General features: G+C 44.0%; 3 protein-coding genes across 7 annotated transcripts; 2 read left to right on the top strand and 1 right to left on the bottom strand.

Moving 5' to 3' along the window:
- Positions 1-29,593: 29,593 nt before the first annotated feature.
- On the top strand, positions 29,594-45,226 carry LOC137375131 (E3 ubiquitin/ISG15 ligase TRIM25-like). Its single transcript, XM_068041794.1, has 6 exons — positions 29,594-30,237; positions 30,329-30,424; positions 33,954-34,187; positions 35,969-35,991; positions 37,892-38,022; positions 39,616-45,226. Exons 1-6 carry the CDS (start codon positions 29,668-29,670, stop codon positions 40,152-40,154), a joined length of 1,593 nt encoding a protein of 530 aa, XP_067897895.1. The 5' UTR covers positions 29,594-29,667; the 3' UTR covers positions 40,155-45,226.
- Positions 45,227-46,449: 1,223 nt separating this feature from the next.
- On the top strand, positions 46,450-59,889 carry mterf4 (mitochondrial transcription termination factor 4). Its single transcript, XM_068041793.1, has 4 exons — positions 46,450-46,518; positions 47,018-47,543; positions 50,884-51,068; positions 53,718-59,889. Exons 1-4 carry the CDS (start codon positions 46,486-46,488, stop codon positions 54,072-54,074), a joined length of 1,101 nt encoding a protein of 366 aa, XP_067897894.1. The 5' UTR covers positions 46,450-46,485; the 3' UTR covers positions 54,075-59,889.
- pask (PAS domain containing serine/threonine kinase) lies at positions 55,824-143,892 on the bottom strand. Of its 5 annotated transcripts, none has more exons than XM_068041787.1 (20): positions 143,803-143,892; positions 139,784-140,044; positions 138,491-138,702; positions 137,314-137,484; positions 136,426-136,566; positions 134,785-134,919; positions 119,932-120,070; positions 111,856-112,034; positions 110,149-110,317; positions 101,490-101,582; positions 95,376-95,547; positions 90,745-92,090; positions 85,658-85,848; positions 72,192-72,359; positions 70,742-70,867; positions 70,010-70,144; positions 68,593-68,792; positions 67,249-67,382; positions 64,374-64,517; positions 55,825-61,715 (listed from the first exon to the last, which is right to left on the bottom strand). In XM_068041787.1, the coding sequence occupies exons 2-20, from the start codon at positions 139,998-140,000 to the stop codon at positions 61,471-61,473; spliced, it is 4,317 nt and encodes a 1,438-aa protein (XP_067897888.1). In that variant the 5' UTR covers positions 140,001-140,044; positions 143,803-143,892; the 3' UTR covers positions 55,825-61,470. The 5 variants fall into 5 exon arrangements, with proteins under 5 accessions (XP_067897890.1, XP_067897888.1, XP_067897889.1 ...); XM_068041788.1 differs by having other exon boundaries at positions 85,676-85,848; XM_068041791.1 differs by having other exon boundaries at positions 91,843-92,090.
- Positions 143,893-144,179: the final 287 nt, after the last annotated feature.

The raw sequence follows: 144,179 nt of genomic DNA, 5'->3' as shown, positions 1-144,179 counted from the left end.
GGAGACTTCTCAAGATCCTAAACTCTGAGCTCTATGGCAAATCATTGTAGAGGATTGGCCTGAGACCATTCAGGAGATCCCTATAGGTCTAAGAACATATTGGCCATACAGAGATGAAGTATTATTCAAAGGATACCAAGTACTCATGCCAGCGACACTTCAGTCTGACATACCTGGACAGCTCCACCACGGACACTTTGGAATAGAAAGAACGGGATGACTCGTCCATGAGTCAGTATTCTGGCTTGGCATCAGCAAGGACATTGACCAGATGGTGAGATCTTGTGATGCATGTCTGGAACACCAGGATAGTCAACAAAAAGAGACTCTCCAACCGCATGACATACCATCATCACCAAGATAGCAACTGATCTGTGCTCTGAAGAGAAGACTATCTGCTAGTGACTAACTATCACTCCAAATTTCCCATTGTACAGAAGCTTCGCGATCTGTCGAGCACAGGAGTGGCCAACACTGTTAGTGCCAGAAGTGATCTTCGACAATGGCCCATGATACACCGGAAAACCATTCCAGGACGTGTGAATGATGGTCCATCAACCATGTCACATCATCACCCAGACATCCTCATTCAGATGGGATGGATGAACATATGGCCAGGACAGTCAAATCGCTGATCAAAAAGTGTTCAAAAACTGGGCAAGATATCCAAGTTGTGTTACTGCACCTTCGCACAGTGCCATTAGTCTCCGAATTGCCATCACCTGCTGAAATTATGTTTGGTCGAACAATGAGAACCACACTGTCAAGCTATCATCTCACCAAGTCGTCCTTGATCACAGACCGGTTACGTCAGAAACAAGATAAAATGGAAGACGCACACGACGTGCATGCTGAATTACTGCCACTATACATTGGACAGAAGGTGAGGGTCCTTCATGCGCAAGGACAGACATGGATCCAAGAGGTGTCCAAGGTGTGCAAAGAACCGCATTCGTATGAGGTGACAACACCTAATGGTGTGATACTGCGAAGGAATCAATATCACCTCAGGGGACTCTCTGCTAGCCATGCACAAAGACCACCAACCAGCATCGCCTATGTGTACCCACGTACATTTTGAAGACTAAGAAATAACACTGACAACTGAGGACAATCCTCCCAAACACAATTTTCAGGAGGAGAGAACCGGACAGTTCGGGAACACACCTACATGTCATTGTCACAAGGTCTGGTTGAGTCAGCTGATGACCAGTATGGTTCCAAACATAGACAACACTTTGAAGGAGAATGTTTTTGTTACAGTTGAACGTTTTATGTAAATAGTGTTATAGTTGTCAAATTTTGTCATATTTCATAAGTTTTGCTTGTTCATGTACATATTACTGTTGTTACGGTCAAGTAAGGAGGAGTCGAAGGGCTTCCCTCTTTTCTCTCTTCTTGTTTGACCACAACAGGTTTAATTCTTTTTTAAAGTGGATTTACTGGTCAATTCAGTAGGTGTTTGATTGGTTCTTGTTATAATCAGAACAAGAACCAATCGGACAGGTTTTCTTGAGTTTAACAAAGAAAGAGTTTAACTTTATTGTATCTAAACCGAACTAATGAAAATAAACTATGTGCCAACTTTCACTCTTAACATGTACATTAAAGATTTACACACTCACAAATGGGTTACAGAGTGGGGAAAGGTAGATTGGTTGAGTTAGAGTCCATAGAACAAAGGGGTATACAGTCGCTTGGTGATTCGTCTGGTTTCTAGCTGAATTTGGTGGTCCTGAGGCTTTTAGTTTGAAGAGGTAGATGATTGGTTCGGTGGGTCTCTTGGAGACAGCGATGCAGATGATTTCCTCCAATGGGGTTTCTAATTGTAGCCGGAGTATGCAAAGGAGGTCAGTCAACAAACAGGATTTGAAGCTTTCAAGCTGGAATGGAGAGAGAGAGAGAGAGAGACCCCCACTTGGGTCTGCACGTGTCAGAGTCCAGAAGCTTCTCCTCTGCTGCAGAGAAAACACGAGGTTAAAACCACAGATGGGGAGGGGCTTATCACATCACAGTCACTCAGTCATTCAAACATAGCAGTTAGCAGTATTTCTCTCTTGCTAAAAAGAAGAGGTAGTTCCCTTAAACTTCCTGGGTCTTGGTTCTTGCTGGGATATGAGCAGACATTTCATCGCCCTCCTCACAGGCCTTGCAATGTCGGATACAATGTTTCAAATTAGGTAGCCATCATAAGCTGCTAGCAAAGTCATCTACTATCTGTCTTTTTAAAATTTCTTTAAAAAAAATAAATTCAGATCTCCAGTCAATGGATTAAAGAAAATTATCAGTCAACAAAGCACATTGGCGTGACAATGTTAAATTATATGAGTTTGTTATTTAAGGGAAGGTAAATGTTGTGATAGTGTATTTATTAGTATGTTAAATACAATCATTTAAATATGTTTATGTTAATATTTATATAATCACAGGAAGTGTCGCAATATCACATGATTCAGCTCTCCTGCCGTCAGTTAGCACATGTAATCTGAAGCAACAAAAAGTCTTCATTAAAGCTCTGCATTCTAAACATTTATGCCTGCCCTTCAGCTTTGTTTGTATTAATCTAAAAAGAGATAATGCAGCATAGCATACAGTCTTTCCTTTGCCATTTATTAGCTCCAGAAATTAAAGTTCAATTTGTCGCCCATGCCATAATCTATTAAAGTTCAAAAACAAGGAAAAAAATGTGTTTTTGTTATTATTTTCTGAATAATAAGTCCGCAACACCTTATATTGCTCTTTTAGTCTATTTCTGAAATGCTGTTTCAGGGTTATTCTTCCCTTATAAAATAGAGCATTCCTCTTTGAACAATCACAAATCTGGCCACACTGAACATTTAATTTATCGCAGCTCCACTACACTCAATCAGATACTCCTGCAATTCTCATCTCAAAATATAGTGCCCTGGGATTCCCTATCCTGCCTTTCAGCTCCCACCCAGCAAGAAAACCTCACACACTATAGAATTTTTAAAATTAATTTGCGGGATCTGGGCATCGCTGGCAAGGCCAGCATTTACTGCTCTTCCCTAATTGCCCTTGAGAAGGTGGTGGTGAGCCGCCTTCTTGAACCGTTGCAGTCCATGTGGTGTAGGTGCACCCATAGTGCTGTTAGGGAGGGAGTTCCAGGATTTTGACCCCATGATGATGAAGGAACAGTGATATATTTCCAAGTCAGGATCATGCGTGGCTTAGAGGGGAATTTGCAGATGGTGGTGTTCCCATGCGCCTGCTGCTCTTGTCTTTCTAGGTGATAGAGGTTGCAGGTTTGGAATTTGCTGTCAAAGGACCATTGGCGAGTTGCTGCAATGCATCTTGTAGATGGTACACACTGCTGCCACTGTGCGCTAGTGGTGGAAGAAGTGAATGACTAAGATGATGGATGAGGTGCCAGTCAAGTGGGCTGCTTTGTCCTGGATGGTGTTGGACTTCTTGAGTGTTTTTGGAGCTGCAAATGGAGAGTATTCCATCACACTCCTGACTTGTGCCTTGTAGATGGTGGACAGGCTTTGTAGAATCAGGAGGTGAGTTACTCGCCGCAGACGTCCCAGCCTCTGACCTGTTCTTGTAGCCACAGTATTTATGTAGTTGGTCCAATTAAGCTTCTAGTCAATGGTAACCCCCAGGAAGTTGATGGTGGGGGATTCAACGATGGTAATGCCGTTGAACGTCAAGGGGAAATGGTTAGATTCTCTCTTGATGGAGATGGTCGTTGCCTGGCACTTAAGTGGTGCAAATATAATTTGCCACTTATCAGCCCAAGCCTGAATGTTGTCCAAGTCTTGCTGCATGCAAGCTCGGACTGCTTTATTAAATGACAAGTTGTGAATGAACCTGAACATTGTGCAAACATCAACGAACATCCCACTTCTGGCCTCATGATGGAGGGAATGTCATTGATGAAGCAGCTAAGTTGGTTGGGCCGAAGACACTGCCCCGAGAAACTCCAACAATGATGTCCTGGGGGTGAGATGGTTAGCCTTCAACAACCACAACCATCTTCCTTTGTGCTTGGTATGACTCCATCCAGTGAAGAGTTCTCCCCCGATTCCCATTGACTTCAATTTTTCTCGGGCTCCTTGATGCCACTCTCGGTTAAATGGTGCCTTGATGTCAAGGGCAGTCACTCTCACCTCACCTCTGGTATTCATCTCTTTTGTCCATTTTTGGCAGGGTTGTAATGAGGCCTGGTGCTGAGTGGTCCTGGGGGAACCTAAACTGAGCGTCAGTGAACAGGCTATTGGTGCGTGCTGATTGATAGCACCACTGACGACATTTTTCCATTACTTTACTGATGATTGAGAGAAGACTGATGGGGCAGTAATTGGGCGGGTTGGATTTGCCTTGCGCTTTGTGGACAGGACATACCTGGACAGTTTTCCACATTGTCAGATAGATGCCAGTGTTGTAACTGTACTGGAACAGCTTGGTTAGAGGGGCAGCTAGTTCTGTAGCACAAATCTTCAGCACTGTAGCTTGGATGTTGTCGGGGCCCACAGCCTTTGCTGTATCCAGTGCCTTCAGCCATTTCTTGATATCGTGGGTAGTGAATCCTATTGGCTGATGATTGGCATCTGTGATGGTGGGGTCGTCAGATGGAGGCTGAGATGGATCAAACACTTCAGCCTTGTCTTTTGCACTCAAGTGCTGGGCTCCCCCATCTTTGAGGATGGGAATATTTGTGGAGCCGCTTCCTCACGCTAGTTGTTTAATTGTCCACCACCTTCACAACTGGATGTGGCAGGACTGCAATTCTTTGATCCAATCCGTTGGCTGTGGGGTCACTTAGCTCTGTCTATAGTATGATGCTTCTGCTGTTTAGCGTGCATATAGTCCTGCGTTGTAGCTTCACCAGAATAGCATCTCATTTTTAGATAAACCTGATGCTGCTCCTGGCATGTTGTTCTGCATTCTTCAGTGTACCAGGGTTGGTCCCCTGGCTTGGTGCTAATGGTAGAGTGAGGAATATGCCAGGCTATGAAGTTACAGATTGTAGTTGAACACATTTCTGCTGCTGCTGCTGATGGTCCACAGCGCCTCATAGATGCCCAGTTTTGAGCTGCTAGATCTGTTTTGAATCTGTCCCATTTCGCACGGTGGTAGTGACACACAACATGATGGAGCATGTCCTCAGTGTGAAAACAGGCCTTTGGTGGTCACTCCTACCAATACTGTCATGGGCAGATGCATTTGTGACTGGTTCTCTGCCACCTGGTGCCACAATGTCTTTCAGGACTTCGCCAGCTAGGCCACCAGTGGTGCAATTGAGTCATTGTTGGTGATGGACAGTGGTGTTCAACTTGGAGGAGTACTAATTCATCAGCTGAGGTTTCCTTGTCAATGTTTGACCTGATGCCATGAGACCTCATGGGGTCTGGAATCAATGTTGAGGACTCCCAGGGCAACTCTCTCCCGGCTGTATACCACTGTGCCACCACCTCTGGTCGGTATGTCCTGCCGGTGGAACAGGACATACCCAGGGATGGTGATGGCAGTATCTGGGACATTGGATATAAGGTATGATTCTGCGAGTATGACTATGTCAGGCTGTGCTTGGCTAGTCTGTGGGACTGCTCTCCCAATTTTGGAACAAGTCACTAAATGTTATTGAGGAGGACTTTGCAGGGTGTTATTCTGTTGTGTCTGAATCTAATGCCTTGGTTGATGCCACGTGGTTCGTCTGGTTTTATTTTTATTATAGTTTTGTGTAGCAGTTTGGTACAACTGAGTGGCTTGACAGGCCATTTCAGAGGGCATTTAAAAGCCAACCATATTGCTAAGGGTCTGGAGTCACATATAAGCCAGACTGGGTAAGGATGGCAGATTTCCTTCCCTAAAGAACATTAGTGATTCAGATGGGGTCTCAATGACAATCTGGTTGTTTCATTTATTGATACTGCTTTTTTTATTCCAGATTTATTTAATTAACTGAATTTAAATTTCCCAGCTGCTATGGTGGGATTTGAAATAATTTCTCTGGTATATTAGTCCAGACCTCTAACTACTAGTCTATTAATATAACCACTATGCTATCATACCTTTTATAGTGCTTAATAGCATTTAACTGCGTACATAAGACTAGTAAGTGGAACAGAGTTTCATTCTGTGTTCCACTCGCCCTATCTTACATAAAACAGTCATGGTAATATCTGCTTATGGATCAATTTAAAATCCAATTCAATCCACTCTGGACATTTATAATTCACCCAACACGCATTTGCAAATGCTGATAAAGGCCAGCTGTGAATATTTACTCAGCCAAAACTGCTGACCAGCAGGTGTCTTGAATTTTCATTCCCTCGATTGCCCATAAAAATCTTGAGTACTGTGTTTTTTAATTGAACCAACTCCTCACCTTTCTCCAGCTGAAAGCCTGGAAAAGCAAGACGCAGTTTACTCCCTCTGGTGATTTCCACATTTATTTCTTCCATCAAATCCTGTGGCATTCCCCTCACAATCTTCTCGTAAATGATCCCTATTGCTTTTCCCTCTGTCTCCTGATGCTCCTCCCAGATCATGTCTCACGATTGCCTCTGGCAACCAATCGTGAATCACCTCATGTGATGTATTTTCACACATATAATCCTAACGTTTATATTATTCCGACCAAGGTGGGAGTAGTGCACTGTTTTTCTAGTTCCTTTTCTCCACAGGTCACAACATATATTTAAATTTTTACCCAGTTACCGATATGGTCAATCATAGACTCTATCTTTGTCCCAGAATAAAATACACCAACCAGGCTTCTTTAATAAGCAACAAAATTATCAATTTATTATAAAACAAGTCTTAATCTGTAACAAAGCAAAGCATTAACACACAGATTGAAATATGAAAGTTCCCTTTTTACCTTAGCCCCGCACACACACACACATACACCAGTTAACCGAAAAAAGATTTTCTCTTTAGAGCGCTTTTACAAAAAAAAAGAAAAAGAATACTTTGGCCAAATTCTTGCTAATTCTTGAAAGTAAAAAGAAGATATGGAAAGATGTCCTTTGTTTTGGTTTGGCATCCGAAATACGCGTAGACAGCTGTCACTGGGATCTTCTTAGAACAGTTCTTGTCTGGCGACATTGAAGATCAGTTTGGACAGGCTCTTCAGGAGAAATACAGCAAAAATTTCTCTATTTTTTACGCTCGTTTCTAAGAGCTTCTCAAAAAGATGGAAAAGCTAGCAGGCTTTTCAAAGTGCTGGACAAGGTTGAGTTGAGGTTTGTCCCTGGCAGGTTGATTTTTTAACTCCTTTTCAAAACTCTGTCCATACCCCAACTGCCTATCCAAAGCAAAACCAAAAACATCTCAGGAGTCAAACCTCCTGCCCCCTATAAATCTTGACCTGTCACTTCTCAGTAAACATCTTCCCCAAGACAAAAAATCCCCCGGCTGGGTATTTATCTGAAAACAGGTGCCTTCCAGTAACTGCTGTTTACAAGCCAAGTCCAAAAGACCTTCTGAGCACCTCTTTTTTAAAAAGCACAAAGTTCCAGCATCAATGGAAACTTTTTTCAGTTTAAAATACAAATCTTCATAACTTAAAAAAATGGAGGCACTCATAACAATATTAGCTTGATTAAATACTGCCTCCCTATCGATATTTACTCATCTGTTTAAAAAAAAAGATCTGGAATGCACTGCCTGAGAATGTGCTGGAGGCAGATTCAATCGTGGCTTTCAAAAGGGAATTGGATGAGCACCTGAAGAGAAAAAAATTGCAGGGCTATGGAGAAAGGGCAGGGAATGGGACTAGCTAAATTGCTATTGCAGAGAGCCAGCATGGGCACGATGGGCCAAATGGCCTCCTTCTGTCCTGTAACTGTTCTATGATTCTATGTTTAATAGATTACAAAAACATATAATTGTATTCCAAAAAACCATCCTCTGCCCTCACAAGATCAGGCACTCAGAGCAGTGTAAAAGCAAAATACTGCGGATGCTGGAAATCTGAAATAAAAACAGAAAGTGCTGGAAAAACTCAGCAGGTCTGGCAGCATCTGTGGAGAGAGAAGCAGAGTTAACGTTTCAGGTCTGTGACCTTTCATCAGAACTAGCAAAGGTTAGAAATGTAATAAAATAAAATAGTAATAAAAATGGCCAATCATGCTCTGAAATTATTGAACTCATTGCTCAGTCTGGAAGATTGTAGTGTGCCTAATCAGAAAATGAGGTGCTGCTCCTCGAGCTTGTGTTGATGTTCACTGGAACACTGCAGCAGGCCAAGAGAGAAATGTGGGCATGAAAGCAGGGGGGTGGGGGGGGGGGGGGTTGAAATGGCAAGCAACTGGAAGCTCGGGGTCATGCTTTCGGACTGAGCGGAGGTGTTCCGCAAAGTCGTCACCCAGTCTGCGTTTGGTCTGCCCAATGTCGAGGAGACCACATTGTGAGCAGCGAATACAGTATACTACATTGAAAGAAGTACAAGTAAATCGCTGCTTCAACTGAAAGGAGTATTTGGGGCCTTGGTTAGTGAAGAGAGAGGAGGTAAATGGGCAGGTATTACACCCCCTGTGATTGCATGGGAAGGTGCCTTGGGAAGGGGACGAGGTGTAGGGGGTGATGGAGGAGTGGACCAGGGTATCGCGAAGGGAATGATCCCTTCAGAATGCTGACAGCGGAGGGGAGGGGAAGATGAGTTTGGTAGTGGCATCACGTTGGAGGTGGCAGAAATGGCAGAGGATGATCCTTTGGATGTGTATGCTGGTGGGGTGGTGTTACAACCAGGTGAGGAAGGGGTCTCGGGGTTCCCTCTCAGCCTTTTCCTGGTTTGACTGTTACAGGGTTTAATTTTTAAGACACTGTGTTTTTAGCTTCCCCTCAGTGAATCCTTGTTCACTGCTCTCTAATTGTAATGGCAAAGAAATCAACCAGACAGGTTTTCTTAAATTTAAACAAGAAAGGTATAAGTTTATTAACCTTAAAACTACTAAATATACGTGACATGACCACACTAGCATGCATACACGATGAACACATACGCAGATAGAGACAGAAAAGGAGACAGAATCAAGGGGAAAGGTTTGAAGCAATAGCTGGAGTTCATTTACTGTCTTTTGAGTTTGATGTAAAGTCTTTGATTGCAGTTTGAATTTGCAATCTCGTTGGGGCCCAGTGCACTCTTTCAAACTTGTGTCAATGGTTTTCTGTCTTCTTGAAATCTAGTTGCAGTTTCTTCTATTCGTGAGAGAGAGAGAGTGAGACAGGGAGATGCTGTCTTCCTTCAAGTCCAGTTGCAGTCTGACCCAAACTGTTCTGTGAATACAATTCAAACCAAAACCTTGGCCAGCAGGCCAGTCACGTGACTGGCTTTTTTTTCAGGACAACCTGCCTGGCTAGTTTTGTGGATTCTTTCAATCTTAGTAGACATCTCAGTAGGGGGCTGGAATGCTAGCTTTCACACAGTCAATGTCTTGTGATCAAACTCCATTTGGTTAATTGAATCAGCGAGCAGTTCCATTGTCTTCTCCAGGCAACTGTCTCCCAGAATGCAAATGTTTCCAGCCACTGTCCTTTTAGGATGCAGGTGCCGTCATGTTTTCAGTCCAGTTGACGAAATTAATATGCCAGATTCTTGTCAGGTGTGGTTTTCCTCACACCAGTGGAATGAAATGCGGTTTTTGAAGAGCATTTCATTAAAAAAGAATAGCAAGAAGAGTAAGTACAGGAAAACACACATGCATCTCTCTCATTCATTCTCATTCATTCAGAAATCCTAAAAATTCTTACCGGTTATCTTTCCTTTATAGCAGTGCTGTTTTAAACTGCCCCTTTTCCCTTGTGGTGGGTCTAGCTATGTGTTTCCCCAAAAGGGTTTGAAGTTTCTTCACTATTAGCCTGCAACGGTTTGGGAATGGGCATCCCAGTAAATATGTGATTTCTGAGGAGGTTTACAGTTTGCACATTTCCATGACTGTCTAGGGTGCCTTTGTTCCTGCTGAGGTCTGCAGGGGGAGGGTTAGATTTAATTATCCCTAGGTTGGAGTTCTGCTCATGGGAGTCGGCAGTGGGTGGATCCACTCTGAACTCTCTTTCAGTGCTTTGATGAGTCATGCAAAGGCTTTACAGCTTAGGGGATGGTTGGTTCCCTTTTCTCCTGACTGTGGGGAAGGATTCTTTGCTAATCTTCCCTTTGTCCTCTGGGACACTCCTGCTTGCAGATATTTATCCACATTCTACTGCACTCCCCTGTGGCATTTCGACTAGGTGAGGCATCACCCTCATAGTTTCTCTGCCCTCGAGGTCTGTGCAGGTTTCTGTAAATGCTGTTAGCAACTCTGGTGTCTGCATTTACATAGGAGGTTGTGGGGTCTAATTTTTCAAACATTTCGGGGTTGGCTGACTGGACAGTAGGGGTTTCCATTTGGGATTCCTCTCGGATTTCCTTTAACCTGTCCTCTTTGTCCCTTTTCCACCGTTCTTCTTTAACCTTTTGCCAGCCTTGTGCCTGCCTGTCCCCTTTTGTTCTCGGCAGAGATTCCTTACAGTTCATCAGCCATCTGCTGGAGGGCCCTCCAAACACCGATACAGGACTTAGGGGTGCAGATTTCACTGTAGGTTGGGGTTCCTCCTTAGACTGGCACATATGGCAACTCCTACAGTACTCCACCACATCTTTGTGGAGTTTTGGCCAGTAAAACTGCTGTCTTATGCGGGCTTTAGTTTTTCGTATATCGACATGTACGGCCACTGTAATCTCATGGGCCATTCTTAATATTTCTCTCCGGCACCTCTGCGACACCACTACCTGATGAACTGCTGTCCACTCTTTGTCCTCAGGTCTGTGAGGAGAACTCCACTTTCTCATCTAAAATAAAAACAAGAAATGCTGGAAATACTCAGCAGGTCTGGCAGCATCTGTGGAGAGAGAAGCAGAGTTGACATTTCAGGTCAGTGACCCTTCATCAGAACTTTTTCATCAGTACCTCATTCTTTAAATAGTTGCAGTCAGGAACTCCCCCTGCTGCAATTTCAGACTGGGCAGCCTGCGCTAACTCTCTCAGTACTCAGTCGGCTTGCTGAGCCTCGGCCAGGGAAGCTTCATTTAATTCATTCCCTGGGTCTTCTAACTTTCCAAAGAAAGTCTCAGGCAGACCTCATGGTCATCTGCCTGCAGTGCCAATTCAGTCTCCTCTGGTGGAGCTGGTTTGATTATGGCCCCATTCACTACACATTCAGGGAAACTGCAGGGGACTGTCTCCTGCCACTGCCCTGTCTCTCTGACCTCCTGCGGCCTCTCTTTCACTAGGGGGAAGCTACCACCTTCGTCCCCGCCAGATCATTATCTAGGAGCAGGTCCAACCCCGTCCACAGGCAAACTAGAGACAATCCCTACGGTCACCGGTCCCGAAACCACGTCGCACTCCAGGTGCACCCAATGTAAAGGTACAGGCATACACTGCCCTCCACTATCATTCACTACCATTCCAGTGTTTACTGCACTCTCTTGGGGGAAGATCAGGCCTTTACCCAGTAAAAGGAATCTAGTAGCTCCTGTGTCCCTGAGGATTACTATGGGCTTGCTTGCCCTACTCAAGGGGTATGGGGTTACTCTCCCTTCAGATACAAAGTCCTGATAACCTTCCGGAATCCTATTAAATTTTCCTGTACTTGCAGCTGTATGCTTTTTGGGTCTTACTATTGCTGCAGTTAAAGCCACAGCTTGTTCCGCTGTGCTTTCCATCAGGGTCTCTTCTCCTGCACTGAGTGAGTGTAACCTGATTAACCCTACAGGCTTTCCTTGTAGTTTCCAGCACTCAGCTCTTAGATGACCTGCTTTATTACAATGGAAGCACACAGGTCTCTGGGTCTCACTCTTACTGACAACACCTTCCTTTTTGGCTGGGGGAGGGCCCCCTGTGTCTGCTGCTTTTCTTTCTATTCCAGGACTGCTTGAGCTCCTATCACCTTCCCGCCCTTTGTCCTTTTAGGATTTGTGGGGGTGACTAGGAAAGGTTTTCCCCTGGGGAACCGACTTATAGATGAGAACAAACTCATCAGCCAGAATTGCGGCTTGCCGGGCTCGATGAACTTTTCATTCCTCTACATGTGTCTTTATGGAGAGTGGGAGGGAGTTTTTAAATTCCTCGAGCAAAATGACCTCTCTGAGGTTTTCATAGCTGGGCTGCACTTTAAGAGCCCTCAGCCACTGGTCAAAAGCCAGCTGCTTCTCTGAAATTCCAGGTAAGTTTGATCAGCTTGCTTTTTGAGGGTTTGAAACTTTTGGCGATAGGCTTCTGGTACTAGCTCATATGCTCCGAGGATAGCAGTTATTGTCAGTTCATAATTTGATGAACTCTCATCAAGCAACAGGGAATAAACCTTATGGGTTTTTCCTGTTAACTTGCTTTGTAACAGAAGAGTCCAAGTCTCAGCCGGCCACTTTAACTGCCTTGCAAGTTTTTCGAAAGATACAAAAAATGCTTCCACATCTCCCTCATCAAATTTTGGGATCAGTTGAGTAAATTTGAACAATTCTGTACCCAACCCTGAATTACGATCCTCTCTATTGGCCATGCTTTCACTGGGGTTACTCTGTCGCCCCCTAGTTAACTCAAGCCGCTTCAGCTCGCTCTCCTCACATTCCTTCTGGAAGGTTCTTTCTCTTTCTCTCTCCTGTCTTTCTTTCTCTCTCTCCCATCTTGCCTTCTCCCTCTCCTCTCTCTCTTTTTCTTTCTCCTGTCTCTCTCTTTCTCTTTCTGGGACATGGACCATGTATAGGTGAGAGAAGGGTGGAAATTGGAAGCAAAGTTGATGAGGTTTTCCAGTTCGGGGCAAGAGCAGGAAACAGCACCGATGCAATCATCAATGTACTGGAAAAAGAGTTGGGGGAGGGGGCCTGAGTAAGACTGGAACAAGGAATGTTCAATATACCCCACAAAAAGACAGGCATAATTAGGACCCATGTGGGTACCTATTATTTGAAGGAAGTGAGTGGAGTTTAAGGAGAAGTTTTAGTTTTTAGTTTTAGTTTTAGAGATACAGCACTGAAGCAGGCCCTTCGGCCCACCGAGTCTGTGCCGACCATCAACCACCCATTTATACTAATCCTACACTAATTCCATATTCCTACCACATCCCCACCTGTCCCTATATTTTCCCTACCACCTACCTATACTAGGGGCAATTTCTAATGGCCAATTTACCTATCAACCTGCAAGTCTTTGGCATGTGGGAGGAAACCGGAGCACCTGGAGGAAACCCACACAGCCACAGGGAGAACTTGCAAACTCCACACAGGCAGTACCCGGAATTGAACCCGGGTCACTGGAGCTGTGAGGCTGCGGTGCTAACCACTGCGCCACTGCGCCGCCCTTTAGTTGTTCAATGTGAGAACAAGTTCAGCCAGGTGGAGGAGGGTGGTGATGGATGGGGACTGGTTGGGCCTCTGTTCAAGGCGAGCCCTTAGACCGTCCTGGTGGGGGATGGAGGTGTAGAGAGATTGGACGTCCACAGTGAAGAGGAGGCAGTTAGGGCCAGGAAACTGGAAATTGTTGAAATGAAGTAGGGCATCAGAAGAGTCACGGATGAGGGTGGGAAGAAGTACGATAGGAAGAAATAATGGGGCAGGAACTGGCTGTAACGATGGGTCTACCAGGACAGTCCTGTTTGTGGATTTTGGCAATGAGGTAGAAGCGGGCTGTCCGGGGTTGCGGGACTATGAGGTTGGAAGCTGCAGAGGGAAGATCTCCAGAGGAGATGAAGTCAGTGACAGTCCTGGAGATAGTAGCTTGATGTTCGCTGGTGCTTGATTACACTACTCAGAGTAGTGTGCCCATTAGACATCATCAATTACTTGTCTGTCTCTTTATGTGAGGCCTTGCAGTCCTCTTGATCTTTTTTTTTGCTTCCTCGTATTTATTTTTCCCCTTTCCCTCTTCCACACCTTGCACCCTTCCTCTCTTTGTCCTCAGCCTCCCACACACATAGACATAGAAACGTAGAAAATAGGAGCAGGAGTAGACCATTCGGCCCTTCAAGCCTGCTCCGCCATTCATTATGATCATGGCTGATCACCAACTCCGTAGCCTGTTCCCGCTTTCTGCCCATACCGTTTGATCCCTTTAGACTCAAGAGCTATATCTAACTCCTTCTTGAAAACATACAATGTTTTGGCCTCAGCTGCTTTCTGTGGTAGTGAATTCAACAGGCTCACCACTCTCTGGGTGAAGAAATTTCTCCTCATCTCAGTCCTGAAAGGTTTACCGCGTATCCTTAGACTATGATCCCCTTGTTCTGGACTCCCCCACCATCGGGAACATCCTTCCTGCATCTACCCTGTCAAGACCTGTCAAAATTTTATAGGTTTCTATGAGATGCCCCCCTAACTCTTCTGAACTCCAGTGAATATAATCCTAACCAACGCAATCTCTCCTCATACGTCAGTCCCGCCATCCCAGGAATCAGTCTGGTAAACCTTCGCTGCACTCCCTCTATAGCAAGAACATCCTTCCTCAGATAAGGAGACCAAAACTGCAAACAATATTCCAGGTGTGGCCTCACCAAGGTCCTGTATAATTGCAGCAAGACATCCCTGCTCCTGTACTCGAATCCTCTCGCTATGAAGGCCAACATACCGTTTGCCTTTTTTACTACCTGTTGCACCTGCATGCTTACCTTCAGCAACTGGTGTAGGAGAACACCCAGGTCTCGCTGCATATTCCCCTCTCTCCGTTTATAGCTGTTCAGATAATAATCTGCCTTCCTGTTTTTGCTACCAAAGTGGATAACCTCACATTTATCTACATTATTACTGTATCTGCCATGCATTAGCCCACTCACTCAACTTGTCCAAATCACCCTGAAGCCTCTCTGCATCCTCCTCACAACTCACCCTCCCACCCAGATTTGTGACATCTGCAAATTTGCAGATATTACATTTAGTTCCCTCATCTAAATCATTAATATATATTGTGAATAGCTGGGGTCCTAGCACCGATCCCTGCGATACCCCACTAGTCACTGCCTGCCATTTGGAAAAAGACCCATTTATCCCTACTCTTTGTTTCCTGTCCGCCAACCAATTTTCTATCCATCGCAATACACTACTCCAAATCTCATGCGCTTTAATTTTACACGCTAATCTCTTATGTGGGACTTTGTCGAAAGCCTTCTGAAAGTCCAAATAAACCACATCCACTGGCTCCCCCTCATCAACTCTACTAGTTACATCCTCGAAGAATTCTAGTAGATTTGTCAAGCATGATTACCCTTTCGTAATTCCATGCTGACTCTGCCCGATTCTACCACTGTTCTCTAAGTGCTCTGCTATAAAATCCTTGATAATGGACTCTAGAATTTTCCCACTACCGATGTCAGGCTGACTGGTTTATAATTCCCTGCTTTCTCTCTACCTCCCTTTTTAAATAGTGGGGTTACAGTAGCTACCCTCCAATCTGTAGGAACTGTTCCAGAGTCTATAGAATCTTGGAAGATGACCACCAATGCATCTACTATTTCTAGGGCCACTTCCTTAAGTACTCTGGGATGCAGACCATCAGGCCTTGGGGATTTATCAGCCTTCAATCCCATCAATTTCCTCAACTCCATTTCTCTACTAATACTGATTTCTTTCAGTTCCTCTCTCTCACTAAGCCCTGTGTTCCCCAACATTTCTGGTATGATATTTGGGTCCTCCTTTGTGAAGACAGAATCACAGTATGCATTTAGTTGGTCAGCCATTTCTTTATTCCTCATAATAAAGTCCCCTGTTTCTGAGTGTAAGGGACCTACATATGTCTTCACCAATCTTTTTCTCTTCAAGTAAACACATGTCCTCATCTTCATTGCCTTCTCCTTGTCTTAACCTTCAAAATTCCATTCGCTTCACCATTCCTTTACTCAATTATTCACTCACAGGGTTGCCAACCTTCCCAGATTGCCCTGTCCTGAAGTCTCCAGGAATTGAAAATTAATGGAAGCATAGAATGGTTACAGCATAGTAGGAGGCCATTCGACCTTTTGTGTCTATGCCGGCTCTCTGCAAGAGCAACTTGGCTAGTCCCACTCACCTACCCTTTCCCCATAGCCCTGCAAATTTCTTCTGTTCAGATGATTATCCAATTCCCGTTTGAAAACCACAATTGAATCTGCCTCCACCACACTCTCAGGCAGTACATTCCAGATCTTAACCACTCTCTGTGTAAAAAGGTTTTTCCTCATGTTCTTAAACCTTAAATCTGTGTCCTCTGGTTTTCGACACTTCTGCCAATGGGAACAGTTTCTCCCTATCTCCTCTGTCTAGATCCTCATGATTTTGAACATCTCTATTGAATCTCCTATCAACCTTCTCTTCTCTAAGGAGAACAGCTCCAGCTTCTCCAATCTGTCCATGTAACTGATCTCTCATCCCTGGAACCATTCTCATAAATCTTTACTGCATCCTCTCTAAAGTTTTCACATCCTACCTAATGTGTGGTGCCCAGAATTGGACACAATACTCCAGTTGAGGCCAAACCAGTGTTTATAAAGGTTCCACCATAACTTCCTATAACTTCCTTTCTTGTAATCGCTTCTTGTATTTAGAAAGCTCAGAGTTCCGTCTGCTTTGTTAACCACTTTCTCAGCCTGCCCTGCCACCTTCAATGATTTGTGCACATAAACCCCTCGGTCCCTCTGCTCCTGCACCCCCATTAGAATTCTATCCTTTATTTTATATTGCCTCTCCTCATTCTTCCTCCCAAAATGTATCACTTCATACTTTTCTGCATTAAATTCTATCTGCCACCTGTCTGCCCATTCCACCAGCCTATGTCCTCTTTAAGTCTATCACTATCCTCATCACAGTCCACAATTTTGTGCCATCTGTAAAATTTGAAATTGTGCACTGCACAATCAAACCTAGGTCATTAGTATAGATCAAGAAAAGCAGTGGTCCTAGTATTGACCCCTTGGGAACCCCACGGTATACTTATCCCAGTCTGAAAAACAACTGTTCATTGCTACTCTCTATTTCCTGTCACTCAGCCATATTTGTATCCATGCTGCCACTGTCCCTTTTATTCCACTGGCTTTAACTTTGCTGACAAGCCTGTTACCCTCATCAACTGTATTACCTTCATCAACAGTCTCTCTTATCTTAAAAAACTCAATCGGGTTAGTTTCTAAAAGCTTTCCCATCATTGAGGTTAAACTGACCAGCCTGTATTTGCTGGGCTTATCCTTACACCCTTCTTTGAACTAGTCCTTTGGCACCACTTCTGTACCTAAGGAGCATTAGAAGATTATGGCCAATGCCTCCACAATTTTCACCCGTACTTTCCTCAGTGTCCTCTGATGCATCTGATCTGGTCCTGGTGACTTAACAACTTTAAGTACGGCCAGCCTTTCTAACATCTACACTGTATCAATTTTTAGCCCATCAAGTGTCTCAGCTACCCCCTCTTTCACTATCACTTTGGCAGCATCTTCTTCCTTGGTAAAGACGGATGCAAAGTATCATTTAGTACCTCAGTCATGCCCTCTGCCTCAAAGTGTAAATCCCCTTTTTGGTCCCTAATCGGCCCCACTCCTTCTTTTACCAGTTTTTTACTATTTATATGCCTTTTATAAAGACTTTGGATTCCCTTTTATGTTAACTGCCAGTCACTTGTCATATACTCTCTTTGCTTCTTATGTTTCTTTTTTCACTTTCTCTCTGAATTTTCTATACTCAGCCTGGTTCTCACTTGTATTATCAACCTGACATCTGTCATACGCACCCTTTTCTGCTTCATCTTCCTCTTTATCTCTTTCGTCATCTGGGAAGCTCTGGCTTTGTTTGTTCTACCTTTTCCTGTCATGGGAATGTACCTTGACTGTACCCAAACCATTTTCACTTTAAAGGCAGTCCATTGTTCTACTAAAGTTTTGCCTGCCTATCTTTGATTACAATTTACCTGGGCCCATTGAAATTAATTAATTACTTTTACTCTGGATTGCTCCTTGTCCTTTTCCATAGCTAACCTAAACCTTATGGTACTATGATGACTGTCCCCTAAATGTTCCCCTACTGACACTCGATTCACTTGCCTTGCCTCATTCCCCAGAACCAGAATGCCTCCTTCCTCGTTGGGCTGAAAACATACTGATCTAGAAAATTCTCCTGACTCCACTTCAGAAACTCTTTCCCCTCTCTGCCCTTTACACTATTACTATCCCAATTTATATTAGGATAATTAAAGTCTCTCATAATAACTACTCTATGTTTTTGCACCTCTCTGTAATTTCCTTGCAGATTTGTTTCTCTATACCTTTCCCACAGTTGGTGGTCTATAAAATACACCCAGTAGTATAATGGTACCTCGAATGTTTGTTAACTCTAATTAAATAGATTCTGTCCTTGACCCCTCCAGGACATCCTCTCTCTCCAGGACTGTAATATTCTGCTTAATCAATGCTGTCAGTCCTCTTCATTACTTCCCTTCCCTATATTTCCTGAACACCTTGAATCCAGGAACATTTGGTACCCAGTCCTGCCCTTTTTTGAGCCAGGTCTCCTTTATCGTCATAACATCATACTCACCCATGTCTACCTGCACCTGCAGCTCACCAACCTTATTTACCACACTCCATGCATTTACATACATGCACAGTAAACCTAATTTAGACCTATTGCATTCCCTCTTATTCTGACCCCACTTAATACCTTACTCTTTCTTACTGTAGTGCTATTTGTCTCTCCTGATGCTTTGTGTACCTTCTTTTTCCTTTGTAATGTTACATCCTGGTTCCCATCCCCCTGCCAAGTTAGTTTAAACCCTCCTCAATAGCACTAGCAAACCACCCTGCAAGGATAGTGGTCCCATCCTTGAATAGATCTCAGCTCCCACCGAACTGGTCCCAATGTCCCAGGAATCTAAAGCCCTCTCTCCTGCACTATCTCTCCAGCCATGATTCATCTGCTCTATCCTCCTATTTCTTATACTCACTAGCCCATATCACCGGCAGTAATCCAGAGATTACTAGCTTTGAGTTCCTGCTTGGTAGTCTCCTTCCTAGCTGCCTAAAAGTTTCCTGCAGGACCTCATCCCTATTTCTCCCTATGTCGTTAGTACTGATATGGACTGCTGGCTGTTCACTTTCCTCCCTCAGAATGCTCTGCAGCCACTCAGTGACATTCTTGACCCTGGCACCAGAGAGACAACATACCATCTTGGAATCATGCCTGCGTCACAGAAACGCATCTGTTCCCCAAGCTATAGAATCCCCTATTACCATTGCTTTCCCAATCTTCCTATCACCCTATCACCCCCTGTACAGCTGTGCTAGCCATGATGCCGTGGTCTTGGCTCTGGCTGCACACCCCAAGGAACCATCACTCTCACCAGCATTTAGAATTGAATACCAGTTGGAGAGCGAGATACACTCAGGGGATTCCTGCATTACCTGCCTGGTCCTTCTTGACTGCCTGGCGGTCACTCATTCCCTCCCAGCCTGCACCATCTTAAGTTGCAAGGTGACCACATCCAGAAACATGTTATCCACAAAACTCTCAACCTCACAGATGGACCACAGTGAACCCAGTGACTAATCTCTTAATATGGTTATTTTTTAAAAATTAATTATAAAAATATTGGGAAAGGATAAAAAGAGGTTGGTTAATCAAACGGGCAAGTTGGAGATGGGGGAGGGGGGCATGGGTCATGTGGCAAAACCTCCAGGAATACGTCTTAACAAAGTTGGCAACCCTTGGTGGCTGGGGGTGGGAGGGGGCGTGGGGAGTGATGGGTCCGTGGGAGGGTGTGTCTCCCCCTACCCAAGCAGGACACAGAGGGTGAGGTTTCCAATACTTGTGTTTGCATCCCACTTGGCAGAAAAAAACAAGGAAAGTCAGCATTTTGTGATTGTATTCAATCATTCAGATCAGTTGGAAGGAGACCTGAAGGTGAGTTAGTTGTTTGCACTGTTAGATGCACATGAACATGAGTCAAATATTGAGATGAATTGATGGTTTCTGAAAGTTGCAATTACAGATGTCTGTAATTGTTTGGTGTTTGTTTTTCCCCCAAAAACTTGTGCATAACAATTAAATTTATAACATGCAGCTTTTAATACCTTTATTTCAGGGTATACCTGGTTGTTGCGTTATATGAACGTTTATTTTCTTCAAGACCGTTGAGACAAGGAGAATGGTCTCTGTGTGAATGCATGAATTGGCTTTATTGGGCATTCTCATCACTGCCTGGATTTTCAAACTAAACATGATGTAAAATACTGTTACAAGTATTTCAAACACACAGAGTGCTATTCCATAACAACAATATTTTGCAAAGCTGCCAGTGGTGGGGCGATGAACATCGGGGATGCTCAATAGGCCAGAATTGGAGAAGATCTTGGTGGGATCTGGGGCTGCCGGAGGTTACAGACATAAAGGTGAGGCCACAAAGTGATTTGAAGACAAAGATGAGAATTTTAAAATCGAGCTGCTGTCGGACCGGGAGCCAATGTGGGTCAGCAAGCACAAGGTTAATGGGTAAACGGGACTTGGTGCGATTTAGGAGTTAGCAGCAGAGTTTCTGATGATCTCAAGTTTATAGAGGGTGCAAGGTGGGAGGCTGGTCAGGACAGCATTGGAATAGTCGATTCTTGAGGTAACCAAGGTATGGATGAGACGTCGGTCAATTTAACATTTGCTTTTGATATTTGTGTCCTTATTTTCCAAAACTTATTTCCAATAGTAACTCCTCAACTTAGTGAAGAACTGAAGATAACAGCCAGAGTTTTTTGTTGGAAAATGTTTTGACTGGATTGTCTTTTTTATTGTGACTTTTGCTGACTGCCTATTTTTGATCTGGAGATTTTTGAAGTTGATGGTGGCTCTTTTTCATTTAAGTTTGCTTCTCATTGATGGCACTATTCCTATTAGCTCAGTTGTAATTTGTTGCCCTTTTAACAAATGTGAAATTCTAGTCAATCAGATGCAAGTATGACACATACTTTGCCTATCAAATGTGACGCCCAAGATGTGCTACAGAAAATGTGAGGGACAGCATGTGTGTTAAACACAGTGAATCTTCCATGGCGTTCCTCCTGTCATATGAAAGATGGCATGTGAAAGGATGTGCTGTTTTATAAATACAGGAGCATTCTATCATATAAAATAGATGTGTGTATCTCTTGGTCTCTCATTTTAAGAACAGAAGCTATAATTTTTCTCATGCTTGAGGTGAATGGTGAGTGTGCTTAGAATCCAGGTTACAGATGAGAATCATAGTATTGTTTGATAGATAGGTCAACCAGGAATTGCAGACATTGTGGAAACATGTATGTTCTTGGAGAGACAGGGCTGAAACGCAGGACACTTAATGACTGATACTGTAACAGAGAGAATTGATTGCAGGAAGTAGGAACTCTTAAGTATTCCAAATTTGTAAGAATCTTTGTTTAAAAAGTTTACACTCCAATATTGGCTTGTATCTGTTTGATTCTTCACATTTGTTTTAACTGATTTTTTTCCTAGCCACCTGAAGCTGTTGAGAAAATGGAATTTCCTCAGGGTTAGGGAACCCTGACTCAATGGGTTGTGGTAGATCAGGGTCGAGGGTTGGGATCGGGGCTTAGGATTTGGATTGTGGGTCATATCTGGGGTCAGGAATGGTGGTTGGTCTGGGCATCAGGTCTGGGATTGGGGTAGTGGATTAGGTTCGGGATTGGGGTAGGAGATCAAGGCTGACAGGGGTTGGGTCCAGGAATTGGGGGGATTGGGGGAGGGAGATCGTAAATGAGGGTCAAGAAGAGGTGGTGATCAGTTCCTTTAATGTGCAGTTGGGTGGGGCATTCCTTCTCCTCCCGGCTCCACATTCAGGTAAGTTACTTACCCTCCTGGTTGTGTCTAGCAGGCAGTCCCGAGGCCTGGTTTCCCTGAGCGCAGCCTATGATAGCATCGACTGCCTCAGGTTAAGCCAGTCCTGGAGACGGAGCCGCAAACAGGCGTTAGGCCTGTTATTAGCATTTGCAAAGGGCCTCACGCTGGTTTCATGTGTGGGTGAAGGATGTATATTATTCATTCTTACCCAAAGTGACAAATGGCGCACTTCCAGCTGGAAAAGTGTGCATGCTTCATTCCTGCCACATTGGGCAGACCAATTTCTAGGCCCCCACTTTGCTAGTGTTTCCTGCTCTAATTTCAGATTTGCTGTATTTGGCATTGTTTTTCCCTCACCCCACCCCCCTTTTATCCCCTTTCTGTTTGTGTTGGCCTTTCCCATGGCTTTTTCACCCATATTTGCAGATTTTTTACAAACAGTTCTCAAACTGGGGTCCATAGAGTCCACAAAATAATGCAAAATGGCAACTGAACTCAAAAAAATAAGATGAGATTTTTTACTAAAGGTCAAACTGGAGAGAAGAGGGGAAGGGAGTGAATCACAGTGGTTAGCACTGCAGCCTCACAGCTCCAGGGACCCGGGTTCGATTCCGGGTACTGCCTGTGTGGAGTTTGCAAGTTCTCCCTGTGTCTGCGTGGGTTTTCTCCGGGTGCTCCGGTTTCCCCCCACAAGCCAAAAGACCTGCAGGTTGATAGGTAAATTGGCCATTATAAATTGTCACTAGTATAGGTAGGTGGTAGGGAAATATAGGGACAGGTGGGGATGTTTGTTGGGAATATGGGATTAGTGTAGGATTAGTATAAAAATGGGTGGTTGATGTTCGGCACAGACTCGGTGGGCTGAAGGGCCTGTTTCAGTGCTGTATCTCTAAAATCTAATCTAACAGAGACTCCACTCCCAGTGAATGGATGAAACCAGCTACAGAGATGTCAAGCAGTGATTCTCAAACTAATGCAGTTCCAGGAGTCCACAAAATAATGTGAAAATGCTTACTGAGCAGGGCGGCCTTTACGGGTGGATGACGTGGGCAACTGCCCAGGATGCCATGGTCAGGCTCAGATCTCATCTTGCCATCACGTAACCACTCAGATCTGCCTGCCACTACTTTGGATATTGAGCTTCTGGTTGAAAGCCCTGTGCAGAGTGAAATGTTAACTGAATCTGCAGCCTCTTGTATTGGTGCACTGTCACTCAAATGCACAAAGCTGTCAAACAAATCTCAGACCATCCTTCAGCCCATTTGCCAGGGCCACTGCTTCAATAAATTGAGTTCTGTTTTTAACTGTGTGGGATTTTTACAGGTGTATGGGGGCACATTCTGTGAGAAACGTAGCCCACTTGATAATAATTTACACCAAGTCAAACTCTGAAGAAGTAAGTTTATTTAACGTTCTTGCAAGATCGGGTGTCCTACAAGCAGGCACACCGATCAACATATTCAGTTCATGTTTATACAATACAAATCCATTTGTCCACGCCTTTATTTTACATTATTGGTTATAACGTATTATGACACTAACCTATCCTATGGTTGCTACAGTCTCCTCCTCTGTTTACTTCTCCCCCTACTCTAACTTTCTAGCCCTTAACTCTTGTTTTTGTTTTACCTTATTTGGCTCTCCATTCTTTTGCAAGCCTCCTGTGTGTGTGTTAACTTGCAGCTGTCAGTTACTCATTCACTACATCCTTTGTTCTAACTCTTGCTGTTTTTCTTTTCTCTGCATAAGCACAATTTTTAACTGCCGTACTGTCTCAAGGTCTTTACTTACATACCCTTATCAGTTCCCTTTTTCAGTGATTTCATTATGTTGTGTAGAAATGACTTCTTGGTAATTTTCCACAAGCTGTAGAAACAACATTTCAGTATTTTTTATTCTCACAATTCCCCCTTTTCTTTTACTTAATCCTTGTTGTTTTCTACATACTGAGGAGGGGTCTCATATGTCCTCTCAAATCCTCTGAGCATTATTTCAGCCGCCTTCTCAATGTCTGTACTCCCGTTGATACTATCCATTCTGTCATTTGGTTTCGGGCCTTGAATTCATCAGGTACCCTTCTTGGGACCCCTATGGAATCCAAGTACACCTGGTCGTCAAAAGAGTTCGCTATCGCTTCCCTTTTACCCCTTTCCCTCGTTATTATCTTTTGTTTCTCAAATGCCAAGGTGAATGGTATTGCCAATTGAACAATTGCGCACGTCCCCTTCCACTGGGAGGGTAGGGTCTGTCTCAGGATTTCTCCTCCGCAATACCACCATAAATCCGCTCTGGGGACATTCAATGATGAGTAGTTCCCTCCCCTGACTCTTCCAGTTACATCCTCAGTCTCTATGCATGACTTCAACTCTCCCATATTTCTGGTTAGCTCCGCACCGTGTCGACTTACGCATGATGTGTGATTCACACTGGTGGCTAAAAATGAAGGGGGAGTCCTTGAATCTTTTTTCTCTAGGGGAGGGAACATTAATGACAAGGATATGCAAGTTTGAATACCCCAAGCCGTCTTATCCTGATATAGGGCTAACATGCATTCCATGCCCTTTCGGTCACGCTCCCACCCCAGCGGGAAAGGTACTACTTGAGCTATCGGTCTACCAGATGCACAAGCATAGCAATTGTTTTTGTTCAAACTTTTTACAGTATATTTTATCCATTCTACCCAGGCATTTGTGTCCCCGTAACCGGTTTCTATCTCAATTGTCTTTCTCAAGTCTTTTACCTCTATTATTTTTACTATGTTAGGATCGTTATGAGAGGTCCCTTTTAGTTTGTTAGATGGTTTACCAGTCTTATCTATTGTTACCTGAAAACAACATTTTCATTCACCTTTCTTTTTCCCTTCTCTAACTGTTACTCCAAACACCTTGTTGTCTAATTGGACGTGGGTAGTTTTGATTTGTCGTTCTTCTGTCATTGAGCCATTCCGATGGCGTTGGATGGATATTCCACCAGGCGTTTCTGTCCACTCGGTTCTTTTTATATAGGGTTGCATTCCTTATCTGGACAATCTGGACCTGGTTTTATGGGGCTCTGGTGAATGGATATAATCGGTGGGAGTGGGTCTCCTGTTAGTAGTCCATCCCCATAATAATGGAGGGACTCCACATGATAATTTCTTTGGTTATGTATGCCCCCACATGGGATTAGGAAACATAAGTCTACTTCTACCACCTGAGGGTCCTGGCTCTTGGGGATTTCTGTGTACTGTTGTCCCCGTCAGTTCCGTCCCACATTGTTATTTTTCCCATTACTGGGATGACTAATACTGCATACAAAAACATCCAACCCATTTTAATCTGGTTCTGATTTCCTGGCTACTTTTGAAAAGAAAGAGAGAGAGAAAAGGCACACAGTATTTCCGCACTCGCGCCGCTATATAAAAAAAAGTTCGTTACTCAAAGTCTTTTTAGCTTTATTTTCAGTGGTTCTTTTGTTAATTCGGTTGTCCAAGTTCCTTCCTCGGCCAGGGGTTGTACCGGCCCCTTGATTCTTGTGTAGTGGGTCCAACCTCTTTCTGCCATTCTTATGGCTGTTTCAGTGGTTAGGAGAGTCTGGTATGGTCCTTCCCAGTTCGGTTGTAGTTTAGTCTCTTTCCATGATTTCACCAGAACCCAATCTCCTGGTTGGATCTTGTGCACTGAAAATTCGAGAGGTGGGGTCTGTGCTAACAGGCCTTGCTTCCTGAGGAATGACAATGAGGAAGACAACGCCAGTATATAGTTCTTTAGAAACGAATCTTTAGTTTCTAAGGTTGGCATCTCGCCCCTGGTTCCCATATAGGGTAATCCGAATAGCATTTCATAGGGGACAGTCCCACATCTTTTCTAGGGGCTGTCCGAATTCTGAGTATCGCTATAGGTAAACATTTGGTCCAGGGTAACCTTGTTTCAAGTACCAGTGCCATGCCTTTCTGCTCACTTCCACATTCCCCCCTTTTATCATTCTATGATAACCTTCTCTCTACTGATCAACTTATATATGATTATATATATTCACTAGGATTATGTGGATCTATTTACTCAAATAACATTTAAACAGTATAATATAAAAGCAAATATAAAAAACTCAGCAACTGCTGAATCAGAAGGGTAGGCTGAGCCACCCTCTAACAAGGGGCGTGTATTAGCCTGGTCGGTATGTTTTTCATTCTAACTTTTCCCTAGGATTGTCATGTCTGGGTGATAAGAAGAGTGCTGTTGAAGTACAATGTCTCTCTCTCTCTCGCTGTCCCAGCTGCAAGGCCAAGTTGCCTCTGCAGCCCTGAAGTTATGAAGTCATTTCTGATAAGCTGTCCCTCCCTGCAGCACTGAAGCTAGCTTGTTAGCAGTACATGACTGATTAATTGTTTCATCTTAAATGTTCCCATGTAATTCTATTCTTAAAAATTCTAAAATCTAAATTCTGTTCTCACAGTCCCCCCTTTGATTCTTCAAAACATTTTAAAAAATCAATCCCTTGATCCCACCTAGGTGCCTTTAATGGTCTCTATTTGTCTAGAAACAGCCTTCAACACCCAGAGGGGTCGCACTCAATACGTCGCTTGCTTGTGCCATAAGAGGGGCCTGCGGTAACTCTGTAAAGGCATAAGTTTTGCAGGGGCTTCAACTACTTGTTTACAACATAAAAGGGTGGAACACTTGTACAATTACCATCTCATTTAAGCTTCACTGTTTTTCTTTGGCTTCATCTCTATTAACGAAAACTTTCTGCGCTTCTCTGAGCAGTTCGTCCAATTGTTTTTCACTCCATCCATCTATCTTTTGAATTTTCTTTTGGATGTCTGGCCATGATTTTGTTACAAAATGGACTCGAAGGAGTCCTTGGGCAACCGGGTCTTCTGGATCTAAACCTGAATATTTCCTCATTGTGTCCCATAATCTCTGTAAGAAATTTGAGGGAGTCTCATCCTTTTCCTGTCTTACTTCGAAGGCCTTATTCAAATTTTGTGATTTCGGGACAGATTCCCTAATGCCTTTTACTATCAGATTTCTAAGGTCTTTCATCTGGCCCCTATGGCCGACGTTATTGTTCTGCCACTGCGGGTCTTGATTAGGGTATTTTTGTTCGGCTGGTTCGTTTCCCCCTACCCCGGGAGGGTTTTCTCTTTCCCAAATTTTCAGGGGTCTTCTACGAGGACTTTCATTTCCTTTTTAAACACTCTTACCTCTCCTGAAGTTAATGGTGCACTAACAAATCCAATTTCATTATTTCCTATTGGTACCTCTCTCAAGGGCATCATTGTCTTAGGAGACTCTCTGTCTCTATCGTCGTCATTATCGTCGGGTTTAGGGGTGGTCCTTCTTGCTGTCCTTAGATCATATTTGGGTCTTTTTCTCCTTGGTTTTTGACTCTAAATCCCAATACTCCAACATCCGTCCCAATGGACTTTCTGGAGGGATGTTGCCGGCAGACTTTCCTTGTCTCCCATCGTCTTCCTTTTTAGACGATTTATTTCCCATGGTCTGCAGTATTCACTTCCTAACTGAAGGGTCTTGTACCCTACGGTATTCACCTCCTAGCTGAAGGGTCTTATACCATACAGTACTCACCTCCTAGCTGAAGGGTCTTATACCCCACAGTATTCACCTCCTAACTGAAGGGTCTTGTACCCTACGGTATTCACCTCCTAACTGAAGGGTCTTATACCTTACGGTACTCACCTCCTAGCTGAAGGGTCTTATACCTTACGGTATTCACCTCCTAGCTGAAGGGTCTTATACCATACAGTATTCACCTCCTAACTGAAGGGTCTTATACCTTACGGTACTCACCTCCTAGCTGAAGGGTCTTATACCCCACAGTATTCACCTCCTAACTGAAGGGTCTTATACCCCACAGTATTCACCTCCTAACTGAAGGGTCTTATACCTTACGGTACTCACCTCCTAGCTGAAGGGTCTTATACCCCACAGTATTCACCTCCTAACTGAAGGGTCTTGTACCCTACGGTATTCACCTCCTAACTGAAGGGTCTTATACCCCACAGTATTCACCTCCTAACTGAAGGGTCTTATACCTTACGGTACTCACCTCCTAGCTGAAGGGTCTTATACCCCACAGTATTCACCTCCTAACTGAAGGGTCTTGTACCCCACAGTATTCACCTCCTAACTGAAGGGTCTTATACCTTACGGTACTCACCTCCTAGCTGAAGGGTCTTATACCCCACAGTATTCACCTCCTAACTGAAGGGTCTTGTACCCTACGGTATTCACCTCCTAACTGAAGGGTCTTATACCATACAGTACTCACCTCCTAGCTGAAGGGTCTTATACCCCACAGTATTCACCTCCTAACTGAAGGGTCTTGTACCCTACGGTATTCACCTCCTAACTGAAGGGTCTTATACCATACAGTACTCACCTCCTAGCTGAAGGGTCTTATACTGCAGGACTGTAAAATTCACTCCTCAAGGACTTTTAGTACTTAGAAGGTCTTATCCTACAGTTAACCATAAGTCACCAAGATAATACTTAAAAGTCGTTTTTCTTACCTTGGTCCGTGCACGGAGTTGCCTGACTTCACGTGTGTACCTGCCGCACTAAATACTTGTTCAGAGTGACTTCCCTAGGATCGTTTTCAGTCGATTACTCGGGTCCACTACCGACGAGAGAAACGAGACCGTTTTTAAATTAACAGGACGCGTCTTCACGTCTGTCGTCGGCCGCGGTCCCGGCAATGATGAAGAGATCCCGGACGAGCCCCCAATTGTGAGACGTAGCCCACTTAATAATAATTTACACCAAGTCAAACTCTGAAGAAGTAAGTTTATTTAACGTTCTTGCAAGATCGGGTGTCCTACAAGCAGGCACACCGATCAACATACTCAGTTCATGTTTATACAATACAAATCCATTTGTCCACGCCTTTATTTTACATTATTGGTGATAACGTATTATGACACTAACCTATCCTATGGTTGCTACAGTCTCCTCCTCTGTTTACTTCTCCCCCTACTCTAACTTTCTAGCCCCTAACTCTTGTTTTTGTTTTACCTTATTTGGCTCTCCATTGTGTGTGTGTTAACTTGCAGCTGTCAGTTACTCATTCACTACATCCTTTGTTCTAACTCTTGCTGTTTTTCTTTTCTCTGCATAAGCACAATTTTTAACTGCCGTACCGTCTCAAGGTCTTTACTCACATCCCCTTATCAGTTCCCTTGTTCAGTGATTTCATTATGTTGTGTAGAAATGACTTCTTGGTAATTTTCCACAAGCTGTAGAAACAACATTTCAGTATTTCTTATTCTCACAATTCTGTAATTCCATCCACTTCTCAATGAGAAACAAGAAACATAGGCATTTATATAGAATTAGTTACGAATGTCATTGTCAAACATTATGCCAAAAATAGACAAGACTCTGCAGTGAGAAACAGGTATACTCTGTTATCTGTACAATATCTGTTTGTAAATACATGTTTTCTTAAAAGCATTATTAAAACATTCTTTACATGCAGTACTTTCATATTGTGCGTATTGTACTATAATTTAGAGGGGGGGGGGTCACAATTATTAATCTATTTGGAGAGATCATTCAACCAAAAAGAAGTTTGAGAACCACTGCTTTACTTCTCTGCAGCTGCTTTCATCTATTCACTGGGAGTGGAGTCTCTGTTGATTCACTCCCTTCCCCTCTTCTCTCCAGTTTGACCTTTAGTAAAAAAAAATCTCATTTTTTTTGGTGTTCAGTTGCCATGAAACCTCACACTCAGTTTTAAAGCAGACTCTGAGTGTTGGACTATTTATTTCCAGTCATAATGAGCTGAGACCCCGGTTGCTGTCAGGGCCTCTTTTTCTGTAGCGCACAGGGCTGTGTAACGGGCTTCCTCTTCCCCTCCTCCTCCATTTCTGGGCTTTCTCAGGCAGTATGGCTGTGGCTGTAGCTGTGCAGCAGGAGTCTCTGGAGGAAGAGTTAACCTGTTCGGTCTGCCTGGAGATTTACACCGACCCGGTGATTCTCAGCTGTAAACACAGCTTCTGCCGAGCTTGTGTCGAGGCGGTGTGGAGGGAGCCCGATTCAGGCACCTACTCCTGCCCGCAGTGTCGAGCAGGCTTCGGGGTCAGGCCCACACTGGAGAAGAATTTCCAGCTGGCAAATATAGCAGCAAACTACATGGCGCTGGATCCCTCCCAGGACGCTGTCCCCTGCACCTACTGCACCAAGAAAAGGCGCTCCGCCGTTAAGAGCTGCCTTAAATGTGAGGTTTCGATGTGCTCCATACACCTCAGGTTACACCGGGAGAACGCGGTGCTTAAAAGCCATCCTCTCACAGATCCTACCACAGACATGGCGATTGGCAAGTGCTCAGAGCACCAGAAGCTGCTCGAGATTTACTGTAAGGACGATGCTGTCTGTGTCTGCAGCTTCTGCGCTTTAATAGGAAACCACAAGGGTCACGACTTAATCAGCATCAGTGAAGCAGTGAAAGAGCTGAGGGTATGTGTGGACCATTGAAAATGTATTGCTTTTTATTTCAGTTTCGTGTGTAACATCTTCGAATAACTCTGTCTCTGCTGCTCCCTGTTAGAATAATTTGGAAGATCAACAAGAGAAGCTCAGGCTCAATGTCGCAGCTTCACAAGTCGCTCTTGAAGATCTTCAGAAAGAAAAGCAAAATGCTTTGGTGAGTAAACCAACCAGGTCGTGGATTAAAAAGAAAGCTTTAACATCATACGGTGTCAGCTATGGCTCAGTGGGTAGCGCTCTTGGCTCTCACTCAGAAGGTCCTGGGTTCCTGTCCCACTCCAGAGATTTGAGCCCATAATCCAGGCTGATAATCCAGTGCAGTATTGAGGGAAGGCTGCACTTTTGAAGGGACTGTCTTTCAGATGAGATGTCAAACTGAGGACCTGCCTACCTTCTCAGATCATAGAATCATAGAGAGTTTAAGGCACAGAGGTAATTTTTTTTGTTTATTTTATTTCATAGTTTTTTCCGTTTGCTTACACTTTTTTTTCATGTTTGTACTTGCGGCTGTTCAGTTTTCAGTCTGTTAACACCCTATCTGTACTAATGCTTTGTCTTTCAACATACCATTGCTTGCTTTTGCTCCAGGACCTTCTGGTCAGTTATTCTCTGTGACCTTGTCCTATCAACACCTTCTCCTTTGTTATCTCTTGCCCCACCCCCGCTTTACTTGCTTAAAACCTTTCACATTTCTAATATTTGCCAGTTCTAAAGAAGGGTCACTGACCTGAAATGTTAACTCTGCTTCTCTCTCCACAGATGCTGCCAGACCTGCTGAGTATTTCCAGCATTTCTTGTTTTACAGAGAGAGGCCACTTGGCCCATTATGTCTGTGCCGGCTGAAAAACAATCCACCCATTCTCATCCCACCTTCCAGCATTTGATCCGTAGCCCTGCAGATTACAGCATTTGAGGTGTCTATCCGGACTCATTTTGAATGAGTTGAGGGTTTCTGCCACAACTACCCTTTCAGGCAGACAGTTCCAGACCCCCACCACACTCTGGGTGAAAATGTTTTTCCTCATCTCCCCTCTAATTGTTCCACCAATCACTTTAAATCTATGCCCCCTAGTCACTGACTTCTCTGCTAAGGTGAATAGACCCTTCACCTTCACTCTATCCAGGCCCCTCAAAATTTTGTACATTTCAATCAGATCTCCCTTCAGCCTTCTCTGTTCCAAGGAGAACAACCCCAGCCTATCCAATCTTTCCTCATGGCTGCATTTTTCCAGTCCTGGCAACATCCTTGTAAATCTCCTCTGTCCCCTCCCTAGTGCAATTACATCCTTTCTATAATGAGGTGACTGGAACTGCACACAGTACTCAAGTTGTGGCCTAACGAATGATTTATACAGTTCCAGCATAACCTCCCTGCTCTTATATTCTTTACCTGGGCTAATAAAGGAAAGGATTCCATATGCCGCCTTAACCATCTTATTGACCTGTCCTGCTACCTTCAGGGATCTGTGGACATTCACTCCAAGGTCCCTCACTTCCTCTACACTTCTCAGTATTTTCCCTTTAATTGTGTATTCCTTTGCCTTGTTTGGCCTCCCCAAATGTATCACCTCACACATCTCTGGGTTGAATTCCATTTGCCACTTTTCTGCCCATCTGACCAGACCATCAATATCTTCCTGCAGCCTACAGCTATCCTCCTCGCTATCAACCACACGGCCAATCTTTGTGTCATCTGCAAACTTCTTGATCATGCCCCCTACATTTATGTCCAAATAGTTAATATAAACCACAAAGGGCGGCACAGTGGCGCAGTGGTTAGCACCGCAGCCTCACAGGTCCAGCGACCCAGGTTCGATTCTGGGTACTGCCTGTGCGGAGTTTGCAAGTTCTCCCTGTGACCACGTGGGTTTCCGCCGGGTGCTCCGGTTTCCTCCCACAGCCAAAGACTTGCAGGTTGATAGGTAAATTGGCCATTGTAAATTGCCCCCAGTGTAGGTAGGTGGTAGGAGAATGGTGGGGGTGTGGTAGGGAATATGAGATTAATGTAGGATTAGTATAAATGGGTGGTTGTTGGTCGGCACAGACTCGGTGGGCCGAAGGGCCTGTTTCAGTGTTGTATCTCTAAATAAATAAAAGCAGGGGACCCAGTACTGAGCAATGCGGAACGCCACTGGAAACAGCCCTCCAATCGCTAAAACACCCATCAACAATTACCCTTTGTTTCCTGCCACTTTTGTATCCACCTTGTTGCATTTCCCTGGATCCCATGGGATTTTATTTTTTAACCAGTGTGCTGTGTGGGACCTTGTCAAAAGCCTTGCTAAAATCCATATAGAGATGTATGTAAAAGATTCCATGGCACTATTTCGAAGAAGAGCAGATGAGTTTTTCCCAGTCTCCTGGCTAATATTTATCCCTCAATCAACACCTAAAAACATTATCTGATCATTGTCTCGTTGTTTGTGGGATCTTGCTGTGCAGAAATTAGCTGCTGCTTTACTCGCGTTACAACAGTGGCTACACATTTAAATACTTCATTGGCTGTAAAGCGATTTGGGATGTACTGATGTTGTTTTACAAATAGACTACATTAAGTGACACTGCAACTCTTTCTCAAGTCTTTCTTCACTTTTGTTTGTCAATCTTTTTGGATGTCCACTGGGTAAATATAGTGTACATTGACCCAGAATGGATTAGGTTTCATCCCTTGTGTGTACTGGGTCCAGTTCAGCATTGGGACCAGGTGAACTTGGCATCTTGTAGCTAAAGGGCAGAAAAATAATTTGGGCTTCAATTCTTATGCTAGAAATATCCTATATAGATGATAGAGGAAGATGGGATCATGCTGAGCTCTGCTGCTCTTCTTGGTTAATTCACAGTCTGTGCTGATGTGTAAACAGTGATCGTTTAACCAAGAGAAATTTTTTCAGCCAAACCCTCTTTCCACACACATCAGGTGGTGGATGGAGTGATTGAACCACGTGGTGGGTAGATGGGACCGGGTGGCGAGCGGAGAGACTGCACACGAAGATCATTGGTCCCGTGGTTTCTGTCCTCCCTTAATGTTCCATACCACTCCGCCTATTGGTCCTGTTTGAGGCCTGCTTGAAAATTGAATGCAACAAGACTTGGGCACGATTTCAGCGGGAGATTTAATTTTCTTTAACATTCTTAGTGTGAAAAGGGCAAGAGAGGGATGGAATCGCTCCCTGTTTGCTGCAATTTCCATCTCTGTGTTTAATGGCACTATCTTGATGGTTGGGATATATATGAGAAAAGAATGAAGGACTTGCATTTATATAGCACCTTTCATGACCTCAGGACATCCCAAAGTGCTTTACAGCCAATCATTGTAATGCAGGGATTTGTGCACAAGCTTCCACAATGGGATAATGACCAGATCATCAGTTATAAGTGTTGTTTGAGGAATAACCATTAGCCAGAATAATTCCTACTCTTTTTTTCAAATAGTGTTTTATGTACACCTGAGAGACAGACAGGGTCTTGGTTTTACATCTCATCCGAAAGACAGCACATCTAACAGTGCAGCACTCTCTCAGTACTGCACTGGAGGGTCAGTCTAGAGCTCAAATTGTGGCAGTGGGCCTTGAACTCAACCTTCTGACTCAGGCGAGAGTACTACCACTGAGCCATGCTGACACCACTGCCGTGATGAGAGTGTGCAAGATCTGTATTGTGTAATCACTAAAACTTTGCAACTGAAGGCAGAGATAAAGGAGAAGGAAATAAGCATTGAGGAGAAGTATGAGGCGCTGAGGCAGCAGATTGGCGATGAAGAGAGAGAAGCTTTTGAACAGCTAGAAAAGGAGCAGATCCGTGTAACAGCCGAGATTGACGCCAGGATCCTCAACCTCCAGAGTACAGCAAAAGAATTTGAGAAATCTCTGACTGATCTCAACAACATTTCACAAAAGTATGAAGACATTCTCTTTATACAGGTAATGAATATTTTAATACAATTGTGGGAATCAGTAACTATTCATTACAATAAACTATAACCCATTTATGTATTATTGATAATCACCTGATCATTTATATAAATCACGATCCCTCATTTGTGTTATTTATGCTTGGTAATTTGCCCCAGTACCAGTCTGGATCTCTATTCTTGTGTTAGTTTGCTCTGCCAATATAAGTCTTGTTTTCCAATTTCCCCATGAGTGTCTCCTCCTGATGACAGTGTTTGATGGACTGTCAGTCCACTGACCCCAGCACTCATACAGGACCAGTCATGTATGCACCAAGGCAGAGAGCAGGACAGTAAAGTAGGTGCGGGCAGGAGGCTGAGCTGTAGGCGTGGGCGGGGTGTTTCATTCTTGAGTGCTTCGCAGCCCAGGTCAATCCTGCTCTCAACCAATGTCCACACACATTTGGTTTCTGATCAAAGACATTCGTGATTGGGAGTGGGAACCCTGGTCCATTTCTCCCCACTCTGTCCTGGAGATACTCAGGCTGACGCATGTATTGCTGCCCATCTGAAATCAGTGAACTATTTGTGCTCTTCAGGAATAATTCAGTCACCTTGTGGGATAAATCCATTTTCAGCAGCTTCCCATTGAGTGATCTCTAGATGGTTCTATTGAATGTTTATGTTACTGCTGTAATTGGCACTTCCTGTAGTAGTGTTTCCTCCCTGCACTCTAAATCTTGGTGTAATCGCTGTGTAGCTTTTTCAGCTGAATGGGAAAGGGGGTTTTGTATGGTTGCTTTTCTGTAACCATTTGTTCAGCTTCTACATGTAGGCTGATGACAGTCCACTCTGCCACTCCACCGCCATCCTCGGCCCCTTGACAGCTTCTGTCAATCAGGCTACTTGTCTGGCAACCAGACTTGGATGATTCACAGTTTCTTCCAACTCAACATTGGGAAAATTGAAACCGTCACCTTCTGTCCTTACTAAATAACCCATTCCCTTGACATTGATTCCTTCCTTTTCCCCAGCCAGTGTCTCAGGGTCAACTGATTATTTGCAAACTTAACATCCTGTTTGATCCTGAGCTTAGGTTCAGATTCCATATCCTCCCCACCACGTAGACTGCTCAGTTCCACCTCACCCAGCCACTGCTGAAATCCTTATTCATGACTTTATCATCGTCATACTCGACTGTGCTCTGCTGGCTGGTCTCCCGTTCTCCACCTCTCTAACCTCTGCCCCATGTATCCCGTACAGCTGTAAGTCCTGCTTTCCCATTGCCACTTTTCTTCACTCACCAAAATTAGTTCCCCATCCCTCATCACACTACATTTTAAATGCTCATCCTCATCTTTAAGTCTGTCCATGGTTCAGCCAGCCTTTTTACAATCTGCTCCCGACCTACACTCTGTTTCTGACCCTTTTCTGACAGCGATTCATGTGGTTGGGCTGTTTTTCATCTCCCCTTTCTCCCCCTCTCTTCCCCTGCCACCCCACTCTCTTAACAGCAGTGCTTTCAGCTGCCTGGCTTATACGGGCTAAAATCCCCTCCTTAAAAATGTCTCTTCCTTAAGTGCCTTCTCCAGTAAGTCATCAGTCATTGTCTAAACTCTGCCATGAGGCTTGACATACATATCTGCGAAACACACTGGACGGTTCTTTAAGTTAATATACAGTATAAGTAGATGTGCATAATGGTGGCTCTGTAGTTGTAGCCCCCTAGAGCCACCCTTTCAATATGATTGAGCCTGTTCACATTCTGCACATTCTGTTTTATACCTGTGTTCTCTGTTTATTTTGTTTCAGGGATTTAACTCCATTGCCACCCGGTAAGTGAAAGCCAGCTCCGTAACATTCAGTAACACTGAAATTCCTCTCGAAACAAACATACTATTTTACATATCTGTCAGTTTAAAGAGGAATGTAGCAAACAAGCCAGTCACAATGCTGCACGCTTGTTGAAATATAATTGTTTTTTTCCTTCAATTTATGTTTGACTCTACTAGTAAGTACACTCAGGCATCCCAGCATATGGAGCCTGAGTCTGCTTGGTCTTAGCAACCTGCAATAGTAACTACAATCCACCCTAGAATTGGCAGATTTTGTACAAAATATCCATGTGGTGAACAGAACAAATTTATTCTGGTTCATGGTCCCAGAGTATGAATAACTTTGTCTATCCATTGTCTCTGCAGTTGTGCTGAGGTAGATCTGCATGTGTGACATTGTTTGGTTTGTTTGAGCTTTCTCTATTTTATGGATTGCAGCTGGAAGCAGATGTAACAGGAACAGATTTTACCTGTTGGAGAAACATAGAAATTGTAGGAGGAGACAGAGTTACAGGTGGCAGGGGTGTGTCTGGGGCTGTCAGTTACAGGTGGCAGGGGTGTGTCTGGGGCTGTCAGTTACAGGTGGCAGGGGTGTGTCTGGGGCTGTCAGTTACAGGTGGCAGGGGTGTGTCGGGCTGTCAGTTACAGGTGGCAGGGGTGTGTCTGGGGCTGTCAGTTACAGGTGGCAGGGTGTGTCTGGGGCTGTCAGTTACAGGTGGCAGGGGTGTGTCTGGGGCTGTCAGTTACAGGTGGCAGGGGTGTGTCTGGGGCTGTCAGTTACAGGTGGCAGGGGTGTGTCTGGGGCTGTCAGTTACAGGTGGCAGGGGTGTGTCTGGGGCTGTTTTCTTTAAGAATATGATTGGAGCAGTATCACTGGAGCAAAGATGGGTGCAGGCTTGCTGTTGGTTTCCTTGTCGGTCTTTTGGGCTAGATTGTAAATATTTGTGAGTGCTGTAGCATTTTTTAATTTCCTGACACTGACCTGCTTGTCTTCATTTCTGACTTTGACCTCATGGTCTACATTGGGTACTTATGGTGCTGCTTCAATCACCACAACAGGGCAGCCACATCTCTTGCATTGTAAAGAATGAACCCAGGCACAGCTTGTATGACCTATTGAAAGTATAAGGATGTGAGACAGCACAGAGAGGGTAAATGTAATACCACTCAGTCACTGTCAAAAACAACACATTCCTTCATTTTCAGTCAGGCGCATCTGGGAAATTTACAAACTGTACTTCCTTGCCGTCCCATTCCAGTGGATATAAAGATCCCACAGCACTAATTGAAGAGGAGTAGGGTGTTCTCCCTCAACTGACATCCCCATAAAAGCACACTGTTTGTGGGGCGTTGCTGGTGTAGGAGGCTGCTGTATTTGCTTACAGCACAAATCACTACTCCAAAAAAAATAATTAGTTGTGTGAAATGGTTTGAAACATTTCATTGTGACAAGGGGCTACATAAATGGAAATATTATTTTATGACTGACAGTAGCAATACTGCTCACTTTATTCAAGATCAGACTGACTCCTTGCGTATAACAATGATTAGGCTGCTTTCCTCAGGTAGCAGACACTAGTTGACAGGACCAGTTGAGATCAGTGTGATTCTCAGGTAAAATGTTGTGAAACTGAGTGTCTTAACATCACCAGAATAGGCAGCTTTGTGAAGGTGAGCATCTGACTGTGCCAGAATAGGCAGCCTTCTCAGACTGAATCTGTGAAGGAGGTGTTTAACATTTTGTGTCTAACTTCAGATTTGATCTGTATGGCTGTTGCACCTTTATGGAAGTTCTGGTACCTGCGTTCAACAATAACACTTTAGCGACAATGGATTGTTTGACTTGTCTTATTTTTGTTTAACCCACACATCTTTTCACTATTGCTACATGTGTTTCCAGGTTGAAGGATGTCTCGTTGCTATTTACATCAGCACCTTATACTTTGGGTAACATACAAATACAAGATCCAATAAAATGTACAGATAACAGGAGTGAAGAGCTGGAGGACAGAGAGATGATGGTCAGACTCTGTAAGTACCCGACAGTAATCTATTTTTAAAAGTCTTTCCTAGAACATGCGCTTCATGTTCACAAACCTTGCCTCTACTTTTTTGACAACATTTTCCATTCAATTTTGTTGCTTCAGCTGTTAGTGTGGAATAAGTCGCTCCCATCGTTATCACCATTTTGCATATGAAGAAAATTTATATTTTTTAATTGACCATGGACAAACCTTAAGATTTAGTAATGAATGATTACCACGTCCGTCATTTATAACAGCATTGTATACCCCTGAGATAAGCATATCTTTTGGTGGAGAAGTGAAATTTTCAAATGCAGGTCACCAGTAAAATATTTGGACAGTTCTCAAGTAATGATCCAAGCAGGAGTGCTGTGGTTAAACTAGGTTTAGTGTATAAATATATTATCACAATGTGACAGACTGGAGCTGTGCACAAGCTGGGAGATCTTGTGGTCTCCGCTTTAATGTTTTATGGGAATGTTGTTGGTAACATTGCAGAAACCCAGCTGATGCTGGTGTTTTACTACATGTAAATGAACGTTGGTAACAATAAATAGCATTTATAGAACATCTTCGACATAGAAAAACACCCCAGGCGCTCAGTCTCCTGCCATAACCAGCGCTGGCGGACAGATGGGCGGGAATGGGATCTTGGACTTCAGGGGGGTCCATTGCTGGGGCCCTGAAAGAACATTCCCTGGCAGTCAGGTGAGGAGGGTTGGGAGGGAGAGAGGCTGAAGGCTTTCTTGTGGTGTTGTGGATCCCACAAAAAAACACTGAAATGAAAATACTACTGGCCTTACTGGGCCTGTCCTGGCCCCAGTTCCGTTTGTTAGCCTTGTGGGAAAGTCACAATGGCTTCCCCCTCCACAAAGGCCTCGGGTTAAAATTGCACTCGACTACTACTGAATTCATTAGTACCTGATCTGCATATTTAAAGCAGCCTGTCACTCACCTGCATAAAAGGGCAAGTGGGATCAGAGGCTTCAGTTGCTGCAGCCATTTTAACTGTCCTCCAGACACTTCAGACACAGAATTCTCATTGATTGGAAATCTTTGTAAGAAAGGACAATGAACTTGCATTTCTATAGCACCTTTCACGACTTCATGTTCCAAAGTGCTTTACAGCCAATTAAATACTTTTGAATTTTAGTCATTGTAATGTAGTAAATGTGGCAGCTAATTTGCATACTGTAAATAAATACCCAGATAATCTGTTTTTGTGATGTTGGTGAGAGATAAATAATGGTCAGGATGCTGGGGAGAACTCCCCTGCTCTTCAATTAGTGCCATGCAATCTTTTATGTCCACCTGAGAGGGAAAACGGGGCCTTGTTTTAACGTCTAATTCAAAAGACACTCCCTCAGTACTGCATTGGGAGCGTCAGGTCAAGTCTCTGGAGTCGGACTTGGATCCACAACTCAGAGGCAAGAGTGCTACCAATACGCCAAGGCTGACTTGTAAACAAACTTGCAAATAGATTGCAGTAAGGCAACGAAATTATGTGAAAATGGTCTGCTGTATTTTTAAAAAAAAACCTCGGGGACTCTGCAGAAGGTGAGCAATAGTCATTTACTCCAATATCTCCTTTTACTGACAGATGGACAGACACCAACTCTGGATCCAGACACAGCAAATCCCTACCTCGTTCTGACAGACAGTAATAGAACGGTGTCTGCATCAAGTCAGATCCAGGTGTTTCCCAAAAGCGCACAGATCTTTGACCGGTGGCCACAGATCCTTGGCACCAAGGGAGTGAGCTGTGGCCGATCTTACTGGGAGATAGAGGTTAAAGAGGGTGACGGGGCCTGGAGCATTGGAGTCTGCTACAAGAGCATCAGCAGGAAAGGAGCAGGCAATGAATGTCTGCTGGGGTTTAATGATAAATCCTGGTGCATTCACTCTGGACCAGATGCCTTTTCAAGTCTACACAACGGGAAGAGAAATGCTGTGACAGCAGGAAAACCCTCCACAGTCGGAGTGTATGTCGATTTTGACGGTGGGAAAGTCTCCTTCTACAGTGTGTCAGACAACAAAATAATCTTGTTGCATGCCTTCCATGGAGCATTCACTGAACCTCTCCATCCAGCACTGCGGGTTCGAATTGGGGTGACTCTATCCCTGTCTGTTCTAAAGTGAATCGTACAACTCAAATACACTTTACGCTGCATTCCGCCATTTCATTCATATTACTGAGAAAGCTGCAAACCAGTGTCATGAAGATCTGAACCTCCCGACCTTAAACCTTCTCTGTTTGAGTTTTCTATCTGGGACACAAAACTCAGCCTCTACACGGCTGGAAGAGATGGAGTAAAGGTAGCAGCAGCTTGAGGTTGTTAAAATCCATCTCCACCTGACTGTCTGTCTGTCTGAGCTGGGTTCCACTTTCTGTCTGCAATAACCGTTTCATTCAGTGCTCCTGAAAGTATATCTTTCGTAGCAGAACGCCATGAAAGAATGTTGATTCTCGTCACCATGGTTCCTGTTGGTGACAATATCTTCAACCCAAATAATACTTTCACTACATAACTGGCCCCATTCCTGCCAATTCACCTGGTATCTAAATGATTTCCTTCTAAGGGGCACTTAAGTACAAACCAGGTGTACCAGAAGCAGAGTCTTATTTCAGAGCATAAGATATCTATATATCTTTTTCATATAAAGTTTTATATTGACCAATATGTTATGAATTTAAAATGGACTTTGTTAGCTGGATTGGTAAAAATAGATCTTTGGAGGGGGATGACAAAACACAAATACTGTCTGGAAATAGCAGTTAGTTCCAAGAAGATGCAGCCTGCCTATTTGTGCATAAAACTTGGGGAGGCCTGTTGCACACTTCAGGGTTGTTCTTGTAACTTGAGCTAGTCACATGGACAACCTTCTGTGGTGTAATAGGCATTTTATTAGTAGATTCCGATCAGACAGGGGAATGATCCTGATAACTGTCCAGTGTCTAAAATCTGACTTTATAGACAAATTCTTTCTAATCTAACGGCACAGTGGTTAGCACCGCAGCCTCACAGCTCCAGCGACCCGGGTTCAGTTCTGGGTACTGCCTGTGCGGAGTTTGCAAGTTCTCCCTGTGACCGCGTGGGTTTTCGCCGGGTGCTCCGGTTTCCTCCCGCTTGCAGGTTGATGGGTAAATTGGCCATTGTAAATTGTCCCTAGTATAGGTAGGTGGGGGGAGAATTGAGGGAAGATGGGGATGTGGTAGGGAATATGGGATTAATGTAGGATTAGTATAAATGGGTGGTTGATGGCTGGCACAGACTTGGTGGGCCGAAGGGCCTGTTTCAGTGCTGTATCTCTCTATGATCTATGAACCCATGAGCAAGTTGCCTTGAACAGAGGATAATTAATGTCTGGAGTTTAACATCTGTGGCATGAAAGGATTTTTTTTTGCCATAAATTTTGTACATTACTAGTTCAGTGTAACAGATTCCATGTGACCAATGCAGGAATGTGGCCCCACGTACTCAAGAAGTCAACAAAAATCTTGAAGTTTATCAGTCTGTGAAAAATTAATTCTGAAGAAGATATTTAAACTGCTATGGGCTTGTTTGATATCGGTAATACTGCTAGTTACTTGCTGTATACTTTTGCTTCTGTATGATTATAATTTGTGTAAATAAATTTGATTACTGGTTTCAGCCCAAGCAATACAGTTACCCAGCCTTTTAGAGTGCATGGCTGTGTGATCTCCAGTGCAGAACTATCGCAGTAAAGAGGTAATTGCTAATCTTGTAGCAGGCAACTCCTGTTAACACCACATATAAAGGAATAGGTTTCAGATCATATGAAATGTGAATCTGTTTAACAAAACTGTCTTTTCCTAAAAGACAACGCTTTAAATAAATGGAGTAAGCTGAATCTGGTGTTTGTGTAGCTGTGGGGTTCCACCAGTTTTCAGATGGCTCCCTGTCTGTTCTATACCCAGAAACATGACCACAGCATAAGGGCGGTTTACAATTGCCATCTTCCTGTCATAAAGCTTCACTCGCTGGGGGTCTGGATCACTGTTAGTTCCTTGAGTGTGTTTTGACTGTGATGCATTTGAGATCAAGATGGACAAAAAAGTGAGACCATGTGCTGTTAACACCCAACAAGAAAATCTCAATTTAAACACGGTGAGTGCGTTCAGTGAGATGGCAGAGCCTAAAGATTTAAAAATATATTCATTGAGTCCAAAGCACAGAAACAAGCCATTCTGCCCAACTATTCTATGTCATGTTTATGCTCCACACGAGCCTCCTCTCCTCTCTCTACCCATATCCTTTCTTTCTCCCTCATATGTTTCACAGAATTGTTACAGTGCAGAAGGAGGCCATTTGGCCCATCGTGTCTGCACCGGCTCTCTGAAAGCGCAATTCACTTAGTGCCATTTCCCCACCTTCTCCCCATAACCCTGCACATTTTTCCTTTTCATACAACTGTCTAAATCTCTTTTGAATGCTACAATTGAATCTGCCTCCACCGCACTGTCAGGCAGTGCATTCCAGACCTTAACCACTAGCAGCGTGTTTATCGATCTTCCCTTTAAATTCATCAATGCTATTTGTCTCAACTACTCCATGTGGTAGCAAGTTCTACGTTCTAATAACGCTCTGGTTAAAGAAGTTTTTCCTGAATTCCTGTTGGATTTATTAATGACTATCTTATGTTTATGGCCTGAAGCTTTGGACTTGCCAGATAAGTGGAAACATGTTCTGTATGTCTACCCTATCAAACCCTTTTAGAACATTGAAGACCTCTATCAGATCACCCCTCAGCCTTCTCTTTTTGAGATAAAGAGCCCCAGCCTTTCCTGATAAAGTATATTTCAGTTCTGGTATCAACTCTGTGATTCTTTTTTGCACCTTTTCCAGTGCCTCTATCTTTTTATAAAATGATAATCACAACTGTTTATAGCACTTTGTGTGGTCTAACCAAGGTTCAATATAAGTTTAACATAGCTTTTCTGCTTTTCATTTCTATGGCTGTAGAAATGAACCCCTGTGCTTGGTTTGCTTTTTTAATCGTATTAAACTGCGTTGCTATGTTGTGATTTGTGTTTGTGTACCCCAAATGCCTCTGCTGTGCATTATTTAGACTCTCATTATCTGAGCAGTCTGCGGCCTCCTTATTCTTCGTACCAACATGCACCACCTGACACTTCACTATATTGATGGTCAGAAAAAGCAAAACTGAGCAGTCACGCTGATGCCAGGATCTCAAGAGGTGGTGAAGCCCTCCTTTCATCATTGTTGCTGACCTGTAGGTCAGATTTTGTTATGTATGAGTTAATGGTTAATGCTATGTTTATTTCAGCTTTTATCAGTTTGCTTTTCTCTTCATCCCATCTCCCCAAAGGGTGCTAATCTGAGCAGCAGGATAGTTTCACAGGTGGCAATAACTGTCAATGGATCATTGTACAATAGAAGCATCATGGCCAAACCTGATTCTGGCCTTGTGTTACAGCTGCACAAATTCACTTTCCAGCAGACAGCACAGTATAGCAATTAGGAGCAGGAACTTTATCTTATTTGTTTGTTCCATCGAGCTGGGGGCTCGAAGCCAAGCTCAGACCCAGTATTGTCCCTAACACGCCCATCAGCTGAGATCATCTAACTCAACACTGACCCAGTATTGACCCTGGGGCCCTCCAGATCTGCACAGTGTAAGTCATGGCAGGGAAGTTGCATTCCACTTGTTTAGTGTTTTTGTTTCATTGGTATGTGACTGGTCTCTGAAAGAAAGACTTGCATTTATGTAGCACGTTTCGTGAGCTCAAGGTGTCTTATAGTGTTTTACAGCCATGAAGAACTTCTGCAAAGTAATTACTGTTGTAGGAAATGCAGTAGGCAATTTTTGCACAGCAAGGTCCCACAAACAGCAATGAGATAAATGAGCATTTAAACTGTTTCGGTGACCTTGGTTGATGGATAAATATTGGACAGAACAGCGGGGAGAATTCCCCTGTCCCTCTTCAAATAGTGCCATGGGATCTTTACATCCGCCTGACAGGGCCTCGACTCATACAAAAGATGGCACTTCTGACAGTGCAGCACTCCCATAGTACTGTACTGTAGTGTCAGCCTCAATTTTATGCTGCAGTCTCTGAAGTGGGACTTGAACCCATAACCTTCTGATTCAGGCAAGAGTGTTTCCTACTGAGTTATGTCTGACACCTGGCTGCACATGTAATATCTTAGGAGTTCTAGAGTCATTAACGGCACAGAAGGAGGCCCTTCAGCCCTTCCGTTCCAGCTCTCCATAGAGCAGTCCAGTTAGTCCCATTCTCCCGCTCCATCCTGTAGCCCTTTATTTCTTTCAAGTGTACATCCAATTCCCTTCTGAAGGCATTGATTGGCTCCGCTTGCACCACCTTCGCAGGCAGCAAGTTCCATGTCGTTACCATTCTGCATTAAAAAAGTTCTTCACATTCCCCCTGCACCTCTTACCCAAAACCTTACATCAGTGGCCCCTAGTTCTTGTACTATCAGTTAATGGGAACAGTTTTTCTTTCTACCTTATCTAAGCCTGTCATAATCTTGCACACCTCTATCAAATCTTCACACAATTTCCTTTGCTCCAAGGAGAACAACCCCCAGCTTCTCTAACTTAACCTTGTAGCTAAAATCCCCCATCCCTGGAACCATTCTGGTAAATCATCTCTGCACCCTCTTGAGGACCCTCACATCCTTCCTAAAGTGGGGTGACCAGAATTGGATGCAAAACTCTCGTTGTGGCCTAACCAGAGCTCCATAACAGTTTAACATAACGTCCCTGCTTTTATACTTAATACCTCTATTTAAGAAACCCAAGGTCCTATCTGCTTTGCTAAACACTCAGTATGTCCTGCCACCTTTAAAGATCTATGCACATGCACCGCCAGGTCCCTTTGTCCCTGCACACACTTTGGAACCGTGCCATTAAGTCTATATGACCTTTCTCTATCCCTTCTGCCAAAATGCATCACCTCACACTTTTCTGCATTAAATTCCATTTGCCACTTATCTGCCCATTCTGGCAGTCTATGTCCTGTTGCAGTCAATTTGTATCATTCTCACTGTTTGCCAATCTTAAAAGTTTGGTATCATCAGCATATTTTGAAATGTTACACCATATTCCAATATCCATCAGTACCATCACATTGAGCATCTGTGGTCAAATAAGAGGAAGCAAAAGTTAAGTTTGGACAAGTGAGTGTGTGTTTTTCATTTGTATACGTGGATATACCACGGAATAAAATGGTTTGTTCTTTAAATTACTGTTTAGATGTGATTTCCAGAAGCTGTCACACAAATTTCTTGATTGGTGATCAGGAGCCTAAGTCCTGGCTGATATTTTTCTGAATAGTCCTGTTACAGGAGTTCTAAGGCTGATTCTACCTCCCCAGCTGCAGCGATGCATTAACTTACAAATTAGGAGCAGGAGTAGGCCACTCTGCCCCTCAAACCTGCTCCGCCATTCAACAAGATCATGGCTGATCTGATTGTAACCTCAACTCCACATTCCTGCTTACCCCTGATAATCTTTCATCCCCTTGCTTATCAAGAATCTATCTGTCTCTGCTTTAAAAATATTCAAAGACTGCTTCTACTGCCTTTTGAGGAAGAGAGTTCCAAAGACTCATGACACACACAAAGAATTTCTCCTCTGACTTACATGGGTGACCCTTTATTTTTAAACAGTGACCCCTAGTTCTAGATTCTCACAAAAGGAAACATCCTTTCCACATCAAACTCTACTTGGGCCAATTGTTATTGAGAATTTAATATAATCCACTCTGATTAACAGATTTTTATGTTTCTATTTTATGTAACAAAGTTCTTTTATGGAATATATGTTCCCAATGTTGTGGTGAGATTCTATGGAGAGATCCTAGCTATTGTGCATGAATGGATGGCACTGCAGTAAATAATCAACAAAAACTCTACACCACTTCATCAGAGCAGGAATGGGCTTCCTGCCGCTCAATTTTTATGTCTCGACTGAATAAATAGAGCCTGAATCATCACCTGATGACTAGAATTGGAAGAATACAAGCCAGTATAGGCCTGCCAGGGTAAAAACCTATATCTTTACTTTGAAATAGAAACTTTCATGGAGAAATACAATGACCAGACATAGACTTTATTAAGGCAGTGGTGATTGTGGCATGTAGACTGTCATTCACCCTGTAATGTGAAGTTGCTTTCTGTTTCCCAGAGAATTGCAAGGCTTATGGAATGATTTTCAGTCAAATGACTGGGTGTAGAAAAGCTGTCAGTGAGATCTGGGCAGGTGAAGGTGCAAAGTTAAAAATGAATATTGCAGCAGAGACAGATGCTCTCCTCCAATTCTGGGTGGGGGGAGGGAAGGGGTGGATGAGGGTTGGGGGAGGGGCTGTTTTCTGTTCTCACTCGCGGCCGGAACATTTATCCGGGGAACGGATTGTTGGTAAGTCTGAGTTTGCGTCGGACCCAGAGACAGAGCGGGAGCAGCAATGAGCCGGAGGCTGAAAGCGGTGACACTGGAGGTGAGGGAGAGGGAGGAGGAGGGGGAGGGGGAATAAGGGAGGGGAATGGAGGAGGAGGGGATATCGAATGTGCTAATTTCATTCTAAAGAAGCTCTAAAGTAATTTCGAATTATATCAATAAAAATACTTAACGTGGGGCTTGGACCCGTGCAGGAGGGGACTCAGTGTGTGAAGAATCATTAATAAATTGTGGATTTATTTAATTAATATTTTTCCAGTAGTCTTTAGTAAAAGGAAAGGATGTGAAGGAAGAAGTGAATCCTGAAGTGCTTGATGATGAAATGAGTGATATTATGATGGATAAATGGAATTCAGTCACAATGTAAAACAATCCTGAACGTAATCTGCTGGGTCTCCCTAATGCCTCTGCAGGGTCTGGTATGGTGCAGAGTGAGTTTTGAAAGGTTCCAGGCTCCACATCCAGTCTGTGCTGATTGATTGATAAAACCCATGTAGACCGTTTCCCTTTTTTCCTGACCCTGTCTTATTATCTTTCAGGCTGTGCGCTTGCATTGCCTCCTCCAAAGGATCCAGCCATCTGTCAGCTTTTGGCAGCTTTCCTCTACACAAGAGAAACACAATGCTCAAAATGTAGGGCCTTGGAGATACATCTTTTGTAGTTTCTCTACAGCTGGAACTGAGAAGACTTTGCCAGACTCCCCTTCAGCTCCAAAGACCAAATCCCAGCTTCCTTGCCCCAAGCTTCTGGAAGAACTCAGACATACTGCTGTGAAGCATTTTGGAAAGTTGAACATTGATGCCTCTGCATTAGAGAGTGTGGTTGAATCCATTCTGCAGCTGGGATTCAGCCAGATTCAGGTGAAACAGCTACTTGCTTTGAATCCCAGAATTGCTGTACAGCCTCCACAGAAGAACCTCCCTGCACTCTTTATGCTCAATGTCCTTGGCCTAAATCCAAGCAGCACCATCAAGATCCTGCAGAAATGTCCAGAACTGTTTGGAGTAAAGGACCATCAACTGCAGTCACGCATTGACAACCTGCGGAAGCATGGGCTGGGAGAAGGTAATATGTGATATTGGTTACTGCTGGTTTCACTTGCTGATGGGGCCAGTATTAATATAATACATTGAGTGGGAAGTATACATCATATCAAGATGGTATCCTGGGTAATAAAAAAAAGATAGTAAGCCAGCTATACTTACAATAAAAACCTCAGGGTCATTTTCTCTGTGCCTCATTTTCTTTCCCCTTCTGCACTGGTTTCACTTTGTCATGACCATTGCCATTTCCTGTCTGTTGCCTCTGTAGGAACAAAGGAGTAGTAGGCCATTCAGCTATGAAGCTGAATGAGCCTGCCCTGCCATCCAATATGATCATGGCTGATCATCCACTTCAATGCCTTTTTCCCACACTATCCTCATATCCCCTTATGTCATTTGTATTTAGAAATCTGTCAATCTCTGCTTTAAACATGCTCAATGACTGAGCTTCCACAGCCCTCTGGGGTAGAGAATTCCAAAGATTCACAACCCTCTGAGTAAAGAAATTTCTCCTCATCTCTGTCCTAAGTGGCTTCCCCATTATTTTGAAATTATGTCCCCTGGTTCTAGGCTCCCCAACCAGGGGAAACATCTTATCTGCATCTACCCTGTCTATCCCTTTAAGTATTTTGTAGGTTTCAATGAGATCACCTTTCATTCTTCGAAACAGCAGGCCCAGTTTCCCCAATCTCTCTTCAATCAGGACAATCCCGCCATCCCGGGAACAAGTCAGGTGAACCTTCGTTGCACTCCCTCTATGGCAATAATATCCTTCCTAAGGGGACCAAAACTGCACACAGTACTCCAAGTGCAGTCTAACCAAGGTTCTGTACAATTGAAGCAAGACTTCACTACTCCTGTACTCTCATCCTCTTGCGATAAAGGCTAACATACCATTAGCCACCTTAATTGCTGCACCTGCATATTAGCTTTCTGTGACTTATTGACAAGGACACCCAGGTCCCTTTGTACATCTACACTTTCTAATCTCTTAGCATTTAAGAAATACTCTGCACATCTATTCCTCCTACCAAAGTGGATAACCTCACATTTTTCCACATTATATTCCATCTGCCACGTTCTTGCCCACTCACTAAGTCTGTCCAAATCTCCTTGAAGCCGCTTTGCATCTTCCCCACAACACACATTCCCGCCTAGTTTTGTGTTATCCATGAACTTGGAAATATGGCATTTGGTCCCCACATCCAAATCATTGATATATATTGTGAACAGCTGGGGCCCAAGCACTGATCCCTGTGGTTGTCCACTAGTCACAGCCTGCCAATGCGAGAATGACCCGTTTAATCCTACTCTCTGCTTTCTGCCTGTTAACCAATCCTTAATCCATGCCAGTATATTACCTCATATTCCAACAGGTTTGTCAAACATGATTTCCCATTCATAAATCCATGTTGACTATGCCCAATCAGATCATTATTATCCAAGTGTCCATTTATCACATCCTTTAGAATAGATTCCAGCATTTTCCCAATGACTGATGTAAGGCTAACAGGTCTGTAATTCCCTGTTTTCTCTCTCCCTGCCTTAAATAGTGGGATGACATTTGCGACCTTCCAAACTGCAGGAACCGCTTCAGAATCTATAGAATTTTGGAAAATATCACCAATGCATCCACTATCTCCATAGCTACCTCTTACAACACTCTGGGAATTTCCCCAGGCATCTGAGGAGGGCTCTTGGGACACAGGTGTCCTATTGTTTATGATAGATTGACAGAACAAAACTTACTTGCAGTGTTTAAAATGCTGAAGGACATGGATCATATAGATGAAGGTTAGTTAGTTGATGGGAATGGTGGCCACATGTATGTGCATGTGTTGGTGTGATATTGCATTGAATAACTATGTGGCACTCTATTGTGTAACAATGTGTGAAAATGCATTGAATAGTACTGTAATTGTGTGTGTGTGTGTATTGTTACAATCCATCCGTGTGGTAATGTGTTTTTGGAACGGTGCCTAGAATAACACTATTTATATAGTATTTACAACACAGAAAGGGGCCATTTGGCCGTGTTTATGCTCTACACGAGCCTCCTCCCACCTTTCTTCATGGAAACCCATCAACATATCCCTCTATGCCTTTCTCCCTCATATTTATCTAGCTTCCTCTTAACTGTATCAATGCCAGTTGCCTCAGCCAGTCCTTGTGGTGGTGAATTCCACATTCTCACCACTCTCTGGGTAAAAACGTTCCTCCTCCATTCATTATTAGATTTATTAATAATATCTTATACTTATGGACCCTGGTTGTGTCTCTCCCACAATTTGAAACATCTTCTCTGTCTACCCTACCCTTTCATGATTTTAAAGAGGACTATCAGGTCACCCCTTAGTCTTCTCTTTTCTAGAGAAAAGAGCCTCAGCTTTCCTGGGGATATACCTATCTTTCCTGATTGGTATAACTTGTCACTTCTGGTATAATTCTAGTAAACTAGTAAATCTTTTTTGCAACTTCTCCAGTGCCTCAATATCCTTTTTATAAAATGAAAACCAGAACAGTTCACAGTACTGCCTAACCAAGGTTCTATACAAGTTTAAAATAACCTCTCTGCTTTTCAATTCTATCCCTCCAGCAATGAATCACAGTGCTTTGTTTACTTTTTGTGTCCTTATTAACTTGTGTCGTGACTTTCAGTGACTTGTGTCTCTCTACCCCTAAATCCTTTACCCCATTTAGACACTTACTTTCCAAGAAGTATATTACCTCCTTAATCTTTCTACCTAAATGCAGCACTTCTCACTTACCTATTTTGAAGTTCATGAGCCAATTACATGCCCATCCTGCAAGTTTATTAATGTCTTCCTGTACTTCTGTCACAATCCTCCTCTCTATTAATGATACTGCTCAAATTTGGTGTCCTCTGCAAATTTTGAAATTGTAGTTCTGATTCCTGAGTCATTTTGTAACCAGGTTGTTATCCATATTGCTACTTGTCCCTGACGCCACATGTTCTGACCTTAGACAGGAGTCTAATATGAGGTTCCTTATCGAAGGCCTGTTGAAAATCCAAATCTATGACTTGCACTGCATTACCCTTGTTGAAACTTTAGAGTCATTATGGCACAGAAGGAGGCCATTCTGCTCATCAAGTCCATGCTGGCTCTCTGTAGAGCAATCCAGTCAGTCCTATTCTCGCTGTATCCCTGTAGCCCTAAAAGTCTATTTCCCTCAAGCAATGGAACAGTTTCTGTTAATTTTTCAAAGAATTCAATAATATTAGGCAAGCATGATGTGCATTGAGTGACAATGCATTGTGTCAGAGTGAAGAAATATATTGTGTACTGGAACGCTCTGTGCAAGCCCGTTGTGGATTTTCTGTGTGCGTTTCATTTCTGTAGGCAGTCTACAACGTGTCCTGGTGCATTGTCCGCAGATCCTGAATCTCTCTGCAAAGCAAGTGAACAACACAGTTCGTTTCTTCAAAGACAAGTGTATTTTCACAGGACAGCAGATCACAGAAATCCTCCAGACTTCACCCAATGTCCTTTTTGAGAAACTTGAAGAATTGGAATATAAATTCCAGGTAATAGACACATCCTTGTAAGACTGTGTTCGACTATCCTGTTTTATTTATGCATTCTCTTGCCCCAGTTCTCCCTTATCAACTATATTTTAAAAATTATTCTGATGGATAATCCTTAGATTTAAAATTTTATGTTTATATACTGATGACGTGGTTGAGATTGGCATCCTTCCTTTGTTCACCCTTCATCAGTTGACCTGTGCCGGCCCTGCGTTCGCCATCGGTCGGCCTGTGCCGGCCCTCTGTCCCCCACCAGGCGGCCTGTACAAGCCCTCTGTTCACCTCCTTTGGCCTGTACTAGCCCTCTGTTCACCCACCTCCTTTGGCCTGCACTAGTCCTCTGTTCACCTCCTTTGGCCTTTACTAGCCCTCTGTTCACTTTCAATCGGCATGTACTAACCCTCTGTTCACCCTCCTTTGGCCTGTACTAGCCCTAGCCCTCTGTTCACCACCAGCTGGCCTGTACTAGAAGTTGGCTGTTGTAAACAAAAATGCTGTAGACCAGTGTGCTGGTTGATGCAATGCGCAGGGATAAACTGGAACCTGGGTTCATACCTAGCCCAATCTGAGAAACAAAAATCTCTTTCCTCTATATTGGACTTCAAAAGTGAGCCTGGTGGTGCTAGCCTTCTTCCTAGGTGGCATGAATCTACACCACTAATTGTTCACTTGGCAGTCTTAGGACATGAGAGTAGTTTATTACAAAATGGAAATATCACACCAGCCTGAGCAGCTTCAATCATGATGAGAAACCTGGGCTTTTCACAAGAACAGAGAAAGCCAAGATCTGATAGAGCTGCTCAAATTTAAAATATTTCCCTTTCGCTTAGGATTCCTGGTTTTCACCCAGATGGCCCAGATTTGGTTCCCAGTATGGGAATGAAAATTTTTTCTGTCAGTCGTGCCTCAGTCAGGAGGTTGTGGGTTTAAATCTGACTCCAGGACTTGAGCACAAAAGCCTAGCTGACACCCAGTTCACATCCAAGGGGAGTGCTGCACTGTTGTAGGTGCCGTCTTTGGGATAAGATATTAAAACAAGGCTTCGTCTTCCTTTTCAGGTGGACTATTTCAAAGAAGAGCAGGGAGTATCCCTCATTTCAAAATCACAAAAAACAGATTATCTGGTCATTATCACATTATTGTTTGTGGGAGCTTACTTTGTACAAATTGACTACTATGTTTACAGTGACTACATTTCAAAAAGTGTGTCATTGGCTGTAAAGTGCTTCGGGAGGTCCTGTGGTCATCAAAGACAGGATATAAATTCTTTCTAAAAGTATTGGGCAGCACAGTGGTTAGTACAGCAGCCTCACAGCTCCAACGACCCGGGTTCATTTCTGGGTACTGCCTGTGCGGAGTTTGCAAGTTCTCCCTGTGACCGCGTGGGTTGCCGGTTTCCTCCCACAGCCAAAGACTTGCAGGTTGATAGGTAAATTGGCTGTTGTAAATTGCCCCTAGTGTAGGTAGGTGGTAGGAGAATGGTGGAGAATATGGGGTTAATGTAAGATTAGTATAAATGGGTGGTTGTTGGTCGGCACAGACTCGGTGGGCCGAAGGGCCTGTTTCAGTGCTGTATCTCTAAATAAAAATAAAATAAAAAAAAAATTTCCTTTGGTGGTTGAATCAGTTACAAAGGGGATAAATTCATCAACAGAAACATAGAGAGAATAGGGTAACATTTTTAAACACAGAGAATTGTGAAGACATAGAATGCCTCCTGAAATGGTGGTGAAAGCAGAATCTGTAAGTTTTTAAAACAGAAGTGGATAAATATTTGAAAATGTTTAAATGGTATAGGGAAAGGGCAGTTAAATGAAACAGAGGAGAGCTTGTTCAGAGATTCAGCATCAGCACAATGGGCAAGTGCCCTTGTTCCATACTGTAAAGTTCTGTGGTACAGCAGGATGTGATTTACTGAGGTTAATGTACACTGCTGTGAGTAACAACTTGGATTCCTATAATGTTAATTATGTACAAAAAGACATTAACAGGGCAGTGGGTAGTGAATGGATGCAGAGGTTCTTAAGGAGGCGAGGGAGGTGGCAAGCTGGAGGTTTCATGGGGAGACAAAGGGAAGGAGCGGCCATTGATGGAATGAATGAAGACGTAAGTTGTGGAGCACTGGATGGTATGTACAGGGACATAGGCTGGAAATCGTGGAGGTAAGGAGGGGTGACGCCATGAGGGATTTGAAAGCACGGACAAGATGCTTTGGGGCCTGGGAAACCAGTGAATCTTGGTGAGGGCAGGGGGCTGTGGAATTCTGGATGTAAGTTTACGAATTGTATAAATGGGGAGGCTAGCAAGCAGAATCCTGGAAAAGTCCAGTTGTGAGGGATAGGCAGGGATTAAAATTTCAGCTGCAGAGGTGGATGATGCAGGTGAAAAATCAGATGCGGGAATAAAGCTGAGCTCAGGATCAAGCAATATGACAGGGTTCTGCACCTCTATGCTATACAGATAGTGCGAGATACGAGCAAAGGGAGAAAGAGATTTAATTCACAGTAGTGATATTGCTCTCCTACATCGCAATTCCATCTTCCCCTTCCAAAAATGTATGACACGTATCCAATTGTCATAAATATTGGTACTTAGTACGAACCATATTTTTGATACTACATTACCTCTACCTTCCATATTCCTCCACAGTATGCATATTTCCGGATGGGAATAAAACAATCAGAAATAACAAAATCAGGATTATTTCGGGTGTCACTGGAAGAACTGAAGCAGCGTCACATCTTCTTGGAACGGCTAGGACTTTACCAGACTCCAGATAAGAAGGGTCAGACTCAGATTGTAAACCCCAAACCAAAGAACATCCTCACCACCAGCGAGGAATATTTCCTGACTAAAGTGGCCATGTCATCTTGGGGAGAGTTTGAAGTCTTTAAGAAACTGCTGAGCCGTGAGGAGGTTGAGAAAGAACTTGAGTATTCTGAATGGGAAGACAAAGAAGAATGTGAGGAAGAGTCTAGCAGTGAGGAGGATGAGGGTCCTTTTTAGGGAAAGCAGTAAAGGGTCGTGTTCTAGAAAGCAATTAGAGCCAGTGGTGATTTCAATTAGGTTTTGATGCTGGGGTTTGAAGGAAACCAGTTAAAACTCACTGATGAAAACACAAGCAATGCTTGTTACTTTTTTTTAAAAAAACAGAAATCATACTGTTCTCTGCAAGAGTCTGCTCACAAAGTCTGTTTCAATCAGGTTTTAAAAATGATGGAATGTAACTAGAAACAAAAATGGTGTAAAGAATTTATTGGTTGTTGAATAACAAAGATGAAGAAGGGTCTCACCTAAATGCTGAACTATCTTCTCCACAGTTGCTGACTGGCCTCTATTTTCACTACTTTATTTGGAAGGAAAAGCCAGTGATCCTTCCTCTCACCAACAAGTTACTAAATGAGATTGACCTATATTAAAAATCCCCTCCCAATTCTCAGTGAATTGCTAAATATTAACAAGTGTCCAAGTGCTGAATATTCTGTCCTCCACATTTTCAGAACAAAGGATCAAACTACATTTCAAAACAAGCAGAAACAAGATCTTTGCTGCAGCTGAACTGAACACCATCCTTTTTGTAGTGTTAACAGCACAAACTGCAGGAACAGACTGTAATAAGTGAGCAGCAGCAAATCTGGTTATGGGAGAAGTAACGTGACTCATTAGTGTATGTAGCTTATCGATAATGATATGCAGTTTTTGTCTGTACTTTTCAGATTGGTTGGTGGTGGAGCCTGGCGCACACAAAGGACAGGAGTGTGTGAAGCACATATTGTATTAATTTGGGGGTCAAGAGAGCAGCTAAATTCAGACATCATGAAAGTCCCATTTTATTTTTATTTGTTTCAGATAATTTTGTCTCTTTTTATGACTAGCTGAACACTCTGCAGCTGACAGGCCAGGCAGGCCTCAAACCTGGCTCCTCTGCCACTACCAAAGCCCCTGTAGCCAGGAAAGGCCATGATGTAACTCTCTCATTTGATTTTCCCCCCTCTCTCTCCCCCACACCCCAAGGGATTGGAGACATTTCAACTCCTTCTGATAAATCAAGGCCGAGATCAGAAAGTGAGGAGCAGGGCTTGAATCTGTGTCTGCCCACGTGCTCTTTGACACCCCAGCAAAAAAGAGGACTTTTCTGTGAGCTTTAGTTAGTGGTTGCTGCTTTGAGGTATAGCTTCTCCAATGTGATGTTGACTGAAGTGCACGAGGCACGTGCAGCTGCCAAGTTGCTAGCAGTGGAGGAGGAGTGGTTGGTGGAGAAAGAACATCAGAACGTAAGGGGAGCCCAACAACAAAGTTACTGTGGCTGGAGGGACTTGGGGAATGGCATGGGAGGTGGGGGATAGGGTTGGCATAGGAAGAAGGGGTAGGATGGGGATGATAAAGAAATGAAAGGAATTGGATGGGTATGGCATAGGAAGGATGGAAATTTTTAAAAAGTACTGTTGCAATAAAGATATTAATTTCACTGCAAACGTTTTGTGGGTCTCTGCTAGTTTATCTAATTAAACACCATCAGGATCTGAAACCCAGGCAAGAGTTTTCTATGAAATAATTGTGTCATGGTCCTGTAGTTTTTTTTTGGGAATGTGCAGTTTACCTTTAAGGCTTGAAAAGGATCAGTATTGCTTTAAGAACCAGCAAGCCTCAGGAGTTGTAGGAAGGTGCATTTTCATTGCCTTAGAAACAACCATTTAGAGACTGCGATTCAAAGGGTGCATTCTCATTACCATAGATACAGACACTGGGAATGAGCATTAAGCGATACATTTGTTACAATTCAATTTTGAACTGGCTTTTTAGTCAAAGACAGTTTGTTCGAACAGAACACAGACACAGAGGACACAGCTATAATGACAGCACCTAGAAAAAAAGCTCTCAACCATTTAAACTGAAGGAAGAGGATTTTAGTCTGTTTAATTATCTCTCCAAAATTCCAAAAAAAATCAAGCCAGTAAAGAGATCTCTGGTAATTTAAATTAAAGGGAAGTTAAACTGTGACGATCTTTTATCTCTCAAAAAAGCTAAAGTGTTTGCAAGTTGTTAATTGTTGAAATTTGCTGGAGAAGGAAAGCATTACCTACTGCTGAAGTTAACTACAGACTGTTCTACTGTAGCAGAACCTTTTTTCCCACAGCGGACGACTGTGAGGACTTCAAGCAACACTGGACTGTAAATTTGTAAGGACTCTAATTTTTCTATTTTAAATGTTTATATCTTCATAGTGTTTAAGAATTTAGTTCTTCTAATTAAAGAGTTAATTTATTGATTTAAAGACACCAGGTTTGGTTAGCCTTATTCGGGGGTTAATAGATGGTACAATTTGGCGGGGTCTTTAATTTGGAAAGTTTTAAATGATATGTTAGGCGATCTGTGGAGCGACGGGATTGAATTATCAGTGTGTTTCTCCCACCACAATCAGAATCGTATATTTTGATTGGGGGCTTTGACTGGAGCGGTCGGTCCTAACAGTAGATAGTGATATGAATTAGCAACAATCTTTGATTAGATAGAGAAATAAAGTGTCAGCTTGGCTAAGTTGGTAGTACTCTGCTTGTTGAGTCAGAAGGTCACAGGTTCAAGCCCCACTCCAGGCCTTGAGAACTAGGTTAATACTCCCATGCAGTAGTGTTGTATTTGGGAATAGTGCTATTTTCTGATGAAACCTGCTCAGGTCAACAGAACGATCTTATGCCAGTCTGGTCTTTGAAGACGTTCTCCTGGCCAGCGTTCTCCTCACAAACAACACCACCAAAGCCATTCAGTCTTCTCAACTGATGGTCGGACCTCCTTGTGTCCAATTAACTGCCATATTTGCCTACATAAAAACACTGACTGCCATTCAAGAAGTAATTGATTGTGAAATACTTTAAGGCAAGGTGTCCCATCAAGCCCTTTCTCTTTCAAACAGTGACTGTTGCACAAGCTTTTATTAACCTGAATGAGGTAATCATCCCCAGGCTTCTGATGTAGGTGCGTAGAGTCTGGAATGTGTTGAAGCAAATTGATGCTGCTACAGGTGACCATAACTTACAAATTAGGAAACATTAATGTAATATATTTTTAAAAGTAGACATCTTTAAAATAGATTTACTGTTTACACACTGAATACAAAAATATGTAATTTGAGTAAAAGACAAGGAGGTACAAAGTTTAACTACTCCATCCTGGCACATGGAATCTTCATGAAACATATAACTGATTAGTTTATATAATTCTGGTGCCATCATGGTTATTTACAGTCACCTTATTGCAGATGAGAAGGTAGTATCCAGAGTGACTGTCACAAGCTTGTGTCATATCAGTAGCCAGCTCCACAAAGGGAGAGACAAGTTGAGCAATAGTTAATCCTTCGTGAAGCAAAAGTAACCAGATAAACAAAGACAGTCACAGTTGAACAAGACAATCATCACAGACTCAAACCCATGACTACAGCAGCTGGTGTTGCCCTGTCCACTACACAATTAGGTGCTATTTGGTTAATTTTACAAATGTATTTAAAAGTATGTGATATTGTTTCCTTGACATGATGTAAATAATTCATGATCTTCCAGGAAACAGCACCATCTTTCAGGGTAGGTTGAAGGGAGAAGCTCGGTTAGTCCCGACAAACTTCAACTGAGCTTTTTAAATACACAGGAGTTCGCCGCAGTGAAACATGGCAGATCTATCCTGACTAAACAGTTGGATTTGGTGTCACATTGTGAAAGTGTTGGACAGCAAATCCTGCACATTCCCGTGAGGTGGCTGAGTATATTCCATTGCTGTTTATCTCACCGTTTCTATCATATGAAACTACAATGTAATTCAGGAGGGAATCATAGTGTTTATACTGCCAACCTGTAAGGAAACTTTCTCATATATATTCACCTTATAATATGTGAAACAAAATAATAGTAAGAGTCCATCTTCTGCATTGATCAGGAGATGGTTGTGTTCAAACAACTGAAGAAAAGCTGACAATTTCCTTGGGTAAATATGTAGTGCAAAGGTTAACAATCTGCTTGCCAAGTTGCTTTTTTAGGACTAGAAGTGAAATCAGCTGCTCGTACAAAACTAGATGTCAGAATACTAGACTAGTATCACATTAGTGCATAAAAATGTATAATATATTAATTTAAAATAACTATCCATTAATGGCAACTTTACTGTTGGTATTTAAGAAAATTTGGTGTTGGCTCTATTGGTCACATGGACCTAGGATTGCATCCTTATAATGAAAAGAGGTAATTGCTTCCATCACTATATATCTGGACCACTCAATCCTCTGTTTATTTTACAATTAAAGTTATAACTTAACAAGCAGTCAGTCACAATTGGAGAAATTTACTGGAATCAGCGTGAGAATTACTCCATAGAAGTGTTAGTCTGAATGGCTGGAAACCTTGAACAAATGCATTTTATGCCTGCAATCAGCAGCTATTTTCATAGAATTATAGAATGGCTACAGCACTGGAGGCGGCCATTTGGCCCATCGTTTCTGTGCCAGCTCTTGGCAACAGCAGCTCAGCTAGTCCCATTCACCTTTCCTTTCTTCGCAGCAAATTTCTTCTCATCAGGGGCTTAACCAGTTCCCTTTTGGAAGCGCCAATTGAATCTGCCTCCACCACACTCAGGTAGTACAGTCCAAATCCTAACCACTTGCTGTGTAAAACCTCAACCACTTTTTAATTAAAGAGAACTAACTGCAGGATATTGGTAATGACAAAATAGTAAGTTTAGGTAACCTATTACTGTTAGGATCTTATGAGTATGCACTTTTACTTTAGGGATTGACACTGATCTCTGTTGTGTTGAGCTCAGGTAATCTAGGGTACAACACTGCACCACAAAAGACTTCAGTGAACCCTGGCTTCACAGCTTCTCAATCACAGACGAATTCAGTTGTTAGGACTGCAAGAGTCATGTAACTTCAGAGGATGTCATTTTCTACAAACTTTACACAGATGTACTGCAAAAGAAAGTCTTTATGTATTATGAATCATGCAGGGCATGGATCAACCATGGCCGAGGTCATACAGCATGAGCAATGAGGAACTGAATGGTTATTGCTTCAAAGTGGATACCATGCAGTCATTAAGATGGCCGATATGGAACCAAATTCTCCCAGCACAAAGGCAACCAGGCTCCAACACTGACAAACAGCACTACACACTGGGCAGTGCAAATCAAAAACAAAGGGCTTAACTCATTACAAAATCTAACTAAAAAATCTCTAATGTGATTTGATCAGTGAACACTGATGACAATTCCTTAGTATTCACTATTTAGATGAATAGTCACAGAGAAAGAAAATAATGGTACAGAAATAAGGCAATGTTAAGGCATCCTCAGCATTTGACCGTAAGAATATTTAAACTGCTTGTTATTGTGAAATTATATGCAGGATTGTTCTGTTTAATCACAACACGTATAAATCCAATGTTACTGAAATGTATTGGAGCTATAAATTGAGTCAATATAGGAGTGTTAAACTTTTTTTTTAAAATGCTATTATAAATACTCACAACCCTGTGTCCCACTACATTATGTGGTTAACAACATATTCAGTAATCAACAGTTTGTAATGTATTTTTTAGGATGCTGTAAGTAGCTCTTTATATTTACATTTATCTCTGCACTAAGGCACTTTCAGGGAGGAGAATAGGCTTTCATTATTACAGGTAATACATATTAGTCTCCATGACAGAGACAGCTTATCTGCCATAACTAGTTAAACAATAGCTTCCAAATTAAACAGTAAATTGGAAAGAATATCTTCATGGATTTTTTCAAGCAACATTTGCAATATTAAAATTCCCATAAAACTGAAGGTTCATACAGTATCTTGCATTACTTGGAGTAAATCAAGCGGTTATCTGAGGACAGTAGCATGTCTTCCTGTGAAGCACTAATTGGTATGGAACTGTTAATAAACCACTCACCCTCGACTCAAGGTATTGAGCAAACTACAGTGAGTTCCCAGCCTGTGATGGAGCCAGCTGGGGACGAGTCAATATGACTGAGCACTCAAACTCTTCGATTGGATAGTCTGAGCATCAGTTGCATGCAGTGGGCAGTCTGAGTGCTGCCACCTCGTAGGGTGAGTAAGCTCTGTGCAATATTAAGGGACAGGCAGCAGTCTAACAGCTAGAGTAAGTTCTACATTTTGTGAGGGGCATTCTAACACCCCAGCATAGAGCTCTGCACACTACAAACGGTGACCACTGACCCAGGGAAAACTCCATGCATTCAGGGAAATGGCTTTCCTCCCAGGTGCAGAGCTCTATTCATTTCCAGCAATGGCTTCTCTGTTCCCAGCGATGGCTCCATTGCCTCGCAGGGCAAATACTTCATGCCACAACGACTTGCACTGTGTGATACCACAAATCATAACTGCTTTAAATGTTTATAAGCTGGCACAATTTCCAGAATAAATCAGACGGAGTAAAGGGCCTTTGTTGGTAAGGGGATATTAAATCCAGGGCTCCTGAAATCAATAGCAACACTACAATATGCCCCGATTTTAACTAATCTCTTAAAATAACCACCAAATGGCACCTTTTGCCAGTTGATGGTAATATACATTACGCTAATGGAACAGAGTAGAAATTCTCAGTTCCACTGATTCATCAGACAGGATAGCTCTACACTTTTACGCAATAGTGAGGGAAGGCACATCCAATCTGGGAACTGTTATTTGCATTGGGGAAAACATTACCATCATCCATGTTGCTTCCCATTAACATTTTACCATATTACAGATCAAACACCAGAACTAGTCTTGCGTTTGCCCACACACCGACTCATACAGGTCTATGTCAATGGCTCTATGTTCACTGACTTGTCAGAGCAGGATGTCTCTGTCTTTACTACCTGTTGCATTTTGAAAAATACTCTGAAGGCCCCTGGAATTTAGCAGGGACTTGCACACGCTACCCTATGCTAAATTAAGGAGTTGCAACTGAGGAAATGATGGTGACCCTATGACTGCCTCAGTATCCCAAGGCTAGAGATGGTTTTCAATTGCTGTCCAGTCAAAGTGCATGTATGGAAGTTAGATTTGACTCGATCTAGAAGCCATTTTACTTACTGGCACTTCTAGTTTAGGCTCACTGATAAAAGATAGCTTGGGGTAAGTGTGGGCCACAGCTGTCTCAGGAGTCATAAGCAAGAATAACTGCCTTCAGACTGAAAGTGTTGAGAGATTACAGCACAAGTTCAGTGGTCCTCATAGCATGGTGCTGTACTCACAGAAGTGCAGTAGACCCCCACAGCATGTTACTCCACTCACAGGAGCACAGCAGACCCCCACAGCACTATATGCACCTTACAGAATGAAAATACAATGAAGTAAAAACAACTTAAAACAAGTGCGACAGCAGCTACCCTGTATCCAGTTTGCAGTACAAGAACGTACCCCTCAGTCCTGGCTGAGCAGGTATTCCAGGAGGTCATACTGGAGCTCTGCAGAAGAAGGTAGTGTTTCATGATCTGTGTTCTCCTCGTCACTCCCATACTGCTCGCAACATCCATGTTCACCCCGGAGGAGATCTGCACAGTGATCCTCGTCAGCACACACTTCATTCTCACTGCCTGCGAACTTCACAGAAGGAATGAATCCCCTGCAGTCCTCTCCAGCCATAGCAGAGCTGTTTGTAGAGGGTCCTGGTTACAAAATGTAGCAAAGGTGACTTGGTTATGCCTGAGCAACACTGTTTCCCCTTCTCTATTGGTGTAATCCTATTGCAATTGCATATTGAAAGCATATAAATGAGCTGGGTTCCTCCAGGAGGGACTCAGGTGACTACTTTGTGCTTTTCAAGGTGAGGGATGTCAGTGCTATGGATGGAATAACCTTTTCCCACTTTGCCACTCAGAGTCAGTGTCACATTGAGATGTTTAAAGATTTTACCTTAGAAAGGATTTGGGAAAAAGTAAAGATTTATTAAAAGCAATGTGTATTCATACAAGTTAAAAATGACATGCTAATGAGCGAAGCTTTGATGTAGATTCTTCACAGACTGTAAATAAGCAATTTGTTAGCTTGTGTTGTTAATCAACAAATATCCCACACACTCATTATGTTGGGAAGACCAGGTCCTAGACCAGGGAATGGTCTGGCAGCTCTTCCCCTCGGCCTTTGAATACTGGCACATAAAAGTAGAGGCAGAGATACAAGCAGTCAAAGTCAGAAGAAAATTTTGGAGTGTAGTTAGGAATTATTTTGTTTAAGTGAAGTAAAATGACCCACTGACAAGGGGAAGTGTAGTTTTGTCCTTATTTTGTATTTTTACATGAAGGCAAGTTGAATTAAGTGAATCTGATTGTAACTATTGCTCTATATGTTTACCAGTGTGAAATAAAGCAGCTTTACGATGGTCTTATCAAGTGGTTTCAAGGTTTCCCTTTGAAATGATTGGAAAAATACAAGAAACACACAACTATCCAATTCAGGTCACAAGGATGTATGACTGTTACACCTCCAGTATAATTGAGCAGTTCTGGCGCACCCCCAAATGCAAAATGTTCAAAACACATACAGGAGTGACATGTAGCACTGTACCCAAAAGAATATATAAGGCAAGACACAGATTTTAACAGTTGGTTTCAAGCACTCCTACATCATGCACTGCTCAGGATAGAATATAGTGTAAACATCATTCTACTCTTCCCCAATGTATTTTAAACCAAAACTCAGAAAAGCATGTTTTGTTGCACCAATGGATTTTCCCCATCAGCCATGCCCAAGATTTTGGGTGAACAATAATCTTTGCTGCAGACAAGCCTTACGAGGAATAACACTTACTAAAGAAAGGATTCCTGGATGTCTTCTTAAAGGGACTACATGGCGCGATCCTGGGCTACAGAGCAGAAGAAGTGCTTGAATTAGCTCAGTATTCCTGAGCTTGTTGGGATAGAGGAGAGGAAAAAGAGACGAGAAAAATCAGCCAGAATTCTTATCGCTGTCTTCTCCATAGATTCTTGCATAGAAAATGTGTACATTGGACAAGAAAAGGATCAGATTCAGTTGTGGTGTCCTTTTTACTGTTAACTTTTACTGTTTTGAACAGCTAATGAGATACCAGAGAGCTGGTAACCACAGAGCACTACGTCACATGGGGAAAAAAGCAAACTTTTTTTTTAAAGTAACTTACAAAAACCTCTAACTGCCCACATTTGAACTTTGTATGGTGTGATGAATGTCATTTTTACTGGTCCTGGCCAAATTGCAGGAAACTGTCCTCAGATCTTCACCACTAATGTTCTGAGCTGCCTGCCAGGGAAAATGTGAGTGTCACCTGGAAGTAGTTCAAGTCTTTCCCCAACAACAGTGTGATCAAGAGCAACCAACTTATTTGCCAGCATTGCGTGAATGTTGTTATTCCCAAAGTCTGGATTTCCAAAACTGAAGAAATTGGGGCATAGATTTAAGATAAAGGGCAGTAGGTTTAGAGGGGATTTGAGGAAACATTTTTTCACCCAGAGGGTGGTTGGAATCTGGAACGCACTGTCTGAAGAGGTGGTAGAGGCAGGAACCATTACAACATTTAAGAAATATTAGATGAGCACTTGAAACGCCATAGCATACAAGGCTACGGGTTTAGTGCTGGAAAATGGGATTAAAATAGGTAGGTGCTTGATGGCCAGCACAGCCATGATAGGCCTGTTTCTGTGCTGTATGACTCTATGAAGTGAATGTTCAAAGGCCAATAGTTACCTTGGAGTGGCTGGTCCAAAACTGATCAAAAAAAGTGGCTTGCCGAAGTTCCACAAAGTGCAGACATCAATATTTCAAACTTGGGCAAGGTGCTTACTAGAGATGCTCAGTTTTAAAACCATTAAGTATGAAACACATTACAAGTGGTTGTGATGCCTGAATGCCCAGCATCTTTGTTCAAACTGACAGCAAAGACAAAGCACTAACTAGTAACTCTAATATATATTGTTAGTAGTGCAGGATTTGTTATTGGGAATTAGTTCCTCCTTTCCAGATAACCAGATAAAACATAGAAATCTCTGAAAGCTAAACAACATGGTATAGTTTGTTGCAAGAATAAAATGCTTTACCTAGAGGGTGATTCACTGCTGGAATAGGTTGTCAGGAAGTGTGATTGAGACCAGGGTGCTGAGTTTACTTAACAACTAGAAGGTAAGGTTAATAGTCTTGGAGGATAAAATCAAATAAGATGAAATTTCTTCATGAACTTTTTTTAGAACTTAGTGTGACCTCAATTACTTTTAGACCTGCTCCCTAAACCCAAAAGAAATGCGGCACTTGCCCAATTCCCAGCAGTATATAAAGAACTCAAGTCTCACACTCACTTTCTTTGGTGGAGTACACTTCCTCCCAGGTGTACAATGCCAAATTCACTGGCTGCGTCACCCACGGGTTCTTCATTAGTTCCTCTAGACTTAGGCGGTGGCGAGGATCAGGCTGCAGCATCCAGGACACCAGATTCATAAATTCTACAGAGAAGTAAAAAGGTTGCAAAAGAGTTCAGCTACCCTCAAAACTTGGGCATTTAACATTCATGAATAGGGCGGCACAGTGGTTAGCACCGTAGCCTCACAGCTCCAGCGACCCTGGTTCAATTCCGGTTACTGCCTGTGTGGAGTTTGCAAGTTCTCCCTGTGTCTGCGTGAGTTTCCTCCGGGTGCTCCGGTTTCCTCCCACATGCCAAAAGACTTGCAGGTTGATAGGTAAATTGGCCATTATAAATTGCCCCTAGTATAGGTAGGTGGTAGGGAAATATAGGGACAGGTGGGGATGTGGTAGGAATATGAAATTAGTGTAGGATTAGTATAAATGGGTGGTTGATGGTCAGCACAGACTCGGTGGGCCGAAGGGCCTGTTTCAGTGCTGTATCTATCTCTTTAAAAAAAAAAGAGCATTACTTTTGTCCCTGTGCACATTCCGCATTCTTTATTATATGCTGATTAACCACTTGTGGTGTTACTCAGAGGAAGTATTGAATTTTGTGCATTCCTATATTCCCTAACATTCCATTGCTTGCTTGCCTGTACTACATATTTCTATTATATAATAAACAACCAGATCTCCCATGGCATTTCTTAGTGAGTCGGATGATATGCAGTTTTGTGACAATTGATGATGTGTTAGAGGGAATGGGATGTTGAAAGAGCTGTAAAAGAGCAGATGGAATGGCAAAGGAGGGTGCTGAACCACCTGAAGAATGGGAAATTGTATGAAGCATTGAAGAAAGAAGCAAAGACAGAGTTGCTTGGGAGAAGGGAGACTGGAGTCAGAAACTGCCTTAACCAGACCACCGATGACTAATGATTGGGCTGTTATCAACGGAGTGTGACAAGCAGAAAGTGCTACTTTCAACACTTAATTGTCACACATAACACAATGAACAAAAATTGCTAGGCGTATAATTCCAGCTTTTGCAGTACTCCTCAAGGCTATGGTAGTGGGCATAGCTAGAATAATGGAGAAAGAGAAAGAAAGAGTGCAACACAAACAGAAGGGAGAGCAACAAATATAGTGGGGGAAAATAAAAGGCAAATTTACATGGAGCTTTTTTGTTTGTGTATATCAAATGATTGAATAAAAGAATTCCTTGTTCAGGTGTTCAGCTCCTGCACCATATTACTGACAGTTTTGAGAATAACACTACCGCCATGCATCAGAGAAACAGTATTTGAATTTCTACTAAATCAAAAGCAAAATACTATGGATGCTGGAAATCTTGAAATAAATACAGAAAATGCTGGAAATGTTCAGGAGGTCAGGGAGCATCCATGGAGAGAGACTGAGTTAAAGTTTCAAGTCAACAAATAGTTCTGATGAAAGGCCATCTACCTGAAACATTGGCTCTGATATTGCAGAAGTAATGATGGCAAAACTGTCAGCATTCGCCGTCATTACTACACTGAAACCAACAGCAACTTTTGGAGTATGCACATGCGCAGATAAATGTGAAAATCCAGAAGTTGCTATGAGTGATTCTATGCTTCCCCATAGGGTGTGCCGTTGAAGTTCCCCCAGACTGCAATCAATTAGAAATCACTGAACTGACGAGAACCTCTACTCTTAACGTTTTTAGTCCCACTGTAAAAAAAAAACCCTGGAAAAAGTTACACCTTGTTGGATGAGGTGCAACTGGGTTTTTAATGGCATACTAAATTCATAATTACTGCTCTACAGCTTCATTGGCCCTGAAAGAGCAATTTAATATTTGCTGAATGTCAAATTTCTCCATTATGGAAGAAATTCCACATATTTTTAAAATAATCATTTTATTTAAGCTTCTACCTTAATCCCATGTGCATGTCCCAATCATATTAGATTTTACAGAGTGCGGAATAAATTAAGTGAAGGAATTCAGTGGTTTTTATTTCCTGGTTTGCTATGTATGAAAATACTTCAATGTGATTGGCTGTTTACTCTGCTTGATGACATCACTGTTGCTGGAGTTCCTCTTGACATCAAATTCAAAATGACATTGGGAAAGGGGAAAATCGCACTTGAGATGGTTAAATCTTTGTGGGCAGCTTTCTTCGAGGTCAGTGGCAAGTGTAGTTGCTGTTGCTATTTGCCATGAAATCCAGCCCGTTAACTCCATTTCTCTCTCAAAAGATGCTGCCTGACCTGCATATTCCCAGCATTTTCTGTTATTTTATCTTTGACCTTTCAGTACTAAGTTTGAGTCATAGCATCCTGTGTTAATGCTAAATAAGTTGTGCTGATGATTCAATTAATAGCACAGGATGTGGCCATTCAGCCGATCATGCCCGTGCTGGCTCTTTGAAGGAGCTAACTAATTAATCCCACTCTCCATTGATGCATAATGATTTATTTAGCAGAACAAAAATTTTTTCTCGAAAAGGGGTCTAACAGCTTAGCAAATGAGGTACATGTACAGCAATATAAATAGACGAATTATATAGTTCTTCACAACAAATTCTTGGCACTCCCTCTTACCCCAGTACTACAAATGTGACATTGTGCTTTCCCCCCACCTTGACATGCTCTAAGCCAAAACAGATTCATTAAAACTAACCCAAAAGCTGTTTCATTGCCTCCGACTTGCAAACACAGTGGTATTAATAGGCAAGGTTTTTGCAGATGCAATGGCATTACTATCCTAACCTGTACAACAGCTGCATCAATACTATGTGGATGCTTGTCTATTCACTATTTGTAATTTCAAAGGCTGAGAATATATCTTACCATCAGACATTTGAAAAGGTGGTTTTAGCATAGCTGCCACTGTCTCTTCCACGTCACTGAATGGATTCTCCGCAAAAACTAGGGTATACAAGGTCACTCCCAGGGACCAGATCTCCAACTCAGGCCCAGAGTACCTGGACACAGATAGAAAAGCTAGAACATGAGATACGTTTCCAAGGGAGCAAAAATTCCACTGCTTCAAAATCAAAGACTTGCTAATGTTGGATGCAGGCCATCAACAAAGCCTCTAGCAGACCGATGCAGGGAGCAGTAATCACCTTCAGACCCCACTAAAAAAAATGCCGCACGATATAGGGCAATATTTACCTTGTGTGCTGTGTAAGCAAATGGAAAACCCACTCCCTCCTACACGCACTATTTTAATAAATTCTCGAAAGTATATACTCACTATATTTTACAAGAATTTACTTTCACATATCCATTACATTATAAAATGTTAGCATACATTTGCACAAACAGTTTTATGATTTTATTGCATAAAGTAGGATATCTTTTCCCTTGTTACTCCCCCATGAACTTCCCTGTACAGGTTTTTGCAGTGAGAGACACCATCACAAGGATCTTGGCTTGATACGCAGGTGCAACAAAACTAGTTAACATGACCTTCACTTACCTGTGATATATTTTAGTGGCAGGTTCTATCAAGATCATGAACAGGGCTAGGTGGGACAAGCTGATCACTATGAAGCCAATGCGCTGAGTGGCTGTGAAATGGGAATGCTGTAGGGACTGTAATGGACCCAAGGGCTCCAGTTTATCCTGTTTGATGGCCCTGAACACCCCATACATTTTCTTACAATAGAAGGAAAGTAATAATTGGAGTTTGTCAGTTAGCCCAAAATACTCTCAATCATTTTGTCAGAGACACTGACAGAGATTTAGGAGCAAATTTGGTTTGGTAGCATTTAAGGCAAGAAACTAGAAACATGTGTGTTTAATATATAATATAAACCAGGATTTCAGTGGCCACACAATGTGTGGGATCAGAAAAGCTACGGAGGGAAGAGCTGGATTATAAGGTTTGCACAATAGAGTGCCCAAAGTGAAGTGAAAGGGAGGAGAAGGAATAGCATCAGTAGGAAAGTCCTTCATTTAAAAATGCAGGGATCTAGTGAGTCAATACGCAAGTCAATACAGGATGGAACTAATGGCAACAGTGGAGGATTTCACAGACCTGACCCTTCCTGCAGCAAGGACAGTTTGATAGGAGAGAGATAGGAACTGTGAACAAAACTAAGGAAGGGGGATTTAAAAGACCTTGCACGTCAAATAAAACAAATGTTCAGCATTTGTCATTCATACGTTTCCCAGGTAAATACTCACGGGTTTCCCAAGAGCACCTCTGGGGAGCAGTATTCAATTGTTCCGTAAAACGTATGGAAAACTTTCCCAGGCTCCAAGGTCACAGCTGAGCCAAAATCAATAAGTTTAACGGTGAAATCCTTATCGATAATCACATTCTCATCCTTGATATCCCGGTGTAGAATGCACTTACTGTGCAGATAGTCCACTGCAGCCACAATCTGCAATACACATAGATGCAGCCACATCAGTATGTACTGGGAAAGTGTAAAGGTGAAACTAAGCAAGTGACTAAGATATAGGAGAGAATAGGAGGGTATCCACTGGGGAAATCAGGATTATAGAGGGAGAGAAAAAAAAAACTGAACATGAATGGTACAGAAAGCAGTGACAGTGACTGTAAAGTTATCTGATATAACCATAAAGAATTCTACTTCTCCATCATGGTTCCTGTGGCCTTAATTTCAGCTAAGATTAGTAATGACCACTACTATGCTTCTCTCACACCACCCAATTTCCTGTACTCCAATAATTCCACTACTTTCACCACCCACCAATGAAAAAAAAACTCCACCCCAGGATCCTTACAACTTTGTTCTCAAATTTTCAAATCCCTAGCTTTTGGCCCTCCATGCAGCATGACCCTTCAGCCCCTCAGATCTGCTTAACTGTGCTCTCCGTTACTGTACATGCTTTTGTTCCTAGAAAAGTTATCTGTATCTTATCCCTGACGTATCCCCTCACCATCAGCACAGCCCCACCTCCATACCTTCAAGTTTGAAGGATGTAGCCTACAGGGCACCTGGAGCACAGCAGGCCTAGCCATTTGTCAAATTTAGCATGATCATGTTGAGTATTTATTGTGCTTCACTTCCAACTAATATCACCAGCTATTCCAGGAACTCCTGGAAAGCAAGCAGAACCCCAGGCTCCCTTTTCTATGAGCATTTACGTCCTGAAACCACTCTTCCCATCCCAAATTACTATCACTTCAAGCACCAGGTGCAAAATTAGAATCATCGATAGAGATCCATGCAACTTCCTCCACTCCATCCTCCCTTCTCCCAGACACCAACCCTTTAAGTCTCTCACTTACTTTAGCCCTGAATTCAATTTGTCTCCAGCTCCTACCGTGACCTGTTCAAGCTCGTGGTTAGAGCTTAATACATAGGCCTAAGCCACTCTTGCTGAAACCTAACGTTACCGCCAGTTGCTCCAGTCATCACTTCAGAAACATCACACCTGATTTTTGTTGCAACAAATACAGAAATAGCTCGTTAATAAATCCTAAATGTAGATTATGTAAATTTAGAATTAAAAATGATTTGGATCTTTAATGGCACAAAACCTTGTATTAATTATTTATATTTCTTCAAAATTACTGTACTCCCTTAAAGAAAAAAAACTGATCAATCTATTGTCCTTTTGTTATCTTTACCTGTCTGAATATGAAACTGGCTAATGGTTCATCTAGGTCTGGCCGTTGATCAATGAACTCAAAGAGGTCCAGACCAACTCCATGTTTCTCCATCACAAGCTGAAAGAAATCCAGGTTCTCAAACACATCAAGTACCTGCAAGGATTATAAAATATCTTGTTTGAATTTGCAGATGTACTTCCAATAAGTAAGACAAATAGAAAATAAAAAGAACTGTCAAGTTAATGGAGTTTAGGATCTAATGTTTTCTGCCCTATTCTAAAATGGCTGCCATAATACAAAACCAAACCATTAATTGAAGACCAGTCTGTTCTCAATTTCACGAATCAGTTTTCTCACTGTGACCTACATCCAAGTAAAGCGAGAGCATTCAACTCAGAATGGTAAATATAAGTGTATGGCAGCTCAGACACAGGAGGGGAATGCACACAGCTAATGAACATTTTGCCCTTTCATAAAGTAATGCATTCACATATCACAAGCAGCAGTGTACAATCATAGAGGAACTGAGATAGAGTAGAGTATCGCCTGCTGTCACAGGGGAGGAAGTGAATTGAAAAGCAACATTGTCAGTATCTATCAGCAGAAAGGACCCCACTCCCCAGTTGGGATTTAGTGAATTTGTTTGCATGATATACTGTGGATCAGCAGTAGAAATCTGGTGCAGAAAGACCAAACCAGAACAGAGAAAAGAAATGCAAAAAGGAAGAGACAGGAAGAAATGTGACTGACCTTGATTATGTTGGGGTGGTTGAGTCTCGCAAGAATTGCAATCTCCTGACTTACTCTGCCTAGGTCCACATCATCCACCCAGCAGTCCTCCACAATCTTGCCCTTCCTAATAAATTTCACCACAACCTGGAAATGCAAAGCAAAAACACATGTATAGACTGTGTAACGTTGATGATGGCTGAAGATTTTTCATACTATCTTTGACAATCATTGTTGGCAGTGAATGCCCATGAGGCACGTTCTTGGCAGGAGGTTGGGAAAGCAAACAAAGCTCTCTTACATCTCTGAGCCAAAGTCAAATGAAGTATAGAAAATTAATGGCCTTCAACAAAAAATTTCCCTCTCCCTTCTCTCCTGAAGGCTTCAATCCCTTAATTGGATCCAGGATATCAACAAAATAGCCCAAGCCCAGAGTATGTAAGCAGGCTATTTAACAGTAGGGGCACAACACAAACTCAATCCTGTCCTCACCCAGTGTCCACATACACTTTTAGCAGGTGTCAATAGATAAGGATTAGAAATGGCAATTCTAGCCAAATTTCCCCTTCTCTAATCCATGACCACATGGTGAATTTTAATATCCTCACTCTAGTTGAGATCTACTAACTCAGCACACATCAGCAATCGAAGTTGGAATCTTCTTAGTCTATAAAGTGCAGCTATTCACCATAACTATTTAATCCATCAGGACAGTTTGTGAATGGGGTCAGTTATAAGAAGCTCACAATTGGTTAACCAGCAGCAATGTAGTTCTAAAGTTTATTGCCTGTCCATCATTATGAATAGCATACAAAAATCTAATCATGGAATCATACAGCACAGGAGGCCATTTGGCCCATCATTCCTGTGCTGACTTTGAAAGAGCTATCCAATTAATCCAACTCCCCTGTTCTTTCTCTCCAGAGCCCTCCAAATGTTACCATTTCAAGTATTTTGCCAATTTCTCTTTGAAAGTTATTATTGAATCTACTTCCACCACCCTTTCAGACAGTGCATTCCAAATCAGAACAACCCCACGGTGAAAAACAAAAACAAAACAAAATCTCATAATATAAAACCAAAAAGTGCTGGAAATGCTCAGCAGGTCTGGCATCATCTGTGGAGAGAGAAGCAAAGTTAACATTGCAGGTCAGTGACCTTTCATGATGACATTATGCTGCCAGACCTGAGTATTTCCAGCACTTTTTGATTTTATTTCAGATTTCCAGCATCTGCAGTATTTTGCTTTTATTTACCCAAAAATCTCATCTTCCCTCTTTTTTTTGTAAAACTAAAGTAGTCTGCGTGTCCCAAAAGTAAAAATCATCTTGGACAATTCAGTCGATTTGCTAATAGGTAAATTTACTTTTATAACAGCCCATTGTTATCATGGCCTGATTTTTTTGCATGTGAAAATAGCAAAGATATCGTAAAATGAATGAGCTACATGCAGAAATCAAGCTGTGAAAACCTCTTTCTTGCTGAGTTTTTGACTGGCTGTCCACACAAAGCCGAATGCTCCCTTTCCCAATGGGCTCAGCGTGCTGTAATACTCAGAGTATTCTCCTTCACAAGCTTTCACTGCTTCCAGATCCTCCGAGCTCTTCAAACCATTCGTCCTGGCAGTCTCCATTATAGCCTAAAAATAATGGCATCCCACATGTCAGACAGGGCATCCCATGAATCTTACAGAGCAAACTTTTAAATCTAAATAGTAGCCATGATTTGAAGACAAACATTAAGCATTTATTTCCCACCATAAAGTTTTGATTTTCGGTTCTAAATTCCAGCTCATCAGGTCTCAAATTAGTGGTTTCTGTACAGCACCTATTTCATTTGCTAACCTGATTACAGACATGCGGTACGAAGGGAAATAGAAATGGGAAGAGTTTATGTTTGACACCAGAGTTACTGCTCATTAGGAAGAAATGTGAATGATCGCATAGTGGTAATGTTACTGGACTAATGTTCCAAAGACCCAAGTTGAAATCCCACCACAGTAGGTGGGGCCGTTAAATTCAAGTAATTAATGAATCTGGAATAAAAAGCTAGTCTCAGTAATGGTGACCATGAAACTGTCGGATTGTCGTAAAAACCCATGTGATTCACCAAAATATGCCATCCTTACCTGCTGTGGCCTACATGTGACTCCAGACCCACAGCAATGTGTGGTTGTCTCTTAACTGTCTCTGAAATGGCCTAGCAAGCCACTCAGTTGCATCAAACAGCTAGAGAAAAGTTCAATAATAAAACTGGACAGACCACTCAGCATCAACTCAGGCACCGCAAATGAAAAAGGCACCCCTACCAAGTGGACCATTTGAAATCCTCCTCACAAACATCTGGGGACTTGTGCCAAAACTGGGAGAGCTGTCCCACAGACTAGTCAAGCAACAACCTGACTCACCAAATCATACCTTACAGCCAATGCCCCAGACACCTCCATCACCACTCCTGGATAGACCCCTAAGAGGAGCCAGCACAGTGGTATACAGTCAGGAGGGAACGGCCCTGGGAGTCCTTAAGATTGACTCCGGACCCCATGAAGTCTCATGGCATCAGGTCAAGGAAAACTCCTTCTGGTTACCACCCACTGTTCTCCCTCAGCTGATGAATCACTCCTGCATTTTGAACACTACTTGGAAGAAGCACTGAGGGTAGCGAAGGCACAGAATGTGGCTCAGTAGCACCACTACTGACTAAGATGGCTGACTCCTGAAGGACATATGTGCCAGACTAGGCCTGCGGCAGGTGGTGAGGGAACCAACAAGAGAGAAAAACCTACTTGATCACGCCCTCACCAATCTACCTGTCACAGATGCATCTGTCCATGACAGTATTGGTAGGAGTGATGAAGTCCCACTTTAACACTGAGGATACCCTCCATCACGTGTGGCACTACCACTATACTAAATAAGATAGAATCAGAACAGATCTAGCAGCTCCAAACTGGCCATCAATGAAGCATCGTAGGCCATCAAAAGCAGATTTGTATTCAACAACAATCTGTAACCCCATGGTCCAGCATATTCCTCATTTGACCACTACCAGGATCAACCCTGGTTCAATAAGGAAGGCACGCCCATAACAGCATCACGTATCCCTAAAAATGAGGTAGTAACCTGGTGAAGCTACAACACAGAACTACGTGCATGCTAAACAGTGGAAGCAACATGCAATAGACAGAGAAAAGCAATTTGGAAATTGCTCAGGTATGTCCTGTCCACAAAAAGCAAAACAAATCCAATCCAGCCAATTACCACTCCATCAGTCTATTCAATCATCAGAAAAGTGATGGTAAGTGTCAGCAGTGCTAAGAAGTGGCAATTACTCACTAATAACCTGCTCATGGATGCTCAGTTTGGGTTCTGCCAGGGCCACTCAGCTCCAGACCTGATTACAGCCATGGTCCAAACATGGACAAAAAAGCTGAATTCCAGAGGTGAGGCAAGAGTGACTGCCCTGACATTAAGGTAGTATTTGACCAAGTGTGGCATCAAGGAGCCCTAGTAAAACTGGAGTCAATGGGAATCGGGGTGGGGGGGAACTCTCTGCTGATTGGAGTCAAACCTAGCACAAAGGAAGTTGGCTGTGATTGTTGGAGGCCAATCATCTCAGCCCCAGTACATTGTTGCAAGAGTTCCTCAGGGTCATGTCCTAGGCCCCATCTATCTTCAGCTGCTTCATCAATGACCTTCCCTCCATCATAAGATCAGAAATGGAGATGTTCACTGATGATTGCAAGAGTTTAGTACCATTTGCGACTCCTCAGATACTGAAGCAGTCCGTACCCACATGCAGCAAAACCTGGACAACATTCAAGCTTGGGCTGATGTGTGCACAAATGTTACGTGCTACTTAAGTGCCAGGCAATGACCATTCCAACAAGAATTGAACCATCTCCTCTTGGTGTCAGCTTTGACTCAGTTGGTAGCGCTCTCGCCTCTGAGTCACAAGGTTGTTCCGTGTTCAAATCCGACTCCAGGGGTTGAGCACAAAAATCAAGGCTGACACTCCAGTCCAGTAATAAGTGCTGCACTGTTGGAGGAGCCATCTTTTGGATGAGATGTTAAACTGAAACCCCATATGCTCTGATGGATGTAAAAAATCCAATGGCACTATTTTGAAGAGCAGGGGAGTTATCCCCGATGTCCTGGCCAATATTTATCCCTCAATTAACATCACAAAAACAGATTATCTGGTTATTATCACATTGCTGTTCATGGGTAATTGCTGTGTGTATACTGGCTGCTGCATTCTCTGCATTACGAGAGTGACTAAACTTCAAAAAAGTACTTAATTGGCTGTAAATCACTTTGTGATGTCTGATGGTCGTGAAAGGCGCTATATAACTGCAAGTCTTTTTTTGACATTCAATGGGGTTATCATCGCTGAATTCCCTACCATCAACATCCTGGGGTTACCATTGAACAGAAACTTCACAAAACCAGCCATATAAATGCTGTGGCTACAAGAGCAGGTCAGAAGATGGGAATTCTGCAGCGACTCCACACAGCCTGTCCACCATCTACAAGACACAAGTCAGGAGTGTGATGAAACACTCTCCGCTTGCCTGGATAAGTAAAGCTCCAACACCACTCAAGAAGCTCGACACTATCCAAGATAAAGCAGTCCGCTTGATCGGCACCCCATCCACCACTAGCTTACTCTGGCAGCAATGTGTATCATCTAAAAGATACACTACAGCAACTCACCAAGGCTCCTTCAACAGCACCTTCCAAACCAGCGACCTCTACTACCTAGAAGGACAGGGACAGTGGGCGCATGGAAACACCACCTCATGCAAGTTCCCCTCCAAGTCACACACCATCCTGACTTGGAATTATATTGCCCGTCCTTCAGCGTCACTGATCAAAAGCCTGGAACTCCATCCCTGACACACCGGACTGTTTTGGTTCAAGGTGGCTCATCACCACCTTCTCATGGGCAATTAGGGATGGCAACAAATGCAGGCCTTGCCAGTGATGCTCACATTCCATGAATAAATAAAAAAATGTTGCTTAAACCATGTTTGAGCAGCAGGAAGTTAGCATTTTCAATGAACTCTTTGCATTTCTCATCAGTACTCAGGGCTCTGCTTATTCCAAGACTTTTTGGCATTTCTGACAGAGGGCGCTCAACCATCCCATAGGCTTTCATTGTTATATGCAAGTGAAAGTTGTTCTCCAGTATTAGCCATAGTGATGCTTTGAAATTTAAGCAAATATAGTAACCATTTTAGGTTGTAAAAGCACAGATTTGTTTTAAAATTTCACGTACTGAAGATGCAGAACATAAGAACAGGAACAGGCCACTCAGTCCCTGAGCCTGTTCCACCATTCAGTGAGATCATGGCTGATCTAAATCCTAACTCCAACCACTTGCCTTGGCTCCATATCCCTTTATACCCATGACTAGCAAAAATCTATCAACGTCATATTTAAAATTATTAATTGAGCTAGCTTCTACTGCTGCTTGTGGGAGAGTTCTGTTGTTCTACCACTCTTTACATAAGGAAGTGTTTCCTAACTCCTCTCCTGAATGGCCTGGCTGATTTTAAGGTCATGTTCTCTTGTCCTCGACTCCCCGACCAGCAGAAAAAGTTCCTCTCTATCTACACTATTGATTACTTTAAAAATCCCAAATTACCCCTTAATTTTCTATATTCCAGGGAATACAAGGCTAGATTAGGTAATCTCTCATAATTTAACCCTTAGAACCCTGATAACATTCGCTGAATCGGTGGTGCACTCCTTCCAAGGACAAAAATAAGCCGACGTAAATAAAGCGTACTTCATTGCAATTATGGTAATCGGCAGCCCTGGGTCATGTATGTCTGCCAGGGCAGGCTATCGATAAAGCACAACTTCTGGATAGCAAGCTCTGCTCACAAAAACTGGGGAGATTGAAAGCATTTAAAAGGAAAATGGTACTTCAGAAGCTCCAAATCCCAAATTGAGGCAGTTGTATATAAATAAGTAGTGGAAGCCTTATCTAGTCAGTCCCACTCCCACGCTCAATCCCCATAGCCCTGCAAGTCTATTTCCATCAACTGCCCATCCAATTTCCTTTTGAAGTCATTGATTTTCTCCGCTTCCACCACTGTTGTGGGCAGTGAGTTCCAGGTCATCACCACCTGCTGCGTAAAAATGTTCTTCCTCAAACTCCCCCTGTTTCTCTTGCCAGAAACCTTCCATCTATGTCCCCTAGACTTTGTACCATTCGTTAATGGGAACAGTTTTTTCTTGTCTAACTTATCTCAACTTGTCATAATCTTGTACAGTTCTATTTAATCTCCCTCATCTCCTTTGTTCGAAGGAGAACTCCTCCAGCTTTTCCAACCTAACTAAAATCCCCCATCCCTGGAACCATTCTGGGAAATCTCCTCTGCATCCTCTCAAGGACCCTCACATCCTTCCTAAAATGTGGTGGCCAGAACTAGACGAAATACTCCAGTTGGGGCCCAACCAGAGCTTTATAAAGATTCAGCATAACTTCCCTGCTTTTGTACTCAATGCCTCTATTTATGAAGCCCAAGATCCCATATGTTTTACCAGCCAATCTCTCAATATGTCCTGCCATCTTCAAAGATTGATACACATGCACCCTCGGGTCCCTGTCCCTGCACACTCTTTAGAAATGTGCCATTAAGTATATATTGCCTCACCCTATTCCTTCTGACAAAATACATCAACTTACACTTGTCAGTATTAAATTGCATCTGCCACCTGTCTGCCCATTCTGCTAGCCTGTCTATGTCCTGTTGCAGGCAGTTCATTATCAGGTGTCATTGGCAAATATTGAGATTCTACTCTGTATTCCAAGATCCAAGTCATTTATATATAGCAAAAACAGCCATTTACCACGACTCGCTGTTTTATGTCCTTAAGCCAATTTTTTTATCCAATTAGACACTGACCCTCCTATTCCATGAGCCTCAATTTTGTTGTCCAGCCTTTTATGTGGTACCTTATCAAACACTTCCTTAAAATCTATATAAACAACATCTACCACATTCCCTTCATCAACTTCTCTGTCATTTCATCAAAAAACTCAATTAGATTAGTCCAGCATAATCTGCCTTTTACAAATCCATGCTGGCTTTCCTTAATTAACTCAAACCTCTCCAAGTGTCTGTTGATTTTTTCCCCCCTGATTATGGTTTCTAAAACCTTACCCAATACTGATGTTAAACTAACTGGCCTGTCATTTCTAGGGCAGTCCTTACACCCTTTCTTGAATAAGGGTATCACATTTGCCGCTCTCCAATCCTCTGGCACTTCCCCCGTATTCAGGGAAGATTGGAAGGTTATGACAAGCCCTTCCACTATCTCCATCCCCACTTCCTTTAGCAACCTGGGATACAAGCCATCTGGACCAGGTGATTTATCTACCTTAAGCATAGCCAGCCTTTCTAGTACCTCCTCCCTCTCAATTTTTACCCTATCCATTGCCTCATCTCTCTCCGCTTCTACTGATATTTTGTCAGATTCCACTTCCTTAGTGAACACTGATAAAAAGCACTCGTTAAGTATATTAGCCTTGCCCTGCACCTCTCAGCATATATCACCCTCTTGTTCCTAATAGGCCCTACTTCACTTCTTACTACCCGCTTACAATTTACATGCCAGATGATGATTTTTGGGTTCCCTTTTATGTTGACTACCATTCTATTCTCATGTTCTCTCTTTGCCAGTCTTATTTTCCTCTTCCCCTCCCCTCTCAATTTATTGTATATAGCCTAGTTCTCACTTGAAGAAGTCAATTGACATACATCATACACTCGAATCTCTATCTCCCTCGTCATTCGTGATCTCTGTTTTTGGTTCCCTTACCTTTCGCCCTCGTTGGAATGTACATACGAACATACGAATTAGGAACAGTAGTAGGCCACTTAACCCCTCGAGCCTGCTCCACCATTCAATAAGTTCATGGCTAAACTGATTACTCCACACTTCCACCTACCCCCAATAACCCTTTACCCCCTTGCTTATCAAGAATCTATCTACCTCTGCCTTAAACATATTCAAAGACTCTGCTTCCACCGCCTTTTGAGGAAGATAATTCCAAAGACTCACGGCCCTCTGAAAGAAAAAATTTCTCCACAATTCTGTCTTAAATGGGCGACCCCTTATTTTTAAACAGCTACCTCTATTTCTAGATTCTCCCACAAGGGGAAACATCCTTTCCACATCCACCCTGTCAAGACCCCTCAGGATCTTATACGTTTCAATCAAGTCGCCTCTTATTCTTCTAAATTCCAGCAGATACAAGCCTAGTCTGTCCAATCTTTCCTCATAAGACAGGCCACCCATTCCAGGTATTAGTCTAGTAAACCTTCTCTGTACTGCCTGCAACGCATTTACATCCTTCCTTAAACAAGGAGACCAGTACTCCAGATGTACACAGTATTCCAGATGTGGTCTCACCAATGCCCTGTACAGCTGAAGCATAACCTCCCTACTTTTGTATTCAATTCCCCTCACAATAAACTATAACATTCTATTAGCTTTCCTAATTATGCGCTGTACCTGCATACTAACCTTTTGCGATTCATACACGAGGACACCCCCCTGCATATCAGAGCTCTGCAATCTCTCACCATTTAGATAATATGCTTCTTTTTTATTCTTCCTGCCAAAGTGAACAATTTCCCACTTTCCCACATTATACTCCATTTACCAGGCCTTTGCCCACTCACAACCTATCTATAATCCCTTTACAGCCGCCATATGTCCTCTTTACAAGTTACTTTCCTACCTATCTCTGTCATCAGCAAATTTAGCAACCATACCTTTGGTCCCTTCATTTAAGTCATTTATATAAATTGTAAAAAGGTGAGGCTCCAGCACAGATTTCTGTGGCACGCCACTCGTTACATCTTGCCAACCAGAAAATGACCCATTTATGCCTACTATGTTTCCTGTTGGCTAATCAATCTTCTATTCATGCCAATATGTTACCCCCTACACCATAAGCTTTTATTTTCTGCAATAAACTTTGATGTGGCACCTTATCAAATGCCTTCTGGAAATCTAAGTAAAATACATTCACTGGTTCCCCTTTATCGACAACACATGTAACTCCCTCAAAGGACTCCAATAAATTGGTGAAACATGATTTCCCTTTCACAAAACCATGTCGACTCTGTCTGATTACCTTCAATTTTTCTAAATAACGTCTTTAATAATAGCTTCTGACATTTTCCCTAAGACATTTGTTAAGCTAACTGGCCTGTAGTTTCCTACTTTCTGTCTCCCTCCCTTTTTGAATAAAGGAGTTACATTGGCTATTTTCCAATCTAAAGGAACCTTCCCCAAATCGAGTGAATTTTGGAAAATTAAAACTAACGCATCAACTATCTCACTAGCCACTTCTTTTAACATCCTAGAATGAAGTCCATCAGGACACGGGGACTTGTCAGCCCACAGCTCCAACAGTTTGTTTAGTACCACCTCCCTGGTGATTGTAATTTTCTTGAGTTCCTCCCTCCCTTCCATTTCCTGACTTACAGGTAATACTGGGATGTTAAGTGCATCCTCAATAGTGAAGACCAATGCAAAATATCTGTTCAATTCATCTGCCATCTCCTTATTATCCATTATTAATTCCCCAGACTCACTTTTTATAGGACCAACGCTCACTTTGTTAACTCTTTTTAAAATATCTATAGAAACTCTTACTATCTGTCTTTATATTTCTGGCTAGCTTTCTCTCGTACTCTAATTTTACCTTCCTCATCAATCTTTTAGTCCTTCTTTCCTGTTTTTTTTAATATTCTGTCCAATCTTCTGACCTGCCTCCCATCTTTGCACAATTATAGGCTTTTTCTTTAAGTTTGATACTATCTTTTACTGTTTTAGTACTTGAAACATCTCTTCCTTAAAGATAACCCATTGCTCAGTTACAGTTTTTCCTTGTCAGCCTTTGGTTCCATTCTACCCTTGCTCGATCCCTTCTCATCACTTTGAAATGAGCCCTTTTCCAATCTAGATGTTCTTCCTTATTTCATTCTTTGCTTTTCTGCATTACAAGTCTAAACCTTATGATACAATGGTCACTCTTAACCAAGTGCTCCCTGAAGGTGAGCAAGGGGCCCTGAGTAGGACTGAAACAAGGCAGTACTGTGGGACATGTGGAACATTCCTTATTCCAGTCCTACTCAGGGCCTCTCCCACCTCTTTTTCCTGTATATTGAGCATCCTGCTCTCACCTTGAACTGTCTCAATTTCTCAGCCTGTCCCCAGAAATGGAGGCAATCAACAAATATTCACTATGAGCCCACGGACTCACACAGCAACCTTGATTACACTTCCTCACAGCCTGCTTCCTGTAACAACTCCATTCCATTCTCTCACTTTCTGTCACATCTGCTTGGATGATGCAATCTTTCATGCCAGTGCTTCTGATCTGCCTTCCTTTTTCCTCAACCGCCGATTCCACCCCCCCTTCCCAACCCCACCGTGGTTGACTGGGCCCTCAACTATGTCCGACCCATTTCCTGCACTTCTACTCTCACCCTTTCCCCGACCTCCCAGAACTATGATAGGACTCCCCTTGTCCTCACCTTCCAACCCACCAGCCTCCGTATTCATCGTCGGCCATTTCCAGCACCTCCAGTGTGATGCCACCATAAAAATCTTCCCCTCCCCTCTTCTTGCAGCATTCTGAAGGAACCGTTCCCTCCATGACCCCCTGGTCCATTCCTCAATGACCCCCAACAACCCCTTCCCTTCCCACGGCACCTTTCTAGGTGGTGTAATACCTGCCCTTTTATTTCCTCCCTTCTCGCGTCCAGGGCCCCAAACACTCCTTTCAGGTGAAGCAGCGATTTACTTGTGCTTCTTTCAATTTAGTATACTGTATTCGCTGCCCCACCCCCCACCTCCTCCCACCGGCATTCACCTACACTTGAGCAGGGGCCCTAACAACCCCACTGTCTTGTGGGTGACTCGGGAGAGACCAAGGCTAAGGGAGTAAACCCTAACAGAAAATCCAGAGCGGAACCCCGAAGGTGGTCATGTGTCACCTTTGGCATGTTTCCGGCAGTTCCTGCAGTCATACCGGTGCCAAACATCGTGCTCTGCACTCCTTTGGACCCCACCAGGAAGGCTGAGAGGGGGGCTAAAAATGCTTGGGCAACTCACAACCTCCATCCATCCGCCCAGGCATGCACCATGGAGAGGTCACTCCATAGTCGCCTCACAGCGACCAAAACAACACAGAAGGCAGCAGTTACGGGTTATAGGTCCAGCTCAATTGACGTAGAGATTGGGCGCCACGGGTTGCCTTTGTCCGTGGGAGAGGTCATCGCATCTCACTGGACAGCTACCGCCCGCCTCAAACCGGGCAGCCCCCGGTCAGTAAGGTTCTGTCCCGCCACAGTCCACCTGTTTCAATGGGTGCTTGGAGCTCAGGGTCATTGCCCGACAAGCAGATGTAACACCGCACCAAACAGCACGACAAAAAAAGGAAAGAATGTACCAGCCCTTCGTTTTGCAAGCTGGAACGTCAGAACTATGTGTCCTGGCCTGTCGGAAGACCTTACACAAATCAATGACTCTCGGAAGACCGCCATCATTAACAACGAGCTCAATAGACTCAATGTGGACATTGCAGCATTTCAGGAGACAGGTCTCCCTGCGAGCGGATCTCTTGAGAGCAAGACTACACCTTCTACTGGCAGGGTGGGGATCCTGAAGAACCAAGACAGCATGGAGTGGGCTTCGCCATCAGAAACTCTTTGCTCAGTATGATAGAGCCACCTACAAATGGCTTGGAACGCATACTGTCCATCCGACTGCTCACCGCCTCTGGACCAGTACACCTACTCAGCAAAATATGCTCCAACACTCTGCTCCCCACCTGAAGTTCAAGACCAGTTCTACGAGGAACTCCATAATATCATTAGTAGCATTCCCGATACCGAACATTTGTTCCTGCTGGGGGACTTTAATGCCAGGGTTGGGGCTGACCATGACTCGTGGCCCTCCTACCTTCGGAGCTATGGCATTGGAAGGATGAATGAGAATGGACAGAGATGGCTGGAGTTATGTACCTATCACAACCTCTGCATCACCAACTCGGTCTTACATACTAAACCCTGACACCAGGTTTCATGGAAGCACCCAAGATCACCCAAGTCATTAGCACCAGCTGGACCTCATCATCACAAGGCAAGCCTCTATAAACAGTGCCCAAATCACACGCAGCTTCCACAGTGTAGACTGCGACACCAACCACTCCCTGGTGTGCAGCGAAGTTAGACTCAAACCAAAGAAGCTGCATCACTCCAAGCAGAAGGGCCGCCCACGCATCAACACTAGCAGAATTTCTTATCCACAGCTGTTACATAAGTTTCTAAATTCACTTGAAAAAGCCCTTCAAAACACTCCAACAGGGGATTCAGAGACCAAGTGGGCCCACATCAGAGACGCCATCTAATGACTCAGCAATGACCACCTATGGAAAATGTGTGAAGTCGAATGTTGACTGGTTTCAATCTCACTTCAAAGAGCTGGAACCTGTCATAGTCGCTAAGCACATTGCACTGTTGAACTACAAGAAAGCCCCCGGCGAGTTAACATCCGTAGCACTTAAAGCAGCCAGAAGCGCTGCACAAAGAACAGCCAGGTGGTGCACAAATGACTACTGGCAACACCTATGCAGTCATATTCAGCTGGCCTCCGACACCGGAAACATCAGAGGAATGTATGATGGCATTAAGAGAGCTTTTGAGTCAACCATCAAGAAGATCGTCCCCCCAGGGACACAATCACTGACCAACACAAGCAAATGGACCGCTGGATGGAGCACTACCTAGAACTGTACTCCAGAGAAAACGTAGTCACTGAGGCACCCTCAATGCAGCCCAGTCTCTGCCAGTCATGGATGAGCTGGACGAACAGCCAACAAAATCGGAACTCAGTGGAAAAGCCCCTGGGAAGGACGGCAATACCCCTGAAATAATCAAGGGTGCCAAGCCTGCTATACTTTCAGCACGCTACGAACTGCTTTGCCTGTGCTGGGACGAGGGAGCAGTACCACAGGACATGCGCGATGCCAATATCATCACCCTCTATAAGATCAATGGTGACCGCGGTGACAGCAACAACTACCATGGAATCTCCCTGCTCAGCATAGTGGGGAAAGTCTTCACTTGAGTTGCTTTAAACAGGTTCCAGAAGCTGGCTGAGTCTACCCTGAGGCACAGTGTGGCTTTCAAGCAGAGAGATCCACCATTGACATGCTGTTCTCCCTTCGCCAGCTACAGGAGAAATGCCGCGAACAACAGAAGCCCCTCTACGTTGCTTTCATTGATCTCACCAAAACCTTCGACCTCGTCAGCAGACGTGGTCTCTTCAGACTACTAGAAAAGATCGGATGTCCACCAAAGCTATCAAGTATCACCTCATTCCTTGACAATATGAAAAGGCACAATTCAGCATAGCGACGCCTCATCAGACCCCTTTCCTATCCTGAGTGGCGTGAAACAGGGCTGTGTTTTCACACCTACACTGTTTGGGATCTTCATCTCCCTGCTGCACTCACAGTTCAAGTCGTCAGAAGAAGGAATTTTCCTCCACACAAGATCAGATGGCAGGTTGTTCAACCTTGCCCGTCTAAGAGCGAAGACCAAAGTACGGAAGGTCCTCATCAGGGAACTCCTCTTTACTGACGATGCTGCATTAACATCCCACACTGAAGAGTGTCTGCAGAGTCTCATCGACAGGTTTGCGGCTGCCTGCAACGAATTTGGCCTAACCATCAGCCTCAAGAAAACGAACATCATGAGGCAGGATGTCAGAAATTCTCCATCAATATCGGCGGCCACACTCTGGAAATGGTTCAGGAGTTCACCTACCTAGGCTCAACTATCACCAGTAACCTGCCTCTCGATGCAGAAATCAACAAGCACATGGGAAAGGCTTCCACTACTATGTCCAGACTGGCCGAGAGAGTGTGGGAAAATGGCGCACTGACACGGAACACAAAAGTCCGAGTGTATCAGGCCTGTGCCCTCAGTACCTTGCTCTATGGCAGCGAGGCCTGGACAACGTATGTCAGCCAACAGCGACGTTTCAATTCATTCCATCTTCGCTGCCTCCGGAGAATCCTTGGCATCAGGTGGCAGGACCGTATCTCTAACACAGAAGTCCTCGAGGCAGCCAACATCCCCAGCATATACACCCTACTGAGCCAGCAGCGCTTGGGATGGCTTGGCCACGTGAGCCGCGTGGAAGATGGCAGGATCCCCTAGGACACATTGTACAGCGAGCTCGTCACTGCTATCAGACCCACCCGCCGTCCATGCCTCCGCTTTAAAGACATTAGCAAACGCGACATGAAGTCCTGTGACATTGATCATAAGTTATGGGAGTCAGTTGCCAGTAATCGCCAGAGCTGGCGGACAGCCATAAAGGCGGGGCTAAACAGTGGCAAGTCGAAGAGACTTAGCAGATGGCAGGATAAAAGACAGAAGCACAAGAAGAGAGCCAACTGTGTAACAGCCCCGACAACCAATTTCATCTGCAGCACCTATGGAAGAGTCTGTCACTCTAGAATCGGCCTTTATAGCCACTCCAGGCGCTGCTCCACAAAACACTGACCACCTCCAGGCGCTTACCCATTGTCTCTCGAGACAAGGAGGCCAAAGAAGCAGCAGCAGTTTTGGGAAAAATAATAGGGCATGAAGGCAAAACTTGATTTTCTAAACATGATCTTTCACATGACAACAAAAAAATTCTTCCATTCGCATTCTCTCTACCTTAGTGTTCTTCAGATTCACACAGCACAGTACTGATACAGCCACCTTCAAAGTACTTATCTCACCAATTCCTCCATAAATTCCATTTACCAGAGATGACTTAATTTTCTAGGACAAAAATGATGTAGCAGGGGCTAAATTGCTAAACCCAGAACAAATTAATATTTCACCTCGTTTACTTGACTGACCTCTCCCAGGCTGAAAGAGTGCTCTGCAGACAGGGAGGTGCTGTTCAGAGTGGACATTAAAAGAGTCTTCAGTGCAGCCTCTCTCTTACTCTGAATATGATCCCGCACGACCCACACACAATATAATTTTCCTCCATCTTGCAAATGCAGACACTTGACCTGAAAGACAATACCTGGAACAAAAAGATACAGATTGTACATTTCCATAGCATAAAAAAAACCAAAAAGAACAGATCCTAATCAGATCATACAAGATTATAGCATTCCACATTCCTCATTCTCCCATTGACTACAAACACATGTCCATCATACTTAATACAAAAGCAAAATACTGCAGATGCTGGAAATCTGAAATAAAAACAGAAAATGCTGGGAATAGTCAACAGGACAGGTAGCATCTGTGGAGAGAGAGAGAGAGAGAGAGAGAGAGGGAGAGACAGAGCTAACGATTCAGGTCTGTGACCTTTCAGCAGAACCTGAAACACAGACCTGAAAAGGTTAACTGTTTCTCTCTCCACAGATGCTACCAGACCTGCTAAGCATTGCCAGCATCTTCTGTTTTTATTCTACCACATTTAACATGGGTAGCTGTAGAAATGAATTTTCAGCCCATCAACCTGGACAAGATTCAAATTCAGATCCCAGAGCTGAAAGCATAGTGCTTTTGTTATGTGTGTGTTATTGGTTAGACGTTAACTTGGCCCCGGCGTCAAATGGTAACGGTTAATCAACTCGTTATTTTTCCAAGATGTGTGAAATATGCTGGACAGAGGGATTTACTTGATCTGTGTCAACTAAGTAGTCGTGCATTCCTGGGACCAGAGTACAAGTTTCTACAGCTCATTGTGTCCTACCCACAAGGTAATCAAAAACAACTCCTAAGCTAAGTTTGGATAAAGGAGGTCCTTCAGGCCACTCGATCCTCTCCTTCCAGAACACAATTACTATTTATTGTTACAGCATCCATATGTTTCGCAAGTGAATCCAGTGTGCCAGGCAGTTGATTTCAACTGATCATCTCCATGTAAAGAAACCTGTCCTAAATTTGCCTTTCACAGACTGTTCCTCTGGTCCTACTACCCTGATGTATCCGAAAGTGACATTTCAGATTTACTTTAATCATTCCACTAAGTTTCTTGTATACATTTGCAAAGGCTCCTCAGAGAAGTCTGAGGCCGTGAAGCCCTAGTTTATTGAATTCACCAGTGTGATATGTAGAATTATCAGCTGTGCAATCTGACAGTCTGACACATGGCTTTATCCACTTCCCTCAGCTAAACGCAGGAACAGAGCTTCAAACATGGACAGACATGAAAACATTCACTGATACTGTGAATTATTTAATCTAAAAAAATATTTTTCTTCTGTCAAAAAACTTGCTTTTATGGCTCTCCTGAGCTGACTGGCAACCAAATTTGAGACAAAAATCTCCATCTGCTGACCCCACCAAAATGTTTCAGGATTATTTGCACCAAGGTCCATTTCTGCTTGTTTTTAGTAGCTGCTTGTTGATTGCCAGTTCTGAATTGGCATTTTCAGATGATTTTTGCTCCCAGTTATATGATGCTGTTTGGTGGTCTGTACCTATTCAGCTGTGATTTATCAAGTGTTTATGACACTATTTGAACCAGTTAGACATAAACAATGGCTGCAGACTAGAAAAGATTTTTATGTCCACGTATTCCAGCAGATTGCAGGTAAACCATAAGAAGCACTGTTTCATGGTGGCTGCTGTGCTCTATACCATGTTTCATAATGATACACCAGGTTTCATGACAGGAGTGTTATCATACCTAATAACCAAGGTGCACAGAGCATTGGGAGAGAGATAGCACTAGAGTAGGAAATGGAAAGGCATTAGAAGGGGTCAGTGTCAGAGCGAATATAGTAAGTTCTAAATTTGGTTTAGTGTGCATTTATATGAATGCATGGAGTTTGGTAAATAAGGTGAGCTGTAGACGCAGATAGCTACATGGAATTATGATGCTGTGGCAATAACAGCAGGACTAGATACTAAATATTGCCGGATACAAGGTGTTCAGGAAAGATGGAGGAGTAAGCTGTATTGATTAAGGAGAACATTACAGTGCTGGAGGGAGAGAATGTCCTAGAGGGGACAAGAATAGAATCTATTTGGTTACAATTAAGAAACATTGCATTACTGGGTGTATTCTATAGGCCACCAACTACTGGGAAGTATATAGAGGAACAAATTTGCGAGGAAATTACAGAGAAACGCAAGAATTAGAGTAATTATAATGGGGAACTTTAATTATCCTAATGTAGACTGGGATAGTAATAGTGCAAAAAGCAAAGAGGGGCAAGAGTTTCTAGAGTGTGTCTAGGAGAATTTTCTACATCAGTGTTTCCAGTCCAACAAGGAAGGAGGCATTGCTGGATTGTGTTCTGGGGAATGAGGTGGGTCATGTGAAAGTAGGGGAACATTTAGGGGACAATGACCATAGCATCATAAGGTTTAGATTGGCTGTAGAAGAGGACAAGGAACAATCCAGAGTTAAGATAACTAATTGGGGGAGGGCCAACTTCAATGGAGTGAGAACTGATCTGGCCCAAGTAAACTGGAATCAAAGATTGAAAGGCAAAACTGTAACTGAACAATGGGCTGCTTTTAAAGAGGAGATAGCTCAGGTACAGACAAGATACATTCCCACAATGAGGAAAGATAGGGCAAATAGATCCAAAGCTCACTGGATGACGCAAGAGATAGGGAGTAAGATGAAGCAGAAAAAAGGTGCATATGACACGTCAGGTGGATAATACAATTGAGAACCAGGCTAAATATAGACAGTTCAGAGGGGAAGTGAAAAAGCAGAGAGAATATGAGAAGAGACCTGTGGCTAACATAAAAGGCAACCCAAAAGTCATAGGCAGTAAAAGCTTGGTAAAAGGGAGCAGTGGGGCTGATTAGGGACCTAAAAAGGGATTTATGATTGGAGGCAGAGGTACTAAATGAGTACTTTACATCTGTCTTTACCAAGGAGACTGCTCAAGTCATGGTAAAAGAGGTAGGTAGACAGACACTGGATGGGCTAAAAAATTGATAATGAGGAAGTATTAGATAGGCAGGCTGTACTTAAAGTTGATAAAGACCACATTAGATGCATCCAAGGATACGTAGGGAAGCAAGGGTGGAAACTGTGGCGGCACTGGCTATAATCTTCCAATCCTCCTTAAAGGGGTGGTGCCAGAGGACTGGAGAGTTGCAAATGTTACAACCTTGTACAAAACGGGGTAGAAGGGCAAGCCAGCAACTGCAGGCCTGTCAGTTAAAGCTCAGTGGTGGGAAAGCTTTAAGAATTGATAATTCAGGACAAAGTTAATAGTCACTCAGACAAATGTAGGTTAATTAAGGAAAGTCAGCACTGATTTATTCAGTGCAAATCATGTTTAACTAACTTGCTTAAGTTTTTTTGATGAGGTAACAAAGAAGGTTGATGAGGATAATGCAGTTGATCTGGTGTACATGGACTTCCAAAAGGCATCTGATAAAGTGCCACATAACAGGCTTGTCAACAAAGTTAAAGCCCATGGAATAAAAGGGACAGTGGCAACATGAATACGAAATTGGCTGAGTGACAACATACAGATAGTAGTTGTGAATGGTTGTCTTTCAGACTGGAGGATGAATATAGTCGGGTTCCTAAGGGGTTGGTATTGGGACGCCTGCTTTTCTTGATATTTATTAATTACCTAGATTTCAGCACACAGGGCAAAATTTCAAAATTTGCGGCCAACACGAAACTTGGAAGCATTGGGATATGTGAGGTTAGTGATAAACTTCCAGAGGACATAAACAGGCTGGTGGAGTGGGCGGTCAAGAGACAGATGAAATTTAATGCAGAAAAGTGTGAAGTGATTCATTTTCATAGGAAGAACGAGGAGAAGCATTATAAAATAAAGGGGGGTGCAGGAGCAGAGAGACCTGGGGGTATATGTGCACAAATCATTGAAGATTGCACAGAAGTTTGAGAAAGCAGTTCATAAAAGATATGGATCCTGGGCTTTATAAATAAGGGTATAGTGCACAAAAACAAGGAAGTTATGAAGAACCTGCATAAAACACTGGTTTGGCTTTAACTGGAATATTGTGTCCAGTTCTGGGCACTACACTTTAGAAAGGATGTGAATGCATTAGAGACAGTGCAGAAAAGATTCAGGAGAATGGTTCCAGGGATGAGGAACTTCAGTTATTTGGATAGGTTGGAGAAGCTGGGGCTATCCACCTTGAAGAGAAGATTAAGAGGAAATTTGATAGAGGTGGTCTGGACAGAGTAGATAGGGAGAAACTGTTCCAACTGGCTGAAGGATCCAGAACCAAAGGACACCAATTTAAGGTGACTGGCAAAAGAAGCAACAACGACATGAAGAATTTTTTTTTTTTAATGCAGCAAGTGGTTAGGATCTGGAATGCACTGGCTAAGACTGGAAGCAGATTCAAACTGAGGCCTTCAAAAGAGAACTGGATAATTATCTGAAGAGAAAAAATTCGCAGGGCTACAGGGAAAAGGCAGGCGAGTGGGATTAGGTGAGCTGCTCTTGCAGAGAGCTGGTGTGGACACAATGGGCCAAATGGCTTCCTTCTGTGCTGTAACCATTCTGATTCTAACGTCAACTACGTTTTTATAATGACCTGTTCCTCAATGTCACAAAGTCCAATTAATCTAGGACACAGCCTGGGGTCACTCAGTTTAATTGCTGTTTGGAAATTACTTGTAAATTCCAGATCTGTAAAAGAACATGAAATGACTGCCTCTTTTAAAAAAAAAAATGCTGACACCTCAAAATGTGAAGCCCAGACTTCAACCAAATCTCTCTATCCCATTTTAGGGAGCAAAAATTCCAGAACACCCAATATCATCAGAACAGTCCAAATCATGAATGCATCCAACATTTCAAGGATGGATATCGACTGCTGAAGATCACTGCCAATATATCTTACCAGTGGAACCTGACAATGGCATAGAGTATTAAAGCAAGAACTAAAGGTTATAATATGTCAAGCTTCAGTTATGTAAAACCATTGATTATACAACATTAAACTGACTTACAGAGTCTGGAACCATCCCTGTGATAGCAGTTTCCAGTGTAGTTCCCTTCATTAATTTCACAGTTGGGCCTTAAAGAAACTTGATTTTTCAATTGCCTCTGGACTATTGGTGTTGATGTTGCATGTCCCTCCAGCTCATCCTTACTTTCTGACATTTCCAGACAAGGACTGTGCTGCAGCGGGAGTTCACTGGCACTCATTATCTCACTATCATAATGATAACACTGGCTGTAAATTGATCCTTCAGGCAAATCACCAGCCACCACTTGGTGCACAGGGAACTGTTCCGATGTTGCCATGCATCGGCTGGTTAACTTTTCACTTTGGTTCATGCAACTTGAGGTACCCGTACTCTTCGCTGCTTCCAGTCCAGCTGCAGGAGATCCTGTCCTGCCATTATCAGGTTCCGATTCAAGGTCTGAATCTATCACATAGGGAGATGGAGTCCTGAGAAGCTCTGAGGTAGCACAAGAAGTGCCTGACTGGTCCACAGAAACCAGCTCGGAGTCACTGCTGAGTTCCAGCTCTTTAAAACCACACAGAATCAGGTTTACATCAGCCTCACCTGGGTTTTCAGCCTCTGTGCCACTCTGTGTGCATTGTCTGACAAATAATTTTACTTGATCATTTAATCCGGCTGGAGAAACTCCAGCTTGCTTTTCATTGGAGGCACTCATTTGTTCTTTGTGCTCCTCATATGGCAGAGTGAGCGCACGGGAGCACAAACCTTTCTGCCACAAAGTCCCTTCGTTGGCTATACCGACAGTATTACATTTAGCACCGAAACAATTATGAGACAAGACTTCAACTCCAGCATGTTTCCTTTCTGAGGTTTCCAGATGGGCACTGTAGGTAAAGATTCTATTTCCAGGCCATACTTCATCCATGGTAGGAGTCCCTGGAGAATCACAGACATTGCTATCGTGCTGGCTAATAAAATTGTCATCCCCATTTGAATAGCTCATTTGATCTCCCAGCAGACAGGTCGGAGTGCCAAAGCTGGACAAGAGTGGGTTCAGAATTGGTGAACCTGGTAATGAACCAACTCCGTCACAGACTACTGCTGATGCCACTGAAACTGGACAATACCCACACATACCAGCAAAGCACAATGTCTCCATCGAGTCCTTTGGAACCAACCGTTCCCTGCTTTGCTCAGGATCGACCTCTTCAAACTGAGATGGACGACCCTCTGTCTGTTTTGTCCCAGCAGACATAGTGGATGGCACCATGAGAAGATCCTGAGTGCTAGCACTTTCCAAAAGCAGCGAGGAATTACTGTTCTGGCGTACAGGGTGCCGCTGTTCAACCTGGGCAATAAGATCATTTGTGTTGTCACTTCCTGGCCTGAAACGACAAAGTGTAGCATAAGGGGTCACATTATCTAGGACATCAGGAAGACCCAAACAAAGCATTTTAAATTGTGGCACATATTAGTGTGAAATGATGGGAACACAATGTCGGACAAACTCAATCTCCAAATCTGGCCAGAGATTATGTTGAGTGGCGAGTGTTAAATACTATCCTTTGATTTTTGGGAGACGGAAATGAATTTAAGTTAAACAGATGGGATGCAACTTTACCATCTCTGCCACTTACAAGAAATGAGTTTAGATAGTATCGGCCCAGAATCCAGTGAATGCATCATCACGGCACAAAACTAGTCATACACAATAGTCTTCCCTCGTAGGTCAAATGCAAGGCTTATGTAGAAAATGGTGATACATACCATGAATACAGTATAGACCACTCAAGTGAATACAACAAAATAGATAGGACAAAGCCATTCAGTCCAATCCTTTCCGGGACCGTACATAATTCACCATATTGTAACCTCTACTCCACTTACGCAAGTCCTCAAAACTTCAAAGAAAATAAAGTTCTGAAATTTGTCCCCTGACCAAGTTGATCTTGCAAAATGCCAGGAAAACCAATTTAACATTATAATCTATAAAAGTAAAACTTAACAGCCGATCCTAGAAAAAAGGATATATTATGGTGAGTGGGGTATTTGATCGCCTATATATACTTACTTTTCTAATGTTTTATCTTATTTTTTTAAAAAATCAAAATAAAATTAAGAACTTTGTTTAAAAAAAAGTTCATTCATAGGTTGTGGTCATAGCTGGCAAGGCCAGCACTTATTACTCATGCCTATACAGCCGTGTGGCTTGTTCGGCTATGTCAGAGGGCAATTAAGAGTCAAACACATTGCTGTGGCATTGGAGTCACATTTAGGCCAGGCCAGGTAAGGGTGGGAGATTTCCCTCCATCAAGGACATTAGTGAACCAGATGAGCTTTTAACAACAATCCAATAGTTTTGTGGAAACCAGTACTGAAAGTTCTTTTTATTTAATTTCTGGATTTATTTAATTAACTGAATTTAAATTCCCCAATGCTATGGTGGGATTTGAATTCATGTCTCCAAATCATGAGTCTAGAACTCTGAATTACCAATCATAAGAACGTAACATAGTCCAGTAACATAACCACTATGCTAGCATATGCTACCCAGCACGATACAGCCAAAGCAAATTGTATTGACAACCTATTCAGTGTGCATGTTAGTGTGGGAAAACTACTTGTTTCTAGTCGAGGCTCAATAATTTTCTGAAACTCTGTAATCACTGAGTTTAAACCCCTAAATACATCTACATTATATCTGATTATTTTAGAAGATATAGGTCAAGTCCTTTCTTAACATCTTTCCTGAATAATAACAAATGTAATTCTCTTCACATCATCAAGTTACAATTCTTAGTTACTCTTCTTTGGACTTTCGAAAACCCATCAATTTTTTTTATATATAAAAATACATTGCCTGAAATAACACATACTATTTTAAATGTGTCATTTAATAAGTTCCAAAGATTGGGATTTATCATAGAATGATTATAGCACAGGAGGCAGCCATTTGGCCCATCATGTCTGTGCTGTCACACTGTGAGAACAACTCAGCTAGTCCCACTCCCCTGCCTTTTCATCCAATTCACTCTTGAAAGCCACGATTGAATCTGCCTCCACCCCACTCTCAGACAGTGCATTCCAGAATCTATTCACTCATTGTGTAAAAAAGATTTTCCCTCATGTCATTCTGTGAACCAATTACTTTAAATCGGTGTCCTCCGGTTCTTAACCCTTTCATCAATGGGAAGGGTTTCTCCCTAGCTACTCTCTCCAAACCCCCTCAATTTTGAACACCTCTATCAAAACTCCTTGCAACCTTCTCTGCTCAAAGGAGAACAGTCCTAGCTTTGCCAGTCTACCACAGAACTGAAGTCTCTCATCCCTGGAACCATTCTCATAAATCTTTCTGTACCCTCTCCAAGATCTTCACATCCTCCTTAAAGTGTGGTGCCCAGAATTGGACACAATACTCCAGTTGAGGCCGAACCATTGTTTTATAAAGGTTCACCATAACTTCCTTGTTTTTGCACTCTGCGCCTCTTTTTACAAAGCCTAGGATCCCGTATGCCTCATTACCCTGCCACCTTCAGCGATTTGTGCACATATACCTGCAGGTCTCTCTGCTCCTCCACCCCCTTTAGAATTGCATCCTTTATTTTATATTGCCTTTTCTCATTCTTCCTACCAAAATGAATCACTTCACTGCATTAAATTCCATTTGCCATGTGTCCACCTATTCCACCAGCCTATGTCCTCTTGAAGTTTATCACTATCCTCCTCACAGTTCACAATACATCCAAGTTTTGTGCAAATTTTGAAATTGTGCCCTGTACACCCAATTCCAGGTTATAAATATAGAAGAAAAGCAGTGATACCAATACCAACTTGTGGGAAACCCCACCATTTATCATCCTCCAGTCCAAAAAAACAACCATTCACCACTACTCTGTTTCCTGTCACTCAGCCAACTTCATATCCATGCTGCAACTGTCCCTTTTATTCCATGGATTTCAACTTTGCTGACAAGCTTGTTATGTGGTACTTTATCAAACGCCTTTTGGAAGTCCATATACACCACATCAACTGCAATCGTGCTGTTACCTCATCAAAAAACTCAATCAAGCTAATTAAACACAATTTGCCCTTAGCAAATCCCTGTTGGCTTTCCTTAATTTATCCACATTTGTCCATGTGACCATTAATTTGGTCACAGATTATCGTTTCTAAAAGCTTTCCTGCCACCGAGGTTAAACTAACTGGCCTGTAGTTGCTGGGCTTAGACATACACCCTTTTTTGAACAAGGGTAGAACGTTTGCAACTCTCCAGTCCTCTGGCACCATCCCTGGACGTTAAAGGATGTTTTGGCAGTAGTGTAGAGGGAGCTTTGCTCTACTTGCAACCTATGTCACTGTTGTTGGCACTGAGTGCCAAAGTAGCACTGATATCCCTCCACTGCATGGTACCATCGTAAAGTCACTTGCTGCATCCAAATCCATTCTGCACAGCTACAAAAATAAGATAATTGATTAAATACTCAGGGACACAGATTGTGGTTGTTAAAAGGCCCTAAATTATATATCTCACAGCGAACATTTCATAGGACAATATACTTCCACAGATTGTGACCAATAGTCTATCTTGCACAACTGACTGCATTTGTTATGCTAATTCTGGAAATGGCATCAGTGTATCTGTTTGTCGTCACACATTTTCATCCATTTACCTGCTGAAAGGAGTTGAGGTGACTTTGGGAGACGACACGGTGGAAGCAAGGCTACCGTCACTATCTAGCTTTGAGCTGGTTCCGGTAAAAATCGGGACATTCGGAACATTGCCACATCGTGTTCTTTCCTGCTGTATAAGAGCAGTATCTCCAGCAAGCAGTGGGCTTGGATCTAAATTAGAAAGCCATACATAGTAAGCACTTAAGTTATGATTCTAGGTTAATAGCACACAGGGTTACCCCATCAGTTAATAAAGAGATTGGCGAAAAAAGTGGGTTCTAACCTGAGGCACTACAAATATCAAGTACATTCTTCTTAATGTGTCCTAGGTAGGCTTTTCTTGTTCCATATTGAAAATATTCTTACTTACAGGGCAATGTAATCATATATCCTCCCAATTTCCTCAATTACACAGTGCAGAAATGTCATTCTGTAGTATTGTTATTATTACAGAGCACATTTCCTAATACTGCTTACAGGGAGCTGGCTTGTTTTTGAGACGTAGCATGAAATATCTGCTCTCTTTTAATACCAAGCCAGTGGAGACAAAGAAATGTGGGAAACAGCTTAATACTGACCCAAACATCTAGGCACACAAATTAGAAAACTGTCCTGCTCCAAAGTGGTCAACTGTTTTACTGGTGAAAAATGGGGATGCACACTCCATCAAAAGGAGAACGTTACTACCTAGTCACTAGGTAGACACTCACTGCATTACTCAACCCTTCTTTCTCCTTTAATTTAGTGTCAATCTTTATTTCTGCTGTCGCATCAGAAAAACGTGATATGGTTTTACAAAAAGCTGTTGCTCTGTCAGTGTGACATTTTATGTAGGTAAGGAGAAAAAGGAACAGTAATTTAATCCTGAATGAAGTTCTGAAATCTCCTTTGGTAGGGAGAGGTATGAGAATACTCTGATCAAACGTGTGATATCAAATGGCTGCTCAACTGACAGTTAGAGCTCTCTGACTCCTCCAGCTAAACAGGCATCATCAGGGAAGCTGATGCCCAAATGCAAAATTTTAAACTCGAAAGTAAACTTGGCTACTATAATTAGTCTGATCTAACTTGGATTATGGGAGGGGAGAAAATAGCCAGGTTTTCTACTCCTACTGGCCATCCAACATCACTTGTTGGAAGAGCTTTCATACAAACATTGTCGTAATGCCTCCTTTGGGAGAATAGCAGACCAATACTCATCAAGGTTCACACATGGCCAAGATATCAAAAGGCAACTTGCACCTTCTTTACCATTTACCAGTAAAACATTCAGAAGGAGAGGGGAGTAAATTGATGGAAAAAAAGAGCAAAAAGAAAAAGGACCAAACTTCCAAGCTTCATGTGTTGTAGAAGATCAGACCTGTTAGATTGACCTTAGTAGTAGGGAAAATATTAGAATCTATTATAAAGGATGTAATAACTGGACACTTGGAAAATAATGATGTGATTGGGCAGAGTCAACATGGATTTGTGAAAGGGAAATCATGTTTGACAAATGTGTTGGAGTTTTTTGAGGATGTTACTTGTAGCATAGATAAAGGAGAACCAGTGGATGCGGTGTATTTGGATTTTCAGAAGGCTTTTGATAAGGTCCCACACAGGAGGTTAGTAAACAAAATTAGAGCACATGGGATTGCGGGTAATATACTGTAATGGATTGAGAATTGGTTAAGACAGAAAGAAGAGAGTAGGAATAAATGGGTCATTCTCAGGACGGCAGGCAACACAAGGATCTGCGCATGGGTCACAGCTGTTCACAATCTACATAAATGATTTGGATATAGGGACCAATTGTAATTTTCCCAAATTTGCTGATGACACAAAACTAGGTGGGAATGTAAGTTGTGAGCAGGATGCAAGGAGGATTCAAAGGGATTTGAACAGGCTAAGTGAACGGTCAAGAACATGGCAGATGGAATATAATATGAATAAATGTGAAGTGATCTACTTCGGTAGAAGAAACAGAAAGGCAGAGTATTTCTTAAATGGAGAGGGGTTGGGAAGTGTTGATGTCCAAAGAGACCTGGATGTCCTTGTTCATGAGTCACTAAAAGCTAGTATGCAGGTGCAGCAAGCAATTAGGAAGGCAAATGGTATGTTGGCCTTCATTGTAAGGGGATTTGAGTACAGGAGTAAAGATGTCTTGCTGAAATTCAATACAGCCTTGGTGAGACCCTAGCTGGAGTATTGTGAACAGTTCTGGTCTCCTTATCTAAGGAAGGATATACCTGCCATTGAGGGAGTGCAATGGAGGTTCAGCATCCCCGGGATGCTGGGATTGTCTTATGAGGAGAAATTGAGGAAACTGGGCCGGTATTCTCTAGTTTTGAAGAATGAGAGGTGATTTCATTGAAACTTACAAAATTCTTACAGGGCATGACAGAGTAGATGTGGATAGAATGTTTTCTCTGGCTGGCGAGTCTAGAACCAGTGGACAGAGTCTCAGAATAAGGGGTAGGCCATTTAAGACTTAGTTGAGGAGGAATTTCTTTACTTAAAGGGTGGTGAATCTGTGGAATTCTCTACCTCAGAGCGCTGTGGAAGCTCAAATCATTGAGCATGTTCAAGACAGAAATCAATAGATTTCTGGATACTAATGACATCAAGGGATATGAGAATAGTGGGGAAAATGGCGTAGAGGTAGATAATCAGCCATGATCTGTTTGAAGAGCGAAGCAGGCTCGACAGACCGAATGGCCTCCTCTTGCTCCTATTTCCTATGATCCTATATTTCCCAAGAGATGATGAAACATGGGATGTGATGAATCCAGAGAGAATTTGTTTTTGACTTAAATTGGACTAATACAGGACAAAGTAAATGGCCAATATAGGAGGAAAAAACACCAGTCAATACCTTCTCCTTTCAATGGAGAACCAAAAAAAGGTCTGCCAAATCTGGACGGAAAACCTGACCCAATATCAGGTACATATTTATAATATATGGATTACACACATGCATGTTATTGTACATAGCAAACAATTTATTTTGTAATCAATAAGAAAAGACTTGCATTTCAATAGGACCTTCCATGACCTCAGGACAGCCCAAAAGCATTTTACAGTCAATGAAGTCCTGTTGTAATGTAGGAAACGTGCCAGCTAATTTGCACACAGCAAGGTCTCACAGACAGCAACGTAAAAATGAACAGATCATTCTTTTTTAAAAAAAGAGATGTTGGTTGAAGAATAAATATTGTCCAGGACACCAAGGAGAATTTCTATGCTCTGCTTCGAATACTGCCATGGATCTTTTACATTCATCTGAAGTGGCAGGCGGTTTAACATCTCATCCAAGAAATGGCTTCACAGATAGTGCAGCACTCCTTCGATACTACACTGAAGTGTTAGCCTAGATTCTGTATTAAAGTCTAAGAAGTGGGATTTGAAACCACAACTTTCTTACTCAGAGCCAATTGTGCTAGGAACTGAGCCATGGGTGAGAAATGCATATTATACCTACGACGTACAACTTTAGCAGTCTATCATGGGTGATAGATCGAAATTATAAATGGGAGAGTTTTAATATTTTCCTAAAAATTACAAGTATCAGATCAAATTCTAATTTAAAACAGAACAAGATTCTCAGGTTTCAATCCAGAATGTTAATGTAATAACCTGCAATTCAGCATATCTTAAAAAAAACAGCGGGCCGGTGAGAGAGCAGAGCCAGAGCGGCGGAGTTTAAAAGAGCGGGCCGGTGAAAGAGCAGAGCCAGAGCAGCAGAGTTTAAAAGAGCGGGCCGGTGAGAGAGCAGAGCCAGAGTTTAAAAGAGCGGGCTGGTGAGAGAGCAGAGCCAGAGCGGCAGAGTTTAAAAGAGCGGGCCGGTGAGAGAGCAGAGCCAGAGCGGCAGAGTTTAAAAGAGCGGGCCGGTGAGAGAGCAGAGCCAGAGCGGCAGAGTTTAAAAGAGCGGGCCGGTGAGAGAGCAGAGCCAGAGTTTAAAAGAGCGGGCTGGTGAGAGAGCAGAGCCAGAGCGGCAGAGTTTAAAAGAGCGGGCCGGTGAGAGAGCAGAGCCAGAGCGGCAGAGTTTAAAAGAGCGGGCCGGTGAGAGAGCAGAGCCAGAGCAGCAGAGTTTTAAAGAGCGGGCCGGTGAGAGAGCAGAGCCAGAGTTTAAAAGAGCAGGCTGGTGAGAGAGCAGAGCCAGAGCGGCAGAGTTTAAAAGAGCGGGCCGGTGAGAGAGCAGAGCCAGAGCAGCAGAGTTTAAAAGAGCGGGCTGGTGAGAGGGAATCCAAAAGTATTCTATGGGCATATTAATAGTAAAAAGGTGGTGAAAGGAGGAGTGGGGCCGATTAGGGACCAAAAAGGGGATTTACACTTGGAGGCAGAGGGCATGGCTAAGGTATTAAATGAATACTTTGCATCTGTCTTTACCAAGGAAGATGTTGTGCAGGTCATGGTGAAAAAGGAGGCAATTGAGACTCTTGAAGAGTTTAAAATTGATAAACAGGAGGTATTGGATAGGCTAGCTGTACTTAAAGTTGATAAGGCACCAGGACTGGATGAGATGCATCAAAGGATACTGAGGGAAGTGACTGTGGAAATTGCAGAGGCACTGGCCATAATTGTCCAGTCTTCCTTACTCAGGGGTGGTGCTGGAAGACTGGAGAACTGCAAATGTTACACCCTTGATCAAAAAAGGGTGTAAAGATAAGCCCAGCAACTACAGGCCAGTCAGTTTAACTTATGTGGTGGGGAAGCTTCTAGAAACAATAATTCAGGACAAAATTAACAGTCACTTGGGTAAAAGCTGGTTAATTAGGGAAAGCCAGCATGGATTTGTGAAGGGCAAATCATGTTTAACTGAACTTGCTGGAGTTTTTTGATGAGATAACAGAGCAGATTGGTTAGGACAATGCTGTTGGTGTAGTGCACATGGACTTCCAAGAAGAATTTGATAAAATCCCACACAGACTGTGAGCAAAGTTATAGCTCATGGAATAAAAAGGAAAAGTAGCAACAAGGATACAAAATTGGCTGAGTGACAAGAAACAGAGAGTAGTGGTTAATGGATGTTTTTCAGACTGGAGGAAGGTTTGTTGTGGAGTTCCTCAAGGGTCAGTGTTAGGACCCTTGCTGTTCCTAATAAATATTAATAACCTAGACCTTGGTGTACAGGGCATAATTTCAAAATTTGCAGATTACACAAAACTTGGAAACATTGTGAATTGAGAGGAGGATAGTGTAGAACCTCAGAAGGACATAGGTTGGTGGAATGGGTGGACGTGTGAGGGGTGAAATTTAATGCAGAGAAGTGTGAAGTGATTCATTTTGGTAGGAAAAAGATGGAGACAATATAAAATAAAGGGTGCAACTCTCAAGGGGGGGGGGGGGGGGGGGGGGTTTGCAGGAGCAGAGGGTCCTGGGTGTATATATGTGCAAATCATTGAAGGTGGCAGGACAGGTTGAAAGAGGAGTTAATAGAGCATACAGTATCCTCGGCTCCATTAATAGGGGCATAGAGTACAAAAGCAAGGAAGTTATGTTAAACTTGCATAGAACACTGGTTCAGCCTCAACTGGAGTATTGTGACCAGTTCTGGGCGTACTTTAGGAAAGGCGCGAAGGCATTGGAGAGAGTGCAGAAAAGGTTCACAAGAATGGTTCCAGGGATGAGGAACTTCAGTTATGTGGATAGATTGGAGAGGTTGAGACTGCTTTCTTTTAAGAGAAGGTTGAGAGGAGATTTGATAGAAGTGTTCAAAATCATGAGGGGTCTGGACAGGGTAGATAAGGAAAAATTGTTCCCATTGGTGGAGGGGTTGAGAACAAGAGAGTACAGATTTTAAAAGAAGCAATGGTGACATGAGGAAAAACTTTTTCACGCAGCGAGTGGTTAGGATCTGGAATGCACTGCCTGAGTGTGTGGTGGAGGCAGGTTCAATCGAGGCATTCAAAAGGGAACTGGATTGTTACCCGAAAAGGGAGAATATGCAGGGCTATGGGAGAAGGCCAGGGAGTGGCACTAGGTAACTTGCTCTTTTGGAGAGCTGGCGCAGACACGAGAGGCCGAATGGCCTCCTTTTGTGCTGTAACAATTATGTGATTCAACCAGACGTGTGTTCAAATTGCCGCTTACACCTCCCTCCCAGACCCCCAATCCCATTCAGCATACTGTACCTTTTCTCATCGTAGCCGATATAACAGGGTGTATGTTAGGTACCTCGAAGTCACTGCTCAGTGGGTTAATGCTACCTGCACCATGCTGGTCATCTAAACACAAACACAACCCAAAGAAACAGACCAAAAGAAAGTACCACAGAAACAGAAAGAGAACATCAGTCAGCAACGGACAAGAGCATTCCTATTTGTATTACAAGCCAAAACAAATATTCACCCGTTGAAAACAATGTGAGCAGGCAGGTCTCTGAATATTTACGCTAACTTAAATTTTATGTTCAGTCGTACCTTGGATTCCCAGTGACTGCACAGTACAAGATTTTCACATGCTCTCATTGTGTTAAACAGGAGAAAAGAGGACCAACATAAACCAGGCAAGGGCACCACCAATAGCATTTTTGTTAACAATTCAAAAAATCCAAAACAGTACTTTTTCCTCCCCCATTCCTACATTTATTTTAAAAAAGTACTAGGAAATTTCTGGCAGAGAGCAATTTCCATTCCAGAGACTAACTGCAGTAGATTTGTGCTGCTGAAATGATTTCTGATCAAGAACAGATTCACACAGACCAGACTCAGCACTTAACCCTTAACTTGCTTCAAAGGAATCCAATGGGATGTTTTGCACCAATCACTTTTAAATTCAGTCATGTCTCACTATTTTCCCCTTAAAGCTCTATTTAATACTGCACCATGCACTAATCAACATATGTAGTTAATTCAGCTTCTTCGTTAAGAGTAACCTTCTCAAAGGTAATTCTTTGTTCAGGTGCATTCAGGCTCCAGATATGAATAGAAATATTGCTGCTTTGAATATAGAACAGGTTCAATTCGGCACTCTGTTCAATCTTCACAGTGCTGCAATTTGCCCAGTACTGGGCCTTTAACACAGTAACCTCACTAAAACTTGCTGAGGACCGCAACATGTTTGTTATAGAAAGGGGTGCATTTTAGTGAATTACAGCAGCATAATAACATGGTAAACACAAGTAATGTTTGCAGAAATTGTGTGTTTTTCAAAAAAGGCGATGCTGTTGCATTGCTTCTTTTAGGATGAACTATTGTGGTGTAAATGTTAAATCAACAAAGTTACAGACTGGTCTTGGAGCTTGCTCAGTGATCTGAGTTCAAATGCCACCATGGCAAGTTAACAAGTTGAGTTCAATAAATGAGATAATTATTAGGCTGGCACCAGTAAATGACCATGACAGTTACCAGAATGTTGTGAAAATCACAGCTGGTTCACTCAAGCCCTTCACAAAGGGAACCTGCCCCCTACCCAGTCTGTCTACACGTGACTCCAGTGCCACGCAATATGTTCTACACTTAATGCTCTCAGGTCAACTAGGGATAGGCAATAAATACTGACTTGCCAGTATACCCCATATCCCAAGATTAAAAAAAGCATATAATTTCAAGTCTGACCAGCAACTCAGACTGCAGAGGGCTGGCTGGCTGTGGTTTACTGTTGTTCCCAGATTTATCATCAAAACTCTCCTTATTGCATATACTGGCAAAGATCTTACCAGAGGGACAACAGGGGGCAAACTTGCTGATGGTTATTCATGTTACGGTAATTACTTCTAAATTCAAAATTGGTTTAAATATATCCTTCCACTGTTTGTAAAAAGCTAGTGTCTTGTAATTGGCACTTAAAAAAGTTTCAGCAGCAGTTAAATCTGGCTGGGGCAAATAATCAGCAGTAGAAATAATCCCAAGCAGGTCAGGAATGAATATTGCTACATCTTTATCTCATATACGTTACTTCTCCCAAAATGTATAATTTCTAAAAACAATTGGCGAGATCTTCTACCACCTGACTGAATGATTGATAGGTCTAGCCCCCATGTTTTCCCTCCCAATCTCAACATCTAACTAATCTGTGGAAGCGTGGAAACTGCTATCCTCCTCATAAGTCCTTTGCAAGCTGCCTCACTGCAAGTACTCAACCATATTTCACAGTGCTCTTCTATGGAGCATGTGGTTAATTCATTTGCAAACAGTCCACTAACATGTAGTTTTCACAAACAGATGGAATCTTGGAATACAATTCTAAAAGCACGATAGAAATCCCACACTCCAAATAAAAAAGGCATTTGACCAACAAAATTTATATCAGTGGGGTAATTATAAATTCACATTAAAAGATTTGGCCTATAGGTCAGGTATACACAACAATCCAGACAGGTTACACATTGTAGGTCCTTCTACAATTGGTACATAGCTAATGTTATGACATGACCCCTCAAGTCAAAGCCCCCATCAAAATATATGATTCTGAATGCGGTGGGAGCAACGCACTGTCAATTCAGTCCCATCACTCCGCAGATCACATATCACTTTAAGCTTTCCCAAATCAAAGAAAGCCACAGCCGAATTGAACAATCTATTAACCCCCGAATGAGGCGAACCAAACCAGGTATCTTTAGATATCAACAAATTAACTATTTATTAGAAAAAACTAAAATCTTAAACACCAAGATAAAATAATATTTAAAAATATTAATAATAAAGTCCTTGTGAACAGTCCTCTGATTCAAAGCCCACTCGCAACCTTCCAAGGTCCAATGAGAAATTCGGGAATCCAGTCCAACATCCAATGCTTCAAACTCCACTTCCTTCCAGCGATGACCACAGCAGATCAACAACTCGCAACCACTTTCAAAAGATTCAATCTGGCTTAACTTTCAGAATTTTGAGGGATAAAAATAATCAGTTTAAATTCACTTGCTTCAATTTAAATTGACTGAGATCTCTTCTTCAGTTCATGCTAGCCCAGTTGTATCTCAACTGACTCTGCAAAAGCCAGTTTTTCAGCTAGTTTCAAAAGTCAATCGCAACAGTGTATATATCCTGTTCTTGGTCTCTGAATGGCTGTATCCGGGGCAACCAAGATGCACTTTCCTTGGTCACTTCTGATCTTGCTGTCTTAAAGACACACCACATACTTCCCCCCCCCAAAAAAACAGGATCATGACACCTCTGCCCCTGGTGGAATGAAGCACCATTCCCGAAATACATTTCATTACAATGTAAAAAATACAAATTGAAAAATACTCCAATAAATTTTTTCCCCCACATTTACAGATATACACTTTTCTAAAACATTAGGACAACAGCAACATGTTCCACCAGAGCTTTTTGGCTTTAAATTTTCAAAAGGTTGTCCCAATTAGCCCATTTCAAATTTCCAAACATAGTCTCCCAGTTGTTTTATGTTTCCCTTCCAAGTGTCCCTATTGACCATCACCTCAGCCAGGTGAACTACACAGCTAGGAGCACTGACCATTACTGGGTTCACTATTCTCTGAGAAGTTTCTCGAGTACCCCTTAACCTATGTGGCATCACTTGGTACTGGAAAACGCTGTCCAGTGTAACAAAAGCTGATTTTTTTCTTATCTTGGGGCGTCAAAGTAATTTGACAGGATCGCTCCAACACATTTGTCTCTTTAAGACGCATGGTGTTGCCCAGTCTGTCCATACAGTCTTCTAAATGAGAATTTGGGTAGGGGTCTGCCTTCGTTACCGCAGTTACTTTTCTATCGTCTATGCAAGCTTGAGCTGTCCCACCAGGTTTGGGTATCAAGACCACCTGTGAATTCCAAGCTATACTGACTAGGTTCAACTAAGCTGCCGTTCAGCATGCATTGTACCTCCGCTTCCACTTGGATCTAAGCAGCAAGGATGTTGTTTTAAAGGAGTGGCTCCCCCTATATCCACATCATGTGTGGCTAAGGTTGTACATCCCGGCTTAGCCCTACAAATTCTTTGAACGTCGTGAAAAGCCTGGTTAGATCTTCAAGCTGTTTTGCCTCTAAGTGCGAAAGCATATTGTCTAATTTTCCAAGCCATTCTGTATTCGCTAATCTGATAGTTGGACGTTCAATCTGAGACTTTCCTAGGCCTGCTTCAGCCTCATCTTCACGATTCTCTTCCTTCTCAACAGTCCCGAGTACCTGACATATCTGTACTGGCTTATTCTCCGCCCTGTGGTAATATTGCTTTAGCATATTGATGTGACACAACCAGTTCTTCTTCCGGCGATCAGGGGTGTCAATCAAGTAATCTACCTTACCCACTCTTTTGATCACTCTATATGGGCCACTGAACCGTGCTTTTAATGGTTCTCCCTGTAATGGTAACACTAATACTTCATCCCCTGGTTGAAAATCACAGGCTTTTGCATTCTTGTCTGCCCGTTTTGTCATAGTGGCTTGGGATGCTTTAAGGTGTTCCTGACCTACACAGCAAGCTTTTGTGAGGCTTTTCTGGAACACAGATACATAGTCTAATATCGAAAATTCATTCTTTTGTTCCAAGAATCTGTCTTTTATAGGTTTTAGAGGACCTTTCACTTCATGTCCATAAACCAATTCTAAAGGACCGAAGCCTGTAGACTCATTCGGGGAGTAAATAAAAGAAAGTCTAGTCCTTTATCCCAGTCATGTGGATATTCGTGACAGTATGCTCTAATCATCGTTTTGAAAGTCTGATGAAATCTCTCTAAAGCTCCCCGTGACTGTGGGCAATATGCTGAATATTTCAACTGTCTATTCCCAAAATTGCCCATGACTTCTTGAAATATCCTATACATGAAATTAGAACCTTGATCTGATTGAACGTCAAGTGGCAACTCATATCTCGTAAAGAATTGGGTTAACTTTTCTACTACTGCTGTAACAGTAATTGTCCTCAAAGGAATGGCCTCTGGAAATTGAGTAGCCATATTGATGACAGTAAATATGTATTGATGCCCCACTTTTGTTTTTGGCAAGAGTCCTACACAGTCTGCTAATACCCTGCTAAATGATTCCTCAATCACTGGTATGGGAACTAGTGGTGCTGGTTTTATGGTAGGTTGTGGTTTTCCCACCATTTGACAGGTATGACATGTCCTACAAAATTGTCTCGTATCCTTTGTAAGGCCTGGCCAGTAATAATGTTGGCTTAGGCATGATTTGGCCTTCCGAATTCCCCTATATCTTGTAAAAGGAATGTCGTGTGCTAACCTTAATAACCCTTGGTGATATTTAGGTGGTACGGCTATCTGTTCAACAACTGTCCAATCTTCGTTGGCAGGTCTGAGAGGCAGTCTCCATTTCCTCCTCAAAACCCCGTTTGCCATATAATAGCCTTCGTCTCAGCATCTGACAGAGCCGTCTGTGCTATTCGGTATATCTCTGGATCAGCTTGCTGTGCTGCAATAATAGACGATCTGTTAAACATCTCATTTGGATTAGCTAAATCCCCAAATAAGGTTTCAGATACTTGACTATCTATTTATTGCGCCCCTTTTACCTCCGACAATGGATCCTGTTTAGCCATTGCTCGGGTAATAATAATGTTGGCTTATGCATATTCCCAGAACTTGTTCCTGTAATTGCTCCATTTCCTTAATTTCATTTGGTTCCTCTGATTTTAGGGGAAACTGATACTTTTGATCCAGCCCAATCATTTTCTACGAGTAGATCAATTCCCTTTACTGGCAAACTGTGGACAACACCTACAGTTACTATCCCAGATATTAAGTCACTCTCTAGGTGTACTTTATACAAAGGTATGGGTATATACTCCCCAGCAATTCCATTAACTAAAACTTTAGCATTCAAGGCGCTCTCTGGTGGAAACCTTATATCTTTCCCCAGCAAGAGTGTTTGGGTTGCTCCTGTGTCCCTGAGTATAATGATAGGTTTTTCTGCCTCACTTACAGAATATGGAATTACTCTCCCCTTAGACAGAAATTCATTATAACTCTCAGGTATTTTATTCTTAACCTCTACACTCCTTCTGGTTTTAGTATCTGGTTTCACAGCTGTCATTAAAACTATAGCCTGGTCTGCCATTCTCTCAGTCAGAGTCTGTTCCTCTGCACTATCTTTGCATACCCCAATAAGTTCTATGGCTTTACCTCGTAATATCTAGCACTCTGAAAGAAGATGACTCGTTTTGTGGCAATGATAACACTTTGGTTTGCGAACTTCACTTCTACCCTCAGCAACTTCCTTTCTGACCTGAGGAGGGAATCCTGGGGCATTTTCAGCCGTTCCTGCTTGTCCCCGGCTACTCGGCTTCCTTTCACTCTCCCACTTTCTATTCTTCTCGGGTTTACAGGGGTGACGGACAAAAGAGATTGGTTTATTCACAAGCTCAAAATCATCAGCAATTTTTGCTGCTTGCCTAGCTTTCAAAACTTTCAGGTTATCTACACGAGTTCTCACTACTGAAGGAATGGAGTTTTTAAACTCTAAGAGAATCAATTCTTGAAGGTTCTCATATGTGGTTTCTATCTTTAATGCCCGTATCCAACTATCAAAAGTAATTTGCTTCACCCTCTTAAATTCTAAATATGCCTGCCCAGCCAATCTCTAAGTTCCGAAACTTCTGATGGTGAGCTTCAGGGACTAACTCATACGCAGCGAGAATAGCCTTTTTTGCCATTTCAATCTGCAGAAGCCTCTTCAGGAAGCATGGCATAAACATCAGGATCTTTGCCTACCAACCTGCCCTGCATAAGCAGTGTCCAGCTTTCTTTCAGCCATTTCATCTGTTCAGCTATTTTTCCAAAAGAAATGGAAAATGCCTCAATGTCTCTTTCCCTAAACTTAGGAAGAGTTTGTATAAATTTAAACAACTTTTTGCTGGGTCCTCAGCTAAATTCAGATTCTTCCTGAACGAATTTTTCCTGGATTCAAGACTACCCCTTTGTCTTAATTCCATCTCTTTTAACTTAAATTCCCTCTCTTCACTTTCACTTTCTCTCCTTCCTTTCCTCTTTTTCCAATTCAAGTTTTCTTATTGCTTTTGCTTTTTCTATTGAAACTCCAGGTTTTTCATTTCTAACTGATTCCTAGCCAACTCCACTGCATTACCCTCTGACGTACGACCTTCTTGTCTCTTGTATTCCCTTTCCTCTTCTTCTGCTTCTTCATTCAATTCCAGATGTTGAGTTATTATGTCAATTATCTTTGCTTTTTTGGCACCTGATAATTCTAACCCCAATTTTGCTGCCAATTCTTTTAATTTATTCTTAGTTAATGTTATCAAGTCACTCAGGGAAACATTCTGCTTTCCCAAAAACTCTGCTGCAACCGCTAATGCCATTACAATGGTATAGACTGTACATTATATAAGAGACCTGGTTATTTTTATTTCTTTGTAATTGGCGTTAGATTTAAATCTCAACAATCGAGGTTCCAATTGACCCCCAAATTTAAATATGTTATCCCAGAGATGAGTCCCCAATGTTATGAAACGACTGCTCAAGACAAAGCCCCCAATCAAAATATATGATTTTTGATTGCGGTGGGAGCAACGCACTGTCAATTCAGTCTCATCACTCCACAGATCGTACAACATTTCACTTTAAGCTTTCCCAAATCAAAGAAAGCCACAGCTGAATTGAACAATCTATTAACCCCCGAATGAGGCGAACCAAACCAGGTATCTTTAGATATCAACAAATTAACTATTTATTAGAAAAATCTAAAACTACCAAGATAAAACTATTTAAAAATTGTAGATTTACACCTCTTGGCGAACAGTCCTCTGATTCAAAGTCCACTCGCAATCTACCAGGGTCCAATGAGAAATTCGGGAATCCAGTCCAACATTCAATGCTTCAAACTCCACTTCCTTCCAGCGATGACCACAGCAGATCAACAACTCGCAACCACTTTCAAAAGAATCAATCTGGCTTGACTTTTAGAATTTTGAGGGATAAAAATAATCAGTTTAAATTCACTTGCTTCAGTTTAAATTGACTGAGATCTCTTCTTCAGTTCATGCTAGCCCAGCTGTATCTCAACTGTCTCTGCAAAAGCCAGTTTTTCAGCTGGTTTCAAAAGTCAGTTACAACATTACATATCCTGTTCTCAGTCTCTGAATGACTGTATCCAGGGCAACCAATATGCACCTTCTGAAGCTGGCTTGTTCTCCCTCTGAATGGTTGTATCCAGGACAATCAAGATGCACTTTCCTTGGTAACTTCTGATCTTGCTGTCTTAAAGAAGTACTGATCCTTTGCTGTCTTAAAGACACACCGCATCTTTCCCGACAAAAAAAACAGGATCGTGACACCAACCGTATGACTACCACCAACGTATGTAGAGTAGAGTTCTGAGAACAGCAACTCTCAGGAGCACTGGCAAACCTAGTCCCAAGGAACTAGCGGGCCTGTTTTAAATCCTTCACTACCTGGTACAAACATTGTTTAAGATGCGCTGAAGACTTCTTGGGAGTCTGAAGACCTGATGCTGTCCCACATCAGGATCAGTACACATTGCCTCACTTGTATCAACTTAACATGAATGGTTTGGTGAAGGTAATCCTTTTTAATTCATTAAGGGAGCTCGTCTCCGAATGGTCATTGGCTTTGAGTCTAAACTACAGTTTATAATGAGACCTGAAGATCAGTTTACTTAAAACCTACAAAAAGCATCAAGTGTTACCCATTAACCTGTCTGGAATATGAGTGTTTTCTTATTAGTTTTACGAATAAAAACATTCATTTAGATCATTACTGCTGGTGCCTTGTTTCTTCCACATCTAATTTGTATTACAACTACAGCAGTAAAGCAGGAGCAGGGCAGGTGCTAGGGTTAACAGAACTAGATAGAGGTGAAGACAAGTGATGAATTCCTATTGTAATGTTCAACATACCCTCCACATTGTCAGATAGCCCTGAGTAACTATGGTACCCTCCTTCACTCGTCTCGCCATTACGACACACCTCTAACTCATCGGCACCATCGTCCAGGAGTGGTAATGGAAGAAAACCATCAATCGAATCCATGTAGTCATAGAAACCAGGAATTAGAAATGTAATGTTCTAGAAAACAAAAATACTTCCATCTCAGAACAAACCAATCCAAATGATGAATGTATTAAAATCAGATCGTATACATATCCACGTACAAAACAATGCATCCTTGCGAGACTTCTTTGTCTGCTTTACTGACAGAAATACTAACTCATTTTGGGTTAACAATTCTGTTACAAATAGCAGATAAAAGAATTACAAGCAAACCCTTTCATTATTTGTACACTAATATTCAAAGAGTCCTGTCTCAAGGCAGAAACCTTCAAGAAAGAGTTAGAACAGGAGATTCTTAATTCCCCAGCAATTTAAATGAGCGCTACAAAATAGTTCCCTGGTGATGCCCCTAATAAATACTAAAGGGATTATTTGGTTATATTGAAGGCACAGTAATATTTGAGAAAGACCATTTCCATAAAACAGCCAGAACATGGAGTTAAAAGTTTTGTGCCCTTGGCATGTGAAGGTGCTCATTGAGCATGAAAACTGCTTGCTTTTTAGTTAATGAATTTTTTGAACCAATCATGAGAGCTTAAAAACAGTCAAAGAGGGTCTCAGACTTGCCTTTTGCTCCATTCCACGAGTTAGGGTGTTTCAGCTGGGCCTTTCCAGCAGATTTCTTTTTGCCGTTCTATGCATCCCCAACCCAAAAACTCAATTTTCAGGCCAACATGTGCAGTCAACCGTGGATAAGAAAGGAAGTTAAGGATTGTATAAGATTAAAAGAAAAGGTCTATAAAGTTGCTAGAAGCAGTAGCAAACCTGAGGATTGGGAGGATTTTAGAACAAAGGAGGACGAAGAAACTGATAAAGAAAGGGAAATCCTTTCACTCCTTCATAGTATTCTGCAAGGGACCATCTTGGCACTATGGAATGATGAGGATGTGACCTACCATGAGCAATGCCACGAGAGGTCTGCTATTATACAATATTCACTGATTTGGAATGCAGGTAGAAAAGCACACAGAAAGGCAAATAGAATTTGAGGCTTTATACATAGAGAAGTTAAATAAAAAAGGAAGTCATGTTGAAATATTGCACATTCTGTATTGCCAAGATGTTCCCTTGCAGAATCTTAGTCATGAAAAGGTAACATTCACTAGAATGCTGGGAATGAGAGGTCACAGTTATGAAGAAAGGCTGAAAATTGGAGCTTTTTCACTGAGACGTTGAAGATTAAAAGGGAATTTAATAAGAGTTTCAAAGTTATGAATGGCTTTGAGAAAGTAAATGATGTAGTTATAAGGGTGCCATATAGAGAGGATGATTAGAAGAACTAAAGGGGAGGTCAGAAAAAAACATTTTCAGAGGGCTATTAAGACAAATGGCCATTGAAGCAGAGACTGTAATTTAAAAGGGAACTGAATAAATATTTGAAAAGAAAGAATACAAAGGATACAAGGGGAAAGGAATGGGGTTAGAGTAAATTGCTCCAGTTTAAGAGCGAGCATAAACATGATTGGCCAGGTGTATGATCGGCCTCCTAAGCTGGAATTTCTGATACTAGTACATGTATGCCTCACTGAAGCAACAGCCTTTGGAAATCTTACCTTGCCCAGTAACTCCCTTTTCTCATAACCAAACAACATGAGAGCAAAGTTATTATTCAAACTGTGGATTGCTCCATCTGGCAGGAGAGTGATCAGTCCACTGATGGTGGTGAAAACCCACACAATTCCTGAGAAAACCACCTCTGTGCCAGTGATTGCCTGATCTTCCTCAGATTCAGCTGGGGAAAAAAAATGAAACCTTTCATACAAAGTATATTTGCATCATAAAATAATTTACAGAGGGTTGAAAGATATCTGAGGATCCAACAAATTAGTATCAAAGCATCTAGTCTTCAGACAAAATAGAGTCAGTCATAACAGCACAGGAGGTGGCCATTCGGCTCATCAAGTCCATTTATGAAGTCCAGGATCCCACATGCTTTGCTAACTACTCTCTCAATATGTCCTACCACCTTCAAAGATCTAAGCACATGAACCCCCAGGTCCCTCTGCCCTGTACAATCTTTAGTCAATATTGCCTCTCCCTATCCCTTCTGCCAAAATGCATCACCTGTCATGTATTAAATTTCATCTGCCACTTGCCTGTCCATTCTGCTAGCCTATCTATGTCCTGTTGCAGTTGATTGGTATCATCCTCACTGTTTGTCACATAGTCAAGTTTGGTTATCATCTGCAAATTTTGAAATTGTACTCTGTATTCCAATAACCAAGTCATTTATATATATCAAAAAAGCAATGGTCCTAGCACTGACCCTTGGGGAACACTTGACTAGATTAGTCAAGCACAATCTGCCTTTTACAAATCCCTGCTGGCTCTCCTTAATTAATTCAAACCTCTCCAAGTACCTGTCGATTTTTTTCCCTGATTGTTTTTTAAAACCTTACCCAACACTGATGTTCAACTGACTAGCCTGTAGTAACTAGAATGTCCTTGCACCCTTTCTTGAATAAGAATGTCACATTTGCAACTCTCGATTCCTCTGGTACCTCCCCCATATCCAGGAATGATTGGAAGATTATGTCAAACCCTTCCGCCATCTCCATCTCCACTTCCCTTCGCAACCAGGGATGCAAGCCATCCAAACCAAGCAACTCATCCACTCTAAGCATAGCCAGCCTTTCCAGTACATCCTGCCGATCAATTCTTATCCCATCCGTTACTTCTACCATGTCTACTTCTATCGATATTTTGTCAGCATCCTCTTCCTTAGTAAACACCGATACAAAGTACTCATTAAATATTCAAGCCTCCTAGTCAAAGCATATATCACACTCTTTGTCCCTAATAGGATCCACCTCATCTCTTGTACAACATACATATCAGGTGAGTTCTTCAGCAACAACCAGGCCAAATACAATAAGTTGAGGGGGAAGTGAAGAGGAAAATAAGACTGGCAAAGAGAATATGAGAATAGAATGTCATCTCATCTCTTACCACCTGCTTACTATTTATATGCCAGATGGTGATGATTTTTGGGTTTCCTTTTATGTTAACTGCCATTCTATTCTCATATTCTCTCTTTTCCAGTCTTATTTTCCTCTTCACTTCCCCCTCAACTTATTGTATTTGGCCTGGTTCTTGCTTGATAAACTCACCTGATATGTATCATACACCCTCTTTTCGGTGGACAATTAAACAACTAAAAGGAGGTGCCTTTCAAATATCCCCATCCTCAACGATGGGGAGGGCCCAGCACACCCGTGCAAAAGACAAGGCTGAAGCATTTGCATCCATCTTCAACCAGAAGTGCCAAGTGGGTGATCCATCTCAGCCTCCTCCTGAGGTCCCCAGCATCACAGATGCCAGATTTCAGTCAATCCGATTCATTCCACATGACATCAAGAAACAACTGAATGCAATGGATACTGCAGACTATGGGCCCTGACAACATTCCAGAAATAGTAATGAAGACTTGTGCTCCAGAACTAGCCGCGGCCCTAGCCAAGTTGTTCCAGCAAAGCTACAACACTGGCATCAACCTGACAATGTGTAATATTGCCCAGCTACATCTTGTCCACAAAAAGCAGAATGAATCCAACCCGGCCAATTACCACCCTATCAGTCTACTCCCGATCATCAGCAAAGCGATGCAAGGGATCGTCGACAGCGCCATCAAGCAGCAGTTGCTCAGCAATAACCTGCTCAGTGACCCTCAGTTTGGGATCCGCCAGGGTCACTCAGCTCCTGACCTCACTACAGCCTTGGTCCAAACATGGACAAAAGAACAGAACTCAAGAGGGCGGCACAGTGGCGCAGTGGTTAGCACCGCAGACTCACAGCTGCAGTGACCCGGGTTCAATTCTGGGTACTGCCTGTGTGGAGATTGCAAGTTCTCCCTGTGTCTGCGTGGGTTTTCTCCGGGTGCTCCGGTTTCCTCCCACATGCCAAAAGACTTGCAGGTTGATAGGTAAATTAGCCATTATAAATTGCCCTTAGTATAGGTAGCTGGTAGGGAATTATAGGGACAGGTGGGGATGTGGTAGGAATATGGGATTCGTGTAGGATTAGTATAAATGGGTGGTTGATGGTCGGCACAGACTCAGTGGGCCGAAGGGCCTGTTTCAGTGCTGTATCTCTAAATAAAAAATAAAAAATAAAAAGAAATAAAGAGGTGAGGTAAGAGTGACTGCCCTCGACATCAAGGCAGCATTTGACCGAGTATGGCATCAAGGAGCCCTACAAAACTGGACTCAATGGGAATCAAGGGGAAAACTCTCCACTGGTTGGAGTCATACCTAGCACAAAGGAAGATGGTTGTGGTTGTTGGAGGTCAATCATCGCAGTCCCAGGACATTGCTGCAGGAGTTCCTCAGGATAGTGTCCGAGGCCCAACCATCTTCAGCTGCTTCATCAATGACCTTCCCTCCATCATAAGGTCAGAAGTGAGGATGTTCACTGATGATTGCACAATGTTCAGCACCATTCGTGACTCCTCAGATACTGAAGCAGCCCACGTCTAGATGCAGCAAGATCTGGACAACATCCAGGCTTGGACTGATAACTGGCAAGTAACATTTGTGCCACATAAATGGTGGGCAATGACCATCTCCAACAAGAGAGAATCTAACCATCTCTGCTTGACATTCAATGGCATTATCATGGCTGAATCCTAACTATCAACATCCTGTGGGGGGTTACCATTGAAACTAAACTGGAGTAACCATATAAATACTGTGGCTACAAGAGCTGGTAAGAGACTGGGAATTCTGCAGTGAGTAACTCACCTCCTGTATCCCCAATGTCTGTCCACCATCTACAAGTCACAAGTCAGAAGTGTGATGGAATACTCTCCACTTGCCTGGATGCAGCTCCAACACTCAAGAAGCACAACACCATTCAGGGCAAAACAGCCTGCTTGATTGGCACCTCATCCACCACATTCAACATGCACTCCCTTTACCACAACATAGAGGCCTGGACAACGTATGTCAGCCAAGAGCGACGTCTCAATTCATTCCATCTTTGCTGCCTCCGGAGAATACTTGGCATCAGGTGGCAGGACCGTATCTCCAACACAGAAGTCCTAGAGGCGGCCAACATCCCCAGCTTATACACACTACTGAGTCAGTGGCGCTTGAGATGGCTTGGCCATGTGAGCCGCATGGAAGATGGCAGGATCCCCAAAGACACATTGTACAGCGAGCTCGCCACTGGTATCAGACCCACCGGCCGTCCATGTCTCCGCTTTAAAGACGTCTGCAAACGCGACATGAAATCCTGCGACATTGATCACAAGTCGTGGGAGTCAGTTGCCAGCGTTCGCCAGAGCTGGGGGCTAAAGCGTGGCGAGTCGAAGAGACTTTAGCAGTTGGCAGGAAAAAAGACAGAGGCGCAAGGGAAGAGCCAACTGTGTAACAGCCCCGACAAACAAATTTTTCTGCAGCACCTGTGGAAGAGCCTGTCACTCTAGAATTGGCCTTTATAACCACTCCAGGCGATGCTCCTCACACCACTGACCACCTCCAGGCACTTACCCATTGTCTCTCGAGATAAGGAGGCCAAAGAAGACAGTGGCAGCAGTGTGTACCATCTACAAAATGCACTGCAGCAATGCACCAAGGCTCCTTAGACAGCACCTTCCAAACCCACGACCTCTACCACCTAGAAGGACAAGGGCAGACAATGCACGGGAACACCATCACCTGCAAGTTCCCCTCCAAGCCACACACCATCCTGACTTGGAACTATATCGCCGTTCCTTCACTGTTGCTGGGTCAAAATTCTAGAACTCCCTTCCTATCCTACACCCCAAGGCTGCATTGGTTCAAGAAGTCAACTCACCACCACCTTCTCAAAGGCAATTAGGGATGGGCAAAAATGCTGGTCTAGCCAGTGATGCCCACATCCAGTGAATGAATAAATAAACCCTCTTTTTTTGTTTCATCATATTCTCCATCTCCCTCGTCACCCAAGAAGCTCTGGCTTTGGTTCCCTTACTTTTCGCCCTTGTTGGAATGTACTGAGCCAGTATCTGAAATATCTCGTCCTTAAATTTTACCCACTGTACCGTTAGATTTTCCTATCAACCTTTGGTTCCATTTTACTCTAGCTACATCCCTCTCATCCCACTGAAGTTAGCCCTCTTCCAATTTAGAAGTTTGACTTTTGATTGCTCCTTGCTCTTCTCTAGTACTAATCTAAACCTTCTGATACGATAATCACCCTTACCCAAGTGTTCCTCCACAGACACTTGTACCACTTGGCCCAGTTCATTCCCCAGCACCAGATCCAGCAATGCCTCCTTCCAAGTTGCGCTGAGAACATACTGGTCAAGAAAGTTCTCCCAAACACATTTCTGAAATTCCTCCCCTCCTTACCCTTTACTCTATTGACTATACTGCCACAGTGTCTGCTTTCTATTACTAGACGCTGCAAAGGAAGTGCATCCGCTCTGGTACAACATGTCAAGCGAATTGAATCTGGAACACTTTCAATTCTGTTTCCTGGGTGCAAGGCTACAAAAACTGACTACAATTTGATCTTAAATTGACAATTTCATTCAGTGAGGCCACAGGACGGTTGTTTTGAGAAGTGGAAAAGTTGACATTGCTGCAGTAGCTGGTTTTCTTTAAAGGCTGTGGTTAAAGTACATTGTTGGCACAGAGCAGAGCGATCATTACTGTGCATCTAGCTCATGCTTCCATTTACTGACAGTGGATATACACATGGTGGGGGGTGGAAAATATGTTCTGTACGCTAGGGAGTAGAGGAAGACGGGTTGGAGAGCATGAATGGGGGTGGGGGAAAGCTACAGTCAGCAAGGGGTTAGGCAACAGACCAAGGCATTAGACACAACACTGAGCAGGGAGGCAGCTGAACAAAGTGAAAGGGGGGGTCAACAGTGGCAGGAAATCAATGGGTATGGAGAAGCAATGGAAATAGAGAGGATTAACAAGGATGGGTGTGGCTGGAAGGGATGTGAAGGGAGCTGTCAAGGCCTAAAACTTGCACGTCCCCCTCACCTGCCACTGCTGAAAGTGTCCTGCAGCTCCATTCCAAGCCACACCACCAATCAGCCGAGAGAAAAGAAAATGGGAGGAAGAGCACAGACCAAAAAGAAAAATGAACAAAAAGACACAATGAGAAATCAAAATCAGAAGACAGATAGAAAAACAGTAGCAAGATTATGAAGAGTTTTGATGGAGTAAATAAAGAGAAACTGTTTCCACTGGCAGGAGAGTCGGTAACCAGAGTCCAGATTTAAGATAATTGGCAAAAGAGAAAGGGGAGATGACTTCTTTTTTTTTTAATGCAGCAAGTTATGATGATCTAGAATGCACTGCCTGAAAGGGTGGTGGCAGCAGATTCAATACTAACTTTCAAAAGGGAATTGGATAATTTCTTGAAGGGGATAAATATGCAGAGCTGTGGAGAGCAGGGGAGTGGGAGTAATTAGATAGCTCTTCCAAAAGGCTATCACAGGCACGATGGGCTAAATGGCCTCCTTCTGTGCTGCAAGATTCTATAATGCTAAAACAGGAGAGACCCCAATTGTAATCTCCGACATATTGCAAGGTGATTGGACTACACAGCGGAAAGCTTCTATGAACATATGAAATGAAAGAATGCAACAGACCAGCTGGTCTATTAAGCCACTTTCATATCGTCATTATGTAACTTACACACACTCTGCCAAACCCTCCATCACCCACAGTCTCCTGGGAGCAGCAAAAAAAAAGAAGAGAAAAACACATTGATTATTATAACATACTAGATAGGGAAGTCTTAGGCCTCAGCAGCCCCTTTCCAACCACACCCAATTCTTGTTAATTCTCTCTATGCACATTGGGTCCCCTAACCCATTGATCAAATCAGTTCCTAGGAGACACATCCCTCAATACCCATTTACCTTCTATATGTAGTTATGTCGACCACAGTCAGGAACTGACCCGACTCTCTTATTGAACAGCAAATCCACACTCACTGCACAAGCTAGCAACCTGTTCCCATGGTCAATAACTGCACCAAAAAAATACACTGCTTACATCTAACGTAGCCTGTGCTTACATAATTTATATTTGTCTACTGGATGCCCCTAACCTATCCAATTCATATATTCTATCCACTTGGCCAAATCTAAACCTCTCATTATTTTGAAGATCTATTAAACCTCCTCAAAATCTACCCTTTTTGGAGCAAACAGCCAGAGCTCCCTAACCCTTTGGCTGTAACTAAGGGCCTTTAACCTAGAAATTAATTCAGTAGTCCTCCTCTGAACCTTAACCAGGTTCAGCCACCATGGTGGTTATGGGAGGAAGCAGTTAACAATCAGATCCATGTAAGCATAGAAACCAGAAATTAGAAATAGTGTTCTATAAAATAAAAATACGCCCAAATGAGAACAATCCAATCTAAATGATAAATGCATTAAAAATAGATTGTTCAAATATTCATGTACAAAAAGAATGCATCCTTGCGAGATTCCTTTTCCTTCTATTTTGATGGCGACACATACCCATTGATACTTTGTGACAGGAGCAAAACTGGACAGTATTCTAAATGAAGTCTAACCATGGATGTATATTTTTCATCAAGTCTTCTTCCGTTTGATATTTAAGTTGGCCTGGCAGCACATCCGAACATTCTATTTACATTAGAAACACCCAGGTCTCTCTCCTGTTCAGTAGCACACAATCCTGCATGGTATATGTATCTACTTGTTGTTTTTCCCGACCCACGTGTAAAACATGCATATGAATCTATATTAAATGAAATTTTTTGGATGTAGGCCATCAGATCAAAATTTGAAGATGAAGTAGGTAAATCAATGGGTTAAGGGAACTGATGGAAAGAGAGAGGATCAACAAGAACTGGAGGGATGGTGGTGGGGGGGGGGGGGGCGCTGTTTGGAAGGCATGTGAGGGGAGCTACTGAGGCACAAGACCTTTTTTTATCTGGTAGGTTATATTAATTTATTTTCAGGTGTACTGTGATATGGGTGAGAAACAATTCTGTCACCATAAACCAGAGAACATTTTTGCTTCATTGAATCAATCACAAATGAGAGATGGTTCTGGGATCCAATATGCTGGAACTGTAGCCACAGATTAGTCTTAGTTCGGTGATCTAATTAGTGAAAGAGACCCTGCAACTTAGATTTTAGAGGGGGAAAAAAGCAACTTTCAATCATGAGCTGCTAACATCGAGCACAGAACCATCAAGTATCAAAATTCAAAATAAATGCATCTTTATGTATAAACTGGAAAGGAATATTTGTTAGAATAAAACCCTCAGCCAGATGCAATTTACATGTCCAGGTTTATCACTACTGCAAAGTGCCGTTAAAAAGGCACAATTTCTAGACCTCTGAGGAAAAGGTGTACACCTGAAAAGCTGCTCATCCTGTTCGTTCCACAGGTGCCGTGACTAGCTGAGTATTCCCAGAGTTTTCTGTTTTTGTTTCAGATATTCAATATCTGCAGTTTTTGCCTTTTGGCACAAATTCTACTTGAGCAACTTCAAAAATAAAATCAGCATTTCTTCATCCCTAAAATACAATGCCACTTCTACAACAACACAATGCTTTGCACATCATCAGCCGTTCTCTTCTATGCTTTATTCAGCCACTTTAAGGTGACAAAAAATGGTACCTACAGGAAAGGTAAATATCGTACCTGGATAACCAAGATCTGGTGGCTGAAACTGATGACCCTCAGTGCTCTCATCCTCCGGGACTTTAATGCCGAGTTTAATGCTGAGAGGAAAAGTAGTGCCGTCTTTTGTTCTGCCAGCTGCGCGCTGAATTTTCAAGCTCTGAAAGAGGTAAACTGTAGAAAGTAAACAAAACTCCTAGCAAGTACTTCTAATCATTCATTTCTGAAGTGCCTGTGCCACCGCTTTCCACCATTATTAAAAAGTTGTTCTATTGCCCCAATATTGTAACTTTTATAAAATGCTAGTTGATCTTTCATAGCTGTGACAAAAATGATGCCATTCTAAGAGTTAGTTTGGCATTGACTTCTTTAACTGTCATGGTGCAAAAAAAAAAAGCTCAATTCACAGAAAAACATGCCCTGGTTTATTTTGATACATTGCTGAAGATTTTTGTCTCTGCCAGGCATCCAAGGGAGAGTCTAAGTCATTCAATTCAAATACAAACATCTTATGGGATTTGGTTAAATACATGATTTGATTGCTCAGTTCAAATAAGCTGTGTGTTACTCAACATTGGACCTCTGTTGTCTTCTGGAAAGTATTTCTCAGCCTGTTTGGTTTAAATCAGAGCATCTCCCTGAATTAGAGTAATGAACCAGATAGATTCCTTGGACATTCTGAACCTCAAAGGTAATAATATCTGGACTGTTATCTGAACCACTCACCAACTGGCATAGGGTCAAGCAGATTAGAGAATTAAACACACCGCTCAAAGAGTGGTATGGGAAGAAGGGGTTCAATTCATCATAGAATCATAGATAGTTTACAGCACAGAAAGAGGCCACTTGGCCCATCGTGTCTGTGCCAGCCGAAAAACAATCCACCCATGGGGCATTGGTATCAGTACTCAGGAAAGAGAGAACTTTCCATTGGGCTGGGCTCAATTTAAACCGGACTGGGAACAATGTCCTGGCAAATCATAACTCAGGCAGGATAGAGCTTTAAACTAAAAGAGGTGGGGGTGGGGGAGGGCTCAGGTGAAGGGAGATTTAGAAATCTAAAGAGAAAATTCAAGGCAATAGAACATGTAGTGAAATAAAAGAAAATACAGCAGATGCTGGAAATCTGAAATAAAAACAGAAAGTGCTGGAAACACTCAGTAGGTCAGGCAGCATCTGTGGAGAGAGAAGCAGAGTTAACATTTCAGCTCTGTGACCTTTCATCAGAACTGGCAACAGTTAGAAAAAAATTAGGTTTCAAGCAAGTGAGGGAGCAGGGGGGTGGTAGCGAAGAGAACAAAACGCAAGACGTGTCATAGGGTAGAGGGCAGGAAAGATTAAATAACAAAGCTGTCATGGAACAAAGGCAAAGAGCGTGTTAATGCTTGTGGTGAAAGACAAAGCATTGATCCAGACAGTGTTAACGGCAGAGTAATGTGCAGCTCTGCCCATATGAAAAAACAGGCACATGGTTCAAAGAAATAATAAAATTAAAAATAGAAAAGTATTTTTTTTAAAAAGGCCAGTCATGTTCTGAAATTGTTCAACGCAAGGTTGAGTCCGCAAGGGTGTAGAGTGCCTAATCGAAAGATCTGGTGCTGCTCATCGAGCTTGCATTGGTGTTCACTGGAACACTGCAGCAGGCCAAGGACAGAAATGTGGCCATGAGAGCAGGTGGGTGTGTTGAAATGGCAAGCAACCGGAAGCTCGGACTGAGCGGAGGTGTTCCGCGAAGCAGTTACCCAATCTGCGTTTCATCTCAATGTACAGGCAACCACATTGTGAGCAGTGAATACAGTATACTAAATTGAAGGAAGTACAAGTAAATCACTGCTTCACCTGGAAGAAGTGTTCGGAGCCTTGGATGGTGAGAAGAGAGGAGGGTAAAAGGGCAGATATTACACCTCCTGCGATTGCATGGGAAGGTGCCGTGGTTTCGGGGGTGATGGAGGAGTGGACCAGGGTGTCGCGGAGGGACTCGCTTTCGCCCTGAACTGGAAAACTTCTTCAACTTTGCTTCCAATTTCCACCCTTCTCTCACCTTTACATGGTCTATCTCCAACACTTCCCTTCCTCGACGTCTCTGTCTCCATCTCTGGGGATGGACTGTCGACTAATATTCATAAGCCCACCAACTCCCACAGCTACCTTGACTACACTTCCTCACACCCTGTTTCCTGTAAGGATTCCATTTCATTCTCCCAGTTTCTCCATCTCTGACGCATCTGTTTTGATGATGCAACTTTCCACGACACGTTACTGACATGTCTTCCTTTTTCCTCAAACGATGATTCCCCCCCACTGTGATTGACAGGGCCCTCAACTGTGTCTGACCCATTTCCTGCACCTCTACCCTCCCCCCTTCCCCTCCCTCCCAGAACCACAACAGGGGCCTCACTTTCCACCCCACCAGCCTCCACATCCAAAGGATCATCCTCCGACATTTCCGCCATGTCCAGCAAGATGCCATTACCAAACGCATCTTCCCCTCCCGTCAGTATTCCGAAGAGATCGTTCCCTTCGCAACACCCTGTTCCACTCCTCCATTACCCCCAACACCTCGTTCTCTTCCCACGGCACCTTCCCTTGCAATTGCAGGAGGTGTAATACCTGACCTTTTACCTCCTCTCTCCTCACTATCCAAGGCCCCAAACACTCCTTTCAGATAAAGCAGCGATTTCCTTACACTTCTTTCAATTTCGTATACTGTATTCGTTGCTCACAATGCAGTCTCCTCTTCACCGGGGAGACCAAATGTAGATTGGGTGACCACTTTTCAGAACACCTCCGCTGAGTTCAAGAGCATGACCCCGAGCTTCCAGTTGCTTGCCATTTCAACACACCCTGCTGCTCTCATGCCCACATATCTGTCCTGGGCTTGCTGCAGTGTTCCAGTGAACATCAACGCAAGCTCGAAGAACAGCATCTCATTTACCGAATAGGCACGCTACAGCCTGACGGACTGAACATCGAGCTCAATAATTTTAGAGCATGACGGGCCCCCCTTTTTATTTTTAGTTATTTTTTCTTGTTTATTTGTTTATTTTATTTTGGTTTGTTCATCATTCTAATTTTTTACCAAGTGCCTGCCCACTGTTTTTTTCATGTTTATGCTTTGGGCCAGGGCTGTTCATTTTTCTGTCAATTAACACCTTCTCTGCACCAACGCTTTGTTTTTCAGCACACCGTTAACATACCGTTTGCCTTTGCTCTATGACCTTCTGGTCAGTTATTCTCTGTGACCCTGCCCTATCAACATCCTCCTTTTTGTTATCTCTTGCCCCACCCCTGCTTTATTTGCTTAAAACCTATTATATTTCTAACCTTTGCCAGTTCTGATGAAAGGTCACTGACCTGAAATGTTAACTCTGCTTCTCTCTCCACAGATGCTGCCAGACCTGCTGAGCATTTCCAGCATTTCTGGTTTTTATTTAGATTTCCAGTATCTGCAGTATTTTGCTTTTATATTATTGGAGGAGGAGGATTAGCCCAGATAGTAAAGGATGACATATGGACAGTAGTGAAAAAGGATCCTGGCTCAGATGGTCAGGAAGTAGACTCAGTATGGGTGGAGATTAGGAACAAGGGTCAGAAAACACTGGTGGGATTAGATTACAGACCCCTTAACAGTAGTTATATTGTTGGGCAGAGCATTAAGCAAGAAATAATTGGAGCTTGCAACAAAGGCAAGGTAATAATTGTGGAGGACCTTAATCTTCATCAAGACTGGACAAATCAAATTGGCAAAGGTAATCTGGAAGAGAAGTCTGTAGAATGCTTTCATAACAGTTTCCTTAAACAATATGTTGTGGAACCAACTTGTAGATCTAGTATCGTGCAATGAGGCAGGTTTCTAATTAGTAATCTCATCATAAAAGATCCATTGGAAAAAAAAGTGATAATACAATTGAATTCCATTCAGTTTGAAAGAGACATACTCTCAAATAAGAAACTTAAACTTAAAGCCAATTACATAGGTACGAGGAGAGAGCTGGCTGAGATTTATTGGGTAAATAGACTAAAAGGTAGGCAGTAAATAAACAGTGGGAAATATCTAAAGAAACAAATCAAAATGTTCAACAAAAACACATTCCACTCAAACAAAAACTCAGCAAGAAAGATCCATTTGTGGCTTACTAGGGAAATTAAGGATAGCATTAGATTAAAACAGGCTTATAATGTTGCAAAGAATAGTAGTAAGCCTGAGGATTGAAAGCGTTCTAGAAACCAGCAAATGGTGAAGAAAAAGGTGATAAAACTGGGCAAAAATAGAATGACAGTAAAGTAGGCAGGAATATAAAAGCAGACTGTAAGAGCTTTTACAAGTATATAAGAAAAGTAGAGTAGCAAAAGTAAGCATTGGTTCATTCGAGGCAGAGACAGGAGAAATTATTATGGGGAATGAGGAAATGGCAGAGACGTTGAACATATTTTTTGTATCTGTCTTCATAGTAAAAGGCGCAAATTACATACCAGAAATAGGGGACAACCAAGGGATTTATAAGAGTAAGAAACTTAAGGGAAATAATATTAGAGAAGTATTGGAGAAACATAAGGACCAATAAATCCCCTACACCTGATGGCCTACATTCTAGAGTTCTAAAAGACGTAGCAGCAGAGATAGTGGATACACTGGTTGATTATTTTCCAAAATTTCCTACATACTAGAATGGTCCCAGCAGACTGGAAGTTAGCATCAAACACTGTTATTCAAGAAATGAAGGAGAGAGAAAACAGGGAACTACAGGTAGTTAGCCTAACATCATTCATTGGGAACCAGAGACGGGGGGAGAGAGCGCGCGGGGGGGGAGAGCGCGCGGGGGGGAGAGCGCGCGGGGGGGGAGAGCGCGCGGGGGGGGAGAGCGCGCGGGGGGGAGAGCGCGCGGGGGGGAGAGCGCGCGGGGGGGGAGAGCGCGCGGGGGGAGAGCGCGCGGGGTGGAGAGCGCGCGGGGGGGAGAGCGCGCGGGGGGGAGAGCGCGCGGGGGGGAGAGCGCGCGGGGGGGAGAGCGCGCGGGGGGGAGAGCGCGCGGGGGGGAGAGCGCGCGGGGGGGGAGAGCGCGCGGGGGGGGAGAGCGCGCGGGGGGGGAGAGCGCGCGGGGGGGAGAGCGCGCGGGGGGGAGAGCGCGCGGGGGGGAGAGCGCGCGGGGGGGAGAGCGCGCGGGGGGGAGAGCGCGCGGGGGGGAGAGCGCGCGGGGGGGAGAGCGCGCGGGGGGGGAGAGCGCGCGGGGGGGAGAGCGCGCGGGGGGGGAGAGCGCGCGGGGGGGGAGAGCGCGCGGGGGGGAGAGCGCGCGGGGGGGGAGAGCGCGCGGGGGGGGAGAGCGCGCGGGGGGGGAGAGCGCGCGGGGGGGAGAGCGCGCGGGGGGGAGAGCGCGCGGGGGGGGAGAGCGCGCGGGGGGGAGAGCGCGCGGGGGGGAGAGCGCGCGGGGGGGAGAGCGCGCGGGGGGGAGAGCGCGCGGGGGGGAGAGCGCGCGGGGGGAGAGCGCGCGGGGGGAGAGCGCGCGGGGGGAGAGCGCGCGGGGGGAGAGCGCGCGGGGGGAGAGCGCGCGGGGGGAGAGCGCGCGGGGGGAGAGCGCGCGGGGGGAGAGCGCGCGGGGGGAGAGCGCGCGGGGGGAGAGCGCGCGGGGGGGAGAGCGCGCTGGGGGGAGAGCGCGCGGGGGGGAGAGCGCGCGGGGGGGAGAGCGCGCGGGGGGGAGAGCGCGCGGGGGGGAGAGCGCGCGGGGGGAGAGCGCGCGGGGGGGAGAGCGCGCGGGGGGAGAGCGCGCGGGGGGAGAGCGCGCGGGGGGAGAGCGCGCGGGGGGAGAGCGCGCGGGGGGAGAGCGCGCGGGGGGAGAGCGCGCGGGGGGGAGAGCGCGCGGGGGGAGAGCGCGCGGGGGGAGAGCGCGCGGGGGGAGAGCGCGCGGGGGGAGAGCGCGCGGGGGGAGAGCGCGCGGGGGGAGAGCGCGCGGGGGGGAGAGCGCGCGGGGGGAGAGCGCGCGGGGGGGAGAGCGCGCGGGGGGAGAGCGCGCGGGGGGAGAGCGCGCGGGGGGGAGAGCGCGCGGGGGGGAGAGCGCGCGGGGGGGAGAGCGCGCGGGGGGGAGAGCGCGCGGGGGGGAGAGCGCGCGGGGGGAGAGCGCGCGGGGGGAGAGCGCGCGGGGGGAGAGCGCGCGGGGGGAGAGCGCGCGGGGGGAGAGCGCGCGGGGGGAGAGCGCGCGGGGGGAGAGCGCGCGGGGGGAGAGCGCGCGGGGGGAGAGCGCGCGGGGGGAGAGCGCGCGGGGGGAGAGCGCGCGGGGGGAGAGCGCGCGGGGGGAGAGCGCGCGGGGGGAGAGCGCGCGGGGGGAGAGCGCGCGGGGGGAGAGCGACAGGGGGAGAGAGACAGGGGGAGAGAGACAGGGGGAGAGAGACAGGGGGAGAGAGACAGGGGGAGAGAGACAGAGGGAGAGAGACAGAGGGAGAGAGACAGAGGGAGAGAGACAGAGGGAGAGAGACAGAGGGAGAGAGACAGAGGGAGAGAGACAGAGGGAGAGAGACAGAGGGAGAGAGACAGAGGGAGAGAGACAGAGGGAGAGAGACAGAGGGAGAGAGACAGAGGGAGCAGAGCCGGCGGGGGGGGGGAAAAAAATCGAAAAATGACAGTGACGTCACAGTAGACAGAGAAAGCAGGGAAACAGAAAGCTGTCCAGGGTGAGTGTACAGGTAAGCTTTTAATTTAATTTAATCTAAAGTAATCAAATATAAAATAAGACTTGATCGATTCAGTAGTATATAAACTAAAAACTAAAGCATATTTTATAATAGAGCGAGAGAGAGAGAGACCGAGACCAGCAGGGAGTGGATTCACTCAAATTCAGTCAACTTAATACACAAGTTGCATTATTATTAGCATTTATCAGTATTGTAAGGTTTACTAATAGTAGTAAGGTTTATTAGAATTGGCAAGCTTTATTAGCATTGGTCTACAAATTTGTATAATCAAGAAAAATATAATTTTAGTTGAAGGTGGTACTAGCAATTAATAAGCACAGTAAATTCTACGATATGTAGGAATTATTCTCAGCTAATTAAGAAAGTAATTAAAGTAAATTAACTAATAGCATAAGTAAAAATGGCAGGACAGGTGTTATGTTGCAGCTGTGGTATGTGGGAGCTCCTGGATGCCAAGGCAATCCAGGACAAACACATCTGCAGAAAGTGTGAACAGCTAGGGGAATTCCGGATCAGAATTATTGATCTGGAAGACAAACTGCAAACATTGCGCAACATAAGGGAGCAGGAAAAATACCTGGACACTTTGTTCTGGAGGATGGTCACACCTCTTGGAACAGGATTATCTGTTTTGATCTGCAGTGAGGGACAGGAGGATGTGACTGAGTGAGGCAGCAGACAGTAGTGGAAGAGCCTCAGACTTTTCAATTGTCAAACAGGTTTGAGGTGCTTTCAACCTGTGTGGATGAAAGAGAGGTCTGCAAGGTGGATGAACAGACTGGCCATGGCACTGTGGTACAGGAAGCCATTCAAGTCGGGAGAGCTAAAAGGAATGTAGTGGTAGGAGGGGATAGACACTGTCCTGTGCAGCCACGAGCGTGACTCCAGAAGGCTGAGTTGCCTGATAGGGTTTGGGACATCTGCTCAGGGCTGGACGGGAACTTGCACTAGGAGGGGGAGGATCCAGTTGTTGTGGTCCATGTAGGTACCAATGACATAAGTAGGACTTGGAAAGAGGTTCTGCTTCGACAGTATGAGGAGTTAGGCAACAAATTGTAGAACCTCAAGGGTAATCATCTCTGGATTATACCTGAGCCATATGCCAATTAGCAGAGGGCACATAAGATTAGTGAAATGAATACGTGGCTCAAAGACTGGGGTGGGAGAAGTGGGTTTCAGTTCATGGGGCACTGGCACCAGTACTGGGGAAAGTTGGGGCCTTTACCGTTGGGACGATATGCACCTGAACAGTGCTGGGACCAGTCTTCTAGCAAACCATATAACTAGGGAAGTAGAGAGGGCTTTAAACTAAACAAGGGGAGGTGGGGGGGGGGGGGCGGGGAAGAGGGATCATGCTTGGGTAGATGTAGCAAATCAAGGGGTAGAGTCAAGGCAGGAGAGCAGAATAGTAATTTGGGAAATGAAGGTCAGAGAGTGGCAGGAAGGGACAAAGAGAAAAAAATCTAAGATCACACCAACAGTCAAGACTCGATGTTACAAAGATAACAAAAAGACAAAACTAAAGGCTCTGTATTTGAATGCAAGTAGCATTTATAACAAAGTAGACGAACTGATAGCGCACATTGAAGTAAATAAATACGATCCGATAGCCATTATGGAGACATGGCTGCAGGATGGCAAGGATTGGGTCCTCAATATTGAGGAGTATATAACATTCAAGAAGAGTAGGAAGCTAGGTAAAGGTGGAGGGGTAGCACTGTTAATTAAGGGTGGCATTGGTGCAATAGTTAGAGATAACTTGGTTCAGGAGATCAGGATGTAGAATCGGTTTGGGTGGAGATGAGGAATAGTAGGGGGAAAGAAGTCACTAGTCACTAGTGGGAGTGGTCTACAGGCCCCCTAACAGTAACCACAATGTAGGACGAAGTATCCAAGAAGAAATATTGGGTGCTTGTGATAAAAGGACGGCAATAATCATGGGTGATTTTAATCTACATATAAACTGGAAAAATCAGATTGGCAATAGTAGCCTGGATGAGGAGTTGATGGAATGCTTTCGAGATAGTTTCTTAGAGCAACACATTCTGGAACCAACCAGAAAGCAGGTTATATTAGACTTGGCATTGTGTAATGTGACAGGATTAATTATTGACCTCAGAGTAAAGGCACCTCTAAGTAGCAGCGACCACGATATGATTGAATTTTATATCCAGTTTGAGAGAGAGGAGTGGGTCCAAGACTAGTATTTTAAAATTAAATAAGGGCAACTATGTGGGCATGAAAGCTGAGCCAGCTGAAGTGAACTGGGTTACTAGGCTAGGAAACAGATCAATAGAGAAGCAGTTGCAGACATTCAAGGGGATATATCAGAAAACACAGAATAAGTATATTCCTATTATAAAGAAAAATTCTAAGGGGAGGACCCACCATCCGTGGTTAATTAAAGAAGTTAAGGAAAGCATCAAACTTAAGGAAAAAACATATAATTGTGCCAAGATGAGTGGCAGGTCAGATGATTGGTCAGAATACCAAGAACGGCAGAGAATGACTAAAAGGTTAATCAGGAGAAAGAAATTAGAGTATGAGAGGAAGGTAGCTAGAAATGGAAAAATGGATAGCAAGAGTTTCTACAGTATTTGTAAAGGAAAAAAGTAAAGTGAGTGTTGGTCCTCCAGAGAGTGAGAATGGAGAGTTAATAGTAGATAATAAGGAAATGACAGATGAAATGACCAAATATTTTGCTTCTGTCTTCACTTTAGGGGATACTGAAAACATTCCAGTAATAGCTATAAATCAGGAGGTGGAAGAGAGGAACTTGGTGAAATTACAATCATCAGGAAAGCGGTACTGACTAAACTAATGGAGCCGAGAACTGCCAAGTCTCCACTTCCCGATGGGCTTCATCCTAGGGTCTTAAAAGAGGTGGCTAATGAGATAGTAGATGCGTTGGTGTTAATTTTTCAAAATTCGCTGGATTCTGGAAAGTAGCAAATATAACCCCTCTATTCAAGAAGGCGGAGGAGGCAGAAAATAGGTAACTAAAGGCCAGTTAGCTTAACTTCTGTCATGGGGGAGGTGTAAGAATCGATCATTAAGGAGGCTATAGCTAAGCACTTCGGAAAATACAAGGTAATAGGGAATAGTCAGCATGGTTTTGTGAAAAGGAAATTATGTTTAACCAATTTATTGGAGTTCTTTGAAGGAGTAACATGCACTGTGGATAAAGGGGAGCCCGTTGATGTACTGTACTTGGATTTCCAGAAGGCATTTGACAAGGTGACACATAAAAGTTTATTGTGCAAAGTAGGAGCTCATGGTGTAGTGGGTAACATATTAGCATGGATTGAAGATTGGCTGGCTGGCAGAAAACAGAGTATGCATAAATGGGTCCTTTTCTGATTGGCAGGATGTGACGAGTAGAGACCCGCAGGGGTCTGTGCTGGGGCCTCAACCTTTTACAATTTATATCAATGACTTAAATGAGGGAAGCGATGACATGGTAGCTAAATTTACAGATGACACAAAGATAGGTAGGAAAGTATGCTGTGAAGAGGATATAAGGAGGTTGCAGACCGATGTAGATAGGTTGAGTGAGTAAAGATCTGGCAACTGGAGTATAATGTGGGAAAATATGAAGTTGTTCACTTTGGCAAGAAGAATAAAAATGCAGAGTATTTCTTAAACAGGGAACGACTGCAGAATTCTGAGGTGCAGAGGGATCTAGGTGTTCCAGTGCACGAGTCACAAAAGGTTAGCATGTAGGTACAGCAAGAAATAAAGGCGGCTAATGGAATGCTTTCCTTTATTACGAGAGGAATTGAAAATAAAAGGATGTGATGCTTCAGTTATACAGGACATTGGTGAGACCACATCTCGAATACTGTGTGCACTTTTGGTCTCCTTATTTAAGAAAAGATGTGAATGCGTTGGAGACAGTTCAGAGGAGGTTTACTTGACTGATACCTGGAATGAGTGGGTTGTCTTATGAGGAAAGATTGGACAGACTGGGCTCGTTTTCACTGCAGTTTAGAAGAGTGAGGGGAGACTTGATTGAAGCATATAAGATCCTGAACGGTCTTGACAGGGTGAATGTGGAGCGGATATTTCCTCTTGTTGGTGAGTCCAGAACTAGGGGGCACAGTTTGAAAATTAGGGGTCGCTATTTTAGGACAGAGACAAGGAGAAATTTTTTCTGAGGGTTGTGAGACTTTGGAATTCTCTGCCTCAGAAGGTGGTGGAGGCGGGGTCACTGAATATTTTTAAGGCGGAGGTAGATAGATTCTTGTTAGGCAAGGGAATCAAAGATTATTGGGGATAGATGGGAGTGTGGAATTCAAGACAGAAACAGATCAGCCATGATCTTATTGAATGGCGGAGCAGGCTTGACGGGCTGAATGGCCAACTTCTGCTCCTAATTCGTATGGTATGGGAAAATGTTGGAATCTATTATTAATGAAGTCTTAACAATGCACTTAGAAAATCACAATATCAGACAAATTCAACATGGTTTTACAGAAGAAAAATCATTTTTGACAAATTTATTAGAGTTTTTTGAGGATGTTAACTGGGAGGGTAGATAAAAGGGAATTAGTAAATGTAGTATACTTAAATTTCCAAAAGGCATTCGATAAAGGTGCCACACAAAAAGCTTAATACGCAAGATAAGGGCTCATAGAGTTGGGGGTAATATGGGTAGAGGATTGGTTATTGGACAGGGTGTAAAGAGAATGGATAAATGGGCGTTTTCATGTTGGCAGGCTGTGATTAAGTGGAGTGTTGAAAAGGGTCAGTGCTCCGGCCTCAGCTATTGATAATCTATATTAATGACTTAGACAGAGAGACCGAGAGCAATGTATTAAGTTTGTTGACGATACAAAAGATAGGTGGGAATATAAGAGGGCAGAAAGAGGCTGCAAAGAAATATAGACAGGTCAAGTGAATGGACAACAAAGCGGTAGATGGAGTATAATGTAGGGAAGTGTGAGGTATTCACTTTGGTAGTAACAGAAAAGCAGAATATAATTTAAAAGGTGTGCAACTTCTAAATGTTGAGGGACTTGGGTGTGCTCGTACAAGGAACACAGAAAGCATGCAGGTACAAAAGCAATTAGGAAGGCAAATGGCATCTTGGCCTTTATTGCAAGGGGATTGGAGTACAAGAAGAAAGAAGTCTTGCTACAATTGTACAGGACTTGAGAGACCAGACATGGTGTACTGTGCACAGTTTTGGTCTCCATATCCAAGGAAGGATAGACTTGCCTTGAAGGCAGTACAGCAAAGATTCATTGGATTGGTTCCTGGGATGAGACAGTTGTACTCGGATGAGAGACTGAGTAAATTGGGCCTATACTCCCTGGAATTTAGATGAATGAGAGGTGATCTCATTGAAACATACAAGATTCTGAAGGGGCTTGATAGGGTAGACACAGAGAGTGTTTCCCCTGGCTGGAGAATCTAAAACAGGGGGCACAGTCTCATTTAGGACTGAGATGAGGAGAAACTTCTTCACTCAGAGTTGTGAACCTTTGGAATTCTCTAATCCAGAGGGCTGTGCAGGCTCCATCATTGAGTAGATCTCGAAGGAGATTTTTGGTCTCAGGGAATCAGAGAATATGGGGAGCAGGCAGAAAAGTGGAATTGAGGCAGATCAGCCATGATTGTACTGAATGGCGAAGCAGACGCGTGGGGCCATTTGGTATACGCCTGCTCCTATTTAGGTTAGGAAAAGGAAAATAAAGGCCATGTAAAAATACACAGTTCAATGCAGTTGTGACTATTTGTCATTTCATACTTACCTGAGAAAGTTTTAAGATTAATAACTACATTAAAATTTACATTGTGTACAGTAGTAATACATTCATTTTAATTTAATTAACCTTTGAATTGAAATTGAAACTTAAACCCGGCTGAGGTAGTGTTATTCTATCACTTTCCAAAGTCAAGGAATATAATGTGGGAGCACATAATACAACCAGTAAGCCAAAACAAAATGAATAGGGTACGTCCCATTTGATCGTTAGGCATGCTACAAAATTACCCAGATAACCGATATCAAAACCACTCTGTGGAACATATGGCTCAAGATTTGCCTATGGGGGATAGACACGTTAAACCCAAAACAAAATATCCAGAGTTTAAAAAAAAACAATTCAACAATAACACTGTTCAGAAATAAATAGAACTGATATTTCTCTTTTCCTGTACCTGTCTCTTTACTGGCCTTCCATTCTCTGTTCTTCCAGTTACCTTCCATTTCTTTCTTTCTATGGTTTTTGTATTTTTTTCTGGATATTTTTCCTCAGGTTCAGTATCACAGAGCTCAGTGAATTTAAGTGAACCTGTGTGCCCTACACCAGCAATGTGTCTTCATTTGATCAATATTTTAGGTAAATTAAGCAAGCCCAGGGGTCAGAGGAACAGGAAAAGGCCATTCAGCCCCTCAAGTCTGTTCTACCATTCAATTAGATCCTGGCTGATCTATATCTCAACTCCATCTACCTTTGTTGATTCCATAACCTTTGCCTGACAAAAATCGATCAGTTTTGAAATTTACAATTACTACCCAACCCCCATCCAGCCTCAACAGTTTTTTGAGACAGGATTCCAGACATCCACAAGCTTTTATGTGAAGTAGTGCTTCCTGACATCACCCTGAATCCCCTGACTCTAATTTCCCTTGTTCTGGACTCCCCCACCATAGGAAATAGTTTCTTCTATGTACCCTATCAAATCTTTTAATCATCTTAAACAACTAAATTAGATTACCCATTAATCTTCTACATTCAAGGAAATACAAGCAAAGCCAATGCAGTTGGTGTTCAAAAATGTAACCCTTTTAACCCCAGTATCATACTGGTGAATCTGAACGTCATCGCCTCCAAGGCCACTATAACATTCCTTAGGTATGGTGCTCAGACTGACTATAGTACTCCAGATGCAGTCTGACCAGAGCTTTATACAACTGTAACATAGCTTCCTCTAATTTATATTCCAGCCCCCTTGATATAAAGGCCAGCATCCATTAGGCTTTTCAATTATTCCTAGACCTGTCCCAACAGCTATTAGTGATTTCTGGACTTGGACCTATAAATCTCAATGCTCATCTACAGTGCCTATCTTTTTGCCACTATCTTTCTTAAGTCCAAAGTGGATGACTTCAAATTTTCCCATATTGAACTCCATCTGTCAAAGCTTTACTCACTCACTTAATCTATCAATGTCCCTTAGCAATTTTCTGCTCCAATCCACACTATCTACTGTGCCACCTAACTTGCTGTTGAGAAATCTTAGATATACGGTTCTCTATTCTGTCATCCAAGTCACTTATAAATATAACGAAAAGTTGCGGCCTTGTACAGATCCTTGGGGACACCGCTAGTCATATTCTGCCAACTGGAGAACATATCTATTATCCCTACTCTCTGTTTCTTACCTTCTAACCAATTCCCTATCCAATCCGATAGGTTAACTTCAATTCCATCACTCTCATTTTGGTTGACAATTGCTTATGTGACCTTGGTGAATGACTTCTGGAAGTTCATGTAAATAACAAAACGGAGAACCCTCAACATTGTATTCCCATTTACAGGATGCATCACATGTTCTCATGATTTTATTTGACTTCAGAAAGTGGTAGAATAAACAAGCTCATCAGGCTGCGGCTTAGGATGTAAAGTAATAGTACTGACGTCAGATGTATTGGGCTTTAAACATATACAGTAACAGTACTGAATTTAAACTGCGCATTTACAGTTACAGACTTAGCTATTCTTAGAATAATGGAAAAAGGCACTCTGCTGTGCCAGTGCAATAACTGGTTCTTGAAACATGGTCCCATATGTCTGATGTGGTTTTTCACTACTACCTAGCCCCTGATGTGGCCTATCACTGTTTCAGAACAACTGTTGGAGAAAGTCAGCCACAGATATACTATTCAAAATCCTTTGAAGATACACTGTAATAAACTGGTCAGCATTTCAGGATCTCAAAAAGGTGTTTGGCTGTACAAATTCAACAGTAGAACTGAAAAACATCAACCTGTCTGTCTGTACCTAACTGCATAAAACACCACCTCAGTCACTATACGTCAGAAAATGCATCTTAATATCCTCAAAGTGAACTTTTGCTGAAGAAACTAATGAATATTCCTCGTAGCTTAAGGAAGCTGTTAGCAGACCTCCATCCAACCCTTCCAGTTTTATTTTACAACATTCACATTCAGCAGTTTCAGACCTTTGGTATCTTCATGTGAGGTGAGGGTATCTTTACTGAAGGAATAACATCAGTTATTGAAAAGCCTGTGACTTCATCCGCAGCTGTGTAACCATGGAGATAGGCAAATGATGCATCACAGGATACAATTCTTCCCTAAAGAAAGAAACAATAATTTTCATGTGAAATAATCAAAAAGTGATTGCAACATGCATGTATTTGGGCATCCGGGAACTAGAATACATAGGGTAGTTAGATGGCTGGGAAATAATTATAGTACGTTAGAATTTTTTTTTCCAAAAATATACTTTATTTATAAAAATCTGTAAAAAATACATTACAAACCAGTTCAAACTTGACATTTCGATAAGTGCAATACAAATCAGTTTCCTCACAACTCTTGCCATTCCATTTTACATGCAATGTACATTTGCATTACACAGCAAAAACATATTTGATGCATACAGCCCGAGGGGTTTTACATGGGTTCCAGCCCCTCAGTATACTATGGCAGGAGGACATTAAACAGTGGCCTTTCCCCATTAAGCCTTTGCGGCGACTGCCCCAAGTGTCCCTCAGCACGTAATCCTGAACCTTGTCCTGGGAGAACAACTTTTTTTCCCCAAAAATATGCTTTATTCATAAAATCAAAACCCACCCTTCTCATTTCAGTTTTCTATAAAACTGAAGAAAAAGAAACAACTAGCATTTATTCAGCTCTTTACCACACTCAGGATGTCTCAAACCACTTTACAACTAATGAATTATTTTGTTGCTGTTACGTAGGCAAACACAGCAGCCAATTTGCATACAAGGACCCACAACCGTAAATAAGAACAATCAGTTAATCTAATTCTGGAGATGTTGGTTTCAGAAGAAATGTTGACCAGGACATTTGAAAAAAGTCCCTGTTTTATATCAAATAGTACAGTATGACCTTCAAAATCCACCTGAACAGCATGATCAAAGACCATTCAGGAGTTTCAGCAAACACTGTGAAACAGGGTTTAAATATTCAACTGCGGTTCACAGCTGAGTTTAATTTTGTACCTCCCACTTGTGTTTGCCTCCCAAGTACACCAGACATTCTTAAAAAAGACAAACATTAAAAAAAAAATTACTCATTTCCTTCCAGTTTGTTCTAGATCAACAACTTTATCGACCTGCAACGTGTTACTGTGTAAAGCCCAACAGTCTTGCCCTCCAGCTGATTGAACCGGTTCAGCGACACATTGATTTTAAAATTTTCATCCTCATTTTGAAATCCCTCCATAGCCTTGCCCCTTCTTATCTCTGTAATCTCCTCCAGCCCTCAAATACTTCAAAATATCTGCACTCCTCTAATCTTGCACATCCCTGATTTTAAATCACTCCACCACTGGTGGCCGTGCCTTCAGCTACCATGGCCCGAAGTTCCGGTATTCCCTGCTTAAAGCTCTCCGGCCTCTCTACCTCCTTTATGACACTCCTTAAGACCTACCTCTTTGACTAAGCTTTTGGTCATCTGACTTAATGTCTCATGTGGCTTGGCGTCAAATTTAGTTTGATAATGCTGTGAAGTGCCTTGGCACGTTTTGCTACATTAAAAGATGCTATATAAATGCAAGTTGGTGGTGAACTAGCCTATATTGTGGCACACTACTGCTTGACATGTGAACTTACGCTGCCTGTGAACGTGACAGAGGCAGTAAATCGCTCTACAGGTTCCATCACCACAACACAGCAATGCCTGTCTTCATCAGTCATGCGTTTCATCCAGACTGACACTGGGATCTCCACTCCACCATTGCCAATAATGTCAATCTGGAAATGAGAACACAAGCCATAATGGTGAAATTATGAATATTATTGGAAAGTAGTTTACTCAAAAGGACACAGTGAAATTTATTGCTTTATTTCATCTTTTTTGAGTTGGAGAGGATATATAGATATTCTCTTCTCAATTCTGGGTTTCTTGCCACTATACACCAAGAAGTAGTGGCATGTTCCCTGGTTAATGCCATTCCAAAATCTGCTAATTGGTGTACAACATAAGTTCAAAATGACTTTCTTTCCCACTTCTCCCAAATTAATCTGAATGTCGCAGCCTTAATAAAAATTTCAGTGCAATTAAAACATGGAACTCTACAATAAATTGTTCAATCCATAGTTGCTACGACATGCAATTGTGAAGCTTAATACATAGAAGTCCTTCTAATTGCAATGCTCAGTTCACAGAAATTCCCTAGCACAAGGTCAAAGCTTGCTTTGCTCCACTTTCCCCTTCTCACCTTGTGTGAGTGCAATGCTTAATCTATGTTAAACCCCTCCCTTCAGTACAAGGTTTAAATGTACAATGGTTCTCCTGCTCCCATAGTGCAGCCCTTAGAACCTTTGGCTCCTGCCTCTTTGTGAGGCTCTGTTCAAATAGCCTTTCTTCTGTTTGTGAAAACTAGTTCATACGAACTTTAGTCAACAATGACCCTTCGACAGTGAAATAATTCATTAGTCTGAGTATCACATCAGAAACATGGGGAGACATCCACTGAATGTGTTTATTTGGTCACATACCACTTTTCCTGAAATGGTCACGACTTGCCCATCAACTTCTGGATGTTCTTCACACAGCACCTCTTCCAGCACATGATTGGACTTCGATACAAGTAAAGATAATTTCTGACCAATCAGCTCTTTGCTACTGTAACAAAGCAGCTTACAAGCCATGTCATTGGCCACTAATATCTATGGGGTACACAGAAAGAACAAACGGACATCAGAACAAGGTACACCATACTAGAAAATCACAAGTGTCTCACTAAGAATTCACACCATCATGGGGAACAGATACAGCTAGATAACTCTAGGTAATTGGATTCATGGCTCTTATCCTCAAGAAGATTATTCTAACAGGTCGATAAAAGAGATGGGGAGAAGAAGGGGTGAAGGGGGGGGAAAGAGGATGCTGCAAATTCATCCAAAAAAGTTTAACCTTTCCTGGCTTAATTTCAAAAAAGGAGCCAGGAGAAGGAGGAGCTAATGGGAGAAATGCACATCATTCACAGGGGTAAGTGAATTTTAACAGTATTTCAGGGGAAGCGTCATCTACTCAGACTTCACACGCTGCAGCAAATATTCCCAGCTCAGTTTGTGCAATAGTAGGAGCTGCCAAGTATATGAATGCAAGATTTGAATCTGAATCAGTATGGCCATAAGACACTACGTTGCACATACAGGCCTTAGCCCAATAAGGTAGATCAGCTGCAAATTCGCAGTTTGAGGCATTTATGACAAATAATTTGGAAATATACGACCTAAAAAAAGGTGCTAGAGCACAAGAGAAATCTAGTCGTTAAACACACACACACACACACACACAAAAAGGTGCAGCACAATTTTCCATTTCTTTAATGCTTAAACTCGCCACGAGTGCCAAAGCATTCAGATCCTGAGATAAAGTCAATGTTGTACAAAACCATCCTGCTTCAGTATGTGGGGCTGATACAGAAAAGTCCAACCGATCTATGTAAATACAAGGGTCCGTTCCAGCACTGGTCCCTTTCCAAACAGTCTCCCCAAGATTATGCACACATAACTTACTGCAAATTCATAGTGGCTCTACCTCTTCCATTCCCTCACCCCAAACCATATTTTCTCAGCTTGTTTGAATTTAATTTCTCCAAAGCTATATGTGGTAAGTACATGGTAAAGGTATACAGTAAAGGCTGAAAGATTTGAGTTCATCTTGTACCTCTGTAGTCAAGCCATCTATTGTAAGGATGGCTTTGTTAGGGTTGCGGACTGCAGCAGGGAGAGTAGAATTGCCATCACCCCCGAGAAGATTCCAAAAGTTGCTGGATATATTAGAGGCTGACCCAAGGCAAGAGAAGGAACCACTAAGATCGGTCAAGAGAAGGTTTCGAGAGGCCACAGAGGAGTAACTGTAGGAGTTCAGAGATTCACCTGTTGGAAGTAAGCAAGGAATAATTGGCAAGGTCACGCCAAATTTGGTCACTTTTTGTCTTCATATTATCTAACTTTCGTCTCCCCATACAAAACACAAGCAACTTAACATGTCTAGGGGAAAGGAATCTAGGCCAATCCACACAACTTCTTCCTTAACTTGGAGAACAGCTGGTCAGTCACTACCACACATCTACTCACTACCATGCAAGCAACCCTCAGCAAGGAATACAAACAACAGGGACACCTACACCATCCTCAGCCAATCTGAGCATAATGAACCTTATGCCTTTGCCTGAAGGCCAGAATACACAGCAAGGTGGTAGGGAAAATCTTCCGGATTTCATGATTACAGGAGATGTGCAATACTGAGGGTTGGAGGACAGTTGTACAGATCGATAGTGATTGAATCTAGGAGAAGTGGAGGACTACCAGGGTCTGAAAGTATCGGGAAAGAGGGTTTTTCAGTGTGGCTGGAGGTTACCCCCCATTCTCTAGGGTGGAAATTGGGAAATGGAGCATGGTCAAGGAGACTGGAGTAATGAGAGATAGTGCTGACCAGTGTAAAAAGAGGGTAGTACTGTGAGTGGGATTACTGCAAGGGGAATTATGTCATTGGGATCAGGAAGAATCGGAGAGGAATAAGGGGAGATATAGAAGTAAGTAAGGCAACATTTTTAAAAACTGATTTCTCAGCGCTGATCCACTAACTTTTAGTTGATTAAAGCTCAGTACAGGTTTACTGCATGCATTTACGAAACTGTTAGATAATAAGTGTGCTGACTTCTGAAGTGAAATTGTTAGATCAGTCTTCAGGTTATAGAAAAAAATCATACAAATCTAAATATACTGTCAAACCTTATACTGTGTAGCCTGAAATTGAATTCTAATTCATCACATGAATTTGCAAACAAGGCTGTACAGTGCTACAGTAGAATCCTAAGCTGATTTTCCTGCTGTGCACATTTACTAACAGATCAATCTGCATTTCAACTCATTTAAGTTTGTTGCAAATTGCAAAGTTACATGTTTCCAACCAAATAGATCTTCCAGCACATGCTACAACATAAGAAAAACCTACCTGTAAAAGACTCCAGGTTCCAGTGGGTACCTGGAGATACCTTGTGGAGTGCAGACTTTGCTATCCAGGGAAATGTTTTGCTGAGATCAAATGAATCATTTAACTTCTTTTCAAGTCCAAACAGGGCTGCTCTCGCCCTCTTGCCTTTTTCCAAACTGTCACATGGAGATAAAGCTCTGCGTCTGCCATCCAAGGAGCCAAGGAGTTTCAACTCCATCTTTTGCACGGCATTTACTGTAAAGTACCAATGCTATCATTCACCTAAAGTACAGATAGAGAACAGTCAGAACAGATAACAGAAATACAGAAACCTTACACAAAATTATGGACATTATTCCAAGTCAGCTATACATAATTATTAGAAAAAGTACGAAATACAGCCTTAAGGGGGAGGGAGGGAGAGGGTAGGAGGGGGCAAGGGGAGAGAGGGGAATGGGGGCAGGCCAGGGGAGATAGGGGGAGGCCAGGGAAATGGGGGTGAGGGTGGGGGCGGAGAGAGGCCAAGGGAAGGTGGGGGGGGGGGAGAGGAGACAAGCCAAGGGAAGGGGGGGGGGGTGGAAAAGTCAGGCCAAGGGGAGCGGTGGGGGGGGGGGGGAAGAGACAGGCCAAGGGACCGGGGGGGGGGGGGGACGGGGGACGGGGCAGGCGAGGGGACGGGGGACGGGGCAGGCGAGGGGACGGGGGCGGGCGAGGGGACGGGGGCGGGCGAGGGGACGGGGGCGGGCGAGGGGACGGGGACGGGCGAGGGGACGGGGACGGGCGAGGGGACGGGGACGGGCGAGGGGACGGGGACGGGCGAGGGGACGGGGACGGGCGAGGGGACGGGGACGGGCGAGGGGACGGGGACGGGCGAGGGGGACGGGGACGGGCGAGGGGACGGGGGCAGGGGAGGGGACGGGGACGGGGGCAGGGGAGGGGACGGGGACGGGGGCAGGCGAGGGGACGGGGACGGGGGCAGGCGAGGGGACGGGGACGGGGGCAGGCGAGGGGACGGGGACGGGGGCAGGCGAGGGGACGGGGGCAGGCGAGGGGACGGGGACGGGGGCAGGCGAGGGGACGGGGGCAGGCGAGGGGACGGGGACGGGGGCAGGCGAGGGGACGGGGACGGGGGCAGGCGAGGGGACGGGGACGGGGGCAGGCGAGGGGACGGGGACGGGGGCAGGCGAGGGGACGGGGACGGGGGCAGGCGAGGGGACGGGGACGGGGGCAGGCGAGGGGACGGGGACGGGGGCAGGCGAGGGGACGGGGACGGGGGCAGGCGAGGGGACGGGGACGGGGGCAGGCGAGGGGACGGGGACGGGGGCAGGCGAGGGGACGGGGACGGGGGCAGGCGAGGGGACGGGGACGGGGGCAGGCGAGGGGACGGGGACGGGGGCAGGCGAGGGGACGGGGACGGGGGCAGGCGAGGGGACGGGGACGGGGGCAGGCGAGGGGACGGGGACGGGGGCAGGCGAGGGGACGGGGACGGGCGAGGGGACGGGGGCAGGCGAGGGGACGGGGGCGGGCGAGGGGACGGGGACGGGGGCGGGCGAGGGGACGGGGACGGGGGCGGGCGAGGGGACGGGGACGGGGGCGGGCGAGGGGACGGGGACGGGGGCGGGCGAGGGGACGGGGACGGGGGCGGGCGAGGGGACGGGGACGGGGGCGGGCGAGGGGACGGGGACGGGGGCGGGCGAGGGGACGGGGACGGGGGCGGGCGAGGGGACGGGGACGGGGGCGGGCGAGGGGACGGGGACGGGGGCGGGCGAGGGGACGGGGACGGGGGCGGGCGAGGGGACGGGGACGGGGGCGGGCGAGGGGACGGGGACGGGGGCGGGCGAGGGGACGGGGACGGGGACGGGCGAGGGGACGGGGACGGGGGCGGGGACGGGGGCGGGCGAGGGGACGGGGACGGGGGCGGGCGAGGGGACGGGGACGGGGGCAGGCGAGGGGACGGGGGCAGGCGAGGGGACGGGGACGGGGGCAGGCGAGGGGACGGGGACGGGGGCAGGCGAGGGGACGGGGACGGGGGCAGGCGAGGGGACGGGGACGGGGGCAGGCGAGGGGACGGGGACGGGGGCAGGCGAGGGGACGGGGACGGGGGCAGGCGAGGGGACGGGGGCAGGCGAGGGGACGGGGACGGGGGCAGGCGAGGGGACGGGGGCAGGGACGGGGACGGGGGCAGGGACGGGGACGGGGACGGGGACGGGGACGGGGGCAGGGACGGGGACGGGGGCAGGCGAGGGGACGGGGACGGGGGCAGGCGAGGGGACGGGGACGGGGGCAGGCGAGGGGACGGGGACGGGGGCAGGCGAGGGGACGGGGACGGGGGCAGGCGAGGGGACGGGGACGGGGGCAGGCGAGGGGACGGGGACGGGGGCAGGCGAGGGGACGGGGACGGGGGCAGGCGAGGGGACGGGGACGGGGGCAGGCGAGGGGACGGGGGCAGGCGAGGGGACGGGGGCAGGCGAGGGGACGGGGGCAGGCGAGGGGACGGGGGCAGGCGAGGGGACGGGGGCAGGCGAGGGGACGGGGGCAGGCGAGGGGACGGGGGCAGGCGAGGGGACGGGGACGGGGGCAGGCGAGGGGACGGGGACGGGGGCAGGCGAGGGGACGGGGACGGGGGCAGGCGAGGGGACGGGGACGGGGGCAGGCGAGGGGACGGGGACGGGGGCAGGCGAGGGGACGGGGACGGGGGCGGGGACGGGGACGGGGGCGGGGGCGGGGACGGGGACGGGGACGGGGACGGGGACGGGGACGGGGACGGGGACGGGGACGGGGACGGGGACGGGGACGGGGACGGGGGCAGGGACGGGGACGGGGACGGGGGCAGGGACGGGGACGGGGACGGGGGCGGGGACGGGGGCAGGCGAGGGGACGGGGACGGGGGCAGGCGAGGGGACGGGGACGGGGGCAGGCGAGGGGACGGGGACGGGGGCAGGCGAGGGGACGGGGACGGGGGCAGGCGAGGGGACGGGGACGGGGGCAGGCGAGGGGACGGGGACGGGGGCAGGCGAGGGGACGGGGACGGGGGCAGGCGAGGGGACGGGGACGGGGGCAGGCGAGGGGACGGGGACGGGGGCAGGCGAGGGGACGGGGACGGGGGCAGGCGAGGGGACGGGGACGGGGGCAGGCGAGGGGACGGGGACGGGGGCAGGCGAGGGGACGGGGACGGGGGCAGGCGAGGGGACGGGGACGGGGGCAGGCGAGGGGACGGGGACGGGGGCAGGCGAGGGGACGGGGACGGGGGCAGGCGAGGGGACGGGGACGGGGGCAGGCGAGGGGACGGGGACGGGGGCAGGCGAGGGGACGGGGACGGGGGCAGGCGAGGGGACGGGGACGGGGGCAGGCGAGGGGACGGGGACGGGGGCAGGCGAGGGGACGGGGACGGGGGCAGGCGAGGGGACGGGGACGGGGGCAGGCGAGGGGACGGGGACGGGGGCAGGCGAGGGGACGGGGACGGGGGCAGGCGAGGGGACGGGGACGGGGGCAGGCGAGGGGACGGGGACGGGGGCAGGCGAGGGGACGGGGGGGGCGGACGGGGGGGGCAGGCGAGGGGACGGGCAGGCGAGGGGACGGGGGGGGGCAGGCGAGGGGACGGGGGGGGCAGGCGAGGGGACGGGGGGGGCAGGCGAGGGGACGGGGGGGGGCAGGCGAGGGGACGGGGGGGGCAGGCGAGGGGACGGGGGGGGCAGGCGAGGGGACGGGGGGGGGGGCAGGCGAGGGGACGGGGGGGGGGGGGCAGGCGAGGGGACGGGGGGGGGGGGCAGGCGAGGGGACGGGGGGGGGGGCAGGCGAGGGGACGGGGGGGGGGGCAGGCGAGGGGACGGGGGGGGGGGCAGGCGAGGGGACGGGGGGGGGGGGGGCAGGCGAGGGGACGGGGACGGGGGGCAGGCGAGGGGAGGGAGGGGAACAGGAGAAGGAATCATGAGCAGGCGGAAAGCTGCGGCCAGTTTATGTACCACATAAGAAAGGCTAAGCGGTGCTCGTGCTTATCGCCGCCCTTTGGGATCCGTGGCTTGGGCCCCACTCCCTCCTACCTGCCGATCCTGACCCCCGCTTCACTCAAAGCCGCCATTCCCCACTTCGGGCCCGCGCTTCACCGCCAAATTCCATCCCAACCGCTGGGCGCCACGGTCTGACTGACAGCGGAACTGACCAATTGCATGCTGAGCGTGCGCGTCAGCCAATGAACAGCGCCTGGAGGCGGGGTTTGGCGGTCCAGCTTTCTTGGAGACGAACGCGTGGTTTCTGTTACCATGGGAGCAGGAGGAGGGAGTTCAAAGGGCGGGCTGGAGCGGGGTCATGTGGTTGTGCTCTCACCTTGGTAAAGAAAGGTTGCTGACGGGTTTGAAGTCACTCAGTTGCTAATCTTTTTTAACATATCTGCTTTTCATCTGGCAAAATGTTAGATTCA

The sequence above is a fragment of the Heterodontus francisci genome, chromosome 11, assembly GCF_036365525.1.
Source record: "Heterodontus francisci isolate sHetFra1 chromosome 11, sHetFra1.hap1, whole genome shotgun sequence".
NCBI classification, from domain to species: domain Eukaryota; kingdom Metazoa; phylum Chordata; class Chondrichthyes; order Heterodontiformes; family Heterodontidae; genus Heterodontus; species Heterodontus francisci.
This window is presented reverse-complemented; position numbering and strand designations above follow the sequence as displayed.

What these genes read in the sequence shown, in the direction of transcription:
- LOC137375131 (XM_068041794.1), top strand. Translation starts at nt 29,668, where the DNA reads ATGGCTGTGGCTGTAGCTGTGCAGCAGGAGTCTCTGGAGGAAGAGTTA. An exon ending in AAGACATTCTCTTTATACAG is followed by an intron (nt 34,188 to 35,968) that starts GTAATGAATATT and finishes ATTTTGTTTCAG; the next exon opens with GGATTTAACTCCATTGCCAC. An exon ending in AGAGATGATGGTCAGACTCT is followed by an intron (nt 38,023 to 39,615) that starts GTAAGTACCCGA and finishes TTTTACTGACAG; the next exon opens with ATGGACAGACACCAACTCTG.
- mterf4 (XM_068041793.1), top strand. Translation starts at nt 46,486, where the DNA reads ATGAGCCGGAGGCTGAAAGCGGTGACACTGGAG. An exon ending in TGAAAGCGGTGACACTGGAG is followed by an intron (nt 46,519 to 47,017) that starts GTGAGGGAGAGG and finishes ATTATCTTTCAG; the next exon opens with GCTGTGCGCTTGCATTGCCT. An exon ending in AATTGGAATATAAATTCCAG is followed by an intron (nt 51,069 to 53,717) that starts GTAATAGACACA and finishes ATTCCTCCACAG; the next exon opens with TATGCATATTTCCGGATGGG.
- pask (XM_068041787.1), bottom strand. Translation starts at nt 140,000, where the DNA reads ATGGAGTTGAAACTCCTTGGCTCCTTGGATGGCAGACGCAGAGCTTTA. An exon ending in ACCTCAACTCCTTTCAGCAG is followed by an intron (nt 92,091 to 95,375) that starts GTAAATGGATGA and finishes TTGTCGTTTCAG; the next exon opens with GCCAGGAAGTGACAACACAA. An exon ending in AAAAACTCAGCAAGAAAGAG is followed by an intron (nt 70,868 to 72,191) that starts GTTTTCACAGCT and finishes TTGCATTTCCAG; the next exon opens with GTTGTGGTGAAATTTATTAG.